This window comes from Sarcophilus harrisii, chromosome 2 (genome assembly GCF_902635505.1).
Source record: "Sarcophilus harrisii chromosome 2, mSarHar1.11, whole genome shotgun sequence".
NCBI classification, from domain to species: domain Eukaryota; kingdom Metazoa; phylum Chordata; class Mammalia; order Dasyuromorphia; family Dasyuridae; genus Sarcophilus; species Sarcophilus harrisii.
The window spans coordinates 164,702,607-164,846,785 of record NC_045427.1 but is presented as its reverse complement, the minus strand read 5'-3'; the positions used below and the strand labels follow the sequence as shown (position 1 = coordinate 164,846,785).

Below are 144,179 nucleotides of genomic sequence, written 5' to 3'. Positions count from 1 at the left end.
TCTGTTAATTTTAGATATTTTAAGCCTATTTTGAAAGATCCCTCTCTGTCTATACTTTGTAGGGTTTTTAACATAAATCAGTGCCATACTTTGTTAAAAGCTTCTTTTTCAATCTATTAATGTAATCATATAGTTTTTTAGGTAGATTTTGTGTTTTATTTAGGTTGAACTGTCTTGAAATTCCTGATATAAATTCACTTTGTTGTGAAGAAATTTTTTGGGGGGGAGTGGGGAATTTCTATAGTCTTTTTTTGCCAGGATTCTGTTCAAAACTTTTCACTCAATGTATATTAAAATATTCTTCTATAATTTTTTTGGCTTTGGTTTGCATTGGTTTTTGCCTCCACTTTATCTGGTTTTGGCATTCACACTGCATTTGTCTCATACAAGGAGTTTGATGGAATGTTTTATTAATTTTTGAGAATACTTTATTTAGAATAATTATTATTATACTAAAATGGATGTTGTTCTACTATAATACATTAGACTCATGTACTATTTTACTTTGGCTTTTTTTTTCTTAGAATTGAGCACGTAAGATACTAGTTAAGTGTCCTGTTATATTATATTTTTAAGGTAATTCTCTATTTCCTTTGTGTTCTTAGTTTTATTATCATTTAACTTTGTAACAGTTTCTGATAAATATTTTCTTTTTCTAGATTTGCTATGATTTCACCTTATTTATTTTTTGTTTTGTTAATTTGATTTTCTGCCTTCTTTTTAATAAGAAGGTTACAGATTTATCACTTTGTTTAAATTTTTTTTTAAATTCCAACACTTTTTTGCATCAGTTCTTTAGTATTTTGGTTTCTAAATTATTGATTACTTCTCTAAGGTTCACAATTTCTTCTTTTTACGTATTTTAGTCATTTTAATATATTTTCAATTCTTTAGTCTTTATTTTTCTGTTATATTAATGTATGTTTTGTTGTATAATCTTCCTCCAGGGTCAGCCTTCACTGCAAACCTGGCATGTTATCTCATCATGGTCATTACCTTAAAATTAGTATTAATTGTTTTTATGATTTTTAAAATTCACTTTATTTAGGATTTCATTACAAAATTCCCTCATGATATACTATATTTGGGGTTTTTCCTAAAATTCCAAATACGAACATGCTAAGATAAATCTCTAAAATATTGTCTGTAAATGATTTAACATTTAAATCATAAAACGAGCTGAAAGAAACCTACATCAAGATAGGAAAGTAATGATGCATCTGTAATTAGAGAAACAAATATCTGTACTCAGAGTATTCATCTTTTATTTTTTATTGAATTCTGCCATTTTCAAACAACAAATACATTTTTTTTCTTTCTCTTTCTGAATCTCAAACAGAAATATTGAGAATACTTCAGGAAATTCTCATTCTTGAATCAATATACAACAAGTGGAACAGAATGATTAGTAAGTAGGCTTTGAAGGCAGAAAATAAAGTTATAAAAGTAAAGAAGGACTAACTCAGTGTTCACAGAATTGTGAACTGATCCAACCATTTTGTAGAATAATTTGAAACTATGCCCAAAGGGCTAAAGAATTGTGTATACCTTTTGATCCAGCAACACCACTGTCAGGTCTAAATCCTAAAGAAATTTGAAAAGGGAGCAAGGACCTATTTAACTAGCAGGATAATTTTAGAAAAATTGAGAAAAAATATATCTACTCATGCAAAGTGAAGTGAGCAAAACAGAAGTATGGTGTAAATAACAGCAATATTGTATAATGAAGATCTCTGAATAATATAGCTATTGTCAACAATACAATGATCCAAGACAATCCCAAAGAACTCATAATGAAACATGTTATTCACTTCCAAAGTGACAACTTATATTTTCTGACCACAGATGGAAATATAGCTTTTTTTCCTATTGAACAAATTTAAATAAAATAGTTTACTTCTAAAGCTAAAACTTTGTTTTTGAAATCATGAACTTCAAAAAATTTTTGATATTAAAGAAGAGCTTTGACAAACTGCTGAAATTTCTTCCAACTTAAATCTGTGCTGAAATCCTGGAATCATTTCTTGCTTTAGTTGGAATAATATAATTGGCTTTTTTTTTTGAGTATTCAATCATATTCCTTAGCGTTCATCATAAAATACAAATTTCATGAACAAAAACAGGGTAGTTAGCCTTAAAATTCTGTTAGGTAGTATATGCTGAATTTAAGATATATCTATAGTTAATATTAACTCCTCTAGGTGAACTCTCATATTTCATAAATTCTAATAAATAAAGACTCCCTTACAAAGAGTTGAAAAAGAAAGGGAAAAATAACTGTTTTTAAGAAATTTTGTAAACATAGGAATGAGTTCTGGAATAAGTACTCTTCTTATTCCCCATTATAATATTTCCTACATATTAATTGCAAGCTGAGCTTAACTTGATTATCCTTTGTTAACACCCCTTTAAAGAATAAAAATTATAATACAAAATGTACATGATAGAGAGTACTGAATTTTCCTTTGGGAATCTGTACCTCCTAAACATTACTATATGTCCTTAAAGAATTAAAGATTCATTCTTGTGCCTTCAAGAAATACAGTAAAAATATATATAGCTGTATTTGTACATATATGCAAATGTACTGTACTGCCTAGTAGTATATGTATGTATATGTGTCAACTAGGTGGTATAGTGGATAGAGAACTGGGCTGGGGCCAGAAAGACTTATATTCCTAAATTCAAATCTGACCTCAAGCACTTACAACCTGTGTGACTCTACTATTTCTATCATTTGAAACTCAACCTTCTTGAATCTGCCACTTACATTCTTATGAAGAAATAGAAAGCTTGATGAAATAGAAAGATCCTTAACTTAGAGGAAATGAACCTTGATGTTCAGTGCCATATTTGTTCACTACCAGCTATATGATTTGTATTTTGAATGCTTTTCACTTCATGCAAATAGAGATAATAATTATATGGTTTACCACAGTGGCTTATCTTGAGATTCTAGTGAGCAGGTACTTTGTAAATTGTAAAGTCTCTATAAATGCCAGTTATTAGCATCGTTTCTACTTTTTTTCTTTAATCCTAAAACATTGATTTAGAACTAAAATTAATGTTAGAAGTCATCTAATCCAATTCTTTTTCATAGATGAGGGCAAAAAAATGAAAAACATTCTGGTGAAAGATAGAAGACTGTGAGAGATGGAAGTCTGTGAACTATCTATTCACAGAGATAAAATAAAGGAATAGGTACTGAAAAGAACTTTCTCTTTAAATCTACTCATAATTTTCAAAGTGTTCTGGATAGAGCAGTAACAATCAAAGGACTTCAGTTTATAAATAAAACCTTTCCCTTTTTACTTAAAGGAATTCCGTTGATTTGGTCATTTTCTCTTTTTTTTTCTTTCCTTTTTTTTTTTTTTTTTTTGCTTTGCTTGGTAAATTAATAGTACTAAACATTGAAATATGTTAAGATTATGAGTGATTTCAAGAAACTGAAATTGACAAAAAAAAAATTTGGAATTATCCAGAAACTGGATCAATGCTTGGCAAGCATCCATATGCTTATGCTAAAATAAACTATGCAAACAGTACACAGCTAAAGACAGAGAGAACACATATCAAATTTAGAGATAACACAAATCTGGGAAGAATAGATAACACACTGGATATAAGAACCATGATCCAAAAAGATCCTGTCACATTAGAAGTTTGGATCAATCTTAATAAGAGAATAGTAAATAGAAATGAACATATAGTCTTAAAATTGGGTTCAAAAAGTCAACTTCATATTATGAAATAAGGTAAGTGTGACTAGAAATCATTTCATTTTACTAAGCCCTAGGGGACTTAGTGGAGTTCAAAAAAAAAAAAAAATTCAGTGTACTCAGTAACAAATAGTGTGATATGGCAGCCAAAACAATTAATGTAGTACAAGACAATATTATAGTGCTAGGGTCTACAACAGTGCCAAGAAAAAAGGAATATAAGATTCTAAATCAGATAAACTCAGCTTGAATACTGTTTTCACCATTTATTCCTTATATGATCTTGGATAAGTCACTTAATTCTCTTGTCTCTTTGTTACTTCTCTAGATAATGGGGCTAGATGATCTCTAATGTCCTTTCCAAATATAAATCAATCACCCTATCATTCTTTTAATAAAAAGATGATAATCTCACTATTCTCTGCCATGGCCAAATAATAGATAGCAGATGCCTGGCCAAAGTTCTTTGACTATATCTATCCCGAAGTATAGCATTTAGTTCTGGGCTCCCAAAGAGTTTTTTGGGGCTTGGGTGGAAAGGATTCTTGTTCAATTATAAGTTGGACTAATTGACCATTGAGGACTTTCTAACTATGCATTTCTATGAAATTCTTTCTTTTTACTATTTGGAAAGTACAGCAAATTCCCACAAAGTGGTATTGGAGCTACTTTTAGCAGCTAGACTAAATATTACTCAAATGTGTGTTTTCTTTGAGAATTATTGTCATAAAACACATTGGATTGGCTCAAAACTTTTAATACCAGAATTACTCATTACATGTGGTACTGTGGTTAAATGTTAGTCAGCATAGTAGTACATGGTGGTTATGTTTCTTCACTCTAACATATTAGTAAGTGGTCTATTCAGGTCATCAGGACAAAGGGAAAAATTATTCTCATTTGGACTACTGTACCTATGACTATACAAAAAAGCAAGAATTATATCTTTGCTATATAAATATATGAAGAAAACTTCTATATCATTCTAGTATTTCCTAAAATCAAATCTGATTATAAAGTGTTGGTCATTCTTTCAATTTTGTATAAATGATAGGACTAATTACAGTAATCTCCTTGAGGGCAAGGATTATTTTCATTTATTTTGTATTTGTTTCTCTACTACAAAATGGAGTTGAGAAGAGAGGAGAAAAGAGGCCCACAAATGAGCCTTAGAAGTCTTTTACAATGAGAGAAAAGTAACATGGATAAAATATAGCAAAAATAAAAAAAGAAGAAACAATCACACAGGTAAGAGAGGAACAAAGAGAGAACAAATTCATGAAAACATTAAAAAAAACCATTGTCTAAGGAGAGAAAGTGATCAAAAGTATTAAATGTTTCAGAGAGGTAAAATAGGAGGATAAAGATTAAAAGACAGGCTATTAGATTGGCCAATTATGAAATTCTTAAAATTGGGAATAGTGGTCAAAGCAATCTGTTGGTTTCAAAGAGAGAGAATCAATAATGAGCTTCCTGGAGTGTGTTAGAAAAGTCAAGGAAGTATGAGAGTAATGCAACCAAGTGAGAAATGAGAAATAAAATAGCTCATGCAGTAACTGAAATAAGGATTTAGGGATGAGGAAGAGAATTAATTGTTGTAGTGAGAACTCAATCAGATTAGCTAGTCTTAATTTAGCATCCAATGAACATGTTTTTGTGATCTCCTCCAGTACCATTTAGCAACAGATTAGTAGGAGGTGAAGAAGGTAGGAATTCAAAGTTGAAATTTGGCAAAGTGTAGGAAAGGGGGAAAAGAATTTGAAAATGGAGCATAAATTAGAATTGAACTGGTTCACCAAGGGGTCAAGATTAGAAAGAGCAGAGAATATAGACAGAACCAAGCTTATAGCCTGGAATGGTACTGAACGATGGTGAGATTTGAGGTTATAGTAAGAATGAAGTGTACATTAGAAGAACTGAATCATAGAGATAGATGAAAAAATAAAAAAGTAATGATCAATTAAAGAAAATTCATAATTTTTCAAGATGAAAGCAGAAAACTTGTGAATGATAGATATGCTCAAGGATTTGATCAGTGAACATTTCTGTGTTTAATGTTCTGGAAGTAGAGGGACAGACCTTGAGAGTGGAATATATAAAGGAATTGGAGAGAAGAATAGATAAAGAAAGTATAAGCCATTCCCCAAGATTTAAGTGGCCAAAGAATATGAACAAACAATTCTTAAGAGAATTATAAACTATTAACAACTATTAACAATCCAAATAATCAATAATATTAACAGAAATACAAATCAAAAACAACTCTGAAATTTCACCTCCTACTTAGCAAATTGTCAAGAATGACAAAAGATGGGAATAGTCAGTATTGGAAGAGTTGTGGAAATCAATTGGAATTACATGAAGAGAATAGCTAAAATGTCCATTGAATCTGACTCCATACATTGCTACTATGCATATAGGTTACTAACAGAAAGAAAGCACTGAAATATACCAAGATAGTTAGAAAAAAACACTTTTTGTGGAAGTAAAGAACTAGAAACAAAATAGATTCCCATAGATTGGGATATAGCTAAACAAATTGTGGTATGTAAATGAACTGAAACATTATTTTGCTGTAAGAAAGGAAAAGGATAATAAAATACATGGAAAACATGGAAAGACTTACAAGAACCAAAAACAGAGTAAAGTGATCTGAGTTACAAAAACAACATGTATAAACAACAATGTAAATGGAAAGAACAACCAAAAGCCACTCAAACCCGAAGACTGCAAAATATAAAAGGACTAACTGAGTTCTAGAGAAAAGATATGAGAAGACACTTTTCTAATCACCTATGAACAGTTCAGGGTCCACAGAGATGGAATATTATAATGTCACAACAAGTTTTTAAAATATTTTGATCATGTTGAATTAATTTCTCTTTCTTTTTTTCTCTTTAAAAATAAAAGTTTGTATTTTAAGGATGATTCCTGGAAGAAGGAGGAGAAATGCAAAGAGATTCAGTGATATAAAAAATAAAATATACCAATAACAATCCTTTTGTGAAAAAAAAAGAAAAAAAGGCAATTACCAATAAATATTTTCAGTTACAAAAAACATTCAGCTTACAAAGCAAATCTTCTCAAGTCCCCCACAATCCTCTCTGCTAAGAATCTTTCTTCACATTCACTGAAAACATTGAGGCCATTCACTAATATTTACCTCTTCTCCCCTGCCTCTCATCTCACAGTACTGACATCTTCCTCATTGTCTCTTTTCTTTTTTCTGTATCAGATGAGGAAGTGGCTTCTCTACATATACACCAATTCCATCTTCTCCTGTCTTCTTTGACTCCACCACCATACCCACTCTCTCTAATCTTTAATCTTTTTCCATCTACTAGCTTCTTCTTTATTGTCTATAAACATACCCAAGTCTTGGTCAGTCTTTAAAAGAAAAAAAAAATTCTTCATACTACAACTACTGATTTATACATCTCCTCTTCTTCTTTGCTAACACTTAAAAAAATCTACAGGATTTACAACCTCTTCTTTCAAGTGCTCTCAAATCTGGTTTCCAACTTCATCATACAGCTGAACTTGTCCTCTCCAAAATTATTAGCTCCACCCCACTAACCAATTTTTTTCTTCTGAATACTTTCTTTTCTCCAGGTTTTCATGGCACAGTTTTCTTTTGCTTCTGCCCCCTATCTCTCCAGTCACTTGTGCTAACTATTCATCGTGTCATGCTCACTAACTATGTATCCTCCTAAATTTTACCTTGGAACTTCTACTGTCTTCCTTCCCTGTGTTTCTTAAACTTTTTCCATTCATAACACCTTTTAGCCTAAGAAATATTTATGTTACCCTGGATATATAGATATATAAAACAGGTATACAAATCAAACATTTACTGATAACAAATTATAATTTTGCAAGCTCCACATTCACTTATAGGACCTCAATGGGATTGAGACCACAGTTTAAGAAGCTTAGTTCTATGCCATCCCACATATAAATCTCATCAGCTTCCATGTGTATTCAATTATATATGCTAATAGTTCCAAGATCTCTACATCCAATCCTTGTCTCTCTCCTGAGTTCCATATCCACAACATCAACTACTTTTTGAATATTTTGAAATAGATGTCTCAAAAGTATCTTAAATTATATATACAAAACTTTTCTTTTACTATAAAAGGCTTCACCAACTTTCCAGTCACTTTGGTTCATAATTTCAATATCATCTATGATCCTCATTCTTAATCATTCAATTGAATTCATTAATACATTCTGTCTTTTCTCTTTTTGTAACATTTGACATATATGTATTCATGTATTTCACTGTAGTGTTTAGAAAATAGATAGATAGATAGATAGATAGAGATAGATAACGATAAAGGTAGGGAGCTACATAGATAGAGATAGATCGATACATTGATGGATAGATAGAGAAAGCTAGATAAAGATGTATAGTTGCATGTATGGATAGATAGATGGACAAATGAGAGAAAGAGGAGGGAGACAGGGAATCGAGGAGGGAGAGAGGAAGGGGAGGTGTGAGGGAGAGAGGAACAGGGAAAGAGAGGGATAGAGACAGGGAGAGGGAGAGGGAGAGGGAGAGGGAGAGGGAGAGGGAGAGGGACAGGGAGAGAAATAGGGACAGGAACAGGGAGAATAGAGAGACAGGGAGATAGAGACAGGGAGACAGAGACAGAAACAGAATAAGTATGTCCCATTGCTAAGAGCTGAGAATACAAATAGAAGCAAAAAGTAAGATAGTCCCTACCCTCAAGGAGCTAATTTCTGAGAAGACAACACATAAAATAGTGCTGAAAAGTAGGAGGAGGTGAGAGAGATAAATGTATGCATATTTCCAAGTTACTTTTCTAATGACAAGATCCAGAATTAGTTAAGGAAGTCATGGGTTGAATCAGGTTTGAAGTATAGGTACTTTCTTAAGTGGAATTTTAATGATAAACTTACCAATCAGAAATGAAAACTATAGAGGTAGAAAAAGTGAAAAAGACTGCAGAAGTTCAGATCAAGAGCATGTGTAGGTAACATTGGACTCAACTAGCCCTTTTTTTTATTTTTAGAATTGGCATGGGTCTTTCTCAGATGGAGGTTCAGTGATGAACTCATCAATCAAGGGAGGTGACTGTAGAGTTGGAAGTGTTGCCAAGGTAAAGGTGAAGGGAAAATCCACAAGAAATTTGGGGAGTCATGAGCTAAAGGTGGTTTGGAGATCCTTATCAATGCTAATGTAAAAGGATTGTCTATTCCTTGAAAAGTTTCAGGCATCAGTGAGGAGGCATTTTTAGTTGTATTGGAGGTGTCATCTTTCTAGCCAATTTACTCTCTATAGACAATAATCTCCTTAACTCGACACAAAGTTTACTTTTTCCACAGATAATATACCATGATCTTTCAATTTTCCATAAGTGTGCTGGCCTGAATATCCATCTTTGGGCATAGGTGAAAGAAAGTCAGTTTTCTTATTATTGGTTTTTATTCAATACTTAGATTTAATTTGATATTTTTTTCATATACTTAAAATATGAGCAAGGAAATCTTTTAATTGTATTATTAGATACAGATTACTACCTCTTTTAAGCATATATATTATATGCATATAATATATATATATATATATTTGAGGTTGGATTAACATTAAAGGAGGTAGTGGCCATGACAAAATGATCTCTGGAGAAATTTGTATATAATATTCAAAAGAAAGATTCAGGAAAAGAAAGAGAAAAGAAGAAACTCTGTAGCTTTGAAAAACAAGCCTAGTAGTTTGCTATCACAGCAGTTTACCTATGCAACCTAGGATAAATGAAAGGATAAAGACTTTTATCCTAAGAAAAAGCTTAGACACCTAAGAGAAACATGCTAGAGGAAGATATTTTCTTGTCAATACACAGGAACTCAAGCTTATAATTCACATTTACTGTTAATGAACTAAATATAAATCTTCAAAAGCCACAGAAAAACAAATCTGAAAGGGAGAATCAACAAACAAAACACCACTGCTCTAATGACCAATATGAGATAATGACAGGAAGTTTATTGCAAATTATTAAATGAATTTTGTCTTTGAAACCATTCAAGTTTTATTTAATCAAGTTAAACAGTTGAAAATGTTTCTAACAAGCTATAAACATTGTAATCAAGCATAATTCTTTAATGTTACAAAACTAATGGAATTGTAATGCAGATTTCTGCTGTTCCTGTCAATGCTATCCTTTCTCTCATTAGAGCATAGAGGATTCTGCACAGAAAAATACAATTGTCTTTTGCCTGAACACTCACAGTAAAGGAAAAGAATTATATTTACCCCCATAGTCTTGCATAATCAATAGTTACAACATGTCTCTAGATGACACAGTGAATAGAAATGTTGGGCTTGAGTCAGAAAGATCTGAGTTCAAATATAACCTCAGACGCTTATTAGCTATTAAAATAATCACTTAATCTCTATTGACCTCAGTTTACTCATCTCTAAAATAAGGTTAATAATGGCACCAGTTTCATAGAGTTTTTGTGAGAATCAAGTAAAATTAACACAGTGCCTGATGTATAGTAGGTACTATACATGCTTATTATTATTAATGATGATGATGAATGATGTAAATGCAAAAGAATTATATAGAAGAAAGAGCAATTATTGGGAGTCAGATGACCTAAACTATGACTTCTTTTAAGTATCTTTGTGAACTTGAAAACATAATTTCATTTTCCTGGCTCCCAATTTCCTTCAATATATTAAAACGGGGAAACTGAACAATATTAATTCTAAAATCACCTCAGTTCAAAATTTTAGATTCTATCAAGTCCCAATAATTTATATTAATAAAAGGATGTGTTAGTATAAAAAGTCCATATCCTTGAATAATTATTCCTTCTTAGTGAAGGACACAGATAAAGACTAATATCATGATCCTAGAATACATAGAATGCAGGAGCAGATTGTTATAGGTTATTCATACCTTGTTCTCCTGAGTATAAGTATTTGAAATTAAAAACAGTTCTCCAGGCAGATGTAGACTGCGAGCTCATTTGATTATGGATTGTGTCTTTCTTTGTACTTGTATTCCCAGTATCTAGCACAGTACTTTTTATATAGTAAGCACTTTAAAATATTTCTCAATTGATTGGTTGGTTAGATTTGGAAGGAATATAATGTACATAGGATCATGAGAAAATAGGCTGACTTTTCTGTTCTCTTTTTCCAAGTGACTCCTGAAATTTTCTTTTTTGAGTGTAGCTGTTAATAAAATGGAGAAAATGGGAGACTAGAACAACTGAGTTTTGGCCAGCTGTACTTTAAGGAATTATGGCTATATTAACATAAACAGAATTAACAGAATCACAGAATTGTAAGGAATAGCACAAGACCATTCTAAAATGCAAGAAAAATGTGTAGTCACCCAACTTTTCTTTGAAGATCTCCAGCAATAGGGGAATCTGCTGCCTAAATAACCTGTTTCAAGTAGAATGAGAATGAGAAGGCATTTGAGAGAGAATCTAGAATAATCCTTCATTTTTACAAATAAGGAAAGCAAAATCTAGAGGGGCTAAAATGCCTACCTCCAGGCCACATGATTTGTTATTTGCATAGTATGATTAAAGCCCAATGCTAGTCTAGTGCTCCCCACTCTCTTTTGGCAGTGTTTATTATTTTAATAGCCTTGGTTTACTTGATCCTTAGCTTTCATCCACATTCACTGCCTCAAAGAACTTACACATTCTGATATTCTTATCTCCTCTATTATTATAACCCCCAAATAGTCAAAGCAAACCCTGATCTTTCATTTGCTTAGTTGTACTTTTTTTACCCAAACCAAGAAATAATGAAGTGAAATGAAAGGAACAATGGACTGGGAGTCACAAATTCATTTTTAAGGGACATAGTAGCAACTTTGGGGATACCCAATAGGTATCACATAAGTGATGTTGTTTGAGCTAAAATTTGAAGGAAACCAAATATCCTAAAAGATGGAATGGAGAAGGGAGTACATGATAGGCATGGAGAATATTCTATGTAAAGACACATATAAGAGATAGGATCTATGTTTAATAAACAGTGAAGCAGCAACCAAGTAATACATAGGAGTAATAAGGCTGATGGATGTGACTGAGTTTCAAAGAGTTTTAAATATGGATTCATCCTTTGAAGAATATAAAGAATTGTGTGTGTATATGTGTGTATATATATATATATATATATATATATATATGTGTGTGTGTGTGTGTGTGTGTGTATGTTTTTATGTATATGTAAAACATCCTGGTGCATCCCAAATGTCTTATAGTGTTACCTATTCCAGCCACTCTTAATGTGTGTATTACAGCAATAGTCTTCTAGTTGATCTCTGTGTCTTCCATATCTACTTAGTAAATTTATTCCCTACAATGCTATCAAACTAATATTCCTAATATGTCATTTTTATCATGCTAATTAATATCAATTTAATATTTTACTCATTCTAATTGTCTTTTATTATTATCCCACTTTGTGGTATTTAATAAATTTAATTTTTTCCTTAAAATGTTTTTATTCTGAACTGAAGAATACAAAATAAAATGACCATTTTCAATATAAAGTTCAATATAAAGAACTGGAAAAAAACGTTCTATACATGAGATTGTGAATCTCTATTATGTAAAGCTACATTTTTCTTTTAAATTTATGATATATTCAAAATGTAACTTTCAAAGCTGTCCTGCTTGTCTGTGTTTCCCTTCTAATTTAGTTTCTTTTCTCTTGTGTTTATTAAAAAGAAAGTTTCCATAACAAATTAAAAACAAATTTTCTTTCTTTTTTTCTTTCTTGGAGAATTTTTAATAGCTTTCTTCTCTCCCTTATGCCCATCCTCCAAACTGGAAAAGAAAAATTAAAAAAAAAAACTTAAAACAAATATGTATATACAAACAAAGCAGTTTTCCACTTTGATAGTGTTTGAAAATGTGTATTACATTTTACATTTCCATTTTATATATTATCTCTTTGTCAGAAGGTGGGAAGCACACTTCACCATAAGCCCACTATTAATCATTAGCCATTTTTTTGAAAAATGAATATACATTCCTGTGCCTATTTTTTTTTTGTTGTAAATCAATTTTTGGTTGAAAATTTATTTCACAAGTGTTTACTAGAGAGCATAATTGTTTACTCTTAAAATAACTCACAATTTACAGAAACATCAATTCAAGAAATTTTCCCTTTTTATCCAAGTTATATTATCCAGCCTAATAATTAACCAGTTCTGAAATATTTCTAGACCAAAGTGACAACTTAATCTTTAAGTGACATGACACTTAATCTTTAAGCCTACTACTTTGAAATTTTAAAATTTAGATATCATTGTCATCAAAACTTTTTTTTATTTGCAATGATTAAATCAGAGTCAAATAAATATTCTCTAATGCACACATTGGATCTTTATTGGACCATAATGATAATATGTCTCCCATTAATCACTTTCAGGATAAGCTAAAATGCTCACAAGGTGAAAGAGCTGTGGAAAGAACAAACAACTAGGGGTCAAGAGACCTGGGCTGTAGGTTTTGTTTCCCTACCATCTTGTTATTTAGAGTCTACATTTTGATTTTCTCATCTGAAAAATGAGCAAGTCAAATTAGATAATCTAAAATCCAGCTTCTTAAACTGTGGTTCACAACACCATATATAGTCTCATAAATGAATGTGGGGGTTGTGAAATTATGATTTATTATCAGTAGATGTTTGCTTTGTATACCTATATTATATACCTATATACCTCTATACCAAGATCACATTAAATAATTCTCAGGCAAAAAGGGATTGCAAGTGAAAAAATTTTAGCCCTTATCTAGAATTTCCTTTCCAGCTCTTCGATGATTCTGTGAGTCTCTTTAGTGTTTTTAAAAACTTATTGTTACTTTTTCCATCTCCCAATTTGACCCTATATCTTACTTCTGCACCCAGTTATGGAAACACTATATTCCTAGCTATAAGACAGACAGAAGAGCTAGTGTTTTAATATTCCACAAATATTGATTGCATGTCTGCTACACTCCCTCATAGAAGATCAATTATCCATTCATTAGTTACACTGCAGTGGAGATTGGGTAGGAATTAGATAAGTGAAAATTGATTTACAACATTTAGACACAATGAAGATACTGTTGCAAAGGGCAAAGACACAAAGTAAAGAAGTACTTAGCATCTTTGGAGGACAATGAGCAATGAGCCAGGAGATCTGACTGGCTAGAGTAGAATGCCTAGAGAAGGTGAGTGGAAAATAGGGTTAGAGTCAATTTTGAAGGGTTTTGAAAGTCAAGCTAAGGAAAGAGGCAATGAAGAATCTTTGGTGGCCTTTGAATAGGTGAGAACAACAATTTACAAAGATTATACCATGATTACACATGTTGCAAGGGTAAAAAAATTGATAAAAATAGATATGAATGTGATAACTGTACTTCCTCCTTAAAAAAAAAAGCAATTGTCCCATTTTTCTTCAAATCATAAAGGTTAGGTATTTGGAAGGAAAGAATTGTGTCTATTTTGCATAATGATAGTTGAAAATAGCTTGTACTTGTCCCAAATATCAAGTAATCAAATATAAAAGTCAGCATTGGACATAGGTCTCTCCATTTAGTATCTTTCCTGAGAGGGCAAAATTTGGCCCTACATTTTCTAAATGATGACCAACAAGATCAACATGGGCAGTCATTCAACAACCATAGCAATATCCAGGAAGCTACCAGAGCCACAAAGTACTTTGAAACACACACTTCTGGGGTTCAGTGTTACTCCCAATTTGAAATGTCTGAAACCCTTCCCCACCACCACCCTACATGAGGAATGGAAACAAGTGTGACACACAGAAAAGATGGACAACTGACATAGGAGCCCAGAGAGACACACCAGCTTAATCATAACATCTGGCTCAAGCTTTTCTTCTATTACGCAACTTGAGAGATACTTAATCATTTTACAATCTGCCAGGAATAACTTTTTGTAGAAGGGTCTACAACAACAGAAGACTCCCAGGAGGGGCAGGAAAGCAAGTGTTTGGGAGGGGGAGAAGGTTGATTTTTTTTTTTCCTGATGGGATTTTTTTTCAAAACAGAGAATAAAAATAAAACCGTCTTAGCTCAGACAGCCTTCTGGCGTGATGGGTTCCCCTGAGTTGAATGCTTCAGTAATGCACTTTGGCACCAAATCCCTCATCTGTGCTGAGGTTCCCTCCCTCTCTTTTGCTACAGTTCAGTGTTTTGCTTGAATCTGAGTCATGAGCTCCTTAAGCTGGCAGGAAGCAGACGGGCTGGCAGCACCCTCTCCCCCCAGAGCAGAGGGAGTGCCTTGGCTGACTTCTAAGCAACCTCTTCCATCCTCAGACTCAGTAACGGAACCAATGAGCATCAAAGTAAAGAAGCCTGGATTCTTCTGGCAGAAGCTCAGCCTCTAGGTGGGTACAACCCAAGAGAAACCCCCTCATTCAGATTGTGATGAAAAGAAAATACTACAGAACTCAGAATTATTGTCATCACTCACCATGATGTTAGGACTCCCTAACATGTCTGACCCTACCTCACACTACCACTCCATGCAAAAAAAAAAAAAAAATGGTACTGTCCTTCCTCTTTTCCAGTTTTTTTTTTTTTTTATCAATAAAAATGTTGGACTAGGAAGGTAATGGAAAGAATACTAAAAAGTCTAGATTTCAAAACTTGGTTTAACCACTCATTAGAGATATGATTATATATAAATTACTAGCTTTAAATGAGCCTCAGTTTCCTTGTCTGCAGGGGGAAAGGGGGGGAGAAGCATAATAAAGCTTTGGAGGAATGTTCTAGGAATCATGTTTTGTAAATTTTAAAATAGTATACAAATGAGTTGTAATTACTTCTTGACATACATTCTCTACCAAGTTTTTAGCTATAACAATGTACATCTTTCTTAATCATAGCTTCTCTAGTCTAAGAATCCAAAAGTAGAGGTTAAAAGGAACTTGATCCTGTTAACTAATGACATTCTTTTATAGAAAAGGAAGCTAAGAAGGGAGACAACATGCCCAGGAGCACACAGGTAGTAAGCAGCAGAAACAATTTGAATTCGATCAATCACACTCCAAATGCAGATTTTTCACAACCCTGTCTAAAGTTAGTATACCTCTAAAAATTGGCTTTGGACAGAAGCAGAGAAGGGAGCTATCTAGAGTGTCTGATTTGTGAGGCAATGGAAAAGACTTCTGGCTTGAAAAATTCACTGGCACTGAAATTCTCACATCAAGAATGCCACTATGGGAATAAAAAGTTATCAAAAACACGTAATGCCCTACCCCATTATAAGCTAATTAGCCTTTAAGTTGCCAAGAAGATCCTGAGCTGCAAAGGTAGAGTGAATTTCCTCCTTGTCTAGGAATTCCTTACACCAATAAAATCATAAAGCCAGTTATCTAACTACCAACAAGTAATTATTCATCCCTCAGTATGAATCAGGAATTATGTACATGATGGGATACAAAACAAGGCATAAAAATGGTCCCTACACTAAATGATTCAATTAGATGAGATAATATCCAAAAAAAGAATACATAAACATATATGGTACATACCCACATGTACAAATATATCTGTAGCTATAAATGCATACATACATATGCACACACATAGACATAGCATGCATAATATAGATAAGTAAAATATATGAATATAGTACACACATACCATGTGTATATATAATACATATATATGTATTATATATATACAAGATAGAATATAAATATATACAATTTATAATACAAATATATGTGTATATAATACATTGTGAATATGCACATATAAACATATGTATAATGCATGGTAATATTTATAGCACATACTACATATATACTATTATATATACATACATATACCATATGTACTATTTTTACAGTCACCCCTAATAGAATGTGCATATAAATGTGTACACAAACATTTACATTTACATGGTACACATGGAAGCTAATTTCAGAGCTACATATCTTTAGCCCTAATACTATACAATTGGCTTTCAGAGTTGTGCTGGAACAGAGCTTAACTGTAAGAAAAAGGGGGGTTTGACATGCATTTATGAGGGAAAGAAAACTTCTACATCTGGGGTACAGGCCTGGTGGGTAAGAGCTCTGCTGGAGGGTAAGGAGGAGGGAGAAGGACCTCAATAAAAGTATTTGGTCTAAGATGAGAGAAGCATGTGTATATTAGGAGGAACTGGAGTTTCTGTAGCAATGCTGAAAATTATTTTCATCTATTTCACAACTTCTCTTGGGACTCTCTCCATGACTGCTCTGACACTTGGACTTGGAAGCTTTTTTTGCATGTAGATATGAACACCAGGCTCTGTCTCTCTCCATCAAGCCTTTACATTCCTCAGGACTCTCTCCCACCTCCTGCAACTTGTTTCCTACCTCCCACCTTCTGTTTTCCTCAATCTTACTCCTTTCCTCTTGTCCCAGAATTCTTCAAATCCTCAAATCCCAAATTTGACAGGTGGTAAATCTCCCAGTCTCAGGACCCTTGCGTGTTTTTACCTCCTTGGCCTTTTCCCTCCTGTCTGCACCACTGTAGCCTACATTGTGATTGTCTCAGACAAGGACTCAGCTGTCAGTAAAGCTGCTGACCTACAGAACATATTAAAAGGCCACAGCTGTTTTAAAAGGCCCAACAAATTTAAAATGGTTCCATAAGGAGAGTGAGAAAGGGGGAATCTTGAATGCACCTACAAAAACTGAATGCCCTATCCCACTGTCCTGGAGATACTCTTGCAACTAGCTTGATTTCCTATATTAATAGTATATACTATGAATTGAGCCCTTTCTTTGCAGAAACACTAGTTCTTTGTTTATTGTAGATATTAACAGTTATACAGCTGCTACCCAGCTCAATATTCACAGCATATTAGTTATGATAGATAACATGAAAGTTATTAATACAAACAAGGTGTTTCTAGTGCTGCACCTGCGTAGTGTAAGGATTCTTGGGAAATAGACTCTCAAACTCAAAGTGACATACTGGGTCAATTTTCCAAAGTGGGGAGTAGGATGGGGGGAAAGTTAGTCTGCAAACCTTACTTACTCATTATTACCTTACACAAACTGTAACCCACAGCTCTCTTATGCAATTGGGAACAGCTGTGCATCTATGTGACTGCTTGTCTTTATATGTCCATTTTGCATATTCTAATGCTAAGGTCAGAAGGTATACATGAAGGAATCTGGAATAATTCTACCCAACTGTAACCTGGAAGCCCTCTCTACTTTGTAGCAGGGGACTTGCATAGATATGTTAACAGCCTAAATTTGGTCATAAAAGATCAGAAATGATAAATCTCCTTTCCATTTAAAGTTTACAAAGTGTTTTTCCTACTGCAATCTTGTAATAGATATGGTGAAAGTATTATTAATTTTATTTTATGGATCTGACATCTTTAAAAATGGAGCTAAAAATTAAAAATTGTTAACATTTATATAAGGGTTACAAAGCACTTTACACATATTATATGAAGGTCCACCTCTGGACTCAGAATTCCCACCTTCCTTTGCCATGCTTGCACTGAGAACAATAAAGATCAATCTCTCTATCACTGCTAAGATTTCAACAATCAATTGTTCTATAAGTCTAGTCACCATTTACTGTGACTTTCCTGTCTCAAATACTCCTTCCTGACTACCATTTGTACTATGTATTATCCTCTTCTTTTAAAATATAAAACCACTTGAGGGCAAGGACTATTTTGCTTACCTATATTTATATCCTTAGTGTTTAGCATAATGCTTCCCTGAAACATGCTAAGTACTTAATACATGTTTTTTTTTTTCATGTATTCATTCATCTCATTGGATTCTCACAATAGCCCTATAAGATAAATCCTGTTATTATCCCCATTTTGCACAGGAGGAAATTGAGAGAGTATTTAAGCAACTTACCAAAAGAAACACAACTGGTCTATGTCTGGTACAATTTAGACCTCAGTGGTCTTCCAACACTGTATTTACCATGTGACCCATGAAATGACAGTTACCTACAAAGAGACCCTGTGGAAACAACTAACTGCATGACCTTGAATCTGGAGAATTTACTTTCTGGGCCTTAGTTTTCTAATTTTAAAAATGAGGCAGAGGAATTACAATCTTTTCTAGGTCTTCTTATTGTTACCCTAATACATACTGTTATGCCTCAGTTATTAAAAATTAATGGGGGGGAGGTACAGAAGCAAGTATGAATTAGTGACCAATTTGAATATCAAAGTGCATCTTGTAATGCAATGGTCTGGGAGTCAGTAGGCCTGGATTGTAATATAGGATTCTGTCACTAACTAAGTCACTAAATGATCTTGGAAATCAGACTCTCTGGGCTTTTGTTTTCTTATCAACAAAACAAGGTCAGTCTTGATCTCTAAAGTCTTTTTCAACCTTCTCACTTTACAGACATGCAAGTTTTTTTTAATTAAATATAATAGTAAGGAGAATGAAAGACTAGTATAGGATTGCTAGGCTAAATTCTCCTGAGTCCCCCTCCTGCTGCGATAACTGGGAACTTTTGATATGAAGACAGTACAACTTAGTATGGAAGTGATTCCACAACTGTCATAAAAAAGTTCAGAAATAGTTTCTCTTCTAAGAACAATAGATACCTCTCCTGAGCCCCCATATAATTTTGTTAACACTGTTGTTTAGCAAACCTCTTGTCCATCCTTGCCTGAGTTATCACAAAGTCTCAAACAATATGGTCTAAATTCATGAGGTTTGGCTGTAATTTCTTTTTCTCCATCTGTCTTCTAATTAATGAGGGTGAGGAGGAGGGGGGAAAGGGGATAGAAAGAATGTTTAGAAGACAAAGTGTTTTGTTTTCCAGTTGAATAGATAACCAAACACAGAGGTAAGCAATTCTTGGCCTTTTATGAAACACATGTCTGCTTTAGAATTTTAAATATCAAATCTCCAAGTACCAGTTCTGCCAGTAACATACAGTCCATGTAATAAGACATATTACTTTATTTTCTAATTGGAAATCCCTATGCAACTTTCTTTCTGGGTTATCTTCAATGATTTTTAGAAATGACTCATGGTCAATTATTTGCCATGAATTAAATGAGGATCAACTTTTTAGGTCAGAATGAGTAAAGCTACTGTACCTTAATTTCTCTTCACTGAAGAATCCAAATGTGAGGATGAGGTTGATGAGGTAAATTTAAAAAATATTATCATCCCACCTTGTCGTGAGATGATCAGCACTCTTTCTCTACCTTTGTGCTGAGATTATTATATCTGTATCTGAGTGTTGGTCTCTTTAAGGACCTAAAGACAGATAAATAAATCATCTCTGTGTCCTTGTTTCTTTCAGACCATTATAAATCTGGAGAAAAAGGTATCTCCAAAATAGTTGTACAGGGTTGAAATGGGAAATGATGTAAGAACAGAAAGGAATGGCCTGCCATCCAAATATTCAGAGGTACAGGAATGTGGTCACTCTTTATAGAATAAGAGTTCTGTCTTGGAATTCCTGGACCCAACAAATGGGTTAAAGCATGTAGAGGTCAAAAGGATAGCAGGGCAGCTGGTGGGCACAACATCAATTCTAAGTAAAACTGTGAGGAAGGCAAACTTTGGCTTTGGTGCCCCCAGTCTAAACTTGGCTGATGTATTCCCTTTTCTATATTATCCACTGTTCCTACATACTTTCTTCTCCCACTCCTTTCAGATTCTCCAAATCCTTCCTACTATTAAAACTATCTCTCAAAAAAGCTCAATATTAATCTCCTTTAATATAGTGAAATTATTTATGCTCCTGAGAGCACTTGCTTTATCATTCTTTGTGGAATCAAAGTTTTTGTCCCCTTCTGTGAAAGGAGTTTTAATAGGATGTACAGGCACATGATATGCAGGTGTCCCTAAATCATAGCCCATGTTAGCAGTCTACCTATGTTTACTCCTGCCCATTCCACCTGCCCCCACACACTTTCATTAAGGCTTCAACAGCAATTCTTCCTCCCACTCAGTGGCTATTGGGTCAATCCTCTGAAGGATCTCTGCTACTTATGGATTCCCACAGCTGCCAACACAAAGAAGGAAAAGATTTCCCTGACCATCTGAATCCTACACTTCTCCCTGACCCTTTTCATCACTCTTCATCCAGGCATTGTCCTCTCTGCAAGGTGGGTGGGGAAATAGGGTTGAAGTAGATCATAGTAGCTGACTGCAGAAAGTCTAGCAGTCTATCACCAAGGCCACTGTGGAGAGGAATAGGGGCCAGTGAACTGGAAAATTTGGTAGACAATAAATTTTTGGCACTTGTTTAAAAGGCCCCAATTAGTGTCTTGTATGTGATAAAATATAATTAATGAATCCTAGATTTAATAAGAATAAGAATTTAAGGAAAGCAAAAAGGTTAGGTAATTAGTCAAGGATAAAGCATTAATAAAATGACAGCTAAGATTCCAACTCTGGTCTTCACATTATACATCCAGCATTCTTTCCATTATAATAAGAAGTAAGTTAAGGAAAAAGAAAGGGAGGAAAACAGGAAAGGAGGAAGGAAGGAAGGAAGGAAGGAAGGAAGGAAGGAAGGAAGGAAGGAAGGAAGGAAGGAAGGAAGGAAGGAAGGAAGGAAGGAAAAGGAAGGAAGGAAGGAAGAAGGGAAATGGGAGAAGGGGAAGGAAGAAAGGGAAGAAGGGAAAGGACAGAAAAGAAAAAGAAATAAGAGGAGAAAAGGGGAAAAAGGAAAGAGAGATGGGGGGAAGGAAGGAAGCATTTAATATATGTCTACTATAAGCCTTGTACCAAGTTCTTTAAAAATGTTTTCTATTAAGATAATATATCTTGCTAAATGGGAAGTCACTATACTTGTTCCTGCTGAGTCAAATGAAACTTACAAGACTGTTTACCTTTCTTGTCTACATGAACTTTACTTTTAAAGACACACGACATATTCTAGTTATTCACAGACACAAGGCTGGTCTTCTGTATTATGGAGATGTATATGCATCATAGCTCTCATACTACACTGCAAGCTCGGGGTGGGGGGCAGGAATTGAATCATATTTAATACCCCCTCAGCCTTTAAAGTAGTGTATTGGACAGGATATGTGATCAATAAGTGTTTACACACAAATAGAGGGGATAGCCTCAGAAAATACATGGAATGGGACTTCTACTTAACTTGAAGACACAACATTACAGACTACTTTCTAATGATGTAATCTATGCTCTCACAGATAAATGAAATACCCTTGCCATTCCCCTTCCTAGTAACTTTTTTTCAACAGTAGATTCATTGACAGAATTCATTGACACAAAGAAAGAGCTTGCAACCAAGGACCCAAGACTGCTATAACCAAAATCCTACTTACCTTCTTCTCATCCTCATTTTATGTGATTGTTTTGTATTCACAGAATGAAATGGCTAATTTTAACTACATCTGCAATTAACTGTCTTTCCTTACTTGTCTCCACAGGAAATAGCTTATCTGTGAAAAAATGTCAACACGTTCTGAGTCAGAAAAATAGAACAGCTAGCCCCTTTGGTTTTGCTTTCCCCCCACCCATTACATTTATACTTTGAGAGTTCTTTTTAACTGAAAAGAACATGGGGGAACACTAAATTTAGACTTCTGAGCCCCGAGTTAAATGAAATGACCTTCAAGAACCACTCCAGCTCTATTAGGCAAATGTATGTTGTTGTTTACCCACAAAATATCTGTCTCACTAACTTCACAATCCTCCTGGAATTTTACCATTTGAGTAAATAACTGCTTTTTAATTAGCACAGTGCCTCACGTGAAGTGTTTGATGAATGCATGTTACCTTTTAAAAAAATATTATTACAATTATTATAAATACTATGATGATGATGATGATGATGATGATGACGACGACTAAGAGTATTTATATTGCACTTTAAGTTTTGAAAACATTAACTTATTTGCTCCTCAGAAGGTGCCATTATTATACCAACTTGATGAATATCACACAGCTAATAAGAGTATAAAGCCAGTTTTGCACTCCAGATTTCCTGACTTCCAAATTCAACATTCTTTATTTTACACTGTGATACCTAACTGATTCACATAATTTTGGGAAGATTGTTGTTGCTGTTGTTGCTGCTGTTGTTTTCATCATTGTGTCACTTCATTTGTGTCTAATTCATCAAAGCATTATTTGACGTTTTCTTGGAAAAGATACCAGAATGCTTTGCAATTTCCTTCTTCAGATCATTTTACATATGAGGCAAACAGGGTTAAGGGATGTGTCCAGGATTACACAGCTAGTGTGTGAGGTCAAATTTGATTTTGTAAACATGAGTCTTATTCTAAACCCAATGCCTTATTCACTGCACTACCTAGTTACCATATGAGGTTATTCAAATGTTTTATAAATTGTTTTTAATATATTACTTTCTCTTAAAATGTTGTTCAGGGAAACTGTGTGAACAAATAGAAATTTTGATATAGTACAAGAATTGCAATTTTGCAGTATTTTGAGAGGGCATTATAAGGAAGGCACTTTAGCCCACTAATGAGGGGAGGTGAAGGTCAATGGGCATAGTAAAAAGAATGTTAAAAATTAGAGTCAAAGAATCTGGATTTTAACCTTCAAAATTTAAAGTCAGGAAGACTTGAGTATCAAATCTTGCCTCTGATATGTGCTATTTATGTAACTCCAGGCAAGTCATTAAAGCTTCCTCAGTCTCAATTTTTTGATCTAAGAAATGAAAATAATAACACTATCTACCTCGCATCATTTGAGGATTCATTTTCTCCTCTGTGGCTTCTTTCAAGACCTAGCCAAAATTCCCCCTGCTACAAGAAGCCCTTTTTGATCCCCCTTAACGCTAGTGCTTTCCTTCAGAGAACATTATCTAATGTGTTTTTTAATAACTTGTATGTATACAATTCTTTGCCTATTGCCCCCTCCATTCCACTGTGAGCTCCTTGAAAGAAATGTTCTCTTTTACCTTCTTTGTATACCTAATCTTTATCACAGTCCCTAGTACTTAGTAAGCACTTAAATGATTATTAACTGACGATGAATTTAAAGGAACTTTAAAAATCATACGATGCTATACTAATAAAAAACATCTTAAAGTCTTTTCAAGACCATGTATGAGTCATCCTTCCTATTTTTCCCCAACTCTCAGTCTTTATCCATTCAACAATACTAATTCAAAAACATGTTTGGAAGGCCTATTTTATGCAATGATGCACTATGCTAGTTCCTGTGGAGGATACCATGACTAATAAGACAGGGTCCCACTACCTTCAAGGAATTTATGATCTAATTGAGATAGCAAAGCATATACACAAATAAGTATAATGCAATTCAGAATATCGCAAGTGACTCTCAGGACTACAAAGCTCTATGGGATCAGATGAGGAAGAAATCACTTACAGCTGGAGAGACATTTGAAATTTCATGGAGGAGGAAGTATTTGAGTTGGATCTTGAGAGATGGGTAAGTTGTCAAGAGGAAGAGATGAGGATGAGGGATTTTCAGGAATGTGGAACAGTGTGTGTAAAAAACATAGAAGTAGGAAAACAGGAGACATGTTGGGACAAGGAATAGCATAAGCAGTCTGGATTGCCTAAAGCATGAAAAACATGACAGGAAGTAGTGTAAGATAAAGCAAGAGAGGGAGATTAGAATGAGATTGTGGAAGACTTTGAATGCCAGGCCAAGGAGTTTAGATTTTTGTTCAGGTAAAAAATGTAAAGCCATTGAGACTTTTTAAGTAGACCCGGAAAATTATCAGAATTGGGCATTAGGAAAATTAATCTGGCAGCAGTATATAGGCTGTGGGGAGCCAGTAAAGTTTCTGAGACACATTAGGAAACTATTATAATAATCTAGACAGGAGTCTAACATTTCAGGGTAGTTATAGAAAAAAATAGTAAAAAGATGACAGATGAGAAGTATATCATCGAGACTACATTGATAATCCTTGCTAGCAACAAACAAGAAACAGAAAAACATCAGAAATAACCAGGCTATGAGCATGAGTGACTAAGACAATGATAGTAATTTAGAAAGAAAGAGAAAAATCTAAAAGAGGAATAAATTTGAAGGGAAGAGAGGATGCTTTTTTAACTTTTAAAATCTTGAGCTATCAATGGGAATTCAAGTGGAAATGTCTAGTTGATAAAAATGAGAGTATATGGAGTGCAGTTTTAAAAGTTTGTTATGAATATAGCAAACCTGTTCTACAGCACAGAATAACAATCAAATTATTCCCTGCTCCCCAATTCTGCTTCTATGTACAGACTTTTTTTCCCCACTTCATTATTCTGGCAAATAAGTAATGCAATCTTTTCTGTAGAAAAATACTAGCACCACAACCTCATGCTGAAGGCATGGTATAGTAATATACATTGTCTATAAAAATAAATAAATAAATAAAGCAGAGGATATAGAAGAGGTTTTGTACCAGGCTGCCTTGTACAATTGCAATGTCTTGTTATGGGTGGAAAAATTCTGTTTGAATAATAATAACACATTGTTTATGATAGAATCAGAACACCTACAAAAGAACACAATAGAGCCCTTTCAAACAGATCTCTCAAAGGAATTTGTAGATATATATATATATATATATATATATATGACTTACATATGTATTTCTAACAGCAAGTCTACATTTTGTAGGTTTCTATATCATAATACATATCATATTCTATTCAACATGTGGTCATCAGAGTACCACATTAACTTCATTTCTCAACTGCTTTAGTCACTGTGTTAGTAGCAAATAGCAATATTATTTTTTCCTTCTCCTTTTTCCTAACTAAGCTCACATATTATCCCAACAGACACATTTCCCAATTCTCCCTCAAGTGGAAATAGGACTGTTTCTTCTGCAAAAGTAGCCCAGCAGGCTGGATTAAGGCAAAGGCCTCAAATTAAATGGACCATTAGTCATGACATACTATAGCCAAAGTAATAGGGCCCAGTAGTATGTGTGGGATTTCTCTGGGTCTCCATAAGATTCTTCTGGACCATCCAGAGGGGAAAATATTCTCCCCACTATTTACATTTTTAACCCTATAAGATGTACACTCAGCCATCTCACTCATTTCCTTGACCCTCAAGTAGGAACATCCTTGTCTCTGGTGAAACAATTTACGTGATAAAATGTCATCTTCCCAACAACCAGGGGAATAAATAGAATAAATAGGATATGGCCCCTGGAGAGTCAGTGTTACTCTGAATCAAGTCACATGGCTCATTAACTGAACAGCGTGAGTTTCACATGGAAATCATACCCATAATACTGAATTGGGAGTATACAGTACCTTCCCGATGCCCTGTGGTTGATGGCAGGTGTTTAAGCTTGCCTTTACAGTATCAGGGAAGGCCATTTCAAGGTCACTCGTCTGAGGCCCGTAATTTAAAAAAAAATTTCCAGTACCACATCACTTCTTAAAATATATATTACATATTATGAGAGCTCTTTTTTATATAATCCTTTCTCACTAGTTGGCATTCTTTAGGGGTAAAAAAAAAAAAATCAAAGACATTCCCACACAAAAGCCCACATTGAAATAATGTTAAGTGTCAGACTAAAACTAACAAAAGACAGGAAACAGAGAGTTAATGCCTTAACTCTGTCCTTAACTCACCCTATTGTGCCTAGGTACCAAGGGATCCTGAGAGAAGCCTTTGGTTCAGAATGTGCTGTTTCTGTTTCCTTTCACTGTTGAGATATTAAACTTCAAAAAATGTTAAATTGACACAGAAACCCCCAAGCGCCCATAACTGTGGAAGGAGGGTAATCTGTGTACATCTCTAGCTTTGAAAGTCATTTTTCAACTTTACAGCTTTTCAAAATAACAAAACCAGCTGCTCAATTGTGTTTATCCTCTTTGCTATGTATCTGTCTTTTGACCACCTTGGATCCTTTCCCTTTTACCATGAGGTATTACTGGTAAGGAAACAGAAGTTTCTCTTATCAGAAAAATGATTTTTTTTCCTCCTGGGGAAATCATCAATTCTGAGATTTAATCACCTTTTTCTAACTTTAGTAGACTCTTAACACCAATCCCCATTCTAACTTCTCTCAAGTCACAGAAACTCAAATTTTCAAGTTGGAAAGTACCCCAGAGGTCAGCTTATCTAACCTTTATCTGGCAAGTGATCAGGTTAGCCCTAGTTGTGGAGAAAGTACCACTTCAAGAGGCAGCTCATTCCATTTTGGAGCAACTCTAATTGTTAGAAAGTTTTTCTTCATATCAAAAGACTAAATCATCAATATACCAACTTCTTTCCATTGTTTTTAAGTTCTGCCCTCTGGGCAAAATTTAGGTCTTGAAAATAGTTCTACTTCTACTTTTCATAGGATAATAGATCTGGATATATAAAGAACCTTAAGTTTAGGTAGGTCAAAATCATTTATTTACAGAAGGTGGAAGGATAAATGATTTACCCAACATCACACAGATAATAAATATTTGCCCTTCAAATGATTCCTGTGCTCTTCCCATAATTCCTCTCTGCTTGCCTTTTCCAGGTTAGGTACCAATCAAGCTGATTTCTTGGTTTCTTCAATCAAGCCTTATATATCATTGGCTCCAATCTTCCCACTATTATGGCAAAATTTTTTCTAGATGAGTTTCACTTGCCTGAAACATAGGCCTTTTTTTCTTTTGCCACAATAATTTCCTGTTTTTGGAGGCAGGGGTAGGGGAAAGTCTTTTCAGGTATATAAGATCTTAAAGATAGCCAGAATTATTGCTTCCAAAGCTTCCTACAGTATTTATCTTAATCCTTTCACCATTACAATTAGGTGAGAGAGTCAGGGGATAATGTCTTCATTTTATAAATAATGGAAACTAACATAAAAAGTGTAATTACTAGCCCAAAGTCATGGAGTAAATCATTGATAAAACCCTAAGTTTCCTTACACCTATGATTAAGATGAAGATACACAAACAGGTGAATATACTCTCAGTGCCTTTTGAACCAAATTCCAGAACCAGTCATTCTATATATAGTCTTTCTATATTGCCAAGAGCCTATCAAAAAGACTATTTCCTTTTCTGGGGTAATACCAAAACCTGACATTTATCATTAAATATTTGTACTTTGAGCTTAAGAGATTGCTCCATATTAAAATATAAATTCCCCAAAGAGGTTTCAAATTAAGTTCTTTCAATCATTTACACTTCTGTATGAATTGGCTAACACTGCCTTTCTACCTTGACAGTTGAGAGCAAATTTTTATTGGGAGTAAGGGAAGCTAGCTAGACAGAGTGTAAGGGCACTAGACACCCAGGAGGGGCCTCTGAAAGAGGAAGAAGAAAATTGCTTAAAGGTGAAGTGGGAGGAGGTTGAAAATAAAGATTTTCCAACTTTGAAACCTTGCCAAGGACTGGCCTGGGCCAATACTATATTGCAATAGCAACCTTGTAATTTATCTGAACTCCAGAAAAGTTTTGCTCTTGTACTTTGTAAGCTGACATGAAGCTAATTGTGGCAATGTCTATATTAGAGACAGGTAGGGTGGTGGATAGAGCCTAGAGATAGGAAAACTTGAACCCAAATCTAGCCTCAAGTGACTTTAGGCAAATAAATTAACCTCCACTTAAGTTTTCCCAAATGTAAAATGAAGTTTATCATAGCAACTATCTCTCAGGGTTGTTGTAAGCATCAAATAAGATATTATTTGTGAAGCTTTTAACACAATTCCTGGAACAAATTTTAATGTTTTATTACATATAATATATATGTTATTTATTACATTTTATTTACATTTATTACATATTACATATAACATAAAAATGTTAATTTTAATACATGTTAATACATAGGTAAGTACCCTTTTTCTCAACAAGCTTGCCTAAAAGGAAATCATTTCTGGCAACTGCTGTTACTCATAATCCTGATGTACCTTATTTTGGAATTGCTTATGTCTAAGAAAGAATGACTAGACTTCCTAACTCAGGTGAACTTGTGGATTTGGTGGATAGTGCACCAGATTAAAAGTCATAAATAAAAAATTTCAAAGCATGTCTAGGTCTAGCTCTGTCATTCTGGTTAAGTCATTTGTTCTCTCAGCCTCAACTTCTTCATCTGTTAAATGGAGATTGGGTTATTGTGAGGCTCAAATAAGATAATAGATGTAAAGAGCTTTTCAAATTTTAAAACCTATATAAATGTTAACTCCCAACTATTACTAACCCAAGTATAGGGTGAGAGTGAGCAAGAGGAGTAAGATGCTTCTGATTACATTTAATAATAAGTGAGCCATACCCTTCTCCCACCTCAAAAACTCTAGCTGTCCCAATAGATCCCTTAACAGCAGTGCACTAATATGACCCCTGACATAAGGGCAGGCTACTACCCAGTCAATCAACAAATATCTACTATATGTATTTATGTGCCAGGCTACACTAAGTGTTGAGAAACAACAAAAGGCAAAAACAAGTTTTCTCCTCTGTGAGCTTACATTATAATGGAGAAGGCAATATAGAAGGGTGAGAACACTGAATGACCCTGTGGCTATTCCTGAAGTAAATTTTAGGCATGGGTGTAGAAAATATTAAGACTTCATGATTCTGGTCGGTAGAGCATGCTTCTTGAGAACAGAGACTATCTCATTTATTTTTATTCATAGTGCCTATAATACTACCTGGAACATGAGAAAAGGATAGGAATTAGACTTCTGATTTTATTAGTAAAGAGAATTCCCAGATGAGGAAATCCTTCTAGCAATAGAATCAAGCATCTTCCTTGCAATTTAATAATTTTAGAGAGCTGCCTAAACCAGAACTTCTTAAACTTTTCCCCCTGGTGACTTTTCACCTGAGAAATTTTTACATGACCATAATTATATAAGTATATAAAATAGGTATACAAATCAAACATTTATTTGTAACAAATTATAATTTCATGATCCTCACATGAGGTCGAGACCCACACTTTAAGAAGTTTTGGGCTAGACAACTGAGAGGTCAAGAGACTTTCCCATAGTTGCTAGCAAGTATTTGTCAGAGATAGGAATAGGGACAGGATCTAACAAATCTTCCTAGCTTTGAGAATAGCTCTCTATCCATTGCAATATAGTTAGTAGGCACTTAATAAATATCTGAGTGATTAATTCATTAAATTCCAGAGTAATAGAAGAAGCCCAGGAAATAAGTCTTTACATGTCTTTCATCTTCTGCTCTTGCTTTTTAATTCATAAGGACCACTGAGACAAATATCAGAAAGAAATGGGTAAATCAATCCCAGAGCACATTCGATCCCAGGGTAGTTAGAGAAACAATAGTAAATGCCCAGCTTCAACCCCATCCCACATTCTCTAGTGATACACTGGAAAGTATCCAAAATCAGGAATGCTCCCCAACTAAATCCCTTTTTTGGTGAAGGGGCCCAGGGCCGAGTACTAAATGAAATAACTGGGCATTTTAATGAAATATAATCACAGTCTGGGCAGAGAGAAAGATCACTAAGACTTCCAATTTTTACTCTTTTCCTTAGCTAAGTTCCCCATTCCCAAGTGCTATTGGAAACCAAATCAGAGAGCTCTGACCCCGAGATAATGAATAAAAATGTTACAGACTCCTGGATGATGCCTTCAATACTACTCAGTGGTTCCTCTTGAGAGTACCGTAACCAGATTCAGGATAAAAGTGACAGAATTTGAAAATTATTCATCATCCAGCAACCAGTAAACAACTGTTTATTAAGCTCTTACCATGTTGTCAGACACTGAGCAAAATCCTGTAGATATAAAGAAAAACAAAAATAGCTTCTGGCCAAGGAACTCACATTCTAATAGGGGAGATAATAAGTAAATAATTAGGAAGATAATATCAGAGGGGTATCCACTAGTAGCTGTGCAAGTGAAGTCCTATTACTGGGGAAAGAGTGAATTATTTATAGGAAAACACAGAAGCCTTGTTGGATATTTTAAAGGAGACCACACTAACATTTTATGAAATGAAAATGTCTGTCATTGAATAAAAAAATAGCCTTTAGTTCAATAAGTACTGCTAATGCTCACACATATGCCCTCATGTAAAGTAAAAATATTATTTGTGGCTACAAGAAAACATCTACATTTTAAGACTTCTGAAATTCAAGGGACTGTTTGATCATACTGATTCTCCCTTCCCCCTATAGCTATCATACTAAAAGTACTCTCCTATTAAAGCCTTGTCCAAGCCAGCAATGCCACCTACCTTTGAGACTCATAAATAATAACTCAGTGATCTGACTTTGACCTAAGGAGCTACACCCACATCTTACTCCCCACCCCCATAAACACTTCCCCACCCTCTTTTCTTTTCCTAGCAGTCATTTAGGTCTGTCATTTACTTTTTTTAATTATTATTTTGCAATGAAACATCAACAAAAAATAATAAAAGGTAAAGCCATGTTGGAACTTTACCAATCTTTGTTTATTTTCTTTTCTTCCTTTTTCTTCTTAATCAAAAACTGTTTGTTTGTTTGCTCTTGGCTAATTCAAGTAAAAAAAGTAGAGAATTGGTATTCAGTTCAGGGTTCCTATTTTTTAAAGATGCTGAAATGTGAGCTTCTCTATTGCTCTGTTACTAATTAAGCAACCTTGCCTGAAAGTGTATACACCAGAGGTAGAATTAGCAGATTATATAATAAAATGATTAACATAACAAAACAAAACAGAATGGGACAAACCATGTGTTGTAGCACCATCTACTGGCAGATTAGTTAAAGGACGATGGTTTTGAATATAAAGAGCATGTAAAATTTTTCTTCAAGCAAAAATGGAACATTTAGTCAAAGTGGAAAAATGTTTCCCCCACACACAGTTGAAAAGGGCCTTAAAGAAAAACTCATCTCATTCTCTCATATCAACAAATAAGCAAATAGAGACCCAAAGAGGCTAAGGAGAACCCTAATTCTCCTGATTCCTATAGGCTGTGAACACTTGTTGCTCACAAATGAATTAACACAATTTTTTTCAAAGTAAATGCACAGTTAACCTAATGGCTTTGAATCTTTGACTTTTGAACAGAGAGGAAAATGGAAAGAAATGAGTATTTTATATTTTATACATATTCTAGTAATTATGAATTCCTTAACAATTTAAATGTCCTAAGGAGTCTTTCAAATATCATTGGGGCTCATTTCTATTCAAATATTGCAGTTCTTGACTTAAGCTCTATCCTAAATTAACTAAAACATTGATTTTTGCCTCTTATTGTTTAAATATTTAACAGCATGTTTATTACAATGATTTATTTTTTAAATTGTATCTTTAGTCAAAAATAACAAACCTCATTGTATCATATTAATTGGGGAGGAAACTAGTGAAATATATTAATTATTTTTAGAAAAAAATTGTTATTTTCAAATGCACATCATACTCAAACTAGTTTAACAAGCCTTAATTAAGTAATAATCTTTAAGGGATTTGTTTTAACAAATATGTAACCTTGGTATCAGAGGATCTCACTTAACAAAAAAGGTCTAGGCACAAGTTGGGGAATTTCTTATATCTCTGCCTTATTCCCACCACAGGAAAATCTGGAAGATTCATTATATGACCATCCACTATATAAGTCATTGGATTCTTCTGACAGCACAAAACTCCAAGAAATAAAATGGTATTGGTGGATCTAAGAAAACAAAATAGAAGTCACCAATTTTGCAAAAAACTCTTTGAAAGTACATGTCAAAGGGCAATCCATTCCAGAGAGCTGTATAGGACTTCAATACTTTAAAGACAGTCAATAAGTAGAGCTCCCAATAAGTATCACTTCCTCAAATCCAAAGGCTGCATAGCCTAGTTAGGAAGAAGACCCAAGTTCAAAATCTATCTCTGATACCTATTAACTATAAAAAACTTGGGGAATCAACTAAGGTCTGTTATTTTCCCCAAATGTAAAATGGAGATTATCATATCTGAACTCTTTTATTTCATAGTATTGCTGTGAGGCTTAAAGGAAATAATAAGTCAAGCTTGCCAAATATTAGATTGCTAATAAGTCATCTTTATTATTAAATAATCCTGCTAAAGTTAAAAGTCTGACCTTGTCACTCCCTCACTCAAGAGCCCCTAACTACCTCAAGGATAAAATTTGTAAGTTAGGTATTTAAAGTCCTTCATAATCTGGCCTCAGCCTACTTCTCCAGGCTTATTTCATATTCCATTTCTTGCACTGAATTTTCCAGTCAAAGTATACTACTGGGTATTTCTTTAATTCAATATTCTATATATTACTTTATTTTTTTAAAGACCGGTTCTCCCTATCCCTCAGGCTAGGAGTGCAGCAGTCACTTGTGGAACCACTCTCTCTGTTGCTGAGCCTAAAAGCTTTGACCTGTTTCCTTTTAAATCTGAGGCGGTTCACTTCTGATTAGGCAGCTTGTTGCACTTGGAGGTTCAGCATCTTGATGTTTGAATCAGTGCAAACCCATCCAATCTGCTTTAACTTCTAGGCAGTTCAGAATTCCAAAGCTCCAAAGATCCACCAGCTTGTCTAGTAGCATCATTGACGGGGATGCCTAACAACATCATCCAGAGTCTGGAATCCCATCCCCAGGATGCCATTCTTTGTCATTTCTTTTATTTATTTGCCATGTGCCACCACCCCTTCAATATCATTAGGGTATGAATTGTTTTTGTTATATATTTGTATCCCCATCACCTAATACAATGTCTTCGGTTTAGTTTTTGTTTAGCCATTTCAGTCATGTTCAACTCTTCCTGACCCCATTTGGGATTTTCTCAGCAAAGATACGGCAGTGTTTTTTTTATTTCCTTCTCCAAATCATTTTAGAGATGTGGAAACTGAGGCAAACAGAGTTTAATAACTTGCCATGGTTTACACATGTTTCAACTCAGGTCTTCCTTGACTTTAGGCTGAGAACTCTATCCTCTGTGTCACCTACTTGTTTAGTAGGTGATTAATAGATGCTGATGATTGGATTGGATTTGATTGGAAGCTCCCCTGGAAGTGACTCTTCCTGTTGTTTTGACAACTCTCAGCAAATGACATCAAGAGTCCTGTTGCCAGAGAAAATCCTTTTTCTGTTATGGGTTCTCAACTACCACTACAGAGAGAACTACATCAGAGTTTCCCTGCCTTGGCAGAAGACTCTCTGAGTCACATCCTTAACACAACTCAACAGAAGACTCCCCAACCCCCACCTCTGGAATTCTCCTTAGCATTATGATTTACTGCTGTCTTCTGTTCTCTCAAAAGTTCATCAAGGATCAAGAACACTCTATCTCTCTCATGTCCACATAGGTCATTGATACTAGGTTCAAATAGGGTTATTTCAGAACCTGAAGTCCACTTTCCTTTAGGCATTTCCTGCCTCACTGATTACTCCCAAATAATCTAAGAACTTGACAAAAGCACCATTAATTTCTCCTTTATTGCCTCTCAGATTTCCCAAGTATTCCTGAGAATGACTGAGAAAGATTGTCAATTTGCTTCCAGGTCACCAACTAACTGCACTTAGGGTAGAAAGATGGACCAAATACTCTCCAGAAGAGAGATCTAAGGAGGGAGTTGAGTTAAAAAAAAAAAAAAAAAAAAAAAGTAATCCCCACCTCCTACAAATAGGTAAGATTGTCTAATCATTTACATTGGATAAATATGTAATGAATATATTTATCCAAGGTGAATTATTCTTTTAAAGAGCTTGAGATTTTTGAAAATAGTTTGTTTTCTTAAGTATCTTTTTAGTTATTGCTTTCAATCTTGCCAATTAATTTGTGCTCTAAAATGAAAGAAGTTGGGTAGGTAAAGAAAACTTTTGCTATGATTCAAATCACTAAGCCTTCTAAAAGTCTTATATGTATGGGGTGAACAAACACTACAGAACCTCCTACTTCTCACAGAGGATACACTAATACATCATTTACTTTCTGAATTGCCCACTCTGGCTCACTCACCTCAATTTGATCTAATATTGGCAAATCTGGCAAAGAAATATAGTCAGCATGCAGCTACATGACTCAAACTCTTTTAGGAACTTGGAAGTAACCCTGGTTCACTGGGGTTGTTCTCCCCCTACTCACCACTATTGCTATAAAGTCCCCACCAGTATGAGTTCATGCATATAAGAATAGACATAACGATAAACCATTAGATCTTAAACATAATCATTTACTTAAAATAAGAATGAAAACAATAATAATCATCAAAACATCATAACAAGGTAAATATCAGAAAATAAAAGAATTCTGGTCCATAGATATAGATACATAGATATAGATATATATTCCTGGGTCACACTTCACAATTAATGCATTCTATATGTGTGGAAAAGAGTACATATACACACATGAAAAAGTGATAAGGAAGTACATAAGTGAGAAAAAACCATAGGTTAGGGTAACTCACAAATTCTAGAACTGCAAATATTGGTGTCTTTTTCTTACTTAGTAATTATGTATAAAAATCCCTTGATGAATATAGAATTTATGTCCTGGGCATGCTGCCTAAATCAAACTAAAAAGTTCATTGAATGACATTCTGATTCTCTAGTTGTTCCTCTGCAACTTACCTGAACTTATTCCTCAGTTACAACCAAGGTAACCACCATTTCTAACTTTAGGATTAGATAACACCTTCACTATAAGTGTCCTACTATTTGTTACTATATTCTAAAATTGGCAAGAAACAAACAAACAAACAAACAAACCATCTCTCCAACTCTGCAGGATTCTTCTTTTCCTTCATCTTTCAGCAATAACAAATGCAATTTGCTAGCACTGTCAGCAAAAAACAAATACCATCATTTGTTGGTACAGAAAATTTCATTCTCCTTTTAACTTAGCTCTGATATTTATCTTTTCACCTCTTTCTGTGTGTCTCTGTGTCTCTGGCCCTGTGTCTCTGTGTGTTTCTCTTTCTCTCTCTCTCTCTCTCTCTCTCTCTCTCTCTCTCTCTCTCTCTCTCTTTTCTCTCTCTCTCTTTCGCTTTCTCTTTGTCTCTGTTTCTGTCTGTGTGTGTGAGTGTGTCTTTTTCTCTTTCCTGGGTTCAAATTCTGGGTCCTTCCTATGAATAACCCCATTTAACTTAGAGTTAATAAGTAAATTTTGTATCTATCTGTAATCAGATAAATCACATATATTGCATAATTTTAGAACTGTTTATTTATAGATATAGATATCTCCTAAAATTTTTTACCAAAAAATATCCAGCTTTTTATATAGAAATCAAAATGTTCCATTTGTTCTAGTTTTTTATGACTTGTCACATTCAAGATAGCAATTGCTGTCTCATAATTCTGATAAGACCTATGCCCTAAATTAAAGATCAGCAACTATGGCCTAGGGATCAAATGCAATACAGTACCTTTTTTTTCATTTTTAGTATGGCCCTGAGAACTAAGATTTAAAATACATTTTTTAGCTTAAAGGCAATACAAAAATATGTAGAAAGCTGGATTTGGTCCATGGACTATAGTTTGCCCAACCTTTCCCTAGACAACCAAGCTATCAACTTTAAAAGATTAATTACTTATAGTAGTTTAGCTTTAATTAACTAAATTTTATTTTATTTTAGTCCATCTTTAAAAATAGAAATTCCTAGCTGAAATACATCATGTGGTTGGGTACAACAAAATGACATCTATAAAATAAAATTTAAGGTTTAAAATGCCTTCTCTAAAATTGGGTTTGATTATTAAATCATTACATTAGAAGATAGCAATTACAAACAAAAACAAAACAGTACTTCCCTTAGGGAAATGACATATATACCTATAAATAAGTACATATTCTCAGAACGCAAGTCAATCCCTAAAAAGGCAGTATGGTCTAATGGAGATAATATCATATTCTTTACAAGTGATTTGTTGGGCATTTTGACCTTGGAAACTTAACAGCTCTGTATCTCACTTGTCTCATCAGTTAACAAAAAAGGGGATGGGAGCCTAATGCTTAGTATTTGTCCTTTATACCTTTTGGGATTGTCCTGAGGATCAAATCAGAGCTTGATTTATTGTTTTGAGTATTATCTAGACTTAAGAAAGTGATAGGGGAAAGGTTAATGATACAGATTATATTTAAAAGTATGTTCTGTGTGCATTTATTTTTCCCAGAGAACTAATTGTTAAACATTTGCCAGTACATCTGCTAGGGTTACTTGGCAAGTTAGTAGCAGAATTAGAACTATAAGTGTGCTTTTTGCTCACTATTCAGTGCTTTCTTTGGGGGCTTTCTCTTATAGGATATTATGTGGGAAAATGTAGAAATACTTCAAACTTTCAGTTTAATTAATTGGAATAGTTAGGGTTCTCTGAACCTATGATAGAAAAATCAGCAAAGGGGAAAGAAACCTCTTTATAAATTCTACTAATAACCGTATCTGCTCTATTCACCAAGATCTCCTTTCAACTGCCATTATATTTCAAAAAAGATCACAAACTTGTGATTTGCCCAATTTGCAATTCTTCATATTTTTTTTCCCTACTCCAATAAGTTAAAGGAAATTGCTCCAACTAGATGGAAAGAAAGTTCCTCTTTTTCACAGAATTTTAGATTTAGAGCAGAATGGGAACACAAAAGTTGAGTCTGATCCCCCAATTTTATGAATGGGGAAATTGAGGCCTGAAGAAATTAAATTACTTGCTTATGGTGACCTAAGTTTAAGGGAGGCTGATGAATCTGAACAGTCCCCCAACCCAGATAGTAGGAGAGAATTTTAATATTCCTTTAAATCTAAAAGAGCAGAGGATAAAGCTTAGCTGTTGTTACCCCCTATGTTGAACTTCTGTGTGGGGTCCTTCCAGATGAATAGAGCAGAAATGTTTTATGGCTATTGCTTGGCACTTATTTTATTTGGATCTCCTACCAGTCTCCGTTAAAAGGGGATTATAAAGAAAAAAGCATCAATAAAACACTTTTTAATAAGTTGAAAATAAATTAAAAGACCTGAGTACTATGCCACTTCTCATACACTCTTATGTTTCTTACATAAGGTTTTCTAATAAATGATATTCAAGGAAATGGAGGGAAAATATCCCTAAGCTTTTAGTGTTTATATCAGGGTGAAAAACTATGCCCTCCCACTACAACCTGAGCTTCCTGACTAATAGCTGAGTGTTCTTTCCCTTACATCCTGCAGAACTGGGTCTTGTAGGCAAAGTAGAATTTGAATATGAAGACACAGAGGGAAAGGACATTTTACCAAAGAAGAATACAAAATAGGAGGAACTAGGAAATATTTATCTTCCCTGGAATCACTATCAAAAGATTAAACATAAAACTCAACATTCCCTTTACTTCTAATTATAGGAGAATATCTAAACTTTTTTCAACTTTGTAGTAAAATAAATTCATCTACCTTGAATATATTTGGTTAAAATGATGTCAGTTACAAGCATTTTTAAATGTTTATACTTTGTTAAGCATTTGGTGTACAAAGAAAGAAAAATAGTCTCTGACCTCAAGGAACTAAATGTTAAGGGTATACAAAATTATATTAATCAGTTTAAATATAGATAGATAGATTATACATATATACATATACACACATTATATATATATATACACATCCACATACCCCCCCACACACACATATATATATATATATGTGTGTGTGTACACACACACACACACACACACACACACACATACATACACTTGATGCCAGGGTTTTATGCCTACTTCTACTGGATACGCCAGAGTTGATTGGAAGACTCATCAAATTCATTGGACATCTTTATATTTATGTCAAAGACCTCTAGTAAAGGAGAATCCACTATTTCCCAATACAATCAATTCTACTTTTGAATAGTTCTAATCCTTAGGACATTTTTCCTTAATTAAAGCCTAAATTCTTCTCTTTAAACTTTCAATCAATACAAATGTATTAAATACCTACAACTGTTCCTAATTTTGTCTTTTGGCAACAAGAAGAAAAAAATCTATTCAATCTATCATATAACAAGTCATCAAATATATAAAAACAATTATCATATCCTCCCCAAATCTTCATTTCATAGTAAAGTACCACCATTTTGTTCAATTTATCCTTGTATAACATAATAGGGGACAAGTAGGTGGCACAATGTAAAGAAAACAAGACCTGGAATCAGAAGATATCTTCTTGAGTTTAAATCTAGCTCAGATGCTTACTAGTTGTGTGACCCTAGGTAAGTCACTTAACTCTGCTTCAGTTCCTTTTTGGTTAAAAAAAATGAGCTAGAGAAGGAATTGGCAAACCATTCCAGTATCTTTGCCAAGAAAACCCCAAATGGGAGTCACAAAAAGTCAGACCAGATTAAAAATGACAGAACAACAAATGACATGATATTCTCCAGGTTCTTTACCATTCTGGTTGAACTTTGAACACTTTCCTATTTATCAGTATCTTTCCTAAAAAGGTAATAACCAAAACTAAATATAATATTTAAAGCGTAGTTTGAGCAGAGCATATACAGCAGGACTATTACTTTCATTAACTATTTCAACTGTCATATTATGCTGTTGATTTGTATTAGGGTAATCCATTAAAATTCCCAAGTCTTTTTTTTTTCAGATGAACTATTATCTAGCCAAGCCTCCTCAATTTTGAAGTTCACTTTTTATACCAAATGTAAAACTATAGTTTCATCTTTTTTTATTTAATATCCTTTTATTTACAGGTTATATGGATGGGTAACTTTACAGCATTAACAATTGCCAAACCTCTTGTTCCAGTTTTTCACCTCTTACCCCCCCCACCCCCTCCCCCAGATGGCAGGATGACCAGTAGATGTTAAATACATTAAAATATAAATTAGATACACAATAAGTATACATGACCAAACCGTTATTTATTTACAAAAAGAATCAGACTCTGAAATATTGTACAATTAGCTTGTGAAGGAAATCAAAAATGCAGGTGGGCATAAATATAGGGATTGGGAATTCAATGTAATGGTTTTTAGTCATCACTCAGAGTTCTTTCTCTGGGCGTAGCTGGTTCAGTTCATTACTGCTCCATTAGAAATGATTTGGTTGATCTCATTGCTGAGGATGGCCAGGTCCATCAGAACTGGTCATCATATAGTATTGTTGTTGAAGTATATAATGATTTCCTGGTCCTGCTCATTTCATTCAGCATCAGTTCGTGTAAGTCTCTCCAGGCCTTTCTGAAATCATCCTGTTGGTCATTTCTTACAGAACAATAATATTCCATAATATTCATATACCACAATTTATTCAGCCATTCTCCAACTGATGGGCATCCATTCAGTTTCCAGTTTCTAGCCACTACAAAAAGGGCTGCCACAAACATTCATGCACATACAGGTCCCTTTCCCTTCTTTATGATCTCTTTGGGATATAAGCCCAGTATATACTGTTTCATCTTGTTGGCTATAGCCCAACATTCTAGTCTCTTAAGATCTTTCTTGGATCCTGGCTCTGTGATCCAATGTGTTGGACATCTCTCCTGGTTTTATGTCATTTGAAAATTAGGAAAGTATATTATTTATGCCTTTATCCAAGTAATAATTTTTTTTAAAGTTAAACAGTACTGTGCCAATCACTGATTATGGAGACAGACCACTAGAATTTTTCTAAGTGCACATGAAATTATTCATAATTGCTTTTAAGTTTCAGACATTCAACTATTTCTAAAGACACCCAACTACTATTTTCTGTACTAAATCTGTTTGTCTTTCCTATTAGAATATCATGCAAACTTTCTCAAATGCTGTTTGACCCTAACATCTAAGCAAACTATACTTATGACATTTTCCTGATCTGCCAGTCAGTTTTAAAATAATTAGACAAGTGATTAATCTGTTCTTGATGAAACCATGCTGTCTCTTTAAGATTACCTTTCTTTTTTGGAACTATCTACTAACCATACCTTTGTTAATGGGAGACTATTTCCAGGATTGAAGTTAAGATCGTTATAACCTACCTTTATTTAGAAAATTAGGGAATTTGCACAATTCTAGTCCTTTAGTACCACCTCTATTTTATGTGATCTTTCAGAAATTGCTGATAATAGCTTAGTAATCCCATCCCCATCTGCTAGTTTTTTCAATATTTGGGGTATATAGTTTATCTGGGATTGGTGACTGAGACTAGGTTTGACTCAAGTCTTCCTGACTTCAAGTTTGATGTTATGTACCACCTACGTACTTGTCTCAAGAAAACCTGTGTTCAAATCCCTGACATCAAATAACTGTATTTTAGGTATTATTTTATCTCTTCTGTACCACAGTTATAAGAATTCAAGCCATTCTCCAATTGATTGTCAAATCCCATACAAAGAAGTATGCAGGATTATTGTAAGGATCAAATAATGTAATATAAATATAAGTAATAATTATTGATATCCCTTTACTTATCATGGATATGAGCTCAATATTAGTCATTTGTCTCCAGTCCAAAAATCATTTTTCTTGGCAGAGAAAAGAGAAAAAGAAACAAAATAAGACTATAGTGGAATGTAAACTATGGAAAATTTTAGTAAACTAGAAGTGCTTCAACAATGAACTTGGTGATGGGCTGTGTGCCTATTGTTTAAAGACTCAGTTAAGTCAGAGATTCATTAACTGTTCCAGTACAAAATGATGAATATATTGGACTCAGAAACATTCAAAGACCATTCAGAGAGGCATTTTGTTCTGAACTGTGGCAGGAGAATCTACAATGTTGAAATCACCTTGAAGTGATGAAATATTATGGTCATAATTGTTATCATTATTAATATCCTTTTCCCCACTCACCTAATAGACCAAGTGGCAAATGAGGGGGAAAGGAACAAGCATTTATTAAGCACTTACTATGAGCCAGGCAGTGTGGTAAGTACTTTACAAATATTATCTTGATTGATCCTCAATAAGTCAGTTTGATTTGGTTGGTATGTAAAATTATATAAGGAAAATGTCATCTTGCAAAGGTCGAACAATATGATGAGTTCCCAGGCCAAATGCCAAGCCTGCTTCTTAAGAGAATACACCGATTTAAAAAGTCATGGTCAAGATACTACTTTGGTTAACATTTGGAGAAATGTTTAAAGAGACCCTTTGAAAGGCCTACACCCAGAGTGTTTTCTCAATAAACCAAGAAATTTGGAGAAAATAACTTCCTCTCTTGTGAAACACTTTTATGATCATTTATTCTAAAATGATTCCTTTCAGTTTTTGTTTATCCAAGTGGTAAGGGACTAGTAAACAATTTGCAACCTCTTCTTACAGTTAATTTACATATCAAGGGGAAAAAAAAAAGAAACCAGATAATAAATCTTTTGTATGTCCATGCTTGACAAGAGCCCCAGAAAGTTAAGCAATCTTTGAGGAGAAAATTCCTAAGAAAAATGGGAACATTACTGAAGAACCAAGTGTGGCACATTATATAATCATAGCAGACATGAGTAGTTTAATATATTCACAGCACCTACCTAACATATCTTCCAAGGCTAGAAAATTTTCTGATTGTCTCTCTATCCTCCCTCTCTATTTATGTCTGCCTCTATCTTTTCCCATCCCACCTTCTCTAAAACAATAAAGGAACACAGGGGAAAGTACATTTTTCCCAGATATTCCTAAATTTCAATTCAATATTCACTGTCAACTATGAAAAGTTAGATCAAAATACAAGCTTGAATTAGTGAAAATGTAAATGTCTGTCTGCTCTCCTTCCCACCTCAGCCACTACCACCTGGCTGTTCACATACTGTCAACCACATACTCAGGTAATAATAAGCAATGTGTTGAGAGTGAGGGGAGAAAAGTATGTTAAACAGATGCCTGGGTTTCTGATTTCATGAACTATCCCTATTGTGTGCATTTAACAAAGTAGTTCTTGATCCCTTCCCTTTATCCTTAATCAAAAAGGCCATTCCTCATTCATCTGTAAAATTCACACATCAGGAAGCTAGGGACACCAAACTTCAAATTGCACTAAGATTGTAATATTTAATTAATACTATAATTATTTCTTCTAAGTATTGTGCTCAAATGAGTACTGGACATGGAAAGAAATGAAACTTGAATTCAAAACTTCCTTCTGACACTGGCAATGTGACTATGCACAAGTCATTTAACCTGAGTCTCAGTTTGACTGCTTATCAAACGGGGATAGTAATATCTATAATATTTGCAAAACAGCATTGGGAATATCAGATGAAAAAATATAAGCAAGGTGCTATATAAACTTTAAAGCACCATACTAACATCATCAATACAATCAGCAATAACTTGTGTAGCATGTATGCACAAGCATTGTCCTGAATTCTTGTCTTGTTGATTTGGTCTTGATTCTGACTGACTGTTCTGACTTGTTGCCCTAGACAAGATGTAAGGGTCCTCATTGGCATCCACTAAGGGCATTGATGTTGATATCAGTCTCTTTAATAAAGTATGAATTCCTTGCTTAACTTGGGATTTGCCTTATCAATATCACATTATAAATGATTGATTTCTTCACTGACAGTTCATATAACTAGTCTATACACTTGACTTTAAAAAAAGAACTAGAGAGTTAAAGACTCAAACATTAGAAAGGCTACATACAGATACTGAGGTTTTCAATCATTTCAAAGGACTAAATGTTTCAGAGACAAATGCTCATCAAAAGAAATTGTGAAACAACTAAATATAAATATGTAGGAGTTGGATAAAGGCACCTCAAGGAGTATTATAAGACTGAAGTACTATATATTAATTGTTCTTCCTGTTTCAAATCTCCCCACATAAAATTTAATCTTCTATACAGATGCCAAAGAGATTTTCTTAAAGCATAGGATTGACCATGTCATCCTTTTCTTCATTCAGTGAACTCCAATGGTTCCCTATTACCTCTAGTATCAAATATAAAATGCTGTTTGACAAGCCTTTCACAACCTGGCTTCTTCCTACTATTCTGGGTTTTTTTTATACCCTTTACTCATCTGGGGATATCTTTACTTATCTAGGGACATCTTCACTCATCCTAATCATTATTTTTTTTAATTATTGAAATTTTTTTATTTTCAAAGCATATGCAAAGAAAATTTTTCAACATTGATTCTTGCAAATCCTTGTGTTCCAATTTTCCCCTCTTCCCCCCCACCCCTTTCCCTAGATGTCAAGTAATCTTGTTATATATGTTAAACATAGTAAAAAAAAATGTCAATCCAATATAGGCATACCTATTCATACAATTATCTTACTGCACAAGAAAAATAAGATCAAAAAGGAAACAGATGACAAAGAAAATAAAATTCAATCAAACAACAATAAAAGAAGTGAACATGCTATGTTGTGATCTGCACTCAGTTCCCACAGGGCTCTCTCTGGATGTAGATGGCTCTCAGCATCACAAGATCATTTGAGATGTCCTGAATTATCTCATTGTTGAGAAGTGTCATGTCGATCAGAATTGGTCATGATATAATCTTGCTGTTGTCGTGTACAATGATCTCTTGGTTCTGCTAATTTCATATAAGATCAGTACATAGGATCAGTAGATCACATAGGATCTCTCCAGCCCTCTCTGAAATCATCCTGCTGATCATTTCTTATACAACAATAATATTCCATAGCATTCATTACCATAACTTATTAAGCCATTCTCCAACTGATGGGCATGCATTCAATTTCTACTTTCTTGCCACTACATAAAAGGCTGCCACAAGCATTTTTGCACATGTGGGTCCCTTTCCTCCCTTTATGATCTCCTTGGAATACAAGCCCAGTAGAGACACTGCTGGATCAAAAGGTATGCACAGTTTGATAGCCCTTTGAGCATAGTTTCAAATTGCTCTTCAGAATGGTTGGATCAGTTCACAATTCTACCAACAATGTATTAGTTTCCCCACATCCCCTCCAACATTCATCATTATCTTTTCCTGTCATCTTAGCTAATCTGAGACATGTGTAGTGGTATCTGAATTGTCTTAATTTGCATTTCTCTGATCAGTAGTGATTTAGAGCACCTTTTTATATGACTAGAAATAATTTTAATTTCTTTATCTGAAATTTGTCATTTGTATCCTTTGACTATTTATCAATTGGAGAATGGCTTGAATTCTTATAAATTTGAATCAATTCTCTATATTTTAGAAATGAGGCCTTTATCTTTATTTATTTATTGGCCTTTTATCTTTATTTATTTTAGAAATGAGGCCTTTACCAAGATCATTATCTTGCCACTGGACCCAGATGTCTCCAAAATAGACGGTGAGGCTGGTGACTTTGCACAGACTGTTCCTCACTTAAGTCAAATTCACTTGCAAATCATAGCATCACCTTCCTTATATCATGATCCTCTTCAAGAAAAAAGGACAAACAACAACAACAACAATACTTTACAAGCACACTATACTATTTCTATTTTAGCTTTCTTGTAGTTCTGCACACATGACTCCCCATATCCCAACTTCATGCATTTTCATATGTCTGAGCTCCCTAAATAAATATAACAATAAAATAATAGCTAACATTTATATATCACCTTAAGATTTGCAAAGTTCTTTAGCAATATTATCTCATTAGATGTTCTCAAAAGCTTTGAGAGGTTGGGACTATTATTATTTCCATTTTTCAGCTGAGGTAACTGTGGTAGAGAAAGTTTATGTGATTTGCCAAGTGTCACATAGCCAGCAAATATCAAGATCATATTTGAACTCAAGTCCTCTATGCCACCTAGCTGTCACCTTACCTTCATACTTAATTTTCCTTACTTCCTTCAAAACTCAATTTAAATTCCACTTTTTGCTAGATTAATTTGTCCCTATCCACTAGCCCCTTCCCTCTGAGATGATCTTCTTATACTGAATAGATATTGCATGTATACAGATATTTATGTATTATCTCTTCCATAGGATTGTGAGATCACTCCTTGAGAATAGGGACTATATTTTGCTGTTTTGCTTTTTGCCTTTCTTTGTATCCACAGAGATCAGCACGTTGACTAGCACATAAGTACTTATTAAATGGAATACCTCTATGCTGTAAGAAATTGAACTCAGTGATCTCAGAAAAACATGGAAAGACTTGCATGAAAAGTGAAATGCACAGAACCAAGAGAACACCTTATACTCTAACAGCAATATTGTTTTAAGAACAACTTTGAACAAAAAGTCATTTTAACTATTATAAATATCTAAATTATCCATAAAGGGCATATTAAGAAAGACACTACTTGCATCCAGAAAAAGAAACTGTATCTTTAGACTAATTTTACACACATATTATTTGTGTCTAACAGAAACCATCCCTAGGAGTGGGGAAAGGGAAGAAAAGAAAAAAAGAAATGATAACTTTCTTATATATTTTAAATATACTTGTTATATAGCATAAACTTATAAATAGTAAGATGTACATAATAGATTTAGTTTCATGGGCAATCTTTTTTAATATACTATGTTACAGAAATGTTTCTTATACTCTATAAATTAAAATTAAAATGTGAAAAATAATGAATGTTTAATAAATATCTTTTGATCTACCAAGGAGAGGAGAAACTGAGTAAAAATTGGGAAGCCACCAACATGAATCCAGTTCCTTGGATTTCAGTGCAATCCTGTGAAAGGTTAGTCCAATATTTGCATAAAGCAGATGGAGAAAATAAGGCTTAGAAAAGTTAGATGTCTTGCTCAAATTTTAAAAAATGGTCACATAATAAAATAAGAATTTAAACATGAGTTCTCAGAATACTATAACACTTTGGCTTACTATCTTGCAATCTGATCTTAAAGCAACAACTATAATAATAATTACTAACATTGATATGCCTCCTATTATGTACAAGGCACTGTGTTAAGCACTTTGCAAATGTTATCTCATTTGTTCCTCACAACAACTCTTGGAGGTAGATATCTATTATTATCCTGATTGTAGTGCAGAGGAAATTTAAGCAAACAGAAGTTAAATAACTTGCCCAGAGTCACAAATAAGTTCTGAAGTTGCATTTAAACTGAAACATTCCTGTCTCTAGGCTGAGCAATGTCCACTCCCCCGCCCTTGCTGCAATTCTTAAAGTTACAAAATGCTCTCAAGCAGCTTACATTATACTGGGAGGAATATATAGTATAAATACACTAAATGATATACATATGCATATGATATAAGTGCAAGACAAGGTAAAGCAAAGCAATGACATACAACTCAATACAATGTAGTACAATGCAATACAATTTAGTATAGTACAATAAACATTCAATGAGTTTTTACTTTGTTCAGGCACTGTTCTAGGTGCTATAGATAAAAAAAAAAAGAATGGATGAAGGAGGCAAAAGAAAGACTGAAACAAAATTATATAGAAATATTTAAGGAGGGAGAGAATGTTTTTGGTAGAAAAAGATACACAAAGGAGATGCCAATTATTTAGTCCATATATATTTAAGTTCCTTGCACTGTGCTAAGCAGTGGGAATAGAAATATGAACAATTAAGGTACTCTTTATCTTGGGAAGTTTACTATATATAAAAGAGAAAACAATACCAAAAAAATGAAAAGAGAAGTACCCAGCTTTAGGGCAAGATGGAGAAATCCAAAGGAGTGCAGCTGGGTGGGAAATGAAAAGATAACATCTCTTTAAAGGGAGGTTTGTCAAGGGTCTTTATCTCCAACTCTCCAATTAGAGGAGTTAAGTGTACTGAGGATACTTATGAAGTATGAGGCATGATTGAGCCAAAAGGAATACAGCTGAGTGGGAAATGAATAAGCTAATTATTGGAGAAAGAAAAGATTCTGAAAGAGAGTTGATGAAGGGATATATTCTAAATATGAATTATATACTTTATGGATATACCAAGACCAAAGTTGATATGTTGAAGTCAAAGAACAGCTGATAGGAGAGTTCATTAAGAAGAGCATTGTGAAATAAGTTTGGAAATGTAGATTAAAAGTAAAATTATAGATAGTCCAAAATGCCAAAACAATAGGCAATATAGAACAAGTGACTTTCTTTGCAAGGAAGGGACATGTTTGACTTCTGCATCAAGCTAAATGAAATGGATTAGAGAGAGAAGAAACTGCAGATAGGTAGCTATTTTAATGACACAAGCAAAAGGAGATAAACAGCTGATCTAAGGTGTTAACGGGGGGATGGGGAGGAAAAGATAGATGAGAGTGATATTTAGAAGATGAATCTGTCATGTTTGGCAACTCTTTTTTTATTTCTTCTGAATGATTTGCATTGGGTGAGGAGATTCTAGTGAGTAATGAAATAGTCAAAAAGCATGACAGTAAGAAAAAAAATAGGAACAAATGATGACTAATAAATTCCAAATAAATAAGATTTGATTATCCCTTCTAAATTTGACTTCAAGAAATGTTTTAAGTGTTTTGTGGAGTTTTTTTCTCCCTGAATTGGGCCAACTCTCCAGGATATTTCAAGAAACAAATGGAATGTTATTCTATGGGTTTAATAGAGTTACATATTATATATTCTTATAATAATTTCTTTGAAACTAACTCTTTTAATAAAAATTAGTTTAGTTTGTATATTCTCATTTTACATTTTTTTAAAAAGTTCCTTCATTGGCTTGCTCTTTTTTTAAACGTTTAGGCTGCTATATGATGAGGAGCAATTTGCAATAATTTTCTTTAAAAATATGGCTCTAGATACTGTGTGTTTGATTTCAGAAAAAGGGTTTCCCTTTCAGAACCCCATGAATGTACAAGGTTCAAACAAAGTACGAGGTGCTAATGAACAGACTTTGTTTTCCTGTGCAGGGTCCCAGCACATAATGATTTCATTCAGCAGCCACTGCTCAAGCATGGAAAGTGTTGGTAAAGGAATCCCACAGAGTTCAGACGACCTTTTCCTAACTTTAGGGGGGTTTTGTGTTTTTTTTTTCCTGTTTGCCTTTCGGGTCCATGCCAGGGATAATATAAATATTCATCAGCTGATATTTGCAGTAGCTATGAAGTTATGAATGGGGCCAGCGGCTTTCCTCCTTCCTTGTGTGCAGAAAGGTAGCTTCTCAACTTTGCTCAAGGCCAAACGACACTTTCTGAAATCCCCAAAGTGGACTCACAGGGCTTTTCAAATTCAGTACTTTTTTTTTTCTTTTAATGCTCAAAACCAGAAAGGTTGTCTGTCTAATATTTACCATGGGATTACAGGAGCAAAAAACACACGTTGCCTTTCTACGCTTTAAACTTTGAGATGTCTTGACGTAATAGGCAAAAGTGTTGGAAGCTCAAAACGTTGGTTGGTTTATTTCGGTGGACATGACTGCTGCAGGTTTCCTTTCTGAATCAAATACCAGACGGACACTTGAAGCATTCATTGTGCAAAGCAGAGAAAAGAAGGAGGGGGCAGGGGTGGGCAGCAGGGAAGGCAGCAGCTTTGATCCTTGAATGCTGCTTTTTTAACCACCTGGGTACTATCACACAGAACTACATCGTTGGAAAACACTTTGAATAAAACTCCTTTGAGCTTGCTCTCCCCTTTGGAGACTGAAAAATGCAAACACCGCTTGTCAGATGAGTTCCTTCTCCAGCAGGGGGCTAGCACAGGGTTATTCTTAAATCCATGCAGAGGTTTCACACACACCTGGGTTGTTACATTTAGAACCTTCTCAACTTCCAGAACTTCCAGATCCTATCAACTGAATCAATCCTATAGGAAAAATAGGAAGGGCTGAGAAAAGTAATAGAAATTAATTAATACACCCCAACAGACAGCCAAACGAAACAAGAATGTGGTAACATTTTATTGACTGCCAATCCCTGAAATGAGGATTAAAAAAAAAATTAAAGGTTAAAAAAAATCAAGGTGGTTTTTATTTTTTAATTATTCAATGTAGCACATTCACCTCTTTGTGTTTTATACTAGATTCTGTATTTACTTTAATAATTTGCTTAGGGAACTGAAAGCCTGATTTGTCATTCTGTAAATTTCATTCATGTGGAATTAGCAAAATGTGTAACTTTAGGGAAGTGTTTTAAAGAAGTGTTCATTTTAGTCATCCTCCTTGAAGATTTGTTCCATGCTATTATTTCTCTTTAGTCCTGAGACCTTCCCACTAAGTGCTGACCCTGGGGTTTATGATTCACTACGCTGATCCCCAACTTCTAAGCTTGGTTTGAACCCAGCTTCTGAGCACACTTTCACTCTCTTTTGTTTGGGGTTAAAGTATATACCTAGCTGGTTTCTGATGAAAACCATGATAACTCGGTAATCATCTTCCTCAACAACTCAACTGATGATTCTTTGATTTATCATAAAAAATTCTGCCTTTTTTGCTATTGCCCATGGGACTCTTTACTCCTTCCAAACATATTACATAAGTGAATGCCAGCTCTTCTTGTATATAATTGTATCTGAGTACTTCTTCCTTTGTCTGTGCTTCTGCAGCTTCTGAGAAATCACCACAGGATGCTATTGCTGCTTCCGTATTCATAAATGTACCAATTGACAGCAGCAGAATTAAGGGAAGTAACAAGGGAAGAAGGAAATTTACCCTGACCTCTACCACTGCTGCTCTTAGTTCTGTCTGACAAGATTAAGAAAGTTTCAGTGTCTAGTGAGGAGTACTGGTACCCAAAAGGTACCAACGAAAGGTTGATAACTTCCATGTAATGCATCATCATTAACCTGTTGCCAGGGGGTTAATGTCACAGAGAAATGGAGAATTATTAGCTTTGTGGCAATAAAACCTATCAGTGGAGCTATAAGTTTTTATGACTGACTTACTTGGTGTATAATGACTTTTACATAAAAACTAGATGAATTTTTAAATAAGATGATTTTGGTTATTTCTTATCTATCATTTTGAAAGAAGACCAAAATTACATCACAGTGTTGGGATCTAAGTAAGTATCTAAGTATGTATGGGATCACAGTATGAGACTGTGACTGATTAGACCAATATGAGATAAGAAGGCTTTACCACAGGTTGGGCATAAATAGTCTACATAAACATTTGGAGTGGAGATGCTTCTAAATTTGTGCATCTCGTGTTTATTTTGAGCTATTTCAATTCTTTTTTAATTATGGCACATCATGCTGGGTGGTCCTGTTCCACCCATGTTCCATAGTCAATTCCACAGAGAAACCTTGAGAGTGTTTTTCTATAGCTTCTTGGAATTCCTCAACTATGATAATATCAAAAACAAAAGTGCCTTCTGTAACAGGAATTTTGTCAGGAAACCAAGAAGCAGAAAGATTTAAGTGACTTTATTATAGTCATTTAGTTTGTCAATGGTAAAAAGCTAAGACTTTGCCACTATCATCTCTGCAATAACTAACATCCTCAACTCATTCATTATAATTGTGGCAAGAGATTTTTTTTCCATGTAAGGATAGCAAATAGACTCCGATCCAGTGTTACTGTCATCAGAATCATGACATTCTCTCTACAGCTTTAATAAAGATGTATTTACTAATGCATTTGGGGAGAAGGACATGGAGCTTTGAAAAAAACAACAGGATTTCCTCTCCTGCCAAGATATCTGATGAATTTCACAAAACAGAGAATTTCAGTAGCAATTGAAAACCTCTATTGGATAACAGAAAAGGAAAAGGATGCTCCAGCATTAGAGTCTTGCTCCCCTCCTTTGCTTTCTCTGTAGACTCAATCTACTTCCTTGCTTCATTCCTGCCAGAATTATCAAATAGATAATAAATGCAAAATAAGTGTAGCACAATGACACTCATAGTATATAGTACATCTACTATGTAGTTCAAGAATCAACTTGAAATAAGGAACTTTATGTAAGACAAGGCAAAAAATTTTGAAAGCAGCTAAAGCCTTTGATGAATAATTAGAGAAATCTACCAAGTCCTATACAATGAAAGTGTAGTTCCTTTGGGAAGGAAGGTCTTTTTCTGAAGAAGAAAGAAGGAAGCAATGGAAGGTTCATTTCTATTCTAGAATGACATGTTCTAGAGGGGTTCTGTTCATATTTTTTTTATTAATGACTTTGATGAAAGCATCGATAATATGCTTATTGAATTTTCAGATGATATAAAACTGGGACTGATATTTATGATTTGGAATGATGGATCAACTATGGATCCTGTTCTGCAACTCAGGATGCTCTTGAATTTGAAATCAGTTTTTGAAATACAGAATTTTAAACAGCAAATTACCTGTATTGCTCACTTTGTTCCTACTTAGTTAGAAAACTAAGGACTTCTAAAGTTAGCTTTAGAAGGTCCAGGTATTCTAGTGGCATTAGCTTATCATACTAGGAGTCCCAGATAAGAACACTGAAGAAATAAAACTATTTGAGAAAAACAAAAAATAATAATCAAGCAATAAGAAATAATATCAACATGTTTTCAGAACTAATATAATTTCATCATCCTTGCTCAAAGAAAGGTTTCAGAAATAAGCTTGTTTAAGGTTCATAGTTTTATGGAAAAATCACAGGCAAAGTCTCTCATTGCATTTGAAATGTTGAGATTGGGGGTGTCAATGTGGACAATTTTAGCCTACTTGTTTAAATGTGACATCTGCAATATTTGCAGCCTGAGTATTTCATCAAGCAAATCTCAGTTCCTAAGTAATTGCCCCTGGCAGATATGAGACCTTCACCTGTTGTCTATCCAGAGATATCCTGAGAACACTGACAAAAAGCATAGGAATTGACAGAGAAATGGTTACTTTTAGACCTCAAGCTACATTACATAGCAATAATCATCCAAAGTGTTTGTTCCTGATTTTTAAAAATAAAAAAGATGAATATAACAGAAAATAGCAACAATAAACTAACAACTATCTGCTTTAAAGTTTGCAAAGTATTTTACATAAATAACCTCATTTGATCCTAACAACACCCAGAAAAAGTTGGAGCTATCATCTATATTTTACAAAAAAGGAATCTGCCTAAAGGAATGTCAAGCAACTTGCCAATGATCATATAGTTAGTAAAATATTTGAGGCAAAATTACAACTCCTGCATTTCTGTCTCTATATTCAGTAATTTATTCACAATTAAAAATAAACAAATAAGTAAATATATAAATAAATGGAATTTAGTAAAGCCTATGTCCTATAAATGTAAAGAAACAGAAGTCAACAGGAAAAAATTTCCTATTTGACAAAACTATGCATAGAAAAATGGAAAGCTGTCTGGGTAGAAACTGGATTGAGACCAGCATCTTAAAATATACACTTCAATAATTTCAAGGGGATATGTGCCTGATATTCAAGCTCATACCATTAAAAAGTTAAAGAGAAGCAATCATATATTTTCACATTTATGACAGAACTTCAATTATATGAAATTGGAAAAGAATTAATGCACCTTGGAGGAAAAAGGAAAGCATTCTACTGAGAAAAATCTTTGGATCAGCTTTTTCTATCCGATAACTGTCTAGCAGTCAAGATATATAAATAATTCAACAAAAAATATGTGACCAGAAACAAATAAGTAAATGAATGTATGTGAACAAATTTTTGTCAAGAAAAGAATTATAAACCTAACAAACAGATGAAAGAATGCGCCACATTAATGGTGTCAAATTTAAATATATACAAGGACCACTAAGTCATACATAAGAATCCCTTTAAGCTATAGAAAATTATATATTGACATGATTTAAGTATATTCATTTATTTTGTTAAATACTTCTCAATCACATTTCAGTCTTCTTCAGCCACTCTTGGAAGTGGCTTATTTGACATCTCTGTTCCTTATAACTGTATTAAGTAAAATACAAATGAAAACAACTCTGAGATTTCCTCAGTATACCCAGCAAATTGGCAAAACCAAAAGACAGGGGTAAACAATGTTGTGGGGATTCCAGAAATATGAAAACACTAATATATTGTGGGTAGATTTGTTCATTGGTCCAAGGAATTGTTCAAAGAAAATAACTAAAATGCTTATGCTTTTTGACTCAAATTCCCGGCTAACATATGCCCAAATGAGGTCAATGACAAAATAAAGGCCTAGTATGCACTACAAATTTTATAGCAACATTTTTATTTCCTGCAAAGAATTGGAATTAGTTGGGGAATGACTATATAAATTGTGGCAAATGTCTGCAATGGAATATTACTATATTGTAAAAAAAAATTAATCAATAAATAAACATTTATTAAACTCCTAATATATTCTAGTCACTACACTAAGTATTAGGGAAACAAAAGTAGACAAAAAAATTGTCCCTGCCATCAAGAAGCTTGCAATCTATGAAAATGTATAGATGTATAATCAAATTTACATGAACTGATACTAAATGAAGCATATAAAATCAGGAAAAGAATACCCATAATGACTAAACAATGTAACTAGAAAGAACAATAGCAAAATAATCAAAAGTGAATACTGTGACATTTTAATAAGCCAACTGGCTCCCAAAGAAGAGTGATGAGAAGATAATTCCTTCTACCTCTTTGCAGAGGTGAGGGCTACAGGTATGTCATACTACATGCAAAACATCTGACTTTTTTCATATGTTGTTTATTTATTTATTTATTTTGCTGAACTTTTTTCCTCTTTAAAAATATTTAAAATAAAGTATGTATTGTTGGGAGGTATTGGGGGAAAGACAGTTAAAAATGTAGGTTATATAAAAGCAAAATCAAATTTCCTTTCTCAAAAAAAGAAAACACTAACATATGGGAAAATAAAGAAAGACAAACCTTGGAAGGCAAGAAGAACCTTGAAGTAAGCTAGGGATCTAAGAGACAGATTTAAGAGAGGAGGACATTCCAGGCATACATTACAGCTTATGCAAAGACATAAAGATATGAGACAGAATGCTGTTAGGGAAATATATCATTAGACCAGTATGTTTGGAATATAAAGTACATTAAAGGGAGAATTATGAAATAAGATTGGAGTTATAGGTTGGACCTAGGATATGAAAGGCTCTAAACATAAGGTTAAGAAGTTATAATTTTATCCTGGAGACCATAGATAAAAATTAAAGATTTTTGAACTACAGTGACCTAAGTTTGAGAAATATTATTTTGATAGATAAATGGAAAATGAATTAGAGAGGGGAGAGATTGGAAGAAGAGAAAAAATTGAAAGCTATTGCAATAGTTCAAGTGAAAGTGATGAGGAGATGAACTAGAATATATATTTGTGTGTGTATGTGTGTTTGAGTAGAGAAAATGGGACTGATAGAAGAGCCATGAATGTAGGAGGAATTCAAGAAATGTAATACAGGGAAATCAATAAGTTTCAGGAGCTGAACGGATATGAAAGGTGATTCAAGGATGATGATGATGATGACATTGCAAACCTGAGTGATTAGAAGATATTGATGACCTCACCATATTGCAGAAGTTTAGAGGGAGTGTTGATTTGTAGAGAAAGATATTGAGTTCTTTCTTAAAAAAACATTGAATATGAGTTTCCAACACGATATTGAGAGATTTTGAAGAAATAGCAAAAAGAAAAAAAATAAATGGAGGAATGAAAGGATTGGGAGTAGTTTCTTTCTACTATAAACTATAAATAAGATGATTTTTAGAGCAATCAGCTTTCATACAATACAGCAAGAGCCAGCTATGACAGGAAAAAGTCAGAAGGCAGGATCAAAGTTCTTTGGCAATGAGAGAGTGATGATTGAAAAAAAGCAGTCTGACACTCTATGTCCTGAGTTCACTAACTAACTTGATATTGACGATACAAAAGACCTGTTCATGAGTAGAACAGCATTGAGGAGTAGCTGTTGGTTTTCTGTGAGAACAAATTGGGGTAGTTATTGAGGGTGCTGTGGAGGAGGGCAGTGAATTAAAGCATTTGAACCACATACTTTAAACTCCTAGAATGTTTTACCTATAATTTGATTTGGGCCGATTGGAGTCTGGGAGGAGAGCAGGAGATCAGTCTACATGTCAGTTGTTTTAATATATCTTTTTTTCTTTTCCCTTCTATGGTTATTAATAAAGAATTGTATTCAGGTAGATTATATTTGTGTGATTGACTCCATGATGCTATATGCCTGACTGAATCTAACTGAATCAATAAATAAAATTGATGGAAGTTATAGGCAACTAGCCATTGGGTGGACAAGGACCAGCCAAGCTAGTGGTATGTTTTTTTTTAAAGTGAGATACTTTCTAAGTAGTCTGTTGAGATAGAAATCAGGTCAGAGAAGTATAACTCTCCCCCAATGCCATCAATCATAATAGCTCAAATTGCAGGTATTTATCCAATAAAAAATGTTGTACTGAACAAATAGTAAAGTCAGTGAGTCGACAGAAAAGGGAGGACTTCTGTGAGCAGAAAAAAGAGCCATTCCTGATAACTGAGAATTGAATTGTGAAGAACAGGCCAAGGAGTCCAGTTCAATTACTGCTGCATGCAAAGGGAGCAACAAGACACAAGTAGAGAAATAGGGGCTTTGCAGTGTTTGTTAGAAAGGTTAGTCACTTGGGTTGCATGTATTTCCTTTGTGTCTCTGTCTATTAGTGTACTTTATGTTTATTATCACTTTCCACACATTTTTGTGCAATTGTGGGAAAATGTACCCACTTTGTGTAGTTGTAAGAGAGGATTATGAGAGGGATATTTTGTTATTTATAATGGTATTTTAGAAATTCCTTTGCTTTAATCTAAAGTATGTATTGATTATTAAATTTAAATCCTTTGGTGGATACCTGCGAGTTTTAAGAGCATAAACCCACAAAATGATAAATCAAGTCATGATTTGTAGTGTTTGCCAATTTCCAAGGTATGAATGCCCATACTGAATCAATCAGGTCTCTTGAGGTGTTTCGTGTTGGCTTGTAGGACAGTTAAATATAAAATATAATTGGCAAACTCCATTCACCTACACCCGAAGGAACCTTACCACTAGACTAATTAGATAAGTCTAAAATTGATGGAAAGAAAAGGGACAAAGCCAGGGAACAGAAAGATAACTGTTGAGGAACTTAGTGTTTCCCTAAAGGGTATCACATGAAACATCTTATGGGTAAAGATTGATTCATTCATTTTACTCTTCCTATTTCCAGTGTCTAACCCAGTTACAGGCATGTAAAGAGTGTTTAGTAAATATTTGTTGATTGATTAACTAATAACCAAAAGGGTAAGAGTGTGAATTTTTAGCAGCTAGCCATAGAATATGATCTAGTACTCGGCCATTATTAGCCCCTAATGATTAATATTAACATTAATTGAATTGTCAATTCATTAAATTACTTGTTTTTATAATTGGAGACAAAGAGGGTGAACATTTTTTTTGTCTGGTCCAGTAGTTCTAGATTTTCTTCAAAATAATATTCTGAGATCTCAGTTTGTTGGTATGAATTAAATAATCTTTTTATATTGAAGGAGTAAATTGATTCTTATATTGATTACAAATCAAACTTGAATTTTTGTTTTTTTTTTTGCTTTTGAATATGAGCCAAGAAAGCATCATCATTTCATATTTTTTAAAAATCTGAAATTAATATTAAGAAATATAAATTCATATATCAAATGAATCTTGGTTTATGTTATTCAGCAGTCCATCATTTGGCAAGGTGAAAGGGTGAGAGAAAATTTTAAAAAACTATATTAATGTGGATCATCAGGATTTTGAAACCAGGTTTGCTAGAGTCATACATATCTGATACAGATATGTCTTTAGGATGGGAAAGTGACTTTTAGAATATGTTCTAGGTGATGCAGCATTTGCTGACCTGGCTAAAGTTTTTCAACACAACATCTCCTCTTGGGTATGGGCTTCAGGGATACACACTAGGAGTCTCCTGACACTATACTGAAAGGGAAGGCAATCAGCAGAATAAATATAGCCATGCCCAGGCACAAAGAATTTACCCAGGAGACCTATTGTTCCTCTGTAGTGCCTATTCATGCTTGCAGTCTCCCTTGATAGCTTTTTATTCACATAAAATCTCTCTCAGATCTAAAGAATATAATAACCACCTTTGTCCAAGATACATCAATGACCTTCGTTCTGTCAGCTTTCTCTAAATAATCTGAATACAATGCCCTAGATGAAAGCATTCATGTTGGCAGCTGACCTAGACCCAATGGCCCTCACCAAGAAAGGCTCTCTCAGGGTAGTGTTCAATAAGTAGGAGCAGTCCCACTACCTGCCTCTATACCCACTGGGCTTTTATATTTTCTTCACTATACTGACAATCACAACGATGTGTTTTAAGTCACAAAAAGAAATGGGACCTGTCTTCCAGTAAATACATTGTAAATACACTGGTGATTAGTATTAAATGTATTAGATTATATTTAAAACAGGGATTCTTAAAACTGTGTGTGGTCAGGAACTACATTGCACTAATTTGAAATCAAGCATCTGTTGACAGATTTATGAATAAATGAGAAAAGCAAAGACTTGCCAGTGGCATTGTTAGTAGTAGGTGTTGGGATAGGGAGAAATGCATCCTTTGAGCTATCAATCAGAAGGCACTTCAGGTAAAACAGTAAGTGCAATGGCAGTCTCCAGATGAATGTCCTTTCTTTTCTAAAAATATTTATAAGAGGTAGAGGAGTGTGTGTGTGTGTGTGTGTGTGTGTGTGTGTGTGAAAATCACATTCATTATCAATCAGGTTGGAGTCTGGGATCCCAACTGATAACACTGGGGCCTCCTTTTGTTAAATCTACTTTAGTAAACTCTCAATTATTCAGTTTCTGATTATCTAGCTTGTGAATTTTCTAAGACTTCCATTTCTTTTACTTACCCAGTCTGTCTCTGGGCAGTCTAGGCTTCGCATGAGAAGGTAGGTAGGAGAAGGGAAAAGAGATAAAGTTTAAACATTTTGGCTTTATTGCTAGCAGTCTTGGTAAAAAGTCTGAGTCGAGAAAGTTGAAGTATTTGTCTAAAATGAGGTTTGGCGATAATTTGTGAATTTCTTTTCTTCTAGGTTTACATGACAACAAAACATCTGGTCAATTCAGTGCAAAGCTTCAGCCAAACCAGCTGAGCAGAATAAAACAGGCAAAATTACCAGCTGATGTAATTTCTCCCTTTTTTAACCTGTCCTCGGGCATCTCATAGACAATCTAATATAAATATGTGTGTGTGCATGTATGTATTAACCTGTCTTCTGTTGCCATGCATAATCAACAGCTGAAAGAAGTACAAGAATTGAATTATGATTATTATTATTTTGGATCATTCACTGACCACCAATTTCTGTATCACTTACATTGAAATGTTATATTGTAATCCATGCAGGGTTCATGTCAAAAATAGTTTTTTAATGAATGTTTTATTTATTTTAGATTCAGTCAAATGACATTAAATAATAAAACCATGAAAAAAAAGCACCAAATCATTGTTTTTTTTTCCCTAACTGTTCTCATAAAACATTAAACTAAGGTAAAGATAACAACAATGTACATAGTGATGTACATTAGATCAATTTATTCATTTATTAATATTCAGAAATTTTCAATTAGTGCAAGACATATTTGATAAAACATGTCAAAACCAGAGAATCTAAGATTATTATTACTCAGGAACAAAAGATACATTAGAGAGAAGCAACCAGTATGCAAGTATTGCATTGGTTTCTGTGAAATATTAAAATTTAGAGAAAGGCCCCCAGATGATTGAGTAGACGGTCTATGGAAGACATCAGCACAAGGTGAAGAAGTGTGATAAGGTCACAATATGAACTGCTAGAGGAAATACTGACATCAGTGAAAGAATAGATCTACCTACTTAAAGTGTCAAAGTATCAAAAGTATGAGGAAAATGAAAATGAGTCATTTTTCACTTGATTCTTCTTACATATTTTCCTTTTTGGTATAAATGAAACATGGTTAGCAGAATTGAGGAAATAATAAAAATGAGTTAGGAATTGCTCTTATTGATTTTATACCACCATTTTGAAAATTCTATTACTGCTATTATTCCAAATACTATCAACAAATATGACCTTGAGGAAAATCTGTTATTTTTTTAGAATATTGGAGTGTTGATATTTATATTAAAGGATTTTCTCATGATCTATAAGTTAATGAAAATAAATTGTACTTTCCTTCTAAATTTCTAGTCCCCTATCATTATAGCATAATTGCAAAATCTATGCAAATGAAATCAGAAAAACTATAATACACTCATTTTATATATGAGATAATTGTATCACAGAAATGATTTGCTCAAGATATGGTAATATCATGATTCATAGCTCAGGAGTCCCTGAATTTAGTTTTTCCCTCTTTCCAAATAGTTGTAATAAATGAAACTAGATTATTGGATGCATGATCAATTTTACATAATGGTGCCATATTATTAGGAATAATGATGACTATCATGATACAATTATCATTTTTCATAAATACACTGTAATTTCAAGGGTTTCCTTTATATTAACTGCAAGGGTTTACTTTTATAGGCATAAAGTAGTCCTAAGCTGCAAGTACAGGATAAGAATTAATGGCCATCAAGTGAATCTCATGATTGATTTTCTAAACACCCACCCTAAACAGAAAATACAAGTAATAATCAAGTTTTGCTAAAGGTGTATTATTGTGTTCTCCTTGGATAGAAAGTGAAATTCAAATTTATTACTCTTTAAATCCTACAGCTTATTTTAACCATATTAATGGCTTGTTTTTAATATTTTGTTTTCAGAAATAGAAAATTTGAATGTGAACATGTGCATACATTCATAAATAAATTCATTATTTTATTAGATAAGACTAATAGTTAATTAAACAACAATAAGCTTTCTTTTTCCCCAACCATGGTCTATCAGAACACACAGGAAGGAAGGTGCCTATTGCTCAAGTAGGTTTGGGATAAGGGCAGGAAATCACATCTTTTAAACGATAGAAATAGTCCCCAACTTATAAACATGCAATATCATCCTTCTCTATTTTTTGAGTAACATTTATATTATCTAAAATAAACTATCATTCTGTTGTTGTTCCATAATTGACATGTGACACAGTCCATATTGTAGCAAATATAAGTTGAGTAAACAGAAAGCATTTGCTGTCTTTATGCTATGAGAAACATTCAGGTTTCCTTAAACAGACAAACTTTATTTTGTTGCTATGCAACTGTCATGCAACACAGTCCACCAGGCAGTAAATAAAGAAAGAATTTTACAATGAAGAGGAAAGTCTTTTTCTCTCTGCTTGAGATCAAGCCACAATTTCCTTTCATGTTATACTATCCCATTGCTGTGCTCAAGGCTATTTCACAAACTTCAATGTTTTGGCAAGATAAACAAATGAATGAATAACACAGTGCTGACATGGATACAGTTTGAAAATTGCATGCGAGGAAACATCAGTACTATTTAGTTCAATTCTTCTGTACAGGCCAGCGAATTTATGTTCTCTAAGCATACAAGGGCAGGAAAGATTCCACTTCATAACTTTCCCATATTCTCTCTGGGAGCTATGTTTATATAAGACTCCAAGAAAGGGTCAATCTCTCTGCCCTTGCTAGTCTAGACAGCCATTCCCTAACAGTCTAGACAATCAAGATCTTAATGCATGGCTTTCATAGGCACTAAAAGGTGTCAAACAGAAACAAAAATACTGTCTTTGGCCACAGAACTGGGAGGACAAAGTGCTCATGAACTCTTATGTGTCAAAAAAAAAAGATACTGTCTTTGGCCACAGAACTGGGAAGACAAAGTGTTCATGAACCCTTATGTACCTATTATAATATGGGGGAGAAAATATACTTGGACTTGCTGAATTTCTATGCTAGAAAAATGTAAATAAAATGTAAGCCCCTTGTGGGCAAGAATGTTTGTTAGGGGTTTTTTGGTCTTTGTAGATCTAACACTTTTAACATAGTAAGTGTTTAATAGATGTTTGTTCATTTGTATTGGATGGAAAATAAAAGAGTACTAGACTAGTCCTAGAACAGGATATGTGTTCTATCCCTGATGCTAACATTATCTAGAAGTATGAGAAACCCCTTTGCAATAGGATAATGTTAGTTACCTCCTATGTAAAATGAGATGTTTGATCAAGATAATCTTCTTGCTCTAAGAAACTATGAATCCAAGTCCTACTTTTAGTTTTATTTTAGTTATTTTGCTTATTGTTTTATTTGTAGATTATAGCATTAATTTTAAAGATCATAAAATACTTCATTAGACAATTTTTTTTACTATTATAAAGATAGAGAATAATTTTAAAGACTGAGTGACTAGTTTGAGAAATATCTGCTTATAGCAAGGGTCAGAGAGAGAGATATAAAAATTATTGTGTTTTATTTTCACTTCTCCCTATTCTTCATACTTGCTCAGGTCACTGAATGATTACTGCATCATGATAATGTTGCTATAACTGCTAAGGGTACAAAAGGGGTGTGTTCAAACCAGCTCAAATCAGTTTGAGAGAAACAACTATAAAATTTTGTGATCATTTATACCTTGAAAATTGGCAGATGCTATATATCAGACCTTGATTTAATATTTAATTGTACACATACAAGAAAGTGATAAAGAAAATATTTATAACAAAGATTGAGCTTGAAAGTTTGCTGTATACACTTATTTTTCCCTTCTGGAGATCCAGTTGTTAAACATTTACCAGCATAACCCTGTGGATATATTCTCACATTGAAAACTTATGTGAAAATCCAGATTAAAATAGAAGTATGAATCCACATGGAAATGTAAGCATGGTCCTTTGGACTAACATGAGGTCTATTCTTAGTTCTCCATTTATATAATTTTGAGAAGTTTCCTTGATCCTTCTGGATAAGTACCCAAGAATTAACTTATTACTTGTTTAGATCTACTCTAGAAAAAAGAAGGTAGAAGAAGAAGTACTGCTCTAGTATTCAAGAGATCTTATTTCTAATCATGATTTTGTTACTGATAAGCTAGGACAAAGCTTCTTAAACTGTGATTTGCGACCCCACATGGGATCACATCACTGAATGTGAGGGTCAAGAAGTTATGATTTATTATCAATAAATATTTTATTTGAATACCTCTTTTAAGTACCTTTGTACCTGAGGTTATGTAAAAAATTTTCAGAGGGAAAAGGGATTGTGACTGGAAAAAGTTTAAGAAGCCCTGAACTAGAAAACCTAGTTTATCTGTCTATAAGACCTTGGTAAATCACATAACCTTGCCCAGCCTCAGTTTTCTCACACATAAAATGAGAAGATTCCTCTGTAAGGTCCCTTTCAGCTTTAAAAAAAATCATCTGATTCAAATCCTGTTAACTAGAGTCTTTGCTCGATCCGCTTGAAAACAAAATTCTCAAGATATAGTTACTTAAGAAAAAAAGTCAGGTAAAGTAAATCTTTCTGCTAATGAATTTTATAAGGCTAGGTTAAGAAATAGGATCATCCTACAAAATTTGTAGTATTTTCAGACAGTGAATAATCCTCCAACATTTTCATTTTGCTATATACTGCAAAGGGTTCTATAACCCTTGGAGGACTGGAGCTAAGGGAGTAAGTGAGTTTTCTCAGGAGGAAAAAAAAGCAACCTTCTCGTAATTTTGATAGGTAATTTTCCTTTAGTATACTTCTTCAAACTAAATCTGGTATACTATTTATTAAAAATATTAAAGATAATTTTCCTATCTTTGGCCAACATGGATTGGATAGCTTCTAATGTCCCTTCTAGTCTGAAGATTTTGGGAACATCCCCTATAACTGTAACAGAAACAAATGGTTTAGAAAATAAAAAAAGAACAAAGGTAAAGAAGTCATCAAAAAAGATGAAAAGAATTAAGATAATATAGATCTTTAATACCCAAAAGGAACAAAAAGGAAATCGATCACGAAGAGAGGATTTCTATTGTGAAGCAAGCAAACTCTTTATCACATGTTATTAAGTGACACAGTCCCAAATAATACAAAGCATGCTTTTTATTCAACAAATCAGTTTCACAGCTCTGAGTCTAATCTATCTTTAAGATCATGACCTCAGTCTTAAGAGACACAATTTTTATGTTATCTCCACCACTTTGCTTAAGTGAACACTTCTGTTCAGTCATTTATTTGTCTGTAGTGGGTACCCCAAGTTTTGCCAGAGCATGTCTTTTACTTTTTTAGAGATGTAAGTTGTTTAAATTCATTTTCAATGTTTTCTTTTTTTTACAGTTAATATATTCCTAGGATGCAAGTGCATTTTTTAAATGATCCAGGGACACTCATTGAAAAGTCAATAGCAAAGAACTAAAAGGGGTTTCTATTTTGTTGGGGAAGAACAACGTTCTTTGTATGGTGACTCAAAATTACAGAGTATGGTCACTCTCTGCACAGTGTCTCTTTGTCAAGAAACACATGCTGAAAGAAAGAATACAGATGAGAAAATAGTGTGCACTGTCAGATCTTGGAAACAACCAATGGATTTGTCCTCACCAATGTCTTGTCAATGTCTTTTACATTCCGGCACCCTGAAAAAATAAAACATACATTTAATATAAAATAAATGCAATAATAATCAGTCGGGTAATGGTTTTCCAAAGGAATGTAAAACTTGACTAATGTAAAGTTTATGGTTCAAGGTAGGCCTGCCAACTCTTATGTGGCATGAGACCATTTTTATTACCTAAACAGTCCTTAACACGAAATGACTGGCACATATTTTTATTAACACAAAGAGTATATTCTTTCTGCCACATTTAATAGATATTTGGGGACTGAAAGCTTTCCTTTAGGATCTGTCTCTGTACCAAAAGAAAACTCAGGGTGATGATTCACAGGGTGTCATTCTTCCCTCAGAGACTGTCTATACAGGCAAAATGCAATGGAGAATCAAGCAATCATGTCAAAATTTCAATCAATGTAGACAATCTGTGCCACAAAGAAAAAAAATAATAACAATAACTCTTCCTTCTTCTTTAGTTAAATTATTTTGGACATGGAATTATCTGGATAATTGCTTCAATAATTAATTTCATCTTCCTCATATAGATGCACATTGAACTTGTTCTGAATCAGTAATTAAAGATGATTTTAGAATGAAAGAAGAAAAATAATAGAGAGCCTATTAGGGCATCACAGAAGTCATATACTTTTCCCACTCTAACTTTTGATCATAAAAAAGTGATAATCATACTTAACAAGCATTTCATAAATTCTAATTACATGTGTCAGTATGTCCTTCTTTTGGGAATCTATAGGAAATAGTCACTTTTCAATATCCCACATATGAACATCAACTGCAAAGTAGAAACCATTTATTCTCTCTCAAATATACTAGGCTTGGAGCTCTCATCTGCTCCCATGTATTTAAATACTGTCTCTTTGTAAATAGTGTCACATTTATATATCCTGCCCAAACTCTCTATTGATTTCTAACCTCATATCTCCCATTGCCTTGTACACATCTCAAAATAGATGTCCAGTAGACATCTCAATATATCCAAGTAGAATTCATGATCTCTCCTGCTAAACCCTCCCTTCTTTTCACCTTCCCTTTTAAGATAAAGAACAGCATCTGTCTTTCAGTCCCTTAATAATCATTCTTGACTCTTCAGTATCTTTTATTCTCTCATATCTAAAATACTGGCAAAATCTGTAATATAATCTTTGTAACATCTCTTGAACACTGCAAACCCTTACCACCTCAAATCCTGGATTACTACAATAATCTCTTAGTGAATCTTCCTGGCTCTTCTTTCTCTACTCCAGCCCACCCTCCATGCAGTCATTAATGTGATTTTCTTAAAGCATAAGTTTAAACACATTACCCACTCCGATTTAATAAACTCCATTGGCTCCCTATCACTTCCGGGTTATATTTGGTGTTCAAAGTCCTTCATAACTAAGCTTCTTTTAACTCTACAATTTTATCACATTTTATTCCCTAACACAAACTTTTCAAACCAGGGATACTGTCCTCCTGATTATTCCAGGAACAAGACATTCCATTGCTCAGGTCCAGACATTTTCTCTGCTTGTCTTTCAGGCCTGGAAATGCTTTCCCTCATTTTCCATTTATTGGCTTCCTATAAATCCCAACTAAAATCCCATTTTCTATAGGAAGCCTTTCCTAAACCCACTTAATTGCAATGCTTTTTCTTTCTTATTATTTCCATTTATCTTATAGATGTATCTTCCATTAGATTGTAAGCTTCTTGAAGATTTTGCCTTTTTTTTTTTTTTTTTTTTTTTTGTATATCCAGTGCTTATTAGTATATCTGGCACATAATAGATGCTTCAAAACTGTTTTTAACTAACCAAATAATATTTTTAAGTCTTTTTGTTTTCTTTCTATTCCTGCTTCTACAATTTTATTTCGTCTTTATCACCTATACTATATTTGTTAGGGTAATCTTCATTTTAAAAACTCATCATCTCAATCTTCTTCATAAACGTAAATGAATTCCAACTTTCCAAATCCATTAGCTTCTAATTATGTCCCTCAGTTTAAATACCAACTAACCTTTCCAATCTTATCAACTACCCCTCAAGCTAGATTGATCTGCATAATGATTGTGACACGGGCCTTCTTTTTGCCTCATCTTTATACAGTTTACTTCACATAATATAATCCTTTTTTTCTGTTCCTTCTTTTCTCTTTACCAATTCCTTATCTTTGAAGACCAAACTCAAGGCCCATTTCCTTTTCAGAACTACCACAAGGATTCTGCTATTTCTTCCTTTTCTGCTGAGTACTAAAGCTCCTTTATTTTTTATTTTTTTGCCATGTTCAATTGTTAACTGTTTTTATATTTGCCAAATATATATACATATATATATATGTTTTATATTACTTTTTAGTTATTGTTTTATTTTTTCTTAGCCCCCTATTTAAACAACTCCAGTAACTCCTTATCTTCTCTGTATATAATCATTTGCTTATTTTTTCTCCCATTAGTCTGAAAATTCCAGAGATTGTGTTTTATCTGCATTCCTAGTACATTCACACATTACACATTTAATAAATTCCATTGATAAAGTGATTGACTGGCTAAAGATGTAATTTATAGCCCAGACACTCACAAATAGCAAGAATTGGTATATTTAGATAAAACTTTTATTTGGAAAGCATTTCCTATATGCAGAGTTTCCCAAAATGCTTTTGGGAGACCATGTATTTTTTTCATTAAAGCCTTATAACAACTCTGAAGTGGGTAACATGGGTATCATTATCCTCATTTTCCAGAAAAGAAAACTGATCATAGACAGCTATGTGGCACAATGATATGGAACACTAAACCTAGATGAAGATCTAAGTTCAAATATGATTACAGGAAACTACTAGTTATGTCATAGTTAGCAGTTCACTTAACTTCTATGTGTCTCAGTTTCCTCAATGAAAAATGGGAATAATAATAGCATCAACCTCACAGGGTTCTTATCAGCATCAAAGGAGACAATATTTCTAAAGTGCTTCGCTCAGTGCTTGGCACACAGTAAGTGCTTAATAAATGTTTGGTCCTTCCCCTTAAATGACTTGCTCAAAGTTACACAACTAATAAGTATTACAGGCAAGATTTAAAGCCATTTCTTCCTGACTTCAAGCCAAGGGCTACACCAATTCATCTTGAAGTCTTTCTGCCTCGGTGAGTCTAGCTTCCCTCTTCCCCCATCAGAAGAAAGGGGAAAATTAAGTAATTTAAATGAAATTAAATGTAACTTCCCAAAAAGATTTTTAAAAAGAAAACAAAGCCCCATTTAAAATATTCATCAAAAGGGGAAATTCTATAGGAACCTACTATTCTTAGATTCTAGAAAATTTTAATATTATTTTATTACTATAATATAATAATGTTTATAAATTATATATTATAATATTTTAATTATATATTATATTATAATATAATGCTTATAAAATAATAATATTTTAATATTATTGCTTATTTATTATTTTAATATTATTATATTCTAGCTATATTGCTAGAATAGCAAATCTAGCAATAGATATTGCTATTTGCAATATCTGCAAAAAGATATTGAGTCTTTTTTGCCTCAAATATCTCCCCATTCCACACCATTCACACTACTCATCTGTCAGACTGATCTTCCTTAAGTTCAGTTCTGAGAGCAACTCTGTGGTGCAGTGAATAGAGCTGCTCGGCTTGCTGTTCATCTTTACTAAATTCAATTATGGCTTCAGACACTTCCTAGTGCTGTGACCCTGGGCAAGTCACTTAACCCTGTTTGCTTCAATTTTCTCCTCAGTCAAATGAGCTGGAGAAGGAAATAGCAAATCCCTCAAGTATTTTTGCCAAGAAAACCCCAAATAGGTTCAAAAAGAGTTGGACATGACTGGAAACAACAGAAACAACAACAAAAGTGCAATTCTAATTATGTCAGCCCCCTATTTAATCAACTCTAATAACTCCTTATTAACTCTATGATCAAATATGAAATCTCCTGTTTGAATTTTCAAATATTTTATATTCTAATTCCATTCTAATTTTCAAGTTTTCTTATACCCTACTTGAACATGACACTCCATCTCTGAACATGTTCATTGTCTGTCCTCCATACCAGTGACTCCCTCCTCATCTCTGTCTCTTAACTTCTCTGGGTTTCTATAAACCTGAGCTAAAATCCCATCATCTGCATGAAGCCTTCCCTAATATTCATCTCACAAAACTCAAATTTTTCCTGGATGGATCATGTTTGTATATAATCATTTGCTTGTTGTTTTTTCTATTATTCTGAAAGTTTCAGAGAGTGTATTTTGTCTTTCTTTGCATTCTATAATTGCCACACAGTACGTGGCACAATAGTATACATTTAATAAACTCCTATGGATAAACTGATTGACTGACTAAAGATGTTATTTATAGCCCAGAAACTCACACTATGAGTTATCAAGAACTCGGTACAATCTAGGGAGAATTCTCATAAAGGTTTCTTTGGTTCATATCCTCTTTGACCTGAGATTTCCCTGTGAAGATTCAGAATTTGTCTTGTTCTGTCTTTACCCAACATATCAGAATATCAATTTAAAAGGAAGCAAGCTATACATAATAGATTTGCAGTTCCATATAGAATCATCTTTTTTATCTTATTCCATAAATTATTTTTATTCCATAAATTTAAAAATGTATTTTATTCTATAAATTAGAAATTATTTTTCATAATTTTTATTTTATTCCATTAATTAAAAAATACAGTATATGCATATCTCTGAAAATATGAAGCAAAAGGACCCCAGGTTCAAATACAAATGCATTGTGTATGTGTGTGTGTTACCTGTGGCCTAGTGTTTTCAACTAGAGTGGTATAGAGTTGCATTTGAGCTGGGGATATATATATATATATATATATATATATATATATATATATAATTCAGGACAACCTGTATATGAAAGGCAGTTGGTTAGAGTGGAAAGGGCACTAGACTTGGATTCATATTCCATCTAAGACACTTATTGTCTCTGTGACTTCAGGCAATTCATTTAATTTTTCTGGTCTCCATCTTTCTTATCTATAAAACAAAGAACTGGGACTAGATGATTTCTACAATCCTTTCTAGTTCTAAGCATATGATCCTATAGCTTTTATTTTACCCCAAAAGAAATAATGTAAAACACACACGCACACACACACACACACACACACACACACACACTGGAATCTCAGGAACGTATAAACAGCCATCACAACTTCCCTTGCCACCCATCTTTCCCAAGAGCAAGATTACTATAGTGCCACTCCATTATGAGACTTTCCCTAATGGGAATGCACTTTAGGGAATGCTAGAGAAGTCAGTTCTCTTCCCAGTGGACCTAAATGATCCAAATAAATCATAATAGTTGTGAAGAACAAAGAAACCCTCCAGGTAGCTCCTTTGCCTTGTCATTCTCTGATTTCCTTCTGTTCAATTAAAATGCAAGCTATTTGTGAACAGAGAATATTTTCTTACACTTGAAAAATATTTTGCCACATATCTGTCACAATATCCATATATAAAAATCATTCAATAACCATGTGGTCCTTTTTAGTAATCAGTTTGTGTTCTGTATTACAAACACATTGCAGCTCCTAAAAGACAGAAACCATGCCCCCCCATTCTTCCCAGATGCCTACCATAAGAAAGGAAACAAGCATTTATTAAGTACCTATATTCCAGATACTGTTGAAATATTTTACAAATATAGCCTCATTTGCGCCTCATGATAATTTGGGGAGGTAGACGTTACTATTACTTCTACTTTATAGTTAAGGAAACACAGGTAGAAGTGACATGTCCATAGTCACAAAGCTATGTCTGAGGCTGGATTTGAACTCAAATCCTCCTGGCTGCAGGCACTATGTTCTATTTATTACACCATAAAAGCAGTCTTACTCTAGCATTCAGAATTCATCAGAGGGCTCAATAAATTATACTGACTAGTTTGATGAAAGACTTAAGAGCTTACCAGTAAGAGCCATGGCCAACCGGAATTCTTCTTTCAACATTTCCAGAACCTCCTTCACTCCTTTCTCCCCCTAATAAAATGAAAGAGAAGGAAATATTTGGTTTAGTCTGGCTCATTCATACCAGACATTTGTTCATTTAATTACTCAATTACCTGATAAGCCAGTCCCCAGATGATAGGTCTTCCTACAAACACAGCCTTGGCCCCAAGTGCAAGGGCTTTCAGCACATCCGTTCCTTTACGTACACCCCCATCCAAGAACACCTCCACCTTTCCCTCCACAGCCTCTATGATTTCAGGCAGGACATCAATCTGTGGAGACAAGACAGAAAAGGTTATGTCATCTGTCCTGTTAAAGAGAACCCTGCTCGAGGACACCCAAGACTGCTAATCTCATCAGACTAGGACTTTTAGGTGAAAGTAGCATGCCACAGAAATGCAGGTTTAGGGTCAAGAGTAAAACAATTTTCTTTAAAAGAAGAAAAAAGAGGAGGAGGAAGAAGGAAGGAAGAAGAAGAAAAGAGAAAGGAAGAAGAAGGAAGAAGAAGGAAGAAGAAGGAAGAAGAAGAAGAAGAAGAAGAAGAAGAAGAAGAAGAAGAAGAAGAAGAAGAAGAAGAAGAAGAAGAAGAAGAAGGAAAGAAAGAAAGAAAGAAAGAAAGAAAGAAAGAAAGAAAGAAAGAAAGAAAGAAAGAAAGAAAGAAAGAAAGAAAGAAAGAAAGAAAGGAGGAGGAGGAGGAAAAAGAAGAGGAAAGAACTAGGAACTAAAAGCATCAACACTCCTTTTACATTCAAATTTGGAGTTGATGGGATAATCTCTGGGAGAGTTTCCTGTAAAGAATTTAGGGCTGAATTTGGCCCTAAGATTTCCACTATGGAGTGAATAAGGGTAGAATTTGGCCCAAAGCCCTAAATGGTTTGGCATGTAATGCAAGTTTTTCTCCCTTCCCATTTGGCTTTTGCTACCTTGCCAAACATACTTTGGATCAATTTACATATACATAGCTTTCTTCTTATATTCAGGCAAATTACATCAACATATAAGTGCTACAATTTCCAAACTATGATGCAAGCTGTAATTAAGCACATTTCCCCAATTTGTAAGGAGAAACGAGAAAAATATTAACCATCTTGGGTTCAATGCACATTTTCAAAGACTATAAAATAATCTGTTTAGGTTATTTCAAACCCTGAATATGGTCTAAAAATGACTTAGGAAAGACATTTATAATATGAACCTTGTACTACAAAATTGAGCCCAGATCTATAGGATACAAGGTGTTATCTGTGGCCTAGTGTTTTCAACTAGAGTGGTATAGAGTTGCATTTGACCTGGGGATCGTATGGGCCTATGATCTATCTATACCAGAGGTATCAAATTTCACTTCAGCCATTTTTCAATTCTGGCTCTTCAAGACCCCATTTAGGGTTTTCTTGACAAAGATACTAGAGTAGTTTGCCACTTCCTTCTCCAGTTCATTTCATACATGAGGAAACCAAGGCTAACTTGCCAAGGATCACACAACTACCAAGTGAATGAGAATAGATTTGAATTCATGAAGATGAGTGTTGCTGAATCAAGACCTAGCACTTTATCCAGTGGGTTACCTGTCTGCCACAAGGGTCAACTTTGCATCCTTGAAGGGCACCAACCAAACCAGATTAAAATATAATTGGGAAATATATAACAAAATAAACAATGATAAAAAATAGATACTACTAATTTTTGGTTTTCTAAATCAATTATATGTCCAGAAAGGATCACTTCCTATTTAAATTTGATGCTGTTGAATTCTATAACATGTATCAGTGACTCAGTAGGTCTCTTTCTAGTACTTATGAGATATTTTAGGGTCCTGGAGCAAACCAGACTTCAATATTTACATCTCATTTATCTATGCATGAAAAAATACTTGGAATCATGACTCTGACCACACAAACCACTGAATGGACCATTTTGACCAAATCAACCACTCAATTCACTTGTAAGGAAAAGAGGGTAGTAGAACAGTATAGAATCAGATATAATTGACCTGATTACTTGTTAAAACTAATTCATTAGTCACCAATCACAAAGAGCAATTTATATGTACTTAAAGAAAGGATAAGAAGTCCATAACTATTTAAATGCAGAAACCAATTCAGATTACTGTAAAAAAAATTAGTAAAAATTTTACTATAAAAATAGGTAAGAAAATATTAGTAAAACTATTAAATAAATAAATTGGATATTAAATAAATATATATTAGTAAAAAATTACTTTAAAAATACTAAATTTACTAATCATTTTTATTTTACTTGGATATGGATTATGAATTATAGAACTGAAAGGCACTGAAAAGATCAAATAACTTTACCTCCTTCATTTTTACAAAGAAGAATATTAAGGTATAGAGAATTAGGCAATTTACCCAAGATCAGACAGTTAGTTAATGGTAAAACACAGGTCTCCTGTCTCCCAGTTCAATACTCAAAACACAAATTAGTTAATTAATTGTATAGTATCCCAGAATTTTTTAGTGGGAATAAACCTGAGAGATCAGCTAGCATTACTAAATAGTTCATTAAGAGCTGAGTTGAGTGAAGTTGAGTAAATGACCTAAACCAATAAGTGGTTCATTTATTGTTGGGTTGGCATATGTGTTTACACACGGATTATTATTTGATGGCTACATAAATACACAAATATCCAAAAAGACAGAGCAAGATCTAACCAGATTTAGAAAGATGACTAAATTTTGAAAGTTTAATGGAAAGTTTGCAAGGAATTCTTAGAATACATACTCCAATGATCTTTTTAATAAGTACTTACAGTGGCAGGCACTCCATCTAATTGGCGAGCACCATGATTGGACACCAATATTCCATTGACACCATATTTCACAGCTTCCCTGGCATCATCAGCTGAAAAAACATGTTTGAGCAGTTCCACAATTAAAGCTACACTGGGAATATTATAGCAAATTGCATTGTATCTATTACAAAATCTAAAAGCCTTTCTGAGGAGTATATTTTTTAAGTTCTTATTTTAAAATAGAGATTTGAGGAATGTTTTAATGGATCTTGTTTCTTTCCCCTCCTTTCCCCATAGAATGTAAGTTTTCCTGATAATAGGAACTGGCTCATTTTGTCATTATACCACTAGTTCTAATCACTAGTAACTATTGCATGATACACATTTCACAATTATTCATTAGATCTGGAGAGTTAGACCTCATCAGTAAAGCTATTTCTTCCAGTGGTGAAGATTGTATACCATCCATAAAACTTGCAATGGAGGTGGCAAAAACACAATAAGAATGATGTTCTTGACTAAGAAAAAGTCAGAATTTGCATCATCTTAAATAAAGAAGAGTATTAATAACCAATGCTCTTTATGGAATTTGCATGCTGTTCAATTTTGCCAATAGAAAATATAGTATAATAAAATTTTCCAGGTTGTACTAATATGCAATTATTAAAGGACTAAACAAAACAATATAGACATATAGGCATATATCCCTAAATATATGCATTTAAATATATATACATATAAATACTTTTTTGCAATAATGATTCCCACACTTGATGTAAATATTCAGTTATATTGAAATAAATTGACAAGAGTATAAGTGTCAATGAAAATGAATGGAATTTAGGAGAACATAAAAGTTGCCTTCAAGTATGTGAATAAAAGTTAAAGAGGAAGTGGGATTATCCTGTTTTGTTTGGTCTTAGAGAACTGAATTTGTAGCAATGAAAGTTACAAAGAGGTTAAATTTAGGCTTGATCTAAAGAATAAGGTAATGCCCCCATTGTTATATGGCCATTTTGGTTGAAAAAAAAAAAAAAAAAAAAAAAAAAACACTGATGAAATCAGATTGACAAGAAACACATCTCTATCCCTCATATCTCAGCAGACAAATGCTTGAAGGGAGAGTGTTATGAGATTCTGAGAGAAAACTTCTTCGCAGATAAATGCATTAACTGAGAGGACCTGTTTGAAAGTAGAGCACTGAAATATGCTAGTATGTAATAAGGAATGCAATGCAAAATAGTATATTGATTTACTAACTGTTTTTCAGGGTTTTGAAAGTTGCAACTGCAAAACCATAAATCCACTCTTAGAGCACTATGGAACAATGATATAAGGTCTGTTTTGAGGCAATAGAGGAGAGATTAATAATCAGAAGAACACAGCAAATGAGAAGAAGTTGAGAGGAGTCGGATTAAGAGATCAGAAGACTCCTAAAAGCTGAAGGACAGCTTCTTCAAATGTTTAAGAGTTTTGCTGATTGGCAAAGACACATTGCTTTACTGAGAGCTGATTGCAGGGAGAAAATAGGTTTATTAAAGCTCTAAAGGTCCTGAAACTGCTGGAAGTTCAATGTAGAATAACTATATCCTAATATTCTATGAAGAACTATCTGGGTAATTTTTTCCTAATTCATATACAACTTGAGAGGGGAGAGAGGATAGTTTTAGAGAGGGAAAAGAGAAGAAAGAGAAAGACAAGCTTTGCAGCTGTTTTTCTTGGATTTATGCTGCTCTATTTTGCTAAAAGATTCTAACTTGTTTTCAGTACCTTGCTATGGATGGCTGTGTGCTAAAAGAGCTCAACAAATACTTCAGTGACTTAAGAGTAGCAGGGAAACAATTTTGGCCAGGAAGTGACACATGATGCAGATGTTTTTGTGTTTTTGCTTTTTTTTTTTTTTTAAAGAAACCAAGCATTTCATAGCTTACCATTCAACATTATGGTTATCCCAGAAATATAGGTTTCCCTAATCATATGTCTCCTTGCTAGGTTTCAGTAAGTGTGGCTTCCTTCTTCCCCACAGATACTGAATGATGAGATTGTGCTTAGCAATTGGCACCAAATGATAAGATTGGAGTAGACACCAAATATTAGGGTTCAATAACAATTCACATGTGAAGAATCCATAAGTGCCTTTTTTTGCCAAAAGATAGATTTATTTATGATAAGAGGTTACAGACAACATGAAGAGATAAAATACATATTATGAATGGCAAATATGAAATAGATTTAGGAGGACATATAATTAACAAGGAAAGTGTTTTTATCAATTAACAGGAGAAAAGACCAGTTCCCCAAAAGAACTCACAATTAACCAGGAGAAAGGGACTACACCATGAGATGGTAATATGCCATTGATTAGTAGACTGAATCCATAGAAGAGTTTATCACAATAAAAGAGCTAGTTAGCTATCATGAAACATGGGCATAAAGAGAAAGATACCATGAGGCATGGGGGAGGGAGGGAAGAGAAAGACACCATGAAGAAGAACAGCATGGCAAACCCAAAAGGGATTCAGCAAAGATGGAGGAGGCCATGCATAGATTTATAAAGAGAATTTTACTTCAGGGGTTCAACATCGTGACTTGGCTTTCTGATTGGATACAGTAAGGTGGGTTTACCCAGAACCTCCATTGTGGTGGAACTTTAAGGTTGATATAAGGAACTAGTAAGGTTAATGATTCTTTTCCTGCTTATCTCAGGGAGTTATCAGTACTTCAGGCTTTCTCTTCCAACCTTACTTATTTTTACCCAATGAGTACACTGATAAGTTACTATGATCAATGTTTTTGAGTAGATTATTATACATATACATAAATATATTATCCTTGCTTTTTCCTTTAACTGAATAGTATTATTTGTGCCTTATTGTTTATTAGATGTTTCATTTTTAAGATTCAAGTGTCCTTGTAACTAATTGTATATAAATGGGGGGGGGAGTGTATGTTAATGAGAGTTAAAAAGCTACAGTGACAAATAGTAGAAGTATATTCCCTCAATACCAAGGTTGTATATAGGATCTTCTATGTTTGAGTAGCAGCCACATGATCATTTCTGAGACCATCACACTCCCCAAGGAACTCCTCCAGAACTAGCATTATGAGTGCTGATTGAGAATGACTGAATCAGATCATAGAATAAAAAAGTGTGGGTGCCATATTACATGCCATAGAATGACTATCTAGAGCTATTTAAAGAACAGCTTTCTACATTTAAAGCTATTCAAAAGTAAAAAATTAATATCCTCAGAAAGTAATGGGTTTTCCCTCTTTGAAGTTTTTCAAGAAAGAGCTGAATGTTTACAAGAATGTAATCACTTATCTTTCTGGTCAAGTCTGGGTTGAACTAGATGGTTTCTAAGATCTCTTTCAAATCTGAGGTTCTGTGATTGTATGATTGTATAAATGATTGTGATTGTATGAATCTGAAAATTCCACATATAAAACCTATTTTTATTATCGTCCCTCTCTTGTCTGCCTTGGCTTCAGGTTTTAATGAGGAGTTATTCTTATACATGCTTAGCTAATCCCTCTAATTGTTCTCTTTTTCCAAACCAGTTCTCAGCTTCTCTGCCCATTCTTCATTTCTTTTTAATTCTCTTTTCTTCAGGTTCTCTTTACTCATTTGTTTCTTCCCTCCCTTCTAAAAACACCATAAATCTAGCATTTAAAAGACCTTCTGTGCCTTCAGGCTATCATTTAAAATCTCTATTTACTTTTTCTATCAAACTCTTATAGAGGAATACTTATGTTAACTGTGTCCACTTCCTCACAATTCACTTCTCAACTTTTTATAAAGAGAGCATCAGAGATCTGAGGATCAGAGATATAGAGCAAGAAGGGGCAGAGACCAACCAGTTGAAACCTCTCATTTTACATGTAAAGAAACTAACATCCAGAGTGACATAAATAGTAAGCAAAAGAAGCAAGATTCAAATACAAGCCGCTATTCATAATAATAGTAATAACTAAAGAGATCAGGGTAGCAATTTCTAGTTTAAATATACCCATGTAACAAATTCACAATGACTATTCTCTTTGCCAAACTTTACCAAAAAGTATTGATTCATTAAAAGAGATTACAGACAAAATGAAGAAGTAAAATAGATACTAGAAGTAATAAATATGAAATAGATTTGGGAAAACCATATGTTTAGGAAGGAAAGGGGTTTTAACAATTAACAATGGAACAGATAAGTTCCCTAATGGAACTCAAAATTAATCAGGAGAAAGGGAATAAGTCATGAGGTAGGATTATGCCATTAATTGGCAAGCTAATTCCATAGAGGAGTGTAGCATACTATCCAGAGTTAACCATAGTAAAGGGAAGACACTGGATGGGGGTAGGGGAGGGAGAGAGAGGGAATAATGAAGGGAGGGAAGAAGAGAGAGAGAAGAGAGAGAGGGGAGAGGGAGGGACAGAGGGAGAGGGAAAGGAAGAGGGAAGAAAAGAGGGAGAGAGGGAGAAAAGGAGAGAGGGAGAGAGGGAGGAGGGACAGTCTGGGAACAAAGTTCCCAGGATAAGCATTAAAGCATTTCCTGAAAAAGGGAGAGGTTAACCCGATTTCAGGATTGAATTCATAACTAGAATTTATATAGTGCTTTAGTGTTTTTACTTAGTAATTTATAAATGCTAATTCAATCAATCCTATGTGATAGTTACCATCTATCTATCTGCCTATTTGTCTGTCTGTCTGTCTGTCATATCTGTCAAGCTAGCTAGCTAGGTATCTCAGTTGTTAGTCCCAAATAGAATAGCTGGCAGAAGCAATAATTGTTTTGTTTTCTTTCTGTCTTTTGAATATTCTGGGCACATCGCAGTATCAGCACATAAGGCCTAATTTAAATATTTGTTAAATTGAAAAGAAGTGAAACTTTTTGTTTTCTTTCAAAATAACATGAGCAACACTACATGAACCTAGAGATGAAAAAACAGTTCACAGAAAAAGAAATGTTTAACTTAGTGAAAAGAAAATTTGAGATTAATGGCAACCTTCAAATATTTGAAAAGACTGTCACAGTCTTTGACTAGACTTTCTGTCTAGTCAAGAACCTAGAAGAGAACCTAGACACTTTCTGCTTGGCCCCTTAGGGCAGAACCAAGAAATGGGTAGGAATTGTAAAAAAAAAAAAAATGCAAAAAGTAGATATCCATCTATTATGAGGAAATTTTTCAACCAATCATCCCTATGTAAATATAATAGTCTGATCTGGAAATAATAGACTCTTTCACTAATCACCTTAAAGCAAGGCTAGATGATCACTTGTCAAGGATATTGCAGAAGGCAACTTAGAAATTTTGTGATTTTGTGTATTTGTGTGTATTACACACACATGAAAACACCTATAAACTTAAAATCATACATACCAGAATACAGAGAAGACTTACATTTTTAGGGAGTGAATTCAAGAACTTACCACTTGACAAAAATTGCTGGGATAATGGAAAAACAGTTTTGCAGAAACTAGGCATAGACCAACATTTACACCATATAGCAAAATAAGGCTAAAATCAGTAAATGATTTAGACATAAAGGTTGGTACAAGTAAATTAGGGGAACAAGGAAAAATATATCTGTCTGTCAGTTCTATGGATAACATAAGGGTTTATGACAAGAAGAAAGAGAGAAAATCACAAAATGAAAAATGGATACTTTTGATTACATGAAATTTTAAAATTTTACATAATAAAACATATGTAACCAAAATTAGAACAGAAGCAGGAAACTGGGTGGAAAAGATGGAGGAGTTATAGCAAGTTTCTCTATTAAAGGGTTCATTTCTCAAGTATATAGGAAACTGAATCAAATTTGTGAAAATAAAAATCATTCCTCAATTGATAAAATGTCAAAGGATATAAATAGGTAGTTTTCAGAAGAAATCCAAGTTATCAATAGTCATATGAACAATGATCTAAATCACTATGGTTAGAGAAATGGAAATTAAAACAGCTCTTTCACATCCACTTCACACCTCTTAGATTAGCTAACATGATAGAAAAAGGTAAATCGTAAATACTAGAGGAAATGTGAAGACCTCAATGTGGTGTCAGTTAGGTGGTTGAGTGGATAGAGTGCTGAGCCTAAAGTCAGGAAGACTTATCTTTAAAAGTTCAAATCTGGCCTTAGACACTTACTGGTTATGTGAGCCTGGGCAAGTCACTTAATCCTGTTTGCCTCACTTCCATGCCTCTAGAATGGGGTGGAGAAGGAAATGATAAACCATTCCAGTATCTTTCTGAGGAAAACCCCAAATAGGGTGTCAAAGAATCAAACCCAACTAAAGCTGAACAACAACATCAATATATACAAAAATATTTATAGTAGCACTTTTTGTGATGACAAATAATAAGAAATGGAGGGGATACCCATAAATTGGGGATTGGCTGAACAAGTTGTAGTAGTATGATTTTAATGGAATTTTACTGTGTTATAAGAAATGATGAGCAATATAGTTTCAAAAAAAACCTGGGAATATATATATATGAATTGATGCAAAGTGAAGTCAGCAGAACCAAGAGTAATGTACACAGCCACAGCAATATTGTAATAATGATCAAGTGTGGAAGACTTAGGTGCTCTGATCAAAATAATGATCCACGACAATTCCAAAAGATCCAAAATCAAAAATGCTATCAACCTCTGAAGAGATGAATGTAGATGAACTCTAAACTCAAAATGAAACATGCTTTTTTTTTGTTTTTTGTGTTTCTTACTTTTCTTAATTTGTATTGTTTTTGTTGTGTTGTTGTATTTGTTTTTTATCATAGATAATACAGAAGTGTGTTTTTTTAATAATTGAATTCAAGACAAATTGTTCAGAAAAGGAATTCCAATGAAAGTGAAATGGACAGCAAGAAAAAAGTAAAAAGGAAGGAAGGAAAGACAGAACAAAAGAATGAAGGAACAAAGGGATGAAGAAAGGAATTGTCACACTGACTACTATTATGCCTTTGGCCAAATAATGTAATGTTTGTCAGCTGTGAACTGATAAAACCCAAATCTTGTCCTCAAGTGCATGTTTGGAGTTTGTTGAAGTTTTCAAAGAGCAGATTTTGACATAGCAAAAGAGATTATAATTTGTATTCTATGGCAATACAATGGTGCTAAGGAAAAGATGTGTTTTATCTAGAATTTCCCAGCTGTCATCCCATATTACTGCAAATATAACTTTCACTTTTATAGTTAAAAGTAAATTCAGAAAAGGATAAGTAACTTCTGGTCAATGTAAATGAAAATATGCATGAGATGGATTGAATGAGGCGAAAATAAATCTGTGAAATGTTGATCATTGAATTTCCAAGAACAGATTTCCTAAGATCCAAAATTACCATATGTGTCACTTGATGCAATTGTTACTATAGAAATGCTTTTTGTTTATTAAATAGAAGAAACTAATAGTTATACAAAGATGCTGCAGGGTAAATGGGATGTGTACAAATTGCATTTCCTTGGATTTCCTTAATATCACCTACTGTTCTTGAAATACCTTTCATAGCACCCAAATCTAAATTTCAAATTTTCTCTTGCTCTGGCTTTCTCAATATTTGCAAGTATATTTATGAGGCAAGGTGATATCCTGGATAGAGAGCCATACCTGGAGTCAGGAAAATCTTTCTTCAAATCTACCATCTGGTATATACTGTCTAGGTAAATCTGGACAGTTTTAATGCCACAGACAACTCTCTGAGATCATAAAGTGCAGAGCAGCTATTTTTCTGTAGTAGGGAAGGAAGGAAGGAAGGAAGGAAGGAAGGAAGGAAGGAAGGAAGGAAGGAAGGAAGAGAAAGAGGGAAGAAGGAAGGGAAAGAAGGAAGTTTTGCCTATACTAAAAAAAATCATAGATCTAGTAGAGTTCAGTTTATGTATCTGTATATCTATTTATTCACTCATCCAAGTTTTCAGATAATTTTGTATACAGTTTTATTCATTTAGAAGGATTTTTTCCTTATTTTATTTTCACCAAAGAAAAGAGGATAAAAAGAAAAGGGAGGAAGAGGAGGGAAATGAAAGGGGAGCAGAAGGAGAAACAGAGTAAAGGTAGTATGTTAAGAAAAATAGGAAGCAGTTGTTTTGATGATGGTGGTGGCACAAAGGCCACTTCAAGAATTCAAAGGTCAAGGATACTAGGAATTTCTTCAATTTCACATAAAAAGAGTATCTATTTCACTCTTTTTTATCATAGCCCAAGTTTCCACATCACAGCATAATATGGGAATCCTAAATATGGTTAGAACAAATGGAGATGAGATTTTTCTGATGGAACTTCCTTCTTCCTATGAAGGCAAGTGTTAGACTTCAACAAAAATACACTTTTCATTGTAAATATTAAGGGAAAGGTTCTACTCTGATATAAACAATTTCATAGGAGTTAAAACAGACCTTTCAGAATTTCATTAACTTTATAATTTAATTAGTTTGCAGATGAAACCAGTCTGAAGATGAGGTGAATGAAGATAATTTTGCAACCTAAGGTTAGAATTCAAAAAAAGCTTGGAGAAGTTTTTAATAATCATACAGTAAGAAACACAAATATTTGTAGGTATGGTGGATGACATAATAATGGCAGTAATAGACAATTGACAAATGGGGAAAAAGTAATAAAAAATTGATTTTTCTTAATTGAAAAGAAAGATAAAAATGCTTTTTAAAGAAAAGTTCTGTCAGTGATCTTTTTTTTAAAAAAGAAAAAAAGACATTGTAGTAAATTGATGGGTTTTTCACAATCATGATTTAAAACGTTTGATTAAAATGTTTTTGGAGGTACATACACTTTTCATAGTGCCACCAACTTTGAACTCTTTTGAATACACACATGGTAATGTTTAAAGGTTAAGAAACCATTACTGAGATATGTCGCTATTCTAAAATTAATCAGAACTTCATATTCCTCAGATCTGAATAAGTTTTGAGACCTCTGAGAACAGCCAGGACCATTTGAAGCAAACGGCTGGATTCCTTGGGTCCTTCAAGATTAAGTACTCTTTTTATATGTCAACAATTCATTCAAAAAAATAAGGGAAAAAATTGTCACTAGGTTTTCCACACTTGTCTGTTGGTTCTAGCTATTAGTAAACGGAGCAAGTTGAAGAGATTTCAGGCAAGAGGAGGGATGAGGCCTTGAATATGATAGGTAGGGGGATTTGGAAGAGAATATCAGGAATGGGTTGCAGGACAAAGACAGATAACCAGTTTTATCTTACCAGGAATAAAACCTCTGTTTTAAAAGAAATATATTAGATATCTTCAACAATAATTAGTGATTTTATTATTTGGAGGTGACTTCTTCAACCACATACATTTTAAACACTTTTTTTTCAATTGTATATACAAGATCAACATAAAAATTTCTTTTATGGGAATCTGCTCTGAGTTATCATGACTAGATTGATGAATGGATATTGTAACTCCTTCCCATGGTCTCTTGACTAACCCTAAGATTTCTTGACTTGGGGTTATGAAATAGTAGTTTACAGCCCTAGTGTTATGAAAATGTTTATTCTGTTTACAGGAGTACCCAATTCTCAAAATACTGCTTCCCCATTGTGAAGATCAGGGATATTTTAATGTGTAAAGAACTTGTCATTCAATAGGAGAAAAGTCTCTTCTTGCTTTCATCTTCATCTTCCTATGTATCATTCTTTTCCTCAAAAAAAGTTAAAATTATATTACATAAAATTATAAAAAATGTATGTTTGTAAGAAAAGAAATAAATGAACCTCGGAGGATGCCTTTGGCAACAATTGGGAGGGTTGTCAATTTCTTCAGCCAGGTAATATCCTTCCAATTAATTGATGCATCAATTGCATTGGCTGTGTACTCTGCAAGGCCACTGTTATCTCCATAACCTTCCTCAGAAGAAAAGGCCAAATCATTGGTTTGAAAATTCTTCATCCTGAAATAGAGACATAAAAGAATTTAAAGAATGAATTTAAATTATTACAGATAGGAATCCCTCTAGACACAATGATTCTTTGAATGAAGTGAAAAGTAATCTTCCTCTTGCATGGAGTTATTAAATTTGTTCCGCTATGGTACATTCTGCAAAACTCAGGATCAGATCTAACCATTTGGACTTCTTATTTGAGTTCTATCAAAATCTTACAACTACCATCTTAGACTGCATCTACACACAAAAACAAAAGTTGTTTTTGGAAAGGAGAAAGTAGAGACAAATATGTACAACAGACAAATTGAATCGATCAAATTATCTTTAAAGTAATCAATTAACTTTATCGATGGTTTCTTTTCAAAGCTTGTTCGTCTGTGTAGACAAAGCTTTTGAATCATTTTAGGTGAAGCATCTTTATCACTGAAAAACATATTGTGGTAGCAGATGACCAATAAATATAATCTCTCTTCCACCAACCTTCTCAACTATTTTGGAGCCTCTATTAAGGCTAGAACTATAGTAAGATGGCCCAGTATTACACAACTATCTCAGTTCACCAACCTACTTTGTACAATCTAGATATATTTCTCAGTAGTTATTATGGAAAAGTCTGATAGTAAAGCAGACACATATTCTTCCTTGTCTTATCTTCTCACTCCTTCCCCCCATGCAAAAAAAAAAAAAAATGTATGTCTCATATCTGTTAAGCTTCACATCTTTTTTTGTTGGTGAACTTTCAAATACCCTTATGTCCAGATAAATTGCATCTCATCAAGCAGATCCTTTATGTTATGAAAATTTCATACAGTAAACATGAGGTGAGTACTGCCTTTGTACCAAACTATATGCTAAATGCCGTAGATGATACAAAGGCAAATGTATGGAATCTAAAGGACAGGAAATTACAGTACTTCTAGAAAAATTACTCTAACTAATTATTGAGACAATGATGACAAAGTTTCCCTGATAGAAATTTCCTATTCAGTATTGTAATTTCATACACCTAGACAATCACTGAAAATCACAAAAGAATCCCACATTCACATGAACCAAAACAAAAAGTTATCATTCAATTCATCACCTTCTAATAAAGCTTCTTAGATGGTGTGCTTAAAGTATTTGTTTTGATCAGAACACTTATTAGTATTATATATTATCATACAATCAAAAAATTCTGTGATTGTATTAAAATTTAATATGAGCCAGTAGTGCAATATGATAGACAAAGATTAAAATATGATCTAAACCTGCATCAAGAGAATCATAATATCCACAATTAGTAAAATACAGTCCTGCTATAATCTAAAGTCATTTCCAAGGGAAGAATACTGATAAACTGAGAACTTCCAGAGGAGTACCATCAGAATCATCCTATATAAGGACTGGTTGAAGAAACTAAATATTTTGCTCAGAAAAGAGAATTCAGTCATGGGAGTTAGGGTAGAAGTGGGGAGGGGAATGACATATTGGACATTAGCTCTCTTTAACCTCTTTAAGCATATGAAGAGTTGTTATATGAAAGATCAATTATTTTCATTTTGCACAGAGCTAGTGGTGAGAATAAGGTACAATATGTCAAACTTGCATGGAGGTATTTTTAGGGTTGATATAAGGAAAGCTTACTAATAAGGAATAATCCTAGGAAACTGGGATACCTCTGGAGTCAATGCATCTCCCACCTCCCACCTCTATTGGAGGTCTTCAAGCAAAATCTGGATGACTACTCCTCAGGAATGTTGTAGAAAGAATTCTTGGTCAGGTACTGATGAACTAGATAACTTTAGGGATATCTTTCATTTCTTAGATTCTGTGGTGAATAAGTGGATCTTTATTGTTGTGCTCTATATGTGATTTTTTCAAAAGTAATAATAGACATGTAAATAGCCCTTTCTTTACAAGAGAAGAAGAGGAAAGGGAAGGGAGGAAGTGGAGGGGAAGAGGAGAGAAAAAAGGGAAAAGGAAGGGAAAGACAGGGAGGAGGGATAGGGAAAGAAGGAAATGAAGAGGGAAGTGAGAAGTGCAGGAGGAAGGAGAGAGAAGGGAGAAGAGGGGAAGGAGGAGGAGGAAGAGAAGAAAGAAGGAAAGAAGAAGGAGGAGGGGGAGAAGAAAAAGAAGAAGAAAACCCCTTATCAATCTAGTTTCAATCATGACCAAAAGAAAGCAAAAAACATCTGTATGTGTACCTCTCTTCCTTTACAAACTCTAGGTTTTCAGTTGTAGGTTTTGTGGGAGGGTTTGATGGGGAGGGGGTAATCAAGGAGAGGGGATGGATAGGAAAAAACAGAAACATGCATAAAATTATATAAATAACTGTTGTTTTTCTTGGACTGTGAAATAGAAATCAACACTTGAATGAATGTTGCCTTACAGAAATTTCTGTGCACAATGGGACCTTGTTGTGACTCTCAAACTTTGTTCAAAGTCTTAAGCCAAGAACAAGCTTTCAGATATCTTTTATAGAGATCCATGATGGAGCATTTTTCTGATGGTTCTGCAAAAAGTCTCCTGGATGCCATTTTATTTGAATTATGGCATACATAAAGAACAGAAGAAATTGCAATTTTCAAGTATTTCATTTCATTAGGAAGGAAAGGACAAATATTAAAATAAATGACAGTTTGGAGGGATCGGATTGCTCACAAAAGTCTGAAGCCTCAGATCACACAGGTCCTGTTCAAAGGCACAAAAGTAATAAGCTCTTTGGCAATATAATCCACAATATTGTTAAGTCTGGTCTGAAAAAGTATTATTTCTTCCATATGCAATGTTCACCCTATTCTCCCAAAGACATTGCTTAATATTAAATAAGTTAGTTAAAGAATAAGTATATGATAACAATAATAGTGATAATGGTAATTATGGGTGAGGGTTTTTTTTTTTGCATGGATCTGACATATCAGAGTAAGATTTTCTTCATGAAAAATCTCTCTCCATCAAGGTATGTCTATAACTATTCTGCTGTTTATATCCTGAGAAAGTTGTTAGGAAGCCCTAAGAGGTAAATGTCTTTCTTAGAGACACACTGCCAATATACATCAAAGAATTTGAACCTGAGTCTTCCCAATCCCAAGATCCGTTCCTTATCAACTACGTTATGTTGCCTTTCAATAATAAGTATTTATGATGAACGAATGAATAAATCATTGAAAAACATTTATGAAGTACTTACTACTATGTGCTCAGCATTGTGCTAATAACTAGGAATAAACATAAAATACAAGTAATTCTAGCTCTCAAGGAGCTCAGTAGGGGAAGTCAACCTCTCACAGGAAGTGGTAGTCAGGGAAGGGTGTTTTGATTTAGAAATTTACAGGAATAGTGAGTGGGGTAAATTGACACACCCTTTCCAGAAGTGGTAATATTGATTCAATTAATATCTTTACATCAAATGAAGAGGGGAAGGGGGGGATAGAGAAAGATTTCATGCTACATAGAGAAAGTATCAAGGAGATGGGTATGGTGAGTATTTGGGTAGAATAATTGATCATCTATTGAGTATTGACAGACAGCATACTTAGTATAAAGAAATCTTGAAACAGTTTAGACATTGGTTCAAGTCTTAACTTTTATACATACTAGCCATGGGAAATCCACTTACTCTATTGTGGCTCAAGACAAATTTTCTAAGAATAAATTAGAAATAAGTTGTGATCTGCATCAGTGAAATTAATTTCAAATGGGGAATCTGATGAAATCACAAATACCTCCACAGCACACACACACAAAAAAAAAAAAAGAGCACTGAAGTCAATATAAAGCATTACTAAAAATGATTGCACAGAAAGAGATAAAGCAAATATCATATAGGAGAGGTACAGAAAGAAACTGGTCTTAAGTCTATTGGTAAAGATAACAGTCACAACTTTATTTGTGCCAACTCTCCTTGGTTTGTCTTCACTTCATCTTTTTCCAGGGTCAACATCATACTAAACTTAGAGTCACTCTCCAGTAAACACATGTTTACAAAATAATTGGCAAAACATAAAGATACAATTTCAGGCCATCCCACTTAGTATATCATTATATTGTTGTTCACTTCTGATCATGACCCCATTTAGTGTTTTCCTACTATAGAAACAAGTAATTTGCCATTTCCTTCTCCAACACGTTTTTACAGATGAGGAACTGAGGCAGAGTTAAGTTACTTGCCCAGGATCACAGAGCTAATAAGTGTCAGAGGCTAGATTTGAACTCAGGAATATGAGTTTTCCTGACTAGGCTTAGTACTTTATTCATAGTGTCACTCAGCTGCTTAATATATTATTATAGGCCAATGTTAAAACTTAGATGTGTCATTTTTCTCTTTGTCTTATCCTACATAGGGACACAAATCTGACTTTTCATTTTCTTTAACCTTTCTGATGTTGATCTCACAGCACACTCTTAACCCTGGATCTCTCAGACCTTGGACAATTCCACAGGATGTAGAGAAAGGAAAGGGCTTTTGCCTAGAAGTCTGAGGAATCAATTGGTTGAGCTGATTTCATTCTTCTCTCTTCCAAAAGTAGTTAAAACTCTTACTCTCCAACTTCTTTGCCTTAGGAACACATTCCAATTCCAATTTCCACATGCATATTGCATATGCATTCTACAGATCAACATTAAAGAGAATCTCAAATGCTGTGAACCCTGCCACCCCACTCAGGTGCCAATTTTGGGGTTTCTCTTCCTCTAACATGTGAGGTGGGGAGGTGCGGTGGAATGTAAGCAGTAAATCCTGGAAGAAACCAGCTTTTTACAGACTCTTTCGTTCTCTTCTGGATTTCCTGTCTCCCCTGCCTGCCAAACCTCACATTTGAAAAGCCAGGCTTCACCCCCTGTGAATAAGGTCAGTAGCAGAAATAAGACAGATTTCATATCAGGTTGTAACGAATGTGCTCTTTGGGTGTATGTAACTTCAACGGAAGCCTGTGCCTCCCATTAGTAGAGTGAACTCTGCCTGTGAGTGCTGGATGTGGTATGATGAGTAGCTAACCAGAAGGAGCTGGCCCTCCACGTCAGCCTGTAACAAACAGAGCTAGTGTTCCTTTCACCGGCCAGGGCGAAGGCGTCTACGGGGTGTTTCCTGTATTCCCTGTAACCTGGATGTGTTACTAATTATTCGGTCATCTTCAGATGGGAGATATGACAAGCTCTGGTGCCTTAGGTACTCTGTTAAAAACCTGAAAATAAAAGGGGGCTTTGTCTCTTAGCTCTTCACGTCATCTGGGCATGAGCCCAAGAACAAAGTGAAAGGACAGAGAACTAAGTCTTCCAACTGCTCAGAAAGTGACCCTACAAAGATGAAAGGAAGCAAGAGTTGCAGCCCTAACATTTGATAAATAGTTTGTAATCTCTCTTTCTCTGTCTCTTTCTCTCTGTGTCTCTCTGTTTTTCTTTCTGTCTCTGTCTCTTTTTTTTTTCTCTCTCTGTCTCCATCTCACTCTCTCTCTGTGTCTCTGTCTCTCTCTGATTCTAACTCTATCTCTCTGTATCTCTCTGTGTCTCTTTCTCTTCCCTCCTTTCCCTCTCTCTGTTCCTCTACCCTCCTTCCTCTCCATCTTTATGCTTTTCTGTCTTGCTCTGTCTCTCTTTCTTCCTCCCTCTCTCTCTGTCTCTGTATATTTCTGTATATGTATTTTTTACATATATATACATATATTATGTATTTTATATGTGCATATAATATAAATACCACACTGCCAATACACATCAAAGAATTTGAACCCAAGCCAGATTCAGATTCAGATCAATAATGATGACGATGACAGCCAATATTTATATAATATATATAACATAATAATATTTTATATATTTTATATTATTTGTGTATAGCATATATTATATATTGTAATATTGTTATAATGTATTATAATATATTATGCTAAGTACTTTTTCAATTATTGCCTCATTTAATCTTCACAACAATCCTGGAAGGTACAAGCTATTATCATAAAGCAAATAGGGTTCAGTGATTTGACCAAGATCACACAAGTGTGGGAAGATAGATTTGAACTCAGGTCTTCTGACTCCAAGTCTAGCACTCTTTCCACTGTATCACGGAGCTCTCCCATATACATATATGTCCATATGTGTATGTGTATGAGTAAAAGAAATATGCTATATTAGATAGTATACTATGTTTGTGCAGTGGATAGAGTTCTAGATTCATATTTAAGAAGACCTACATACTTATCCTACCTCTTATACTTAACTAGATGGGCAAGTGTCTTAACCTCGGATTATCCCTAGGCAGGGAAAAAGGGAATTCCCATACATGAAATTACCATTTGAATCACAGATCCTGTGACAACATATCCTTCTAATGTATGCATCAATCCACATACACTTATGTTTATGCTAACACAGCAACAAAGAAATGTGTAAGATGTCAAGCAATAAACAAATATAGGATATTATTACTACCAAGAGACACTATGTTCTATTGTTATTATTATATTATATATATATATATATATCATATTATATTGTAGCATATTTACACAATGCTTTATGGACTTACAAAACATTACACATGTTACTATATAATATTATATTAAATTTAACATAAACTTAAGCATAAAAAACACATGATAATTTTCCCACTATCAAGTGTCCTTGAGGCCATAAGAATATCTTTACTCATTCCTTGTCCTATCATATAATGATGGTGAGTGTTCATTGGTTCCCTGCCTTAAAAGTCTCCCTTTTCCAATTCAACATTCACTGAGCTACCAAATTAATTTTCCTAAAGCACAATTCTGACAATCTGACAATCTCCTTCAATAAATTCTAGCAGTTCCTTTTGGTCTCAAGAATCAAATCCTCTGTTTGACATTTAAAGCCCTTTACAACCAACTGAACCTACCTTTCCAGTTTTATTGACCAAAACTGTCTCCCATGAAAAATGAGATCCAGCCAAACTGACATTCTTGCTGACTTTCAGCTGTTGCTTCCATGCATTTGTTATGGCTGGCTATCTTGTTTTTAAATATACTCTCTTCTTAACTCCTTTGCTCAAAATTACTACTTTCCTTCCTGATTCAGCTTAAACACCTTCTATGCAAAATGTTTTCTAAGGTTTCCAACTCTTAGTGCCAAACCCCGAAAATTACTATAACAGGGATGTACAAGTAAATATTTAACAACTGACTTTCTAAAAAACTTCCCAATATAGTTTTAGGGTTAATCTGAATTATTAACATTCTCCATTATTTTCTAAAGTGTAAATAACCAAAAAAAAAAAAAAAACAATAAAGCCTCCCGGTCTTTATAGATGTACAGCTGCATCCAACGAGTTCCATCGGGGCAGCTTGGGCAACTTCTTCAATGGAAGAGGTAGCCCAGGTGCTTAGCATCACTCCTGTTCCCACAGAATGGCATGCTGAGGAAGAAGATGAAAGGTCAAAATGGCCAAGATCTTGGGGCCCAAGTCTTGAAGTTCCCGGTTAAAAGGTTAAAAAATATATGATTTAGATAAAGATTAAATTTTCTAATTAGAGAGCAAGAAAACATCCATTTTACTAATAATAGCAGAAAACATCAAATATTACAGCTTTGCTTTGTGTATTTGTAAAAAAAAAAAAAAACAATAAATCAAATAGTCTTAACAAATTTCCAAGATATAAATATTCATATTGAAATTTTAACAATTGGCTTTTATGAACCGAGTAGGAGCTAGCTCCAGCACACACCTAAAAAATGAAAGGCTTATATGGTACAGTGAATAAAAAGCTATACTAGGAAGACTAAAGTTCAAATCCTGTCTCTGACACATAATGACTGTGTGATCCTGTCCCTCTTGAAGGCAATTTGGCTTTATGCTTAGTAAGTGACAGTCTTCATACTTTTTAACCCAAACATCACCTCTAGTACACATATGCCCCAAGGAAGTCAAAAAGGAGAGGGGATTCCCATACCAACCATAATATTTACAGTGGCATTTTATTTTTGTTGTAGCAAAGATTTGGAAACAAAGTTGATATTCTTTGACTAGCGAATAATTAAACAAATTCTGAGACTTGTATATAATGAAAGCAGAGAGGTACCTGAGATGTGGTGGTAACTGGAATCTGTTGCGTACATCATCAAAGCGATTGCCCAGATAAGGAGTGTCTACAGTCAGAAATATTCCCTTGTAGCCATTCCTCTCAGCCCTCTTCACAAGCTGCTCAGTGACCTCCCGGTCTTTATAGATATACAGCTGCATCCAACGAGTGCCATCAGGGGCAGCTTGGGCAACTTCTTCAATGGAAGAGGTAGCCCAGGTGCTTAGCATCATTCCTGTTCCCACAGAATGGCATGCTAAGGAAGAAGATGAAAGGTCAAAATGGCCAAGATCTTGGGACCCAAGTCTTGATGTTCCCGGTTAAAAGGTTAAAAAATATATGATTTAGATAAAGATTAAATTCTCTAATTAGAGAGCAAGAAAATATCCATTTTACTAATAATAGCAGAAAACATCAAATATATTAATTCATAAGCTTTCAACATGAAAGGCAAACAAAAATTGGGCTGAGGTTAAATGGAGAATAAAACAGAAGAACTAGAAAAGACACCAGAGGTCATCTAAACAGAAGTCCTTCATTTTGTGGATGAAGAAACCGAAAACCAAGGCAGTCAAATGACATCAAGGTCACATAGAGGGTCGATAGGAATCTTGTTCCTTTGATTCCAGAGCCTACACTATGCAGTTTTTCAGCACATAGTTGCTAGATACTATACGCAAAGTAAAGTTGTAATACTTGGATGCATCAAGAGGTATAATCTTAGGATTCAAAAAGCATGATATTTCCCTATTCCTATCCCTATCTATTTATTGATCACTACTTCCCCAAGTTCATGAAAGGAATCAAATGAAAGAATGCGTGCATTTACACTTCTCTACTGCCCTTATTCCAGCATCTAGGTGGTGCAGTGGATAGAGTACTAGAGTCAAAAGGGTCTGAGTTCAAATCTGGATACAGATACTTACTAGTTGTATGACCCTGAGCAACTGACTTACTCTGATTTGCCTCAGTTTCCCCATCTGTAACATGAGTTAGAGAAGGAAACAAACCACTTCAGTATTTCTGCCAAGAAAACCCCATATAGGATCTCTACAAATCAGACATGACTAAACAAGAACAATACGCTTTTCATGTTCCATGTTGAACTGGATTGACTTTAAAGCTCTTTGAAAGACTCTTTATAGAAAGTCCTGCAGAGACTTACATGAACTGATTCTAAGTGAAGTGAGTAGAATCAAGAGAACATTGTACACAGCAACAATAAGATTATGCAATGATCAATTCTGATGGGCATGGCTCTTTGTGATTCAGGCCAATTCCAATGGTCTTGTGATGGAGAGAGAAAGGACTATGGATTCGGAATGTGCATCACCACATAGAATTTTAACTTTTTGTTATTGTTTACTTGCTTTTTATTTTCTTTCTCATTTTTCCCTTTTTATCTGATTTTTCTTGTGCAGCATAATAATTGTAGAAATATGTATAGAAGAATTGTACATGTTTAACATATTGTATTACTATCTAAGGGAAGGGTAGGGGGGAGGGAGGAAGAAAAAATCTGGAACACAAGGTTTTGCAAGAGTGAATGTTGAAAATTATGTATGCATATATTTTTAGAATAAAAAGCTTTTTTAAAAAGAAAGACAAAAAGGCCCAAAAATGCTAGGCAAGAAAAGTTATGTTATGCAATGAAAATGTGCTAAGGCACAAGGCCTGAGTTTGAATTCACTCTTAGCTATATGACCCTCAGCAAATCAGATAATTTCTTTTTATAATTTTCTTTGTAAATTTCTTAATGTAAATGATGTTTTAAAACACTGCTGGCATTTTCTAATAACCTTCCTCCAACAAAACTCTCCCTTTTAAGGAAGTACAGTTAATCCAAATATTAACACATGGACCATTGACCATATCTGACAATATAATTTCCTTAATAGTATAAGAAATGATTCCCTCCTTTCTCTGATACTAAACATTTCCTCTTACGACTAAAGAAAAAAAGTTAAGCAAGATCATTCAATACAAGAACATTTCTGTCCTTACTTGCTCTTCTTTTCCCCTGAAGTGCACCCAACCTCATGTACAAAGAGAAGCAGAGAATGTTTGATGATCTGTCCTTTGGAATGAATATTATTCATTTCATGTTACTTAAGTTCATTTCCCTTTTTATATTATTTTTATTTACATTTTTGTATACTTGCATTGTATATATTTTACATTTTATTTCCACTTACCCTACTCTTTATTAATTCATTTAAGCCTTTCCATATTTTTCTAAATTCCTTACAGCAATTGTTTCGAATGGTACAATAATATTAAATTATGTCAAAATGGTATGAATTATTTAGATATTTCCCCTAATCAATAGGTACTTGCTTCATTTGTAGTTTATTGCTACCACAAAAGTGTTATTAATATTTTGGCAATATGAGATTTTTTAAAAATTTATTTCCTTAGAGTACACGTTCAGTAGCAGGATTGTTACATCAAATAAACAATTTATTAATTTTTTCACATAATTTCAAATTATTTTCTAGAACACCTTGACAAATTCATGGTTCCTTCAACAGCATATTAATGTTCCTATCTTTTCATAGCCCTTCCAACAGTATTTCTATATTATTATCCTTACCAATTTGACAGACATAAAATAAAATCTCAGACTTATTTTAATATTCATTTTCTTTATTGTTAGAGATTTGTAGAACTTGTTCATGTATTTGATTATAGCTTTCATTTTTTTCCTATTGACAACTATCCATATTATTTAAGTCACTTATTTACTGGGGATCTTGATGTTTATATTTGTACCAGTTTCCTAGATAACCTCTAAATTAGGCTGTTATCATATTTTTGTTGTGAAGATTTCCCACAAACACACATACTACCATGCCTCATTCTAACTAAAATAACTTTTAAATTATATTTAATCAAAATTGTCTATATCAGTTTTTATGCACTCTTCTATACCTGGTTTGATCAAAAATTCTCTTTCAGCTGTAGCTTTGAAGGTATTTTCCTCTATTCCCATTTTCAAATCACTCAATTGCTCTATGTCTCAGCTTCCCAATCTATAGAATTTAACATCTATAGAGTAATAACACCTGAAGCTACTACCTCTAAGGATTGCTATAAAGAAAACACTTTTTTAAACCTTGAATATGATTTTTTATCATTAATAATATTTATTAAAAACTAAAACTGAAATACTAATACAAATTACTTTTTCTATTCCAAAATATATCATTTCTCCTTTTTCTCTCAAATGCATTCATTTTAATTTATAAACCAGACTCTGGATTCTTAAAAATATATAAATTAAAATTTAAAAAAAAGAATTTTATAAATCATATGTTCTAGTCTTTCCATTTTATGAATCAGAAATTAAGACGGGACAAAAGCAAACAAACTAAAAAAAAACTAGTATTGTTCTTCTTGTCATTGGCATACCATCTACCTTTGGAATATTCATTTGCTGGTTCTGAGAGGGAACATTGACACATATAACTTTTCTTCAATATAGTAAAATTCAGTATTTAGCAGCTGAGAAGAATCATACTGTTAATCTGTGTTTTAATTCCACCTTATAAGTATTACTTTCTAATAATTACTAATATCACTTTAGAAATTTTATGATTTGTTAGTTCCTTTTACTAATAGGATGTACTTTTCCAGACCTTGACCGTCAGGTGACACTCTCAAGTAAAGTGGGGGGGGGGTCTCACCTCCCTGGAAGCTTGTGATAACCATGGTCTTTGTCAAGTCTGAGATTGCCAGTGGATGATGAAAATCCAGACAACATAAACCTCTCCAGTAAAAAAGAGGAGGAAGAAGAAGAAGAAGAAGAAGAAGAAGAAGAAGAAGAAGAAGAAGAAGAAGAAGAAGAAGAAGAAGAAGAAGAAGAAGAAGAAGAAGAAGAAGAAGAAGAAGAAGAAGAAGAAGAAGAAGAAGAAGGAAGAAGAAGAAGGAGAAGAAGGAGGAGGAGGAGGAAGAGGAGGAGGAGAAGAAGGAGGAAGAGGAGGAAGAGGAGGAGTAGGAGGAGGAGGAGGAGGAGGAGAAGGAGGAGGAGAAGAAGGAGAAGAAGGAGAAGGAGAAGAAGAAGAAGGAGGAGAAGGAGAAGAAGGAGAAGGAGAAGAAGGAGAAGAAGAAGAAGAAGAAGAAGAAGAAGAAGAAGAAGAAGAAGAAGAAGAGAAGAAAGAAGAAGAAGAAGAAGAAGAAGAAGAAGAAGAAGAAGAAGAAGAAGGAAGAGGAAGAAGAAGAAGAAGAAGAAAGAAGAAGAAGAAGAAGAAGAAAGAAGAAGAAGAAGAAGAAGAGAAGAGAAGGAGGAGAAGAAGAAGAAGAAGAAGAAGAAGAAGAAGAGAAGAAGAAGAAGAAGAAGAAGAAGAAGAAGAAGAAGGAGAGGAGGAGGAGAGGAAGAAGAAGAAGAAGGAGGAGAGGAAGGAAGAGAGGAGAGAAGAGAGGAGAGGAGGAGAGGAGGGAGGAGGAGAGGAGGAGGAGGAGAAGAGAGGAAGAAGAAGGAGAAGAAGAAGAAGAAGAGGAGAGAGGAGGAAGAAGGAGGAGGAGAGAAGAAGAAGAGAGGAGAGAGAAGGAGAGAAGAAGGAGAGAAGGAGAAGAAGAGAAGGAAGGAGAAAAAGGAAAAAGAAGGAGAGAGAAGGAGGAAGGAGAGGAGGAGAGAAGGAGAAGAAGAGAAGGAGAAGAGAAGAGAAGGAGAAGAGACGAAGGAGAAGAAGAGAAGAGAAGAAGGAGAAGAAGAGAAGAAGGAGGAGAAGAAGAGAAGGAGGAGAAGAAGAGAAGGAAGGAAGAAGGAGAGAAGAAGAGGAGAAGAAGAAGAAGAAGAAGGAAGAAGAAGAAGAAGAAGAGAAGAAGGAGAAGAGAGAAGGAGAAGAAGAGAAGAAGGAGAAGGAGAAGAGGAGGAGGAGAAGGAGGAGGAGGAAGAGGAGAGGAGAAGAAGAAGGAGAGAGGAGAAGAAGAAGAAGAAGGAGGAGGAGGAAGAAGGAGGAGGAGGAGGAGGAGAGGAGGAGGAGAGAAGGAGGAGAGAAGAAGAAGAGGAGAGAGGAGAGGAGGAGGAAGAAGAGAGGAGAGGAAGAGAGAGAAGAAGAAGAAGAAGAAGGAGAGAGAGGAGGAGGAGGAGAGAGGAGGAGAGGAGGAGGAGGAGGAAGAAGGAGAGGAAGAAGAAGGAGGAGGAGGAGGAAAGGAGGAGGAGGAGGAGGAAGGAGGAGGAAGAGGGAGGAGGAGAAGAAGAGAGGAGGAGGAGGAGAGGAGAGAAGGAGGAGGAGAGGGAGGAGGAGGAGGAGAAAGGAGGAGGGGAGAGGAGGAGGAGGGAGGAGGAGGAGGAGGAGGGAGGAGAAGAAGAGGAGGAGGAGAAGAGGAGGAGGAGGAGGAAGAGGAGGAGGAGGAGGAGGAGGAAGGAGAGAAGAAGAAGAAGGAAGAGAGGAGGAGGAGGAGAAGGAGGAGGGGAGGAGGAGGGAGGAGGGAGGAGAGAAGAGGAGGAGAGAAAAGAGAGGAGGAGAAAGAGGTATGGAGGCAGGAGAAACAGGAGGAAAGAGGAGAGTTTAGCATCAGATTTTGAAGGAGTCAACGAAAAGAAGAAGGTATGTATGGATTGGGAGATTTTGATGGAGAGCAGGTGGATGAACATTTTCAGTCGACGGAGTCTGAGGAGTTGGAGAGGAGAATCGTTCCCATGAGCACAGAGATAGGTTATTGGAGGTCAATGAGGCAGAGGACGAATTAATAGAGATTTTGGAGGAGGCATTTACAGGAGTTGACCGAGGAGGAGCAATGAGGAGAGGAGAGGAGATGTTACTATTTTTCCGCATAGGAAGAAGAAACTGGAAGAAGGAAATGATGCATAAAGTACAGGTGTATCGAGAGGAGAGGGTAAAAAGCTAAGGATATTGACTAGAAATACTGGCAGGTTCAACATTTTGCAAAAACTAAAGTCTTTACCTTCACATTTTTGAGGATTTCATTCTTTAATAGAATAATCTAGTCATTAATTTTCACCCACTGTGATTTTTAGACATATTATATATTAATTGTTTGTTACTTCACCATTTTAGAATGTCAATTCTGGGAGACTATGTTTGGCATTGTACAAATATAAAGATAAATAGTATTTCTATTTGATTAAAAACTTATATAAGTTATTATTGAGTCTTTAGGAATATATACATATTAATGGAATGATTACATTTCTCATATGTACCTCTTCTGTCTCAAAACCAATAAGTTATACAGAGTACCAAGTAACTATTACTAAATTTCTCTTTCTCTATTTTAACACTGCATAAACTTGTTAACAGGATAAATCACTTACCTAAATACAGCGCAATTGAGGAAGTAATATAAAACCATAAACTAGTGTTTTCTTTTTACTTATAGTATATGCACTGCCTGGTTCCTTTCATTTAATATCTGAGCAGAATATGTCTTTCAGCTCTCTTGTCAATCTTTTAGCTTCTTACACCTGCACTATTAAGTCATATAATTTTGCCCCCACCCCCTGGTGGTTTCTTAATACATACGTGTATATGGATATATATTGTTTGCTTACTGTTTTCCCTATTAGAATGTAAATTCCTTGAGAGCAGGGACTATATTTTGGCATGCATACAAATATACAGATAAACATATGTATGTTCTATAGTAGATTATATAAAAACTCTTTATATAAGCTTGCATATGTGTCTTTATGAATATCATACACTATAAGTGGAATAGATTCCCCTATTTCTCCTGCTAAAACCCCTTCCTTCTTTCAAGAACCAAATTAGGTTACTACAGGAAGAGTTCCCAGATCTCTCCAAGTAGAAACAACCCTCTGCCCTCAAATTTCTCACCCTTTACTCTTTGACTTCTCTTAAGCACTTATCATATTCAATTTATTTTATAAATAAAATATAAATACATAGGAGACAAATGAAGTGATGTAAAAATAAAAGACATCAATAAAACTAGTAGTTTTTATTATTACATTTATTAGTATATGTGCCTCATTTCCCTATTAGATTTTATACTTATTGAAGGCAGGAACTATGTTTTAGGCTCCTCTTTGTAGATTCCATGTTTAGCGCAGTGCCTTACACCCAGTATTAGAGGCATATTAAATTGAACTTGGCTGTGGTTAACACTGCTTCCTTCCTGGGATCTGAATTATGCCTTTGTGTGGATGGGTCACAAATGATTTCCAGGCTAGTACTCAGTTAACCCAACTTCACAAAGTGCTCTGATTATTACATAAGGGGGAAAGAGAATATGTTGATAGTTTGTATATTTGACCTAAATATTTTTTTATCCATAGTATCTAAAATATTAGTATCTAAACCAATGCCCCCCCCCCGACTCTATTAGCATACACCAAAGAAAAGGGAATCTGAGAATAACTTGGGAATCTGAGAATAACTTAGAAATCTAAATATATGGAACAAGAATGAAGGTAAAAGAAAGATGTCTATTTTTGATTCAGAGCAGGGTATATTCATTATTGCTGTCCTGCCAATGATTTGGGGATAATGTAGTGCAGAAATTGAAGTCTAGCGAAAGGAACATCAAAGGACACAAGTTTAGAACCGGAAGAATAATTAAGTCTGGGAATGATCTTGTTCTAGGTAGAAAAATGGAAGAACCAAAAACTGAAGAGACTCTTTATGAATTCCATGAGACAATCACATATTCAGACAAAGGAAGGGAACTTGAATTTGTGTAGAACCACAAGGCAAGAAAAGAAACTTCAACATAGGGGAGTTCTCTATGGTGAGTAATTAAAAATTGTCTTATACCAATTGAGCAATATGACAAGGTAATAATGAGGTATATAATTACCACAAAGTTGGAAGATCGAGAATTTCAAGAAAAAAATATAATTATGTCAATAAGCACATACAATCTGAAATGCAGAGGATTCCTGCAAAAGAAAGAATCTTCTTATCCAGGAAGCAGAGGGGTACTGATTAGGCCTGATGAGTATACAAGCATTCTTTTAAGGGGCATGGAAAATATAAAAGCAGGATCCATGCCAAGACCTTGAGTTTCTCCTTTAGCTTTTCCTGTGATTTACTGGATAATTGAACAGAAGCCCTAAGTTGGAAGAGAGAAGAGAGGAGTTGATCAAAGCTGACATATGAAGGATTGACTACAAAGGAGGAAGCAACAGAAAACCTACTAAAAATGCCAGGGGCTATTTGGTGTAGGGAACAAACAGTCCTCCACACTTCTGTATGACCCCAAATTTACAAAGAAAGGACAAATTATGTGTGATAGGAAAAGGGGTGGGGGAGTAGTCATTCTACAATCAATTAATCACCAAGTATTTATTAACCATTCACTTAAGTGCCAGACAATGTTCTTTATATTGGGGATACAAATAGAAAAAATGAAATAATCCCTATTCTCAAGGTGCTTAGAGGTAGAACTAAAACACGGGTTACAGAGATACACTTGTACCCACAGAAAGTCAGAAGACTTTGAGGAAAGGCTCCAGGGCATTATACAGGTCCTCCATGCAAGTTTTTTGAAAAGTGAATAAGCTATAATTTGTTCCTTTGGAGCAACTGCCCAAAATGAGAAGATTGTAGAGCTATTTAAAGACTGAGGTATACTTTAAGTAGGCAAGATAGTATGTAATATACAGGATGTCTCAAAAGACTTCATATAGTTTTAAGCTTTAATAGCTTAAAACTGCACCAATACTTTGGGGACACCCTGTATTTGAAAAAGGTTCCTTTCAAAAATAAATTACAATTTTTTGAGTCTTAGTGCTTAGAATCATAAGCTTCTATGATGTGGAAAATTCACTTCTGTGAAACAACACCTCATGGTGATGCCAGGTAAATGAGGCAATACTGTATTTTGAGTTCACATGGTTTCTCTGGAAGGAGCCAACATTTATGGGAAAAGGGAGCCTCATTTCCAAAGTTGTGTTTTCTAAAGGGGGAAAAAAACAAACATGTTTGAAGTGCCTAAAGTTATTTTCTTGATGAAATGCATTTGATCAAAAAACTTCTGCAATGACTTACTCACCAAAACAGCTGTGCCGAAAATAATTTTGTTGAGAAAATGCATTTTGTCATCTGTGCAGGAAGTCATTATGTAATGGGAAAAATATGTAATGACAAAGTACAAAATGGTTGTGTTGATCTAAACTAAGGGTCTGTCATTCTGGCGTGTTTGTATAAATGTGCACCTTAAAGTCCATTGAGTGTGTCAGGCATTTTTTTTTTCCCTGCAGGAACTGTGATTATGAGGAGCAGCTAAAAACACAATTAACATTGTGTACTAAATGAATAAAATTGTGCTTGAGATTGCCCAGAAATAAAGTTCTGGAGTCAGTGACCTAATGGGAAGAACAAAACTTCCAGCTACAATCATGCTTGAAATACTTACAAATGGTCAGACAAATCCCAGTTTGAAATTTGGGGAACTTAATCAATTTAAACACTGCCAAGAATGGCCAGGAAGCCCAACATAATCTTTCCAGTAGTTTTCTGATGGTCCATTGTCTACGGGTATAACAGTACAATCTGGAGCTGCCAGTAAGGCTCTAGGCTTGGTTTCTTCCACTTAGGAAATATCCACATAGAAGAGCACACCCAAGTATAAATTGCTCCTCCTTTCTTTACCTTTATATGGCACATCATTAACTGTATAGACTTCATTATGCCCAGATCATTGGAAGAGCTGCAATGAAACATGCCCTGAAATAAATCAACAACAAGAATCTTTCTTTGGCCCTTATTCTTTCTTAATGTGTTTAGGCCCCTAAATCATGACCCACATCCTTTCTCTTTGGTTATGTATGTTGGAGTGAGAGTGGGGAAAGAATGTTGGCCTAGATACAAACTTAATAAATCAACAAAAATAAAATTAGGCCAAGATAATATAAATCAACACATTCTTTACAGATTTATCAACATATTCTTTCTCCTCCTCCAGTGGTAATCATTGTAATACGATGTGATATCAGGTCAAGAGAATACTAAGTGGTCCTCCTGGGTTGATATGCTACAGAATTATCTTTACAATTTATAATTGTAAAGTTGTAAGAGACTTACATAACTTGTACGATCACATGGGAATCACACCACAGTGAAATACCTTTTAATTACAGCTTTTACATAGCATCGGGTTTATACATGACAACCACAACCAACCTCCCATAGTCTAAAACCTTTAATGTCTGGATTCTGATGGGAACTTCAGAATTTGCAGCATCATGCTATGTAATTAAGCACAATCTTTGTGCAGGAATAAAACAGTTTCATGACAAGGGAAGCTTTAATAAGGGCTAAAAAAAAAAAAAATACTAGAAAACTACTTCTTTAAAGGTGGCCATTCACAATTCTTTTGATATTTAAGTATATCTACTTATCAAGTAGTTTAATCTCAATTTATCATCCATTTCCCTGGAGAATACTGAGAGATAAGCAACAAGGAAGACTGTATCTTATATTAGTTTTAAGAGGATATTTGACATTAACAGCCATTTAGTAAGCTCTTATCTTTTCCAAACGTGAAAAAGAATAAATATTTAAACACAAAAGTAGGATCTGCAAAACTAATTCCCTCTTCTGTCTGCAATGAATTATACCTCCTTATTATCATCTAAAGTATTTAGAGCAAAAGACAGAGCAATTCTGAGCAAAATCCTCTTTTGATCTCCCACAGGCTTGTTTTTAATTTTAAAACCCTCGAACCTTTATACTAAAGAAAAGAGAATAATAATCCGAATAACCTGAAGTCTAGGTAAACTTGAAGCTCATTGGGTATTCCATGGAAACTTATACAGTAAGAGTAATAAAATGTATATGTAATTGGCAATATAGTGCAATTAATGAAGATATATATGTATAAATATATTCATATATAAACACACATACATATGTATGTGTATGTAGCATTTGAAATTTTACCCCCTAGTCTGAAGCAAAGGAAATGACTTCCCCCCCCTTCATTTTTAGCAGTCTTTCACTTGATGTTAAGGTTGAGCATTTAATCATGGAAAATCCAGAAAATTCGACAGCTAAAGGGTCTCACCTTCACCTTAACTCAGCACTTCAGTATCTGTATGGTTCTTTGTATTGCTTTACATACCCTCCCACCTGTGCCTTAATAGGTGGCCCACTCAATAGCTGTGTCTAGAGCTTTCACTTTGGAATGTCCTGGCCTTTTAGGTTTAAAAAGAAAGTGTTTGGATTTAATCATTTTATGGTCCATTCAATCCTGTGTGGTAATCTCTAATTGCATCCAGGGGCAAGAATTTCTTTAAAAATTTGACAGTTTAATAAGAATTTGCTAATGTCCTGAGGACTGCTGGAATGCATTATGTAGAATTCCCATTTTCTATTTGAAGTCCCAGAGCTCCCTCATGTGGGACATTTCTATGTAACAGCTCAAAAGTGCAAGACAAATGAGGCTACCTAGATTTTTAAGCTTTCTATCCCTCCCCTTTATCTACCTTACCTGCCCCCCCCCTTCTATATAATTTCTGTTTTAATCAAATTTGCCTCTGGCTCTAAACTGGTAAATCAGTTTTCTCTCAACTAACAAATTTTCATAAATGTTCCCTTTCAAATAAATTCAAAAAGACTTTCATATTACTCAAAATAAATGTATATTTTAAGAGCCTGAGATTCCTATTTACTCTACCTTTAGGAAGAAATGAAAATTGAACTAACCAAATGGAGGAACACAAAAAAATGCTGTTTTACATATAATACCAGCATAGATTTTTGCTGCTTTTTTATTTTGATATTTTGGCTATTAAAACAATGATTTTGTGTTCCTTCCTGAAGCTTTCAATAAAAATTTTTAAAAATTAAATATTAAATATATATTTTAGTACATAAATTAGTATATTTGAATAGTAAATTAAGGTACTAATATAAAGATAGAAGGCTTTCCTTCCAGTCATGAAAAGCAAGGTTCAAGTTCTATATCTTAAACTAGCTCTGTTTTCTCAGGCCCCATCATTTTTGACATCTTTAACATTCATTATTTCTGACTGATTGTTTCTTGGATATTCTCTTTTCCTGGATTTTTCTACCTCTATGCTATTTTGAGTTTCCTTTGCTGGGTCATTATTCATACAATGCCTTTTACCTATGGTTATAATCTAAGCCATTGACCCAGACCCTCATATCTTCTCTATATTTTCAGTAAATTCATCACACCCTATGCATTTAATCAGTATGTCTACACTAATGATTCACAGTTCTATGTGTCTAGCCCTGATCTCTCTCTGAAGATCTGGTCCTATATCACTAGCTAACTATTGGACATTTCAAACTAGATGATCCATAGACATTTCAAATTCAACATGTCCCAAACTGAATTCTTTTTCTTTCCTCAATTTCTTTCCTCAAAATTACCTATTTTTATTGAGAGCATCACCAATCTTTCTGGCTCCAAGGTTTGTACCTTCAGGATTATAACTAATTCCTTACTCTGCTTTACCCCAAATATACAATCAGGTGTCAAATACTGCTGTTTCTACTTTATGGCAATTCCCATATCCATTCCCATCTTAACTGCCTACACAGACTCCACCTTAATTTGGGTGCTCAGGGCTCTTTATTTAAACTATTGCAATGGAGTGGCCCTAATTGCAGGCTCTCCCCACTCCATTCTCCATACATATGATAAAGTGATTTTTCTTAAATGTAGATATGACTATATGTACATATATATAATGTATCTCTCTGTGTATATATATATATATATTCATATATAGTTATTTGCATATATGTACATAATCTTCCCACATGATGCATTCCAGTAAAACTAGCCTTTCCATTATTCGCGCATTACACTTTATCATGACTCTGTAATGATGTCTCATGTATGAAAAGCACTTTATTCTCATGCTCATCTCATAGAATCTCTCACTTCCTTCAAGTACTTCCTTCAATAGCTCAGAGACAATCTCGTACATGAAGTCTTTCGTGATCCCAACTTTTAATAACATCTCATCCTAATAACCTTGTTTTTGTTTTGTATTCATTCTTCATGTGTCTATATTAGATATAGTCATATATATACATAAACACATAAATATATGTGTATATATACACATAATTGAGATATAGCTAGATGATACAGTAGGTAGAGTTCTAGCCATCTACAAGCCTTGAATTCAAATTAATTCTCAAGTTCTTACTAGCTGGGAAAATCATTTAATTCCTCTCTGCCTCAGTTTCCTCAATTGTAAAATGAGAATAATAATAACACTTGCCTCCCAGTTTTGTTGTAAATAAAATTAGATGATAAAAAAGAATTTTTAAAATAAATATTATTTATAAAGCATTTTAGAAAGCTTAAATAATCTATGAATGCTAGTTAGGATGATAATGATGATGCTGCTGCTGATGAGTTATTTCCCCTGAGAGACTATAAGCTCTTTAAGACCAGAAATAGCTTCATACTTTGTTGTTGTACCCCAGAACCTAGCATAGTAGCTGGTACGTAATAGATGTTTGATAAAAAGTTATTCAAATTGTTGATGATGTCAGTTGAAACAGTCACAAGATTCTTAGCACAGATCACAAAGTGTTTAAAACTATAAAATAAACAATACATACAGATACTAGGAGACAGTGAGAGTATATTCCTTAATTCATGGGAGGAGTTAGTAGAAGTGGGGAAGCAGAAGGCTAAATGGTATTTTTCCTCTATTCCAATCTCCTCCATAGTTGTTGACAATAACAGACACAGGGTTTGGTCACAGGAAACCTGACCTTTGCACTGGAAGTGACAGAACAAAATTGGCTAAGGAAAATAGATACCCCAGATAAGTATTCATAGGAGTTATGGTATTCATTCCTAGTCACAGGAAGCATGACAGGGAAACAAGTCCAGAAATGGGAGGCTGGGGGGAATGAAAACACTTTTAAAATATTGACTAGCGCCTTTGCAGGGTGAAACACAAGAATCCCAGAAAGTCTTCCTTGTCCCAAAAATATTACTCGTCTGGTCTGCCCTAGAGTCTGCAGTTTTTACTGTTGAAATCACTCCTTTGATTTTCAAGCATTAGTTCCATAAAATTCTCATGCAAGGAGTGGAAAAACATTAAGTCAAATAATCATTAACATCTCAGAAAAAACAAATTTTTCAAACCAGTCTCCTGGTCAGGAAGGTAGCGGGCTGTCTTTTGAGCTCAATGAAAAGAACCAAATATAAGCTACCTAACTCTTTGCTACCTATTCCTTTCCAAGTTTCCTCCCATATAAATATTTCTGGTCTGTGTCCAAATGTGTTGTTGATCTGGTTATATACCCTTTCTTATACCATAGTCATAAGTGTAATACCTTGATACCAGTACTAATGAAAGATGCCATTAAGTGATCCTGATCCAGAAGAAACATAAGCTGGATGCAAAGTTTGTTCTATGGGTGCTTCTGGCTCCCTTTCAATGTTTCTAAGCATCACTCTCCTAACACACTCCCAGGTATTCAGTATTTTCAGTTATGCAGGCCCTACACTACAGATCTTCTTTAGCCCTTTCAGAACTTCTACCCTGCCTTGCTCTGTTCTATTTTTTTTTCCTTCAGGGTTCTTATGCTCTAACTAATCTAAAAAATTAATTCTTTCAAGATGTTGATGATTATTGGGCTTAATGTTTTTTTCCCTCTTAGAATATAAACTTTTTGGCACTAACTCCTTAAATGGAAAGAAGGATCTCATTCCAACACAGAAATTGCATACACTGAAGCAGACCATACAAATAGTGTTTTTGGTCCAAGGAAGACTTTCTGAGATCCCTCAACCTTCCTCACTTCTGGTTTTGCCTGTCTCCATTGTTGGTGGCACTCTATTCAGTCCAACTTGAAGACTTTCTTTATCAGCTTTTTCTTTTTCCCTATTAACCTCCTTTCTTCTTGCTTTCTCTTTCCCTGCTTTCCTAAGTGTCGTTTTTTTCTTTTGCTCTTTTTTATTTTTTTCCCCATCCTTTCTAAATTTATGGTATGACATTTATGTACGCTGGCCCTTAAGGATATCTAATAATCAAATTCTAGAGATAGAATCAAACAGTAAATATTTATGAAATGACTGCTATGTGCCAAACATTGTGCTAAACAATTTCATTACAAAAAAAGAGACAAAAGACAGTCCCTGTCCTCAACAGTTCACACTCTAATAATGGAAACAAGCCAACAGATATGCACAAACAAGTTACATACAGAATAAACAGGAAGTAATTAAAAAGGGAAAATACTAGAATTAAGAGGAAGTTTGACTTCCAATAAAAAATGGAATTTTATTTGGAACTTAAAGGAAGCCAACAGATGAGGAGGAAGAGGATTCCAAGTGTGGGAGAGAGCCAAAGAAAATTCCTGGGGCCAAGAGACAGAGTGCCTTTTTTATGGAACAAACAAGAAATCAGTGTCATTTTATTGAAGATGTGGCGGAGGAAGATAAAAGAAAACTAGAAAGATAGGAGGGTCTAAGTTATAAAAGGCTTTAAATAACAAATAGAAGATTGTTTTTGTTTGATCCAGAAGGTAATAAGAATTCACTAGAATTTGTTGAATATTGGAGATGACATGGTCAGACCAGCACTTTAAAAAAAAAAATCTCTTTAGTGACTGAATGGAGGGTGACTTGTAGTGGAGAGAGACTTGAGGCAAGCAGACCCACCAGAAAGTTTGTAATCCAGTTGGCAGTAATTGCAATAATTATTGCAATTGTAGTAATCAAAGTGTGGGGTAATGAGGGCCCATACCATAGTGAGGGCAGTATCAGAAAGAAGAGAACATATTGGAGAAACGTTGAAAGGATACAATTGGAAACAGATCAGATATTGGGAATAAGAGACAGTGAAAAGTCAAGAATACCTCCTGAGTTGTGAAACTGAGGGAATAAAAGGTTCTTACCCTTTATAGTAATAGAAAAGTTACGAGTAGGATAGGGTTTAAGGGGAAAGATATTACTTTAGTTTTGGATTATTAAATTTAAGATATCTAGGGGACATCCAGCTTGAAATGTTTAAAAGACAAATGGATATGCAAGACTAGGGGTCATATTTGAGATCATCAGCATAGTTGTCCATTAAATCCATGGGAATTGATGAGATAATTTAGTGAAGTCATATAGATGGAGAAGAGAAAAGGGCCCAGGACACAATTCTATGGGATACAGGTTGGAGAACATGATCTAAATAACCATCCATAAAGGAGAATGAGAAGGAACTTTTAGGAAGAGAACTGTGAGAGAAAGGTGAAGTGGTAAAGTGGTAAAGAAAGTATAAAGGAAGAAAGAGTGATGAAGAGTGTCAAAGATTGCAGAAAAGTCAAGGAGAATGAAAATGAAGGAAAAATCATTGGGCTTAGCAACTAAGAGATCATTAGCATATTTGGAGTTTTGGTGGAATGATGAGAACAAAATAGGGATTTTTAAGGGGTTAAAGAGAGACTGAGAGGAAAGGAAGTTGTTGATCCTTTATAGATCCTATTATTGATGTTCTTTTCAAAGAATTTAGCCCACAATGGGCAGAAAAAATATATAATGATAGCAGGCATGGAGGGATCAAGGAAGAGATTTTTCAGGTTGGGGGAACCATAAGCATATTTGTAGACAATAGAGAAAGAACCAGTAGATAGGGAGAAATTAAAAATAAGTGAAAGATGGGGGTAAAATAGAGGGGGAAATCTGTTAAAGGAGAAGGAAGGAATATTGGAGAAATTATTTAATTTCATTTAATTTTTCTGAATTTCAGTATCCTAATCTATAAAATGGGAATGAAATAGCACTTATAGTTTAACCTACCTCAAAGGGTAATTATGAGTACCTAATGAGAAAATATATATAAAGTGCTTTGTAAACCACAAAATAGCATATAAATGTTAATTGTTATTATTTTTGTTGTTGTTGTTATCTCTGAGCTCCTTTGGCATGAATTTTGATGATGTCGGCAAATTAACCTACCCTCAAAAGAATGGGAAGGAAAGTCCCCACCCGTTTTGATTCTCAGAATTAAGGCATTTTAAATTAGAGTCTGGTTCCTGCTCCTTTGGCCTTTATTTCCTGCTCTTTGACATCAGTATATGTCAAAAGTACAAAATGCAAGTTCACAAAATCCTAATTTCAAAATAGGCAGAAACCTCAATAGTCTTCTAATACAACCTATATGTGAAGGAAATCAATCAACCACTATGATTAATCTGGGCCTGCTTATAGGATTCCAGAGAGAGCAAAAGAAGTGACCAACTCTCTAGGCAAATTGTTCTAGTTTACATGTGTCCTGTCAAGAGTTTCCTAACATTAAATTTAACTCTGAAATTTCTACTATTTCTAATTATGACCCCTGTGGTCAAACAAAATGCTTCTAATTCATCCTACACATGGCATATATTCAAAAACTTGAAGGCATCGCATCAAGCCACCACCACCACTACCTCCCCTGCCTCAGCCTTCTCTTCTTCAGGCTAAACACACTCAGTTTCTTCAACTAATCCTGAAATCACATTGATTCATGCCTCTACATTATTCCAGTTGTTCTACTCTGGATATTCTCAAACTAATCAGCTCTGAATTGAATAAAATAATCCAAATGTAGTATTTTAGAGTATAGAGGGATTATCATTTCATTATTCCTAGAAGATATGCCTCTCTACAAAATTTTAAATTAAATTACCTTTTATTGGCAACCCTACAATACTGTAAATTCATATATTTTTTAAAGTTTTGTTGATGTGTTTTGTGATTACATTATATACATTTACAAATTGTTTACTTCATGAGAGGAACTCTTTGGAAAGTGTATGCAACATTTTACATTCATAGCAACTTTCCATATCTTTTTATTTTTAAAATGGACAGAAATCTATTTTTATTCTCTCTCATCTTCTTCTCCATTAGGAAAAAAGAAAGAAAAAAATTCTTGTCACAAATAGTTTTAACTTAACCAAACAAATTCCTTCAGTGGTTATATATATGTGTGTATATATATATATATACACACACACAAATGTATATACACATACAAATATATATATATATATATATGTGCATACACATATAAATGAAATTTAATGTACATTATAAGATATGACATATTTAGGGTACAGAGATACATATACAGAGATATATACTTCATATATATATATATATATACATACAGTATTTCTATAGATATAGTATATGTTACATATATATTTATAATAATGTATATACTATATATTATACTATAAATATGCATGTGGTCTCATTCTGTACCCTAAATCTGTCTTATCTGTAATATATATTAATGTATTTTTGGAATCACAAATGGTCATTTATTTACCATAGTTTTTCCAACTTTTAAAACTATTTGTTTCTACAGTATTATTGTTGCTGTATAAAAATGCCATCTTTCCCATAAGAATAGTAAATGAAACTTTGGTAAATACCTTATTAACATTAAGTAAAATATGTCTATATCCCCCTGGTAAACTAGTTTTAAAACATTCGCTCTGACTCAATCAGGGTCATCAATAAGTCCCAGACCAAGTTTCACTTGGTCATTGATTGGACCCTACACAGACATACACATATACTATTTGTATATACATACATACATACTACACACACACACACATTTTAAAGTAAAAAAGATCATTCTCTACCTCATTTCTTACCTACCCTTAATATTTGATTCAGTATTGCCTCAGTCAAAACAAGGCCTGGGAAAGAATTAGCTTAAAAAGGCCAAGATCTCCCACTTCATCCAGGGCTATAGGTACATCCCGATTTATATCTTTTTTTTATTATAGCTTTTTATTTACAAGTTATATGCATGGGTAATTTTTCAGCATTGACAACTGCAAAACCTTCTGTTCCAGTTTTTCCCCTCCTTCCCCCCACCCCCTCCTCTAGATGGCAGGTTAACCAATACATGTTAAATGTTAAAGTACAAGTTAAATACAACATATGTATATATGTCCATACAGTTATTTTGCTGTACAAAAAGAATCAGACTTTGAAATAGTGTACAATTAACCTGTGAAGGAAAGCCAAAATGCAGGCAGACAAAAATAGAGGGATTGGGAATCTATGCAGTAGTTCATACTCATCTCTCAGAGTTCTTTCCCTGGGTGTAGCTGGTTCAATTCATTGCTGCTCTATTGGAACTGATTTAGTTCATCTCGTTGTTAGTTGTTAATCATCATGCAGTATTGTTGTTGAAGTATATAATGATCTCCTGGTCTTTCTCATTTCACTCATCATCAGTTCATGTCTCTCCAGGCCTTTCTGAAATCATCCTGTTGATCATTTCTTACAGAACAATAATATTCCATAACATTCATATATCACAATTTATTCAGCCATTCTCCCATTTTTGGGCATCCACTCAGTTTCCAATTTCTGGCCCTACAAAGAGGGCTGCCACAAACATTCTTGCATATATGGGTCCCTTTCCCTTCTTTAATATCTCTTTGAGATATTAGCCCAATAGTAACACTGTTGGAGCAAAGGGGTATGCACAGTTTGATAACTTTTTGAGCATAGTTCCAAACCGCTCTCCAGAATGGCTGGATGTGTTTACAATTCTACCAACAATGTATCTGATTTATGTCGTGCCATTGGTCTCAGATAACTCCAGAGGAAAAAGTGAAGCTGGTGACTTCACATACTCCCTCACTTAAATCCAATGCACTTGCATATCATGATATCACCTACTAGAAATCATGAGAATGAAGGACCAACAATAATGATAAGCATCATGAATGTTTTTCCTATGTACTCTAAAAATTCATGTGGGGCCCAAAGTTTACTTTTTCATTCCATTTTGCACTCTGACTCCTTGAAATCTCCATTTTAATAGCAATATTTACTTCTTTATTCCTCTCTAAACTTTACTCATGACTCCACAAATTTCTTTTTCCACTATGTCCAGTATAGCTACCTTTTTTTTCCTCTCCTGCTTTTTTAGCTCTCTTTTATATATTTTCCATCCATTAGAATGCAAGTTTCTTGAGGACAGAGACTATCTTTCTTTTGGCTTATATTTTTATTCCCAGTGTTTATCACAGTACCTGACACATGGTAAATTTTTAATAAATATTTGTTGACTTATTTCACTTCTTCTGAAAAAGGAGCATTATTTTACCTGGTGTTTATTTATGTTTATTTTCATTATTTTCTTTTCTAATCTCCTTGGTATGGTCACTCATGGGACTACTATAAAGTTTTGCTTGCTTCTTTAATTATTTTATAACCATGTTTTTGAGGGTCTCTGGATCCATCAGCTATAGTAGATCTAGACCAGAAGTTGTATCATGAACTTCCTTAGCATTCCCATGAAATCTATGGTCCCTTTCAGAATAATAGTTTAAATGAATAAAATAAAATATTTAAGACTGCAAAGGAAACCAATTATTTTGAAATAAAGATGACTTTTTTCTCCATCCAATTTAATGGATGCCTTGAAATCTATTCACAGAACCTATGGCATCTGTTGAGTCTAATGAAGAACTCCTAGTCCAGACTCGCACAAAAGACTCTTTGTAAAAACATTTTCTAAAATTTGTGAATTTTCCTTATATCATTTGTAAGAGGGAGTATAGAGGTATTTAACTGGTTAATGCCTGAACCTCTTCAAGTCACCAAAGAGAAATAAAAAAAAAATTGAATATGTTAATAAACATAATCAAAATAATTGAGCTATTGTGGACAAAGATATTGAATTGAGGAACTAGTATAGTTAAGAGGTTGATGCAGGGACTCTTGATTAATTCTCTAAATCTACTTGAGGTAGTTATTGTGTATGGCCACTAGAGTGGCCAACTTTGCATATGAGATGGTAAGGGAAATGTTAAAGAGTGTCAAAGACTAATGCATTTGCTCCAGCTGTGTATTGCCTAGCTTTACTTGTATATTACCGTTCATTAATATGGTCCTGTCTTATTTACTATAAATTTTGACATTGCTCACTCACAGTAGCCCAAAAAAAGGGGGCATCTGTTAATTCTTTCATTGTCCTATGATGTAGCTCATCTGGAGCTAGGGGACTTGAATTAACCAAGAAACACCATGTGCTCCCTTACTATTTTCTTATCTTGCATATCAACCTCTCTTTAACCATTTTTGTTCTATTATTTCCACTTAAATTCCAACTAAAATCCTATCTCCTACAGAAAATCTTCTCTGATTCTTCTTAATCCCAGTAATTTGCTTCTATTGATTAGTTCCAGTTTCTCCTGTTTATAGTTTACTTAGTTTATGTTTATTTGTCATGTTGTCTTCCCCATTAAATTGTAACCTCCTGGAGGGCAGGTATAATGTCTGGGCTAGCTCTCTGGAGGGCCTCAGGAAAAGTCAGCGTCAGAATCAATCAAAGTCCTTGGTCTTTAGGAAGAGAAGTGAAGGAGAGAGGCAAGCTGCCACTCAGCTCATTAAAGATGAATCCTGGACTCTGGAGTCTGGAGCCTGAAGTCTTCTCTCCTCAGTGTGCTATGGCAGAGAGACTCTGATCTCTCTTCCTCAGCCCTCCAATCCTTGCCTACAATTATCTCACCACCACACATTCAGCAAGCACCAATCATGAGGAGAGACATCATATCACCATATCTTCTAAGTATATGTTTATAGAGTCTCTTATAGAAATGTTATCTTGCATTGAGTAGGTAATTAACCTTAAGTTCTCTACTGTCTTAGATTGAAGTACACCTTTTCAGAGTTCCACCCCTCAACATCAGGCCTCTTTTTTTAATCCCCATTTCTTAGCACAGCACCTGGCACATATTAGACACTTAATAAATGTTTACTGAGTAATTAGAGAAGCAGAACCAAGATGGCAGAGATTAGACACAACTGTATGGAACCTCCTATGAGTTTCTCCTGGGATCAACCCCAGATTATCCCTTCAAACTGGTTTTGGAATGGCAGAACCCACAAATATTTGGAGTACAATAAATTTCCAGAAGATACTTTGGAAGAACTTCAGGAAAGGTCTCTTTTAATCCGGCAAGGGGAGAGGCTGCCAAGCCCAGACCACAACACAGGCCCCAGAGCAGGAAGCTAGTGTGGGGAGCCAAGGCACTTTGGCATATGACATCCATGGACCAGAGAATCTACTGTGAGGCTCTAAGGCTGCTTTGCCCTGGTTGCAAGCTGGTGGTTTAGCAGATTTGCTGCAAGACACCCAAAAGTCAATTCAAAAGGCAAATTGAAAGTCACTGAGTCCCAGAAGAATGAGGAACCTGGCTTCAGTTATCCAGCACCAGAAGGCAATCAGCAGAACTGCCCTAAGGCAAACTAAAGCAGCTGTCGCCTATTTGCCTTAAGAGCAGACCTCAACCCTTAAAAAATGAGGAAAAAAGCAAAAAGAACTCTGATCAAAGACAGCTTTTATGGAGAGAGAGAACAGACTTCAAAGTTCTGAAGTTCCTATAGGCAAATCAGCTACAGATGAAGCCCCAAAGGGTGATATAAGCTGGTCCTCATTTCACAAGGCTCTCTTGGAATATTCAAAAGTATCTTAAAAGAGAATTAGAAGAAAAATGGGGAAAGTAAATGAGATCTTTGCAAGAGGATATGGAAAAAACAGAAATTATTTGAAGAAAACTTCTTACACAATAGATTTGATGAAATGGAAAAAGCATACAACTCCTTACAAAATAGATATGAAAAAGAAATCAATTCATTGAAAAACAGAATTTGTGAAATGAAAAATGAAAAAAATGCAATGAATCAACTCATTTAAAAATTCATTTGCCCAAATACAAAAGAAGCTAAAAAAAAAAAAAGGGTAACTGAAGAAAATAATCCACTAAAAATTAGAATTGAACAAATGGAAGTGAATGACTCAATGAGACTTCAAGAATCAGTCAAAGAAAAGCAAAAAAAAAAAAAAGATAGAAAAAATAGAAGATATGTGAAATATCTCATTGAAAAAACAATTGACCTGGAAAATAGATCTAGGAGAGACTTGGACTTTTTAAAAACCATGATGGGAAAAAAAGAGCCTAAACATCATCTTTCAGGAAATCATTTGAGTAATGGGAAAACGAAAAATAAATAAAATAGTATTGAGCAGTTATGCTTGTCAACTCAATACCCTTCCTTTCTTTAATGGAACCAAAAAAAAAATAAGAAAACAAATAAGAAACCAAAAATACATTGTGGAGTAGTGGATACAGTGTTGGCCTTGGAGTCAGGAAGATTCGAGTTAAAATTCTACTTTGAAAACTGACTAGCTGTGAGACCCTAGGAAGTCATTTAACCTCTGTCTATCTCAGATTCCTCATATGAAATGGATGCTATAATAATAGCATAACTCCTATGGTTGTTGTAAGGATAAAATGAGACATTTGTAAAGCAGTTTGTAAAACTTAAAGCATTATATGAAAGCACTGTAATTACATGAATAAATATATTGTTGTATATGCAACTTTTTCTTGTTCTTAGCTGTCAGATTCCTGGTATTATTTTTAGAGGATTATGTCATATTTTTATATTAATCTTATATACATCAACAGTCATGTGTTTCCTTCCATATACCATTTTTTTTATTACTTTTTAAACTATCTAGGCTAGATGAGAGAGTTCCTTGTGCATCAACACTGGTCCCTTCTCTTCAGATTCCTCATAAGTCTGCAGTTGTTAATAGTTAACATTTGTTTCTAAAGAAGTCTGTAAAACTTTACTGTTGAGTGCATGTCCCCCAGCCTTGCACCATAAATATAGTTGTAGGAACTTGTATAATTGTAGGAAGCACAACCAGGGAAATTATTATTTCAGTCCTTAATAATAAATGCTTTATAACATGGATTGAATTTCTCACCAATACTGCACAAGTAAACAGTTCTGATGTGAATAAAAGCTATCTGCACATAAAGAGGAGTCATGGGCAGAAACTAGAGCAAACATTCATGAATCCCTTAATTAAAATCATAACATTTGTCTCCTTTTCCCCAACAAGAAGTCCTGTTTACCTCTCACAGTAGCAATCTCCCCATCCACATGAGCCATGCGTTGCATAGCTGTGGATGCAACACATATGGGCATGCTAATCCTTTGTCCCAAAACAGAGGTGGTCAGGTCTACTTTAACAACATTGCGAAGCATCCGGGGATAAAGTTTCAATCTGAAAGAAATAAAACACAAAACAAGAGTGGATTTATGGGCGGAAGAGGATTTTAGGTGACTTTAAAGTTAATAATAAAGATGATATTATTATTATTATCATTATTATGATTATGATTATTCCACTGTTGCACTTAAGGAATTAATAACATTCCTCTGCCTACAGGATCAAATCTAAAATCTTAGAATTAATATCTAAAGTTCATAATTGAACCTTTTCTACCTTTCTAATCTTCTTACACTTTATTTTCCTCAATAAATTTTAAGATTGGCCCAGTCCATATATAATTGGAATGCTCTCCTTCCTTATTCTGATCCTCAATCTTTTTGTACTCCTTCAAAACTTAGATCAAATCCTATTATTTTTTTAGATTTTTATCTTTCCCAATAGTGTTTCTTCCCTCAAGGACTAATTTCCACATATAGAAGATAGATAAATACATATGCAAATATCAATATCCATCTATATCTACGTATCTTGGATGTACAATTTGGTTTTCCTGTTGTCTTTCCCTTTAAAATGTAAGCACCTTAAGAATAAGGATCATAATTTTCCCGTTTTTTTGCATCCCTAACACTCAGCATAATGCCTCATTCATGGCAAAGGCTTAATATAATTCTTCTTGATTAATTGACTTTCTTCAGACCACTGTGAATTGATGCTCTGCAGTGCATAGTGAAGAATGAAAACGACTTTGCATGAACTTAATATGTATATATAAGCATATATATGTATATATATCTTCACTTTTCATATGCTCCTTTGACTAGTTTCAACTTCACAGAACAAGACACCCTCCCAGATTAAGTTCATTTCATGCTGCTAATTCAAGCCTTGATAGATATCATCACCTATAAGGATCCTCTCCCTTCTGCTCAGAGGGCTAGAAAGTAGAACATCAAACTTCTCCCAATACCTTCCTTCTCCCAATACCAATCAATGTGAATTGATTTGGATATACACTCTCCTACCTCTCTCATTTGCCTTTTAAAATCCTTTCTGAGTGCTTTCAAGAAGTCTATTTGAGTTTGAGACCACTTCATATCATCCTTTGAGATTTCCTATGTAGACATTTTGTCCTCTCTTGAGTTGGTGTTTTGGTCTTCCCTGTCACCATAGTAGCTTTCTATAATCAAGATTCTTTTCAGTTTTGTGCTCATTTTCTTCCATTCTTTTTTTTCCTATTTTGTAACTTTTAAGGTTAAGCTTGCTCCTGGGGTAGAGGGAGTACTGTCCCAGCTTCTTGCATCATTTTTGAGCCTTGGCTTTGAGTACAGGGGATTCTTTTGTTTAATGTCCTGCTTACAGAAGGACTTCAGTGACACTGATCTTTCTTGAAGTCCTTCTAATTTATCTTGAATTGGAGAGTGGTTTCATTCTATCAGATTCTGTTCAGAGACTTGGTTTCATGTAGTTATTGAGGAAAACTGAGAAAACTCAAGCATTTCCTGGCTGAACTCTGCCTTCTTGGCTCCTCCAATCTGCTTTGGTTATAGATTCTCAAAGCTACTTTTTGTATTATTCCTCACCTGTGTGCAAATCATTATTGCTTTCATACTATTTCCCATAAATTTTCATCATTTTTTCCAATGGACCTTTGGTTTATTACATTAATTTGAATGAGATTTTTGTGTTTCTATATTAGCTGTTCTTGATTCTTTTTGAATTATAATATGCTTTTTTTCCTTTAAAATTTATATGGGAAAATATATACATTTTCAGACTGTTCAACTGAGTGATCTTTTTTTTTTTACCAATTTTCCCTTCTACTTACTCTTTGTCTCATTTTTCTTTTAGTTTTTTTTTTCTTGTAATAGTTTCTTTGTTAATTAGGATGGTGCTCTAGAAGGGAAAGAACGATGAATATGGAGGGTAATGTAACCAATATAAAAACAAAACACAAAAAAAATCCAGTTTTAGTTTTTTTAAGGAAGGATTAGGGTCAGGAGCAAAAACTAAATCAAATAAAGGGGAAAGAGGCAAAAAAAAGATTTGATAAACATGTTCATATAAGTATGAATATATAGATGTATAAATATATATGTGTGTGTATTTAAATATGTATATATGGATACTAGTATGCAAAGGTATGCAAGGAAATCATTTGTTAAATCTTTCCATCTTCATCCAGAGATGATTAGGGTGTGCACACCAAAAAAAAAATGGAATTTTCTGGACTGAAGAAAGAACACAGACTGTGAGAAGAAAAGACAGAGACAATAAGGTACACATGAGACTGTTAAAGGAACTACAAACACCAAAGAGTCAACACCAGATGGAGACAATAAAATGGTGACAGAAACTTGATGGGGACAATAGCAAACCTATGGAACACATCCTTTTTACTACTAAACAGATTAACACAGCAGGAAGCCACATGCACCAAGAAACAATCCAGACCTATGAATCTTCTAGTACATTACTGCTAAATATAAAAACTGTGTAAACTGAGAATGGAAGCAATCTTCAATTACATTATGTGATACTTGAAGCCAGAATATCTAAGGTCCTGTGTAATTATAGGAAGTGGGAATTTAGGGGCTCAGGAATGATCCTGTTGTGTGATTGTGGCGGGAGGGGAGGTTGTCCTATGTTTCTTATGTTTTTATCATAACCAAAGTGAATCCTTTTAAAGAAAACAAAACAATAGAAAAATTGCACATGTTAACCTATAGCCGATTGCTTGCTGTCTTGGGGAAGGGGTAGAGAGGGAAAAAAAAATCTGGAATACAAGATTTTGCAAAGGTGAATGTTGAAAACTATCTTTTCATTTATTTGGAAAAAATAAAATGCTATTTTAAAAAAGAGAGAGAGAGAAAGGACAAAACAAACCAAATATTGTCTTTTCTGTGGTTTTCTATGGCAGGGGAAATCGGAAAAAAGGTTTTGTAAGAAGACTTCAAACTTACATCTGCGTCCATCATTTGAGGATTTGGAATTCAATTAGAGAATAAGTTGCTTATATATTTTTATCCACAAGTTCATCTTCACTACTAAAACTTAAGCATAAAGAGGTAGCTGGAGGTGAAGTATGTAGAGAGAGCGCTGAGCCCAGAACTAGGAGGAACTGAATCTAAATCCAATCTCTGAAACTAGCTGTGGATCCTGAACATGTCACTCTGTCTCAATTTCCTTAACTGTAAAATGGGGATAATAAGTGCACCTACTTTGCAAGATTTTTGTGAAGTTAAAATGAGATAATATTTGTAAAAGCATTTAGCACAATGCCTGGAACACAGACTGATTCCCTTTTCAAATTTCTGCAATAACAATAGTAATCAGAACATTTGTATTTATACCATTTTTCAGCATATCTTGTATTTTCTTTCTAATAGTATAACCAAGTATCTAGTCAAGTGTCTATTTTTTTTTAATTAGGAGGGAAAATTTCAAGAAGATTCCAGATCCACAATTTCATCAATATGCAGGCCTCCCTTTTAATCTTCCTCCACCAAAGTAGTAACAATTCATCTGTTAACTTAGAGAATTCAGAGTTGTCTGAATGACTTCTTGCTCACATATCTAGTATGTGTCAGAAACAGAGAACTTAAGAACCTAGGTTTACTGACCCTTAAGGCTTGCTCTCTAATTACTATGCTGGGTACTTTTTTGGTGCCTTACACATAGTAGGAGCTTAACATCTTTGCCCCAAACCCTCCTTCCCTCTTCCAAATGTACTCATTTCTATCCATCATTCCAGACTGATCTGTTTCTATCCATCTTTCCAATCTCCTAGTTTTATAATCGAGGTATAATTCTCAACTCCATCTCTTTCACTTTGCATATCCAATCAATTGCCAGATCTTGTTGTTTCTACCTTCACAACATGTCTTATGTTTGACCTTTCCTCAATACTCACACAACTAACACATATCTCAGGCTCTCATCACCTCTTGCCTAGATTATTTATTGCAACAACTTCTTTATTGGTCATTAGGTGGCACAGTAGATAGAGCATCAGGCCTGAGTCAGGAAGATTTGAGTTCAAACCTATTTCAGATACTTACTAGCTGTTTTGATCCTGGACCTGTTTGTCTCAGTTTCTTCAGTTGTAAAATGAGATAAAGAAGGAAATAGCAAACCACTCCCGTGTCTTTGCCATGAAATACAAAAACACAAAGTCATAAAGAATGAGACTCAACTCAATAATAAGAACAAATAGTTTTCCTCTATCAAGTCTCCCACAAATCCAACATATTCTACATACTACAGTCAAAGTAGTATGTAGTACAGATAGGACAATTCCCATACTTAACCAACTACAACGGTTTTCTATAATCCCTATGATAAAATATAAACTCTTTGGCTTATAAAGCCTTAAACAAATTGGTCCCAATATACCTTTTTAGCCTCTTTGAAAATTACCTCTTTTTTTTTCTTGATCCAATTTTTCTTGTGTAACAAGATAACTGTATAAATCTGTATACATATATTGGATTTAACATATATTTTAACATATTTAACATGTATTGGACTACTTGCCATCTAGGGGAGCAGGTGAGGGGGAAGAATGGGAAATTTTAGAACAGAAGGTTTTGCAAAGGTCAATGTTGAAAACTTACCCATGTATATGTTTTGTAAATAAAAAGCTATAATTAAAAAAAGTAATCAATCATCAAAAAGAAAATAAAATTATTATCTCTCTGGCACTCTGTGATCCAGCTAAACTGTCCTCTATTTTTCACCAAGGCACTCATCTTCCATTTCAGTACTTTTGCATTATAAATCTTTTAAGCTAAGCATGTGTTTCTTTCTCCCACCTTTTCATAGTCAATCAATTCCTTTAAAATGCCACCCAAATACTATCTTCTGGATGAAGACTTTTCTGATCCCCTCCCAACTGCTGGTGCCCTTCTTTCCAGATGATCTGTTATTCACTACCTTGTATTTTGTATTAACTTTACATTTATGATGTGGACATTCATATAGAGACATAATGTCCTTCTTATTGGAAAGTAAGTTCCCTATAGGAAAGGATTGTTTCATTCTTTCTAATAGTATAACCAAGTATCTAGTCAAGTGTCTAGCACTTAGTAGGCAATTAATAGATTGATTTTGAATTTGATGATTTTTCTTTGTTTTTGAAAAGTAGCAGAATGCACTAGAAAGAATATTGGGTTTAGAGTCAAAAGTTGGAAGCCTGAGTTTGATCCAGATTTCCAAAATTCACAAGCTACATGACTATGAACTGCTTCCATTCTTCATTAATGAAGTGCTATCAATAAAATACTCATGACATATCTAGTGAAGTTGTTTTGAGGAAAACACTTTGGAAACTGTCAAGTGTTATAAGGAACTAACTAAGCTGCTATTGATAATAAACAATAATGAACATTTCCAAAGTGCTTTAAGATTTGTAAAGCAAAACAAAAAAGATTTATAAAGCACTTTAGATATGATCTTTCATGTGATCTTCATATTAACCCCATCTTAATAGTATATCCGTTTTACAGATAAGGAAGCTGATGCCAATTGACTTGTCCAGGATAACAGAAAAAGTAAAACAGAATTTGAACTCAGGTCAAATAACTTCCATTTACAATACCTGACATATGATAGGTGCTTAACAAATGTTTATTCATTGTTCATTGATTGATTTTATCCTCAAAACAATCCTGTAACATAATCATTACAGTATTGATATTCCTATTTTACAATAAACAGATTTACAGTTTTTTTAACTTGTCCAAAGTCCCACAATCAGTAAAATAAGAGCTTAAAAACTAAAGTCCATGTCTTCTGACCCTAAATTCAGTGCTCTTTTGACTATAACACACTACAAAAGGTCAAGATACTTAATTTCAACATTTTTTTTAAATTCTGCCAGCTTTTTATAAAAGACAGCATTCAGAAAAATCTCAAATGTATTCCATCCTAATACAGTTATCAATAGAATCATAGAATGTTTGAGTTAAACCTCACAGGTAATCTAGTTCAGACTCATTAATCTCCCTTAAACTATCCCCAACAAGGGCTCATCAAGTCTCCATTTGTTCATCAAAGATGAGAAACTCACCCCTTTGAAACAATAGAGTCCAAATTTTATGAAGTTGTTCTTCATAGGAAGCATTTTGAAATCATCTCCTTTGACTTCTAGCCTCTTAAAAATGAACCACTCTTCTTCTAATAGACAACAGTCTATTGCCTTTCAGGGGAATGTGGTGCCTTCTTCAGGGAAGATAGAAGGGGAAGATAGAATGAAATGGAGAAAGAATAGGAAGAGAATTGATGCTAACATGGTCTTAAATTCAGGATAAAGATCCTATTATAATCTAATTCTTCCTCACCTTTAATTTTATTCTATTTTTTCTTTTGCAAATTTTTAGAGTATTGTAATTTCAATCTTTTGTCAACTTGAATGTTCTATCTATGAGAGGTTTTCCCCTTGAGTGGTCTCTGCAACAAAATTATTTGGAATTTATTTTAGAGAGTCAGAGAGAAATATATATTTTAAGGCAAATTATCTGTGACTTTATCATCAGAATAATGAAGAAAAAGCATCACAGAAGATGAGACACACCAAGCTCTCAAATGAACTTACTATTTCCATAGGGGACTATGAAATAATGAAAGCCTTTATATGAATCTGGAGAAAAGGTGCTGTATATGTTTGTTGGTGTGAGGATACCTGAATGTTCATGTTGAAGATTAAATTTTTGGAAGGACGGGAGAGAAATGTAACTCCATTTCAAGGATAGTGTAGGTTAGTGGAAAGTGTACTGGACCAGAGATCAGTAAATTTGAATTCTATTTGCAGCTCTGCCCAAAATAGCTGAATGATCTCATACAAATCACTACTTCATTTCTCTGATCCCTACTTTTCTCATCTATAAAATGAGGTGACTGAACTCAACATTCTCTAGTCCCTTGCCAGTTCTAACATTTCACAATTCTTAGATACAGTAATGTCTTTTTACATTGGATTTAATGAAGCCCTTGGCCACTGGGTGGGACTGTTCCACTAATAAACATGTGAGCACCTACTCTTCACAAACACTTCATTTCCCTTCCTGAACATGATGGAACATGATTCCATCAATGAATGGACCAAATGGTTTCAGATAAATGAATTAAAACGCAGAATAAGAAAAATAAACGTCACAGGATAGGGGAAAAAGTTCCTTTCATTTTTTTGTACTGTCTCTTGAATTTTAATAGTGTAAAAAGTTCCCAGTGAGAAAATTCCCTCTATCAGTTCAGATCATCTATCTGCTCTGCAACACATAGTCTTTTAAAGGGTGCTAAGATCAATGGTCTAAAAAGTAAAGTCTGGTATGAGCTCAATTCCTTTCTGTGGCACATGTTGCCCATATGAATTTGGACAAGTTGTTTAACCTCTCAACTTCTAAAGACTATACAGACATGTATATATACTTTAATGACTATTAAGAGTCTTCACAATATTTTGAGTGTTGAACCAAAAATGGTAACTGTAGATATTGCATATAGACATGCAATAAATAACTATATAGGACATATTAAATGCTTCTTCTTGAGTCAGTTGTAGGATTTGTTTGATCTCATAAATGAAGCAAAGAATGAGTTGTTTCATAGTTGGAGATGCAGTCCAATACTGTCTAAAATAATCAAGACTCCCTTTCTTTGAGTAAAATAGAGAAGCATAATTAATACTAGCTCTATTTTACACACCATTTCCCAGCACTTAAAGACACTCAGAGGACTGAAACATAATTTCTTATTTTGTAATTCTCTCTCTCTCTCTCTCTTTCTCTCTCTCTCTCTCTCTCTCTCTCTCTCTCTCTCTCTCTCTCTCTCTCTCTCTCTCTCTCTCTCTCTCTCTCTTTCTCTCTCTCTCTCTGTGTCTCTGTTTCTCTTCTGCCCACTGTGTGTGAGTGATAGATACCCATTGTTCCAATAGTTTTGGTTTAGATTTCAGTTATTAAACTATATACAATGTGTGTATATATAAATATATAATCATAAAATATTTGCATATATCTCTGTGCCTCATGGACCTTATGCCTTTGACCATTGGATACGTTCAGTCAGAATGACCTAGGGTCAAATCACTCTCAAACACTTATTAATTCTGTGATTCTAGATAAGTCACTTGACCTCTCATTGCTTAATTTCCTCAGTAAAAAAAAAAATGGGACAAAAGTTGGACAGAATAACCTCGAATATTCCTTCCCCTTTAAATCTATGCTCCTATGATTTTCTCGTTTGTCTATTATTTCTGATCTGATCCTACTTAGCCAAAGTCCTTCTTGTATGTCTCTAACTGAACATTCAGCTGAGTGACAAGACTTATTCTCTTGTCCCTTATGGTAATGGCTGATTTGGGGGAATTTTTCATATAGAGAGCTATGCACTATATTATTCCTGGCATTAGCCTTCTGGTACTCCTGTCACCCACTCATTTTCCTCATATCCTGAGATGGATGTATTCTTTCCATCATTTCTCCATGTAGTATAGAGTCAGGGTTTCCAGTCAGGCATCCCAACACACACTTTGGTCCTGACCTCTTCAGGTGGTAATCAGATGGAAAATGGCAGATGAAACAACTTTTAATGAATTTTCTGATTCTATTTTGGATTACTTTGTCTAGTTTCATGAAATAAATTGAGATGGATGGAACATTAGAAAGTATTTAAATCAAATATTTTCAGATCAGGAAACTAAGTCCCAGTTAAATAACTTGTTCAACATAACTAAGCCAAAATTAGGATCAATGTCCAGTGGTCTTTTAAGTCCCAGCTTCTTAAACTGTGGTTCATAACCTGATATGGGATCTCATATCTATATGTGGGAATTACAAAATTATGATTTGTTATCAGAAAATGTTTGACTTGAATATATATTTTATAAACCCATATACCCACTATCACATAATGATTTCTTGGGCAAAAAAGTATCACAAGTGGAAAAAATTTTAGAAGCTCTATTTTAGAGAACAATGTTTCAAAAATAATATGGCAACATTACAAAGCAACTAATATCAATAAAGGAATTTAAATCGTAGACAATGACATAAAAGTAAAGGTGTATGTAATTGAAAATTTTTAAATCTGAGTAAAGAACACTTATATTGTATCAATAAGATATTTAACAGCACCCTATTGTTCTAGAAGAGTTATTTGAGCTTTCTAAATGCATTGTTACCACCCATATTGAACCTAACTATATCTTAACTTTGGAAAGAATACAAAGATAGAGATTGTGAAACATCTTTCCATTTGAATTTGTTTTTAAATAGTAGACAAGTCACTTTTCTTGCTGGCACAAAGCTAGAAAGCAAAGGGCTCAGCAAGGGGCTCAACTTTGGGGATCATCTAGTCACATATTTCGATGGTATCTAAGTGAGAAAAATACTGAAAATATCACAGCATAAGTTCAAATCACCTTTTGAGTAATAACTTAAGAGAGTTTTTCTCCTACTCACCTGTTATTTAGAAGAATGAGAAAACCATATCCACTGCAAAAGACACCAGGTAATGTGGTAGGAAAGAGTTTCATAATTCTTTATAGCCATAGGCTATATTCTTAAATGCCTACCTTCTAGAATTACCTTCCATCAATGACACTTCAGTTCTGAGAATGCCACAAAAGACTCAGGAGAGTGATGATTGAAAAGAGCACTTTGTCAGCATTAATGTGCCATAGCAATAAATTACCATTAGTCCTAAGTGTAGCACAAAGGGAATGTGATGCAAATGCTAAAACCTGATATTTGCCTTCTGTGGGTCTCTGACTTTAAGACCATGTTGCTATGAGTTTGCAGATAAAAATCAAACATCCTTATCCATATTGTCTTTGGTGTCTGGACTGAAACTAGACTAGGAGGGTGTCCCAAACAATAAGAGGGAATGACCTGTGGCTGGAGAGCCATGAGAGTGACCTAAATGTTTCTTTCTGAATGTATAAGCAAAAGCTATGACAGTTGAAGGCCCCTCTGTACTACTAAGACACATTCCCTTCTTTTTGAATGCTTTTGCAGTGTTCATGGTGGAGATTCTTGCTTTTGGCTATCTAAGATTTTTTTCTGATTTTAATTTGAAATTTAAAATGAGGAAATTGCATATTGATTTTATAGAAACCATCACTTTAAATAGATCTAATGCTGATAGAAAATACATTTTTAATCCTTTATGGTCAGTTATTTTTAAATATATGTTAAGAAAAACAAGGGTAATCAGATATTTTATAAGGTTTATAAGGACCTAAAAAAAGTCTTAGATGTCAGACTATGGACTATATTCTCTGATCACCAACATTGCTTAAAGCTAAAGGAGAAAGAAAAATCTCTATCTGAATAAACTTCAGTGTGAAGAATTTGTTTTGTTTTGTTTATTTTTTTTTGCTTAATAAACAAAAATTCATCTAAAACTAGAGAATACATATATGAATTAATGAAAAATAACATATTAAGTATTTATTTTGTATATCATATCATGAAAGTACAGGGCATATAAACTGATAGTCTTCTAAAGCATTACATGCCAACATTGCAAAGTAGCCCAAGATAACCAAAGGAATTTAAAGGGTAGATAATAAGATTAATAAATAAAAGTACTTGGAATTGGAATTTTTAAACTCCTCAAACATCTCACATTCTAATAAGAGCTGTAAGCCATAAGGAAAGGCTCTTTAGTTAGGAGAGTGAATAGTACAATCAAAAGCAGGATCTTCAACACTGTTTACTTCTATCTAATTCTTGAGACACATTCTAATTTTTTTTTTCCCAGCATTCATAGAGATGAGTAGGAGCAAAACAATTCCACTAAGTACACTGTAGTAGACTGGCCAAAAGACAAGAATTCTGAAATGTTTCACTTGAAAAATCATGAGTCCACACTTCTCCCTGGTCACCACCACCACCAACAGTATCTAATTCTCTGAAGCCTTAAAAAGAGTTACTTGTTTAGAGGGTGGGATAAAGGGAGAGAATGCTACTGTGCATAATAAGCTACTTCATTGGTTTGAATATAACTAATTTAAATACCTTTATCTACCCTATCCCTCATCATATTAATTTCCTTATGTTACCTTTGTAGTGATTAAAGGAACCTGTGGTACTTTTGAGACAACATGTTACAACTCCTGGTAAGACTGTGCATACAGAATAATTAGCTTATTCCATAATTCAATCTAAGAGACTCCAAAAATTTTGTTGTCCTCTCTCAAATCCTTTTGAAATCCATAATACTAGAAAGTCCCATTTTTATAATTTCTTATTCAAGTTAGGGAATTGTTTCCAATGCAAATGTTACCTAAAAGTTAAAAGCTCTTTAATACTCGTTGCCATCAATAAATCTACATGTTATCTAGAAGAAAACCAACCCTGAACAATCAGAAAAATGAATCTGAGTTTTACTTGGGGCAGGATCTTGGGGAAAATCCATAGTACCCTGCCTGCATGCTCAAAAGCTTTGTTTATAGTGCAATAAAAAAGTCATCCTCGTTCTTTCATATAGTATTATAACTGAGATGAGCAAGAAGTTGTACGCAGAAGGGACACAGGATCATGGACCCAGAAGTACAAGGGATTTCAATGGCTATTTGATACAATTCCTCTATTTTACAGAAGAGAAAGCAGAAATTGAGGGAACTTAAGTGAATGAGCTTAAGGAACTCAAAATTACACTGAGCTTAAGGAACAGATAGGATTAGCACCAAGTGACACAATATACTAATATAATGGGAAAAAGCTCTGTTGCAGGAGTCAGAAAATCTTATGGGCCAGAACTCTTGTACTTAAAACAAGGATTCTTACAAGGTACTAACTAAGTAGAATTAATATGACAATGGTTATCTAGTTTAGCATAGGTGATTAATAAGTACATGTACTTAGTATTTAATATAGTTCCACAAGATTCACACCTATAGTAATGTAATTATAATAGAGTATATAACAGCCAGCAGGGACTGAGAGCCAGATTCATTCATCTTCATCTCACACCACTATGGTGGCTGGTCTTCTGCTCTTCTCCCACTGAGACCAAGGCCATCTGAAAGACTCTCAAGAAAGCTAGCTGGGCCCCAGGCAAGGAAACTAAATTGTGAAGGAGATAATAAAGGATTTAGACTTTAACACCTGGCTATTGTTGTGGTGATTACTGTACTGAAATGAAGGCTGCTCCAAGACCTTCAGGAAACCAACCAAGAACATTACATTTTGGCACCCAAACAGGGACTAAGGATTAACAATCAGCAGTCCAGACTGATACATCCTGATTTCAGTGGAAAAATCTCTTATCCGGAGTTCAGTGGACCCAGAAATTAGGGTAAATACAAAAAATAGACAAGAAGGAAACGTTGTTAAGGGCTAAAGCAGTTTCAGTAAAGCAGTGTTTCAGCTGAAATGGGACAGATGTTTAGAAAACAGCCTTCTTTTCCACCTCAAGGAAAATGTGTTGAAAGCTTAAACTCGCAAAAAAACAAAGATTTGATTGTAACTTGGGAGCAGAGCTTTCTACTTTTAGAAACATTACAATATACATCTCCTTAGTTCTCTAAGGAAAAAGAATTAGATCAAGATGAGTGGAAATTAGTAGGAGAGTAACTAAGCAAATATTACAATGATAATGGCCCTGATTCAATTCCTAAAGAAACGCTCTCTATGTATAAATAGTTTAGATAATTTTACCTTACAAATAATAAATGTCCATTTATAATGAAATTAATTTTGATGAATGAAATGAAATTTTAATGAAATAAAAATGAAAATGTAAATTTACCTTATAAATAATAAAAACTTAAATAGTAAATTATGATAAGGATGATGATATTTTTGAAGTTCACCAAAACACTTTATCTCCTAAGAAAAGGATGCTGAGGGTAAGAATAAAATTCTTAGTATTTTACAAACAGAAACTTTTGCCCCAGGTTTTTAGAATAAGCCAACAAGAAAGTTCTTATTTTTTAATAATATTATTTCTCCTTTTACTTTCCAAGTATCTGGCACATATGGGGAGCTAAATAGCATAGTGAGTGTATGGAGTACCAAGCTTGAAGTTAGGAAGACTCTTCTTCAAATTGAGTCAAATTTATAAGAATAAAAAATAATTCCCCAATTGGCAAATGGTCAAAGATATGGACAATTTTCAGATGAAGAAATTAAAGAAGAAATCTATAGTCATATGAAAAATGCTCTAAATCACTATTTATTAGAGAAATAAAAATTAAAACTCTAAAATATCACCTCACACCTATCAAGTTGGCTAAGATGACCTGAAAAGATAAGAATAAATGTTGGAGGAGATATGGGAAAACTAGACTACTAATGCACTGTTGTTGGAGTTGTGAACTGGTGCAGCCATTCTGGAGAACAATTTTGAACTCTCCCCAAAAGTCTATAAAACTATCCACAGTAGCACTACTGAGTCTGTATCTCAAAGAAAATAGGGGAAAGGACCCACATGAGTTTGTAGCAGCTCCTTTTCATGATGGCAAGTAATTGAAAACCGTGGAAGTTTATTAATTGGTGGATGGATGAATAAGTATATGAATGTAATGGACTATTATTGTTCTATAAGAAATGATAAGCAGGCTCATTTCATAAAACCTAGAAAGATTTAATGAACTGATGCTGAGTGAAGCAGAACCAAGAAAGCATTATACATAGTAACAACAAAATTACACAATAATCAAGTTTGATGGACTTGGCTCTTCTCAACAATGTGATGATTCAAGGCATTTCTAATAGACTCGGTATGGAAAAATGCCATCCCCATCCAGAGAGAGAACTATAAAGACTGAATGTGGATCAAAATATAGTATGGTCATCATTATCATTTTTGTTTGTTTCTATGCTTGTTTTTTCTTTCTCATGGTTATTTCCCTTTTGGTTTGATTTTTCTTGCACAACATGACAAATATGAAAAGATATGTTTAAAAGAATTGCATATAAAAATTCCAGATAATATGGTGTTTGTCTTATCCATACATATTTGAGGAAGAATTACCTGGGGGAATGGGAAAAGGAAAACTCTCAGGTTTTAGATTAACCATATCTCCTTCCCCTTAACAAGAGGAAGACCTTATCAGCTTTGACAAATTAAGAAGCCACTGGATAAGAAATGATTAACTTGACTTCAGGGAGAGAGCCAAGATGATGGAGGGAAGCCAAGAAGCAGCTCAATCTCCCAATTTCACTCAAAAACTACATGAAACCAAGCCTCTGGACAAAGTGACAGAATGAAATCACTCTCCAGCTCAAGATAGATTGGAAAACTTCAAGCAAGGTCATTCTCACTGAGGTGAAAGGAGCTTTCAGCACAGCTCAGACAGAGTCTGGGAAAGCCAATGAGAGGCTTTTAATCATAGGACATCAGCAACTGAGACCCTCAATCCTGGCTCAGAAGCAGAGCAAAACATTAGAATTGTCCTCAGTCCCAGCTCACAAGACAAATGCTGGGAAACCAGTCTGTTTCCTGGAAAGAGCAGATACAGCAAACCACTGCAAACACAAGGAAACCCTGTACTCAAAGCCAAAGCTCAAAGCTGCACAGGAAGTTTGAAACAGCTCCCCCTTTATTCCAGTAGCAGAGCTCAACCTTAAAAGCATAAAAAAAAGAGGAAAACATCAGAAGAAAAGGAAAGAAAATGGACAAGAACAGAAAAGAACCTTGACCATAGAAAGCTACTAGGGAAGAGCAAAACACCTACTCAGATGAGAACAAAATGTCCACAAAGGAAATCTCAAAGAGTAATATGAATTGATCTCAGGCCCAAAGAGCAATGAATCTTCAATAAAGTAAGAGACTTTCATTTCTATTTAAAAAAAATAGAACTAAATAAAACATTTAATCTTCAATCACAGGACTAAAAAGTGTAGAAAGACAAACAGGTGAAAAACAAATCATTTAAAGTTAAATTGTTTATATCCCTAGATGGTAAAATTATATCTGTAACTCTTGAGAAATGTATCTGGTACTGGGGCAAATGAATGGGGTCAGCACATGGACACAGAGTGTGGTTGCAAATGGACTCGTGATGATATTAAAGAAAAAGTCATTAAGGGGTAGAAAGAGGACTATACTGGAAGAAGAAGAAAGGGGAATTTTAATGGGAACAATTAGATCACATAAAGAAGCAGAAAAAGCCTATTACAATGAAATGAAAGAAAGGAGTGGGCTGAGCATTGTCTGAAGCTTGATCTCATCAGTTTTGGCTCAAAGATGGAATAAGTCATTCAGTTGGGTATAAAAATTTACCTAACCCTGTAAAAAGTAGGACAAGACAAAGGGGAGAAAATGGAGGGGCTGTATATGAGGGAGGGCAGAAGCACTAGAAAAAATGGTAAGAGAAGGAGGGGTGTAAAAAGATAAGGCAGTGAGTAGGGTGGATCAAAAAAAGAATCCAAAATACTGCTAAAGAAAGCATGGACAGAATAAAAGTTAAAAGGGGGGAGAAAATAGGATAGAGGGAAATACAGAACTAGTAACCATAACTGTGAATGTAAATGGGATGAACTCTTGTAAAGGGCAGGAACTCTGTATGATTGTTTTAATCCTACAACAAGGTGTTAACTCAGTGGAATTGATAAGACAATGGTTATCTGATTTAGCATGTGCGTTCTCTGGTTCAGTATGATTGATTTAATTGATTTAATCCTAAAACAACTCAGGAGAATTAAGATAATGATTCTCTAGTACTTAGTATAATTCAAGTTGATACCTATTCTACAAGATTGACACCTGCAATAATGTACTTATAATAGCATATATAAGAGCTAAGAAATCTGAGAGGGGGGACAGACTTCAAGATAGAGACAGTCCTGGCAGCTCTCCCCTGCCTCCTGCACTGAAACCAAGATCCATTCTGCAGGGCCACCAGAAAACTAGCCTGTGGCCCCAGGTAAAGGAGACAGACTGTGAAGAAAAGAATAAAGACTTTAGACTTTATCCGTGACTATTCTCTTGGTGATTATTCTACTGCAACTAAGGCTAGTCCAAAGGCCCTCCAGTAAGCTAACCAGGACATTACAAACTCTCCCATAAAATGGAAGCAAACAGCAGAGTGGATTAAAAAAACACAATCCTACAATCAGCAGCATCTATTTAAAACCATTAGTAAGCATCATATGTAATAGAGACAAACTGCAACCATTCCCAATAAGATCTGGAGTGAAACAAGGTTGCCCACTATCACCGCTACTATTTAATATTGTATTAGAAATGCTAGCTATAGCAATAAGAGCTGAGAAAGAGATTAAAGGAATAAGAATAGGCAATGAGGAAACCAAATTATCACTCTTTGCCGATGACATGATGGTATACTTAGAGAACCCCAGAGATTCTGCTAAAAAGTTATTAGAAATAATCCACGACTTTAGCAAAGTTGCTGGTTATAAAATAAACCCACATAAATCATCAGCATTCTTATATATCACTAACAAAATCCAACAGTCAGAGTTACAAAGAGAAATTCCATTTAAAGTAACTACTGATAATATAAAATATTTAGGAATCTATCTGCCAAGGGAAAATCAGAAACTTTATGAGCAAAATTACAGACCACTTTTCACACAAATTAAGTCTGATCTAACCAATTGGAAAAATATTAAATGCTCTTGGATAGGGCGAGCAAATATAATAAAGATGACAATATTACCTAAACTAATCTATTTATTTAGCGCTATACCAATCAGACTCCCAAAAAACTATTTTAATGACCTAGAAAAAATAACAACAAAGTTCATATGGAAAAACAAAAGGTCAAGAATTTCAAGGGAATTAATGAAAAAAAAATCAAATGAAGGTGGCTTAGCTGTACCAGATCTAAAATTATATTATAGAGCAGCAGTTACCAAAACTATTTGGTATTGGCTAAGGAATAGATTAGTTGATCAGTGGAATAGATTAGGTTCAAGGGATAAAACAGTCAACAAATATAGCAACCTAGTCTTTGACAAACCCAAAGATCCCAGCTTTTGGGATAAGAACTTACTGTTTGATAAAAATTGCTGGGAAAATTGGAAACTAATATGGCAGAAACTAGGCATTGATCCATACTTAACGCCGTACACCAAGATAAGGTCAAAATGGGTTCATGACCTAGGCATAAAGAATGAAATTATTAATAAATTAGAGGAACATAGGATAGTTTACCTCTCAGACCTGTGGAAGGGGAAGGTCTTTATGACCAAAGCAGAACTAGAGATCATTACTGATCACAAAATAGAAAATTTCGATTATACCAAACTGAAAAGTTTTTGTACAAACAAAACTAATGCAGACAAGATTAGAAGGGAAGCAATAAACTGGGAAAATATTTTTACAGTCAAAGGTTCTGATAAAGGCCTCATTTCCAAAATATATAGAGAATTAACTCTAATTTATAAAAAATCAAGCCATTCTCCAATTGAAAAATGGTCAAAGGATATGAACAGACAATTCTCAGATGAAGAAATTGAAACTATTTCTAGTCATATGAAAAGATGCTCCAAGTCATTATTAATCAGAGAAATGCAAATTAAGACAACTCTAAGATACCACTACACACCTGTCAGATTGGCTAAGATGACAGGAAAAAATAATGATGATTGTTGGAGGGGATGCGGGAAAACTGGGACATTGATGCATTGTTGGTGGAGTTGTGAACGAATCCAACCATTTTGGAGAGTAGTTTGGAACTATGCTCAAAAAGTTATCAAACTGTGCATACCCTTTGATCCAGCAGTGTTACTACTGGGATTATATCCCAAAGAGATTATAAAGAAGGGAAAGGGACCTGTATGTGCACGAATGTTTGTGGCAGCCCTTTTTGTAGTGGCTAGAAACTGGAAACTGAATGGATGTCCATCAGTTGGAGAATGGCTGAATAAATTGTGGTATATGAAAATTATGGAATATTACTGTTCTGTAAGAAATGACCAACAGGATGATTTCAGAAAGGCCTGGAGAGACTTACACGAACTGATGCTGAGTGAAATGAGCAGGACCAGGAGATCATTATATACTTCAACAACAATACTAGATGATGACCAGTTCTGATGGATCAGGCCATCCTCAGCAACGAGATCAACCAAATCATTTCTTAATGGAGCAGTAATGAACTGAACTAGCTATGCCCAGAAAAAGAACTCTGGGAGATGACTAAAAACCATTACATTGAATTCCCAATCCCTATATTTATGCACACCTGCATTTTTGATTTCCTTCACAAGCTAATTGTACAATATTTCAGAGTCTGATTCTTTTTGTACAGCAAAATAATGTTTTGGTCATGTATACTTATTGTGTATCTAATTTATATTTTAATATATTTAACATCTACTGGTCATCCTGCCATCTAGGGGAGGGGGTGGGGGGGTAAGAGGTGAAAAATTGGAACAAAAGGTTTGGCAATTGTTAATGCTGTAAAGTTACCCATGTATATATCCTGTAAATAAAAGGCTATTAAAAAAAAAAGAAAAGAAACACATTTGACACAAAGAGATATATAGAGTAAAGGTAAAAGGCTAGAACAGAATTTACTATGCTTCAGCTAAAGTATAAAAAGCAGAGGTAGCAATTCTGATTTAAAATAAAGCAAAACTAAAAATAGATCTAATTAAAAGAAATAAGGAAGGAAAGTACATCTTGATAAAGGGCACCATAAACAATGAAGAATTAATGCTATTAAATATATATGTAACAAGTAGTAGAGCATACAAATTCTAAGAGAAGATATTAAGCTAGTTATAGGAAGAAGTAGACAGCAAAATTATATTAGTGGGAAACTTCAACCTTCCTCTCTCAGAATCAGAAAAATCTAACCACAAAATAAACAAGAAAGAAATTAGAGAGGTTAATAGGATCAAAGAAAAGCTAGATATGATAGACCTCTGGAGAAATTTGAATAGAGACAGACAGGAATACAATTTTTTGGCAGCACATGGCAGTTACACAAAAATTAACCATGTATTAGGGTCTAAAAACCTCACAATCAAATGCAGAACAGCAGAAATATAAATGTTTTCTTTTCAAACCATAACACAATTAAAAACTATATTCAATAAAGGACCAGAAAAATTTAAAGTTGGCCAGGGAAAGGGCCAATTGGAAATTAAATAATTTAATTCTAAAGAATGAGTGGGTCAAACAACAAATCACAAAAACAATCCATAATTATATCCAAGAGAATGACAATTATGATACAACATACCAAAACCTATAAGATGCAGTCAAAGCAGTTGTAAGGGAAAACTTTATATCTCTAAATAGTTACATGAATAAAATAGAGAAAGAGGAGATCAATGAATTGGACATGCAACTAAAAAGAACTAAAAAAAGAAATAAATAAAAAGTGCCATTAAATAACAAATTAGAAATTATGAAACTCAAAGGAGAGATTAATGAAATTGAAACTAAGAAAACTATTGAACATTGCTAGCACAATGTTGAATATTAGTGGTGATAATGGGAATCCTTGTTTCTCCCCTGATTTTATTGGGAATATGTCCAGCTTCTCTCCATTACAAATAATGCTTGCTGTAGATTTTAGATAGATAGTGCTTATTATGTTAAGGAAAACTTATCTCTATGCTCTTTAGCATTTTTAATAGGAATGGGTGCTATATTTTGTCAAATATTTTTCTGCATCTATTGAGATTATGATATGATTTCTGTTGCTTTTGTTCTTGATATGGTTGATTGTGGTATTAGTTTTCCTCATATTTCACCAGATCTATATTCCTAGTATAAATCCCACTTGGTTCTGGTGTATTATCCTGTTGATAAATTGCTATAGTCTCTTTACTAATATTTTATTTATAAAGTTTGCATCAATATTCATTAGAAAGATTGAGCTGTAATTTTTTTTCCTTTATTTTGACTTTTCCTGGTTTAGGTATCAGTATCACATTTGAATTATAGAAGAAAATTGGCAGAACTCCTTCTATACCTATTTTTAAAAATAGTTTACATAGTATTGGAATTGTCCTTTAAATGTTTGGTAGAATTCACTTTCGAATCCATCTGGCCCTGGAGATTTTTTCTTAAGGAGTTCATTAATGACGTTCAATTTTTTTTTCCAAAATGGGACTATTAAGTAGTTTATTTCTTCTGTTAATCTGAGCAATTTGTAGTTTTGTAAATATTTCAGTTAGATTGTCAGACATGATGCCATACAGTTGGGCAAAATAGATCCTAATTATTGCTTTATTTTATTTTTTCATTGGTGGCAAGTTCACCCTTTTCATTTTTGGTGCTGGTGATTTTTTCCCTTTCCTTTTTCTAATCAAATTCATCAAAGGTTTATCTATTTTGATGTTATTTTTTCATAAAACCAACTCTTAGTTTTATTGACTTTAGCAATAAAAAAAAAGAAAATAAATTAAAGGAATTCTAATAGGCAATGAGGAAACAAAGCTATCTTTCTTTGCAGATGATATCATGATATAAAGAATCCTAGAAAATCATCCAAAAAATCTACTGCAAATAATTAACAGCTTTAGCTTAGTTTTTACAGGAAAACTGTAAAATAATATGTCAGAAACTTGGCATAGACCTACATCTCATATTTCATACAAAAATAAAGTTAAAATGGGTACATGATTTGGACATATAGGGAATACCATAAGCAAATTAGGAGACCAAGGGGTAATCTACGTAGCAGATCTTTGGAGAAGGGCAGAATTTCTGACCAAAGAAGAGTTAGAGAATATTATGAATGGAAAAAAGGACAATTTTGATTACATTATATTAAAAAGGGTTTGCACAAACAAAACCGACACAAACATGATTAAAGGGGCAATACAAAACTGGGGAAAATCTTTTATACCCAGTTTTTCTGATAGGAGACATCTTTTTTTTTTCATTTCAAGATTTCATTTCTAAAATATATAAAGAGCTGTGTCAAATTTATAAGAATACAGGTCATTCCCCAGTTAGTAAATGGTCAAAGGATATGAGCAGATCATTTTCAGATGATGAAATTAAAGCCATCTATATTCATGTGAAAAATGCTGTAAATCACTATTGATTAGAGAAATACAAATTAAAACAACTCTGAGATACCACCTCATAACTCTCAGATAAGCTAAAATGACAGGAAAAGATAAAGATAAATGTTGGAGGGGATATGGGAAAACTGGGACACTAATACATTGTTGGTGGTGGTATGAAATGATCCAACCATTCCAGAAAGCAATCTGGAACTATATTTAAAAGTCTATAAAACTGAACATACTTGGAGCCAGCAGTAGAATTACTGCGTCTGTATCCCAAGAAAATTATAAAGGAGGGGAAAGGACCCACATGTGCAAAAACATTGTAACAGCAATTTTTGTGGTAGCAAAGAATTGGAAAATGAGTAGATGCCCATCAATCAGGAACGGCTGAACAAGTTGTGGTATATGAAGGTAATGGAATATTATTGTTCTGTAAAAAATGATAAACAAGTCGATTTTAGAAAGACCTGGAAAGATTTTTTTATAAACTGTTGATGTTGAGTACAGAACCAGGAATACATTTTACACAATGACAGCAAAAATGTGCAATGACCAATTATGAAAGACTTGGTTCTTCTTGGTGATTCAGTGATCCAAGGCAATCCCAATAGACTTTGGATAAAAAATGTCATCAGTATCCAGAAAAAGAACTATGAAAATCGAATGTAAATCAACACAAGCCATGTTCACTTCTTTTTTCTATTTTTTTTTTAATCTCTCCCATGGCTTTTCCCTTTTATTCTGATTTTTCTCTCTCAATACATTCATAACACAATGTGTATTGAAAATAAATAAATAAACCAAAAAAAGTTGTACATATTTAATCTATATTGGATTGTTTGATGTCTTGTGGTGAGGGAAGGTAAGGGAGGAAGCAAGAAAAATCTGCAACACAAAGTCTAACAAAAATGAATGCTGAAAACTATCTTTACATGTATTTGGAAAATAAAATACTATTGAAAATTTAAAGTAAATAAAAATGTGATGATCAACTATGAAAAGCTTGGCTCTTCTTAGTGATTCAGGACAATTCCAATAGATTTGAGATAGAAAATGCCATCTGGTATCCAAAGAGAGATCTACAGATACTGAATGCTAATTGATGCACACTACTCTCACCTTTCTTTTGTTTGCTTGCTTTTATTTCTTGTGGTTTTTCCCTTTTGTTCCAATTTTATTTTTGCAACATAAATAATATAGAAACATGTTTAAAATGATTGTACATGTATAATCTATATCAGATTGATTGATGCCTTGGGGACAGGGGAAGCTTAAAAGGAGGAAAGGAGAAAAAAAAACATTGGAACTCAAAATCTTACAAAAATTAATGTTGAAAACTATTTTTATATGTAATTGGAAAAATAAAATACTGTTGAATTAAAATAAAAGACTGCTCTTGGGGAAGTCAAATCTGGTCTCTGATACTTTTCTAGCTGGGCAGATCATTTAAGCCTGTTTGCCTCAGTTTCTCATCAATAAAATGAACTGAAGAAGGATTTGCCATTTCCTTCTGCCACATTAGTATCTTTGCCAAGAAAACTCCAAATGGTGTCACAAAAAGTTGGACATGACTGGAAAATTACTGAACATCCAACCTTGCGCATAATACTCAATAAGCACTTATTTGTTCATTCATTAATTTTTCATCATCAAGGATATAGTGAGATACTGTGACAATGACAATGTGACAATTGTCGATACAACGAATATACTATCTCTCTATATAGGACAATATCATTGTTGATAGTAACATGCATAGTGTAGAACATTTAATTCTCTATTCCCTTATTTCTAAAACTGAATGACAGTGATTCGATGGCTAGAGGAAAAGTATCAATTCCATGTAATTGCACAGATTATAAGGAGTCATTTCCCTGTTCTTCAATATTTATCTTTATGATGAAAAGATACAAGTCATCCTGCCAACTATCTTTGAAAAAGAAAAAGAAAATATCAAGAGAACCAGCACTTTTAGAAATAAAAAGGAAACATTTTGGAGAAAAGTTGAAATGTCTCAAAGATTAAAGATTGAGCCTACTTACATAAATTAAAATCTGAAGTGTTAGATATGCCTAGGCAGAAAGCAAAATGAAGATGTGATCTCCAGAGGCTTCTCAAAAAGCATGGGTAAAGGAGAAAAGCACTGTCACAAGTGAAAGAAAATAGAAAAAATATGCTTATCTGAATTTGTTGCTATGTTCACATAAAGTCAAATATAAAGTTTTGACTCTTCCATGTGAGGCAAATACTACCACCTGGATAGGCAACAGGTACATTAAGCAACACAGGAAAACTTGGGGATTGTAGTAATTTAAATCCCTTGATTCTGTAGACTTAAAAACATATAGTATGAAATTATTTATAAACCCAGTATTTTAAAACATTTAACAAGAGGCCTATAGAATGGGCAATATGGATAGATTTTAGGATATATTCCTCCAGAGGGTACCCATATCAACAAGATAATAGATTCATTGAAGTAGTATTTTTAAGGTCCACTTCACTCAAATTTTATATACACCTAAATCGCCGGACAAAAAACACACAGACATGTATCAACATACATGCACATAATCAGAAAGTATATTTAGAAACTATCAACCTCATAACAGAAGCATATATTTTTTAATTGCCTTACCTTGAAAATGCAGCAATATTATCAGCTAAAGTTTCTTGATCATTAGCACCAGATCGATAATAATCATAAATGGACTTTTGAAGAACTGATTGTGCATATTTTTCAAAATCATCAATACAAACTGGCCTGGAAAACATTTTTCAGGTTCTTGGTAGTTCACAGTCTTTTTGCTTTGCTTTTTTTACACTGATGGTCCCTTTATTTGTAAATCATTAATATGACACATTTCCAAAGTTCACTTCAGGAATATGTTATTCACAAAAAGTACACAAACAAACGACCAATAGGCCACCTAGACTTTGAAATCCCAGTCTCCAAAAGAATATCTATGCCCAAATTATATACGTTTTGCATGTATCTATCATAGAAAGCTAGGGACTTGTAGTCAGCCAAAACACACATAGATAGATAGATAGATAGATAGATAGATAGATAGATGTGTGTATATATATCTTAGCTGCCACTACCTACCTGCCACTTCAGATGATATGTCTGCCATTGAAGTCATATCTTTGGATATTATTGCTATGGAGTCCAGGTAAAATATCCATGTGTTGTAAAAGAAGGAAAGGAAAAGTACAATTACAGAAGTCAGTGTGATAAAGTTAAAGAAAGAACTGATTCTAAAGCTTAGATCTCATTTCTAATATATATTATCAATGTAACCTAAGCTAGTCTTTTAATTATGCTGGCCCCATTTTTCTTTTATTTTCTCAGTATTCTGATGAAAGAAAAGTGAGGGTGGGGGGGAAATGTTTTTTGTTAAATGCTACTATTTTTCCAGGCACTGTGCAAAAGGTTTTGAAAATGGTATTCATTTAATCCCCACAACAACCTTGATTTTACAGTTAAGAAACTTGAGTAGAAGTGACTGTTACCACAATTACTAAATGTCTGAAGCTGGATTTCATTCAAGTTTTCCTTGTTAGTTGTGGAAAGAAGCACATTAAAGGATTAAAGATCATACCATATTACAGCTCCAATTTCTTAATTTGTTGAACTAGAATAGGTGATCTAGAAAAGTACTTTCATTTTGTTTAGTTTATAGACTGGAGCATTGAAATCATAAAAAATTGAATCAAATACTAACCCCATTATTTATTTTGTGAATAGGGACAATTTATTGAACCTCTTTGCATCTTTTTTGTTGCTGTTGTTTAGTTGTTTTCAGTCATGTCTGACTGTCAGACTTTTTGAGATTTTCTTTGCAAAGATACAAGAGTGTTTTGCATTTCCTTCTACTCATTTTACAGAGGAGGAAACTAAGGCATATAGGTAGTATCTAAGGCCAGATTTGAACTGAGATGTTCTTGATTCCAAGCTCAGCACTCTATTACTGCTCTTTTTGCACCTAAATTTCTTTATTTTTTTTAAAATGGAGATAATAATACATATAAAATAAACCTGATGCTGCTGTTATGAGGTTCAAATAAAAGATCATATATGTAAAGAACTTTGTAAAATTTTAATGATATTTTATTTTCCCAAATACATGGAAAGATAGTTTTCAACATCCATCTTCACAAAGCTTTGTGTTTCAGATTTTTCTCTCTTTCCTTCCCTCCCTGCATCCCCGAGACAACAAGAAATCTGATATAGGTTAAATGTGTGCAATTCTTCTAAGCATATTTCTACATTCATTTTGCTGAGCAAACAAAAAGCAAAAACAAAAACCTGAGAAGAGAGAAAATCAAAAACAAACAACAACAACAAAGGTAAAAATACTATGCTTTAATCTATGTCCAGTCTTCATAGCTTTCTGTTTGGATGGGGATGTCATTTTTCTATGCTAAGTCTATTGGAACTGCCCTTAAATCACCTCATTATTGGAAAGAGTCAAGTCCCTCACAGTTGATCATCACATAATCTTATTGTTACTATGTACAATGTTCTCTTGATTCTATTCACTTCATTTATCATTAGTTCATGCAAGTCTTTCCAGGCTTTTCTATTTCTTATAGAATGATAATTGTCCATTACATTTATATGTCATAACTTATTTAGCCCTTCTCCAACGGAAAGGCATCCATTCAATTTATAGATCTTTGTCACTAAACTTTGTAAATGTTAAAGCAATATAATGTCATATCTGAATTAAGTATGGAATCAGGTTGCTGGATCAGTCAGCCCATACTTTCTTTATACAGGCCAGTAGTTATTATCATAATCATGACAATAAATCTAAACCAGGAGAATAGTTCCATGTGGACAATGAAGTATGATTTCTGAGACAGCTAACATCAATCCAAAATTGCAAAGGGTTAGGAAGTTGTCCCCAAATTGGAAGAATGACTTAAAAAGGAAAGGTAGCCTGGGGAATACAAGGAGACATCTGTACTTCAATAAGAAGAGATACAGAGAAGAAAGGAAGTAGATATTTACATTTAATTAGAGAGAGCCTTACTAATAAGGCCTGCTTTGAGAATGGGAAAATTTAGGGAAAACACTATTTTTTTAAACTTCAAAGAAGGAGGATGAAAATGAATAGTATAATAGTATATACTGAATAAGCATAAAGATGGGATGCTACAGAGAGTGAGTGGGACAATGAAAGAAGGACTAATAGAGAGAGCCTGTCTGAAAAGGCCCCAGAGAACACTACCACCAAAATCAAGACTTCAGGGTCACCAGAGAGGCTTTGGTCTGAGACCCTCTACTGTTTCTAGCTTGAAGTGGTCAGCAGCCACAATCTGTCTCCTTCCAAGGTTTCCATTCTTTAATCTCCCAAATGCAATTGAGCTACTGAACACTTGATGTTGCAGCCTCAGCTCTTCTCACTTTGAGAGATCCAGAGGGAGCTGGAAGAAATAAGTAGTAGTTTTAGCTCAAAGGCTGGGCAGCCAGGAATCTCTAAAATTCCTCCTTCATCATTCCTTTTCTCTTTGCCTACAATCTCCCTATAGCTACAAGGTGCCATCCACAGCAGTCTTCCCTTGTTTCCTTCAATCTTCTCCTCTGATGCTTTCTGGCTTCTGCCTTTGCTGGTCTTCTGTAGATAGCTTTTAGATATTTTTTGTTTTGTGTTTTATAGAGTAATAAAGAACTGGTTTTGAATTACTTCAATCACTCTCACTGAGTGTCAGTGAGAAACTCATTAAACTTCTCTGGATCCTAGTTTCCTGTGGTAAAATGAAAGGGAAATGAATTTTGTGAGTGAAATCATTAAAATAGTATTTAATGTTATTACAATTAGTTGGATTTGGAACTGTTCAAAGAACTAGAACCAAAAATTTGTCATAGAATGATGTTGATTTGAAGAAAGCTGTCCAGTAGAGTGTCCCATAGTTCTTTTTTTGGCCCATTGATGTTCATTCAATATTTTCATCAATTATTTAGATGAAAGCATGATTGCTGAATACTTATAGAATTTTTAGATGATGATACTTTGGATGACAAAACCTCTCTTGGCTAGAACATTGAGTAAAATATAATATAAAGAAATGTAATGGGATGTACGTATATAAAGTCCTACAATTATATTTAATAAAAAAATAAAAAACTTCACATGTACAAAATGAGGAGAGCATGTGTGAAAAAATTCCAAGACACTGAGGTATTTAATAGACTACATGCCCATTAATGAAACAGGGTGGAATCATGGCTAAAGAGCAGGTATTAGATTCAGGAAGACCAGTGCCTCTGAATCATGTTGGCTGTTATCACTTTGAAACAATCACTTAACTTCTAAGTATCATGAGACAATATTCTGAGATTATAAATTGTAAGACGGTTACTGCTTATCTTCATTTCCTACATCAACAGAATCAAAGGTTTGGATGAAAAAAAAATAGCCCATTATGAGTCAATAATGCGAAAAGGAACAACAAAAGCTAATATAGTTGTAGTTTACCTTTAAAAGAGCAAAATAAAAGGTGAAGACATGATAGTAGAGAAAAAGCTAGGACTTGCCTACGTTTTCCCAAACAACTTTAAGGAATACTACAGAACAAATTCTCAAGTGACAGAACCTCCACAACAATGGAATAAAACAATTTTCTACCCCAAGACAACTTGGAAAAAAAGGTTTGTTGCACTGGAGTGAGAGTAGACCACTGGATCTACCAGTACAGACTAGCCACAGGAAACCAGGAATAGATCTTGGGGATGACTGAACCAGTAAACTCAAAGTTTTAAGAAATAAATGTTTTAAATTATTTTTATATATCATTGGGAGATATATTAATTTTTTTCCACAATAGTATAATAACCAGAATGGTGGCAGGAATAATCCTCTTGTATCCTTGGTCTAATAATATTTGAGCTATTGGTTGCTCTAATTACCACATTTATTTATTTTTTTATTTTTCCTTAAACATTTTTATTTATTTTACAAATATTTATTATTTTTGCCTCCCACTGTTCCCCACAATTGAACAATAAAAAGAGGTACCAAAAAAACCTACATAATAAATATGTATTGCCCAACAAAACAAATTCCCACATTGGTCATGTTTATAAATGTATTTCTCATTCTGCACTTTAAGTCTGTGACTTCTTTGGCAGGAGGTGTGAAGCAAGTTTCATTTTCAGTCCATTCAGTCAGAGTTCTAAATCTTTTTAAGCTATTTTTTTTCTTAATAATGTATATTATTTTCATTGTATAGGTTCCCTTAATACAACTCGAATTACTTCACAGAGCCCTTTTTTATATCTTCTGAAATCATCTATTTTGTCATTATTAATGGCACAATAATATTATATCACATTCATACAACACAATTTATTTCCCCAAAAGGTTGTTATCATTTTAGTGTTATGATAAAAAAAATCTGCTATAAATAATTTAGTACATATTTATTCTTTTACTTTGTTTTTCATCCTTTTGGTGCATCATTTTGGATTTCATATTTATAAAAGATTTTTATAAGATGGAGAAAATCCATAACTGTGACCATTCCATATAAAAATCAGTTGAAAAGAAGACTTAAAGAGGACATGCTAATTATCTCCAAGTATTTGAAGGGCTCCTATGGAGAAGAAAGAGGATGAGGGTAGAAGGAAGCTTTCATTTCTCAAAATCTGAAATTCTAAGGAGTTCAGAGAAAGAAGAGTTGAAAACAAAGCTTATCTATTTCATAATACTGTCTAAGCCTCTCCATGTTTCATGTTTCTCTTGTTTTGATCATGTGTATGTTTTGTAAAAATGATTCTTTATAATTCACAATTATAATTCAATAACAAACTGAAGTACAGGTTATTCTCATTTATCGGCATAATGACTGGTAGGAATATTATTGAAAGATATGATTCATATATAAATACAAAAAGAAATTGCTGTGGTCAATTTTTTTTTCTTTCTGTTATCTAGGAACAGAGGTGGTTTATTCCCAAAATGGCTTTGTGGACTAGCAAAATCAGATAATCACTATCAGTTTGGGAATTGCTGAGGGAAGGTAAGTGCCAGCAAATTTCTATGAGCAGCATTTCTTTCCCATTAAACTATTGATGTCTTATTTAATTATATCTTCATTAGGACTAATAATAATTGTTACTTGTATATCAAAATTAAGTCAGCTAATTAAAAAAAATCTGAGTCATTTTGATAGTCATTTCAAAATATAAACTTAATCTAACATGGATCCATGTTATGCAGATTTTAGTATACAATTCTACATTTTTCTCCAACAACATTACACTGCAAAATTATAAGTTATATATTATAAAGTTTTATATTATACAGACATATATAGATAAGACATGCTATTTCTACCCCAAAATCATTATTGTAACTTGATTTTCCCTGTACAATTGTACAGAAAGAAAATGTAATATCATATACATTTTCAGATATGGCCAATGCATTCATATCTGTTTTGATTGATTACATTTATTTGTTATGAAAGAGAGCTCCTATTTAAGATAGAGAAAAAAATATGATTAATTTGATATTGATAAAGTTGAGAGAGAGAAAGAGATGAAAATAGAGAGAAAAAAAGAAAGGAAGGAAGGAAGGAAGGAAAGAAGGTAGGAAGGAAGAAGGTAGGAAGGAAGGAAGGAAGGAAGGAAAGAAGGAAGGAAGGAAGGAAGGAAGGAAGATCCTAAAAACATTATATTATATACCTCAAATAAAATAAGAATCTTCAAAAAAGGGATAACAAAAAAGGGAAAATCTGTTAGTATAATGCTAAATTTAATATACACTTAA

At 34.1% G+C, this 144,179-nt stretch overlaps 1 protein-coding gene across 1 annotated transcript; it reads right to left on the bottom strand.

Moving 5' to 3' along the window:
- Positions 1 to 63,285: 63,285 nt before the first annotated feature.
- HAO1 (hydroxyacid oxidase 1) lies at positions 63,286 to 138,211 on the bottom strand. Its single transcript, XM_003758199.3, has 8 exons — positions 138,035 to 138,211; positions 114,348 to 114,499; positions 90,478 to 90,733; positions 82,278 to 82,453; positions 72,575 to 72,666; positions 69,918 to 70,076; positions 69,765 to 69,834; positions 63,286 to 63,833 (listed from the first exon to the last, which is right to left on the bottom strand). The coding sequence occupies exons 1-8, from the start codon at positions 138,169 to 138,171 to the stop codon at positions 63,763 to 63,765; spliced, it is 1,113 nt and encodes a 370-aa protein (XP_003758247.1). The 5' UTR covers positions 138,172 to 138,211; the 3' UTR covers positions 63,286 to 63,762.
- Positions 138,212 to 144,179: the final 5,968 nt, after the last annotated feature.

Bases quoted from the DNA above. Each gene is read 5' to 3' on its own strand.
- HAO1 (XM_003758199.3), bottom strand. From the start codon at position 138,171: ATGTTTTCCAGGCCAGTTTGTATTGATGATTTTGAAAAATATGCACAA. The intron at 82,454-90,477 runs GTACCTCTCTGC...TCTCTATTTCAG, and splicing joins CAGTTACCACCACATCTCAG to GATGAAGAATTTTCAAACCA. The intron at 72,667-82,277 runs GTTCATTTATTT...ATGTTTTTTCAG, and splicing joins TGCCAAAGGCATCCTCCGAG to CTGATGATGCCAGGGAAGCT.